The 144,179-nt window shown below is 41.8% G+C and overlaps 4 protein-coding genes and 2 pseudogenes across 5 annotated transcripts; 5 read left to right on the top strand and 1 right to left on the bottom strand.

The window, feature by feature from the left end:
* The first annotated feature begins 1,511 nt into the window (after positions 1-1,511).
* On the top strand, positions 1,512-1,919 carry LOC138843630 (ubiquitin-conjugating enzyme E2 A pseudogene; annotated as a pseudogene).
* A 25,087-nt stretch (positions 1,920-27,006) lies between these two features.
* LOC138843658 (salivary acidic proline-rich phosphoprotein 1/2-like) lies at positions 27,007-30,670 on the top strand. Its single transcript, XM_070048357.1, has 4 exons — positions 27,007-27,070; positions 28,332-28,367; positions 29,284-29,475; positions 30,453-30,670. The coding sequence occupies exons 1-4, from the start codon at positions 27,007-27,009 to the stop codon at positions 30,668-30,670; spliced, it is 510 nt and encodes a 169-aa protein (XP_069904458.1).
* A 19,414-nt stretch (positions 30,671-50,084) lies between these two features.
* On the bottom strand, positions 50,085-111,210 carry LOC127491979 (eukaryotic translation initiation factor 1A, X-chromosomal-like; annotated as a pseudogene).
* LOC138843715 (basic salivary proline-rich protein 3-like) lies at positions 69,325-73,966 on the top strand. 2 transcript variants are annotated; one of them, XM_070048457.1, is made up of 4 exons: positions 69,325-69,498; positions 70,395-70,430; positions 71,356-73,111; positions 73,868-73,966. In XM_070048457.1, exons 1-3 carry the CDS (start codon positions 69,435-69,437, stop codon positions 73,092-73,094), a joined length of 1,839 nt encoding a protein of 612 aa, XP_069904558.1. In that variant the 5' UTR covers positions 69,325-69,434; the 3' UTR covers positions 73,095-73,111; positions 73,868-73,966. The 2 variants fall into 2 exon arrangements, with proteins under 2 accessions (XP_069904558.1, XP_069904559.1); XM_070048458.1 differs by lacking the exon at positions 69,325-69,498 and having other exon boundaries at positions 70,393-70,430.
* Positions 88,287-93,687, top strand: LOC138843659 (basic salivary proline-rich protein 3-like). Its single transcript, XM_070048358.1, has 4 exons — positions 88,287-88,350; positions 89,232-89,267; positions 90,206-92,146; positions 93,558-93,687. Exons 1-3 carry the CDS (start codon positions 88,287-88,289, stop codon positions 92,125-92,127), a joined length of 2,022 nt encoding a protein of 673 aa, XP_069904459.1. The 3' UTR covers positions 92,128-92,146; positions 93,558-93,687.
* A 6,772-nt stretch (positions 111,211-117,982) lies between the features above and the next one.
* LOC108176288 (proline-rich protein 4) lies at positions 117,983-120,421 on the top strand. Its single transcript, XM_070048359.1, has 3 exons — positions 117,983-118,046; positions 119,057-119,248; positions 120,225-120,421. The coding sequence occupies exons 1-3, from the start codon at positions 117,983-117,985 to the stop codon at positions 120,419-120,421; spliced, it is 453 nt and encodes a 150-aa protein (XP_069904460.1).
* The last annotated feature ends 23,758 nt before the right edge of the window (positions 120,422-144,179 follow it).

Below are 144,179 nucleotides of genomic sequence, written 5' to 3' on the forward strand. Positions count from 1 at the left end.
GGAAGCATACCAGGGGATTCCAATTCAATCCCATCGAGGTGGCATGTACCAATGCCATCTCACTGTTCCAGGTGATCAGTTTCAGTTCACAGTTGGTCATGGTGAAGGGACTGGGAGTCAAAGGGAACACATAGACAAGTCTAGTACCTGCTAACGCTAACCGATGGAGTAAATAAAGGGGAGAGTGATCCAACATGGGAAGTGAGATACTCAGCAGACTCATAGAATGGCAGATGTCCTAAATAGCACTCTGGCCTCAGAATCAGCCCTAAAGGCATTCGGATCTGGCTGAAAAGCTCATGAGAGTATTTCAGGCATGGAAAGCCAAGACACTCTGGCAAAAGATCTCTGCGAGTGAGATCCCAGTGGAAAGAACAGGGCATCAAAGAAGGAGGTACCTTTCTCTGAAGGGAGGAGAGAACCTCCACTTTGACTATGACCTTGTCTAAACAAGATAAGAGTCAGAGAACTCAGAGGGCTTCCATAGCCTTGGAAACTCATGACTGGAGCATAGGGAGATTACTGATGCCATAGACAGGAGTGTCAATTGGTAAAGTCAACAACAGGAGTCACTGTGCACTTACTCCTCATGTAGGATCTCTATCCTTAATGTGCTGTACATTGAGATTTAATGCTATAACGAGTACTCAAACAATATATTTCACTTTGTGTTTCTATGGGGGTGCAAACTGTTGAAATCCTTACTTAATGCATACTAAACTGATCCTCTGTAAAAAAAAAAAAAAGAAAAGAAAAAAAAAAAAAAAGAAATTATCAATTCCCAACTTGACTCTCACTGGGATTAAACATGACAATAGGTCTGCTCTGATTTCATCATCATTTAAAAAAATCATCTATTATTTTTCACTTTATGTTTCTGTGTGGGAGCAAACTGTTGAAATCCATACTTAATGTATACTAAGCTGATCTTCTGTATATTAAGATAATCGAAAATGAATCATGATGTGAATGGAAGGGGAGAGGGAGTGGGAAAGGGGAGGGTTGTGGGTGGGAGGGACGGTATGGGGGGGAAGCCATTGTAATCCATAAGTCGTACTTTGGAAAATTATATGCATTAAATAAAAGTTTAAAAGAAAAAAGAAAAAAAAAAGAAATAAATGCATTTCTGGCCACAAAAAAAAAAAAAAAAAAAAAACCAAAAACATTGAGTGACTTAAATTTACCCAAAATTTACCCAAGTCATATGAACCTGAAAAGGCTTTGGATCAATTTTAAACATCCCAGAGAGACTATTTAATTTACATAAGTAATCTTCAATCCCACCAAATATGACTCTTATAAATTAATTTTATCAATACCACCCATAGTTGAATGATATCTCACCTAAATAGCATACATTTGAATATCTATAGAAAGAAGTAAATCTTAGAGTTTTCATTTAGTAGGTTAGAAATCTGTGTATATCAGGGAAGGGGGCCCACAGCCGGCAGCCAGCGCCAGTGGCTGATGCTGGGGGCTCCTGTCTGTCTCTCTGAAGGTTGCAGGAGGATCCTCCAGCTGCAGTCATCAGGGCTCCGTCTGAGAACAACATAATGGTTTGGAATGAGGTCATTTTGGGGCCTGAGGGGACCCCATTTGAGGATGGAACATTCAAACTTACAATAGAATTCACTGAAGAATATCCAAACAAGCCACCCACAGTTAGATTTGTCTCTAAGATGTTTGTTTCATCCAAATGTCTATGCAGATGGTAGTATATGTCTGGACATACTTCAGAACCACTGGAGTCCGACCTACGATGTATCTTCCATTTTAACATCCATACAGTCTCTACTGGATGAACCAAATCCCAATAGTCCAGCAAACAGCCAGGCTGCTCAGCTGTACCAGGAGAACAAGCGGGAATATGAAAAGCGTGTTTCTGCCATAATACAACAGAGCTGGTGGGATTGTTGACCCCAGAGGGAGCAAAAGAAAGTAACCACAAGAAAAAAAAAAATATATTGATGTATTTGTCACATTATTATTCCTCTTTGTCATTAATTTACTTTATTAAAGCAAAAAGCTGCTGTGCTGTTTCCATCTTCCCTTGCTGAACTGTTCCTAGCCCTTCTCCCCTCTCCTTGAACACCAGGCAACACCCTCTGTGACATCAAATGTACTGTACTTGGGTTACTTGCAACAATTACTAATGCTTAATTCCTTTTCTGTTGTATCTCATTTCCAGTCTTTGGCAATTATTTGTTACTGTACTTTGCAGTCAGGTTTTTAGATGAATTGTTAACAAGTGGTTTCTTAGGCATAGCTTTATGATGAAGATACTACTCTAAACAAAGTGATGGCTGAGGTGTTTCATCCTGGCTGGTCCTTCACTTGTATTGGGTTTAAAAGTGTTTAGACTGTGGCCTAGAGAGCAAGGAAATAAGCCATCCAAACATTAGTTTTGAAAGGGGAATGGAGGCCAAAACTTCCGATACAATCTTATGAATTATAAGATGATATTTCCTGGTAGGAAGAATGTTGAAGGATGCAGCCAAAGTAGTACAGCCATTGTAGTACCTGACACATCCTCTCCTTGCAAGACAGTGGTTAGCTACATCCATGCTAAGTTTCAGAACACCGGTTTTCTAGGGTTTTGCTTTTAAAGAGGTGTGGGAGCAGAGGAATGGGAACTCATCAATTTTGGAGCTAGGGAAAAGTTGGAGATCCTTTAGTCTTTCTAAAGGAGTGCAGTTGCCCTAGATAAACTTACAATCCTCCATCATTTTGTTGTTTAGTTTGACTTAATTCAAAGAAGGGAGCATATCTGTGGCAAAGTATTTTCCACTCAAATTCTGAGTTACTGCTGCATGCTTTACTTTCTTCCTCCTTTTCAACGTGATGACAACCTTAAATCCAATGTCAGCAATCTTTGTTTCAATATTTACACTTTTAGATATAGTACCTTTAAGTAGCAGTGTGCGACAAGGCTTGTAAATCTTTTGTCTGATGTTCCATTGTTATCTTTTATGCATTTATTGCTTTTCTAAACTAATTCTGCACAAATAACCCATGTAAAATGTACATTGTTCAAAACTTGTACATAAAAATAACCTTAAGAAATCTGTGTATATCAATTAAAAATACATTCCATTTTTCTGAAATGTTCATACTTCCCCTTTTATTTACTAATACAATCTACAGGTGCCAATTTTTGTTAGGTGGCATCTTCCTCACCAGGGCCACAAAATTCTAACTTCCTTTTGCTAAATTTATCCCTTTGTTTAGAAAAGGAAAGTTTCCAGGACTGACTGGCTTTGCAACATTGCAGGTTAAGTCACCATCTGCAATGCCAGCATCCCATATGGCAACAGCTCATGTACCAGGTGCTCCACTTCCGACCCAGCTCCCTGCTAATGTGCCTGGAGAAAGCAGCAAGAAGATGGCCCAGGTACTTCAGCTCATGCAACCAATTTAGGAAACCCAGAGAAAGCTCCTGGTTCCTCATTTCAGACTGGCCTAGCCCTGGCCATTGCAGCCATTTGGGAAGTATACCAGCAGATGGAAGAGATGGAAGTCAGTCTCAGTCTCTCTCTCTCTCTCTCTCTCTCTCCCCCCCCTCCCCCCTCTCTTTGTAACTCTGCCTTTAAAAATAAATAAATAGGGGCCAGTGTTGGGGGACAGTGTTGTGCAACAACACAGCATATGTGGGTGCTGCTTAGAGACCTAATTGCACCACTTCCCTTCCAGCTCCATTTTCCATCCAGCTCCCAATGTGCTAATGTTTCCTGGGAAAGCAGCAGAAGATAGTCCACAGCTTCAGCCTGGCCCAGTCCTCCTCCCCCCACCCTCCTCTCCCTTTCACATTAATAAAAAATAAATCTTTAATATAAATAAATAAATCTTAAAATGCAAGGAAAGAAGGAACAAAGAAAGGGAGGGAGGGAAGGAAGGATGAAGGGGGGCGGAGAGAAGTAAGAGTTTCTGCAATCAAAGAATTCCAGACTCCTTGGATTTTTATGAACTCATTGTTAACCTTTCTTCCTGGAACTTTTCTGACAAGTCCCTTTACTGGACTTAGTTCATTTTCTGTTATAACACTTGATTCAAAAAACAGCCTGACTTCTGGACCTAGGAAGAACTGAAAGTGCTCACACAAACTTGGGGACCCCAGCACAAGTTGGGGGAATCATGTCTGACACAGACTTATCAGGGATGATCCCCAAAGAAGAGCATGAAGTAGTGAGCAGAGAGAGCTTTGCATGGGAACTGCCCACACCCATTTGCTGGGTGTTCCTGGTGTTCATAAGATTCTCCTACAGATCCTGTTCTTTCTGAGGTTTTTGCTGTTGTTGTTGTTGTTCAAGAATAAACTAAGAGAGATTAAAATTTTAAAGAAATTATGTGGGCATCCAATGATTCATGATTGGCATACCACTAGGCCACAAGCAGTCTATCCAATATGCTAAGGAATAAAACCAAGTCTTGTCAAAGCTTATAAGTCAAGAATACTGACCCTATCATTCCATTTAAACAGCTCACTTGACCCTGGGGTCACCAAAGACTTCAGTCACTGGACATTGCCCAGTCTTCTCTTACCTTGCTTCTCAGCAGTGATGAAAGTGTTTCCAATCTGCCCCAAGTGCGATATTCTATTCCTCTTGTTCCACGATACTGTACATTATTTGTTTTCATTGTAATTATATTCTCGCTACACTCATTATTTCCTTCATTTGTTAAATTATTAAAAGTTTGATTGATTTATTTATTAGAAAGGCAGCCATGGTTGGGTCAGGAGTCAGTAACTTCATCTGGATTTGCCAAGTAGGTAGCAAGGCTGAAAAACCTTGAGCCATCACCCACCCCCTCCTAGGCCAAGCACTAGCAGGAAGCTGGACCAGAAGTAGAGCTGGAACTTGAACCCCAGCACTCCAATATGGCATGTAGGGATCCTAAGTGGCACCCTAACCACTGTACCACAATACCCATCCCATCTGTTAAATAAGAAATTTATTAAGTGCCTTGTCTATGCCAGGAATCTTACTGCAAATTAAAAATTCAGGGGTGGCCGGCACCACGGCTCACTAGGCTAATCCTCCGCCTAGCGGCGCCGGCACACCAGGTTCTAGTCCCAGTTGGGGCGCTGGATTCTGTCCCGGTTGCCCCTCTTCCAGGCCAGCTCTCTGCTGTAGCAAGGGAGTGCAGTGGAGGATGGCCCAGGTGCTTGGGCCCTGCACCCCATGGGAGACCAGGTGAAGCACCTGGCTCCTGGCTCCGGCCATCGGATCAGCGCGGTGCGCCGACCACGGCGGCCATTGGAGGGTGAACCAACGGCAAAAGGAAGACCTTTCTCTCTGTCTCTCTCTCTCTCACTGTCCACTCTGCCTGTCAAAAAATAAAAAAAAAAATATAATAAAAAATAAAAAAAAATTCAGGGGTGAATACAAAACCACAGTCCCACCTTCAGGGAGCCAATGGCTCCACCATTGTGAATGGAGTTCTTGAGTTTATAAAAGGCTTTGGTAAGATGCCTGGCCCTTCCATCTCTTCCTCAATGTGAGTGAGTTCAGCATTTCCCCTGCTCAGCCCTACAATTCCCTAAATGATGATGCCAGAGAAGTTGAGAAACATTCTCTCACCAGACTCTGAGTCAGCCAGTAGCTTGACCTCTGATTCTTTAGGCCCTAGAAAAGTGAGAAAAAAATTTCTTACACTAAAAAAATTACTGGAGTGGCCAGCATTTTGGTATAGCAGGTTAAGCGCCATTTACAAATGTGAGAATTCCATACTGCAATGCCAGTTCAAGTCCCACCACAGCTTCTCTGCTTCCAATCTAGCTCCCTACTAATGAGTCTATAAAGGCAACACATGATGGCCCAAATACCTGGGCCACTGACATGCGCAGACCTTGATGGAATTCCATGTTCTTGACTTCAGTCTGACTCAAGCCTAACTGCTGAAGATGTTTGAGGGAGTGAATCAGCAGATATATTTCTCTCTCTCTCTCTCTCTCTCTCTCTATCTATCTCTCTCTCTGTCTCTATCTCTATCTCTGTCACTGTTACTCTGCATTTCAAATAACTAAATTTTTCAAAAATTACTAGAGCTAAAGTGTGTGATTTTTTCAGCCTTAACTGATAAAAAAAAATGATACCATGAAACATGATGTCCTTGAAATAAAAAGCTAGAAGTGTAGAAGCAGCTTGGAACTTGGACAAGGATGGAGGTTGGAAGAGTTTGGAAGTGAAGGCTAGAAAAAGTCAAACTGTCATTCAAGAGCACAAGCAGGGATTCTCATGAGGACTCAGAAAAAGAACAAATCTGCAGTTGTAGCTTCAGTGGACTTGAAGATCACTTCAGGGCCTGGAGAAGTGTGTCCGTAAGCAGAGGAACAGGAAAGCCCATTCTGATGCAGTCTCAGGGGGAAAGAATGAGGGACATGTTATTGGAAGCTTGAGTAAAGGCCTTCTTTGTTACAAAGCTGCTTCTTAGCTAAATTTGGTTGAATTGTGCTCCTGTGCTAAGTTTTCACGGAGAGTAGAAGTTAAGAGTGATTGACTAGGCTGACTAGTGGTTGAAACATCTCAGCAAAGCAGTGGAAAAGCAGCATGGCTTATCTTGACTTCTTATAGTAAAATGGAAGGAGAGACAAATCACAGAATTTATAATGAAAAGAGAAGCAGAAATTAAAGATGTGGGAAATTCTCAACCCTGTCAGGTATAAGGAATGAAAAAGCTGTTTAGGAGAAAGTATCTACCATAGGGCCATGGAATGTTTGATTAGGAGATCAGTCTCTATAGAAGGAAGCCAGATGCTATCCATCACAATGGCAGGATAACCACTAATGTAGACAGCCTATGGACAAGTCAAGGCCAATCTTGGCTTGTGGAATTCCTGGGATGAGAAAGCCATGCACTCCCGTGTTGAAGGAGGATGTGGATCAAGAACATTCTGTTAAAATTATCTGTGTTACAGGAGGCCCAATAAGCTGCTTGCATATGTTGTTATCTTTTGTGCTTCTTTGAGCTGAGCTGGTTATGTATAAATATCGCTGAGGCACAGGAATAAATGAGTCTTGATCAGCCCTTTGTCTCAGCTCCATTCTCTGCACCCTTGTCCCTCTTTTCATTCCCACTCCCTCCTTCAGGTTCTGTTCGATTGGTGCAGCAGGCCCGCACACACTAACACAGTTTGGAGATATTCAAAGCTGCTTCTCACACCCCAGAACCAGAGAGTTACTTTTCCCTGTTCTCTCCCTCAAAACAGTTTCCCTGCTACACTGGATAACTTTCCTGCCTCTATCACATCCCTTAGCAGTTCTCTTCACAACAGCCAGAATGATCTTTAAAAAGTAAAAATTAAATAACACATCTTCTCACATAACATCCCATAGGGTGTCCCCACTGCATTTGTGGAAGATGCAAATTGCATGCCACAGCTCCCTCAAGAGCCACTTGTGTCCTCCTTTCTTGAAGAGTGCTCAGGTCTATGCTGTCCAGCTGGGAAGCTGTTCAAGTGCTCTAGGAGAGACAGTCATACTCTGAATCTCATCCTTGCAGTAGAGATTATGCTAGTGGTCATATCCGGGATACACTTCAAGTTGAAGTCAATTGGATTTGCCAAGGAGCAGTGGTTTCGGGGAGGGAGCAGTGAAAAGTGACTTCAATCTCTGAACAAGTGGGTGGAAGAATTGTCATTAACTGAGAAAAGATGAAAAGTTTTGATGGGTTAAACCACAACTTCCTCAAACTCTTACGTTCAACCCTAGACATGCAGCAACTCAAAATATGACTTCCTTAGGAAACAGGGCCTGTAACGAGGAGACTGATTTAAAATGAGGCTCTTAAGGAGAACATGAAGCAAACTACATGGTTCATTATAGGTAAAGGTCATTTGAACACACAGACACTGGGGATAAACGTGTGCAGCAGAATCCTCACAGGAGGACACAGCAAGAAGGCAACCATCTGGAAAGCGAGGAGAAAGACTTCATCAGAAACTGCACCTCCTGATGACTTCATCTTAAAACTTCTGCTAGCCTCCAGAGGTTCTGAAATAAATTCCTATTGTTCAAGTTGCCCAGTCTAACGTGATTTATTATGACAATCAGATCAAGAATACAAAGGAATCCAGCCATTCCACTCCAGGGAATTTGTCCAAAGGAAAAGAAATCAGTGTATGAAAGAGTAATCTGTACCCCCATGTTTACTGCAACTCAATTCACAACAGCTAAGATATGGAATCAATCCAGATGTCCATCAACTGATGACTGGATAAAGAAATTATGGTATATATACCACATATATGAAATACTACACAATGGTAAAAAAAATAAATGAAATCCTGTCGTTTGCAACAAATGAATGCAAGTTATACTTCCATTATACTTAGTGAAATAAGGTAGTACAAAAAAGACAAATACCATATGTACTCACTGATCTGCGGTAACTAATAGAGTGCCTAAAAAGTAATCTATAAGAGTGAAATTGACACTCTGAGATGTGATGATTGTTTATACCCTTTGTCTCTACTATTAAGGAGCAGTTTTGTTTTCTTCATACTATTTGTTGAACTCTTTACTTAGTGTAGGGTTAATCTTACGAGTATAAAGTTAACTAATCTTGGTTAAAAAAATAAGAATGGGGATAGGAGAGGGAGGAGGATGAAGGATAGAGTGAGGGCAGAAAGGAGGGTTGGGTGGGAAGAATCACTAGGTTACTAAATTTATATATACGAAATGCATGTAGCTTGTATACCTTGAATTTTTTTTTAAACATAGTTAATCAGAAAAAAAAAGAACACAAGGGAAAACAGAATTTAGGATAGGGAATTCAAGGAATTTATCTAGGACATGTCATGTTAAAAACACACAATCATAAGGAAGTAGATATTTTGAGGACTTAAGTCACCGAAAGATGCTTAGGCCACCGGCTACAGTACTGCTCATTGCCTTAACCCCACCCATCCTACATGATATTCTAACCTTTTGGTTCTTCCGTACTCTCTGTTTTGGTTGTGTCTGGTGAAGTTCTTAGCTAGTATTCATTCTTTAATGACACATTAATCTCTGTGTTTTACTTCTAGCATTGGAGCAGGTTAGGAAAAGGAGCTGAGCTGAGTGATATTTGGAAGAAGCACCTGTTCTGTTCCAGGGACCAACAAGCTAAGGTCAAGGTTGCCATCTACCATCCATGACTGCTACTTGTGCAGCCAACCCATCAAGTGTGAGCAGGTCTGCCTGGCTCTCCCCTCTGCTCCCCCACTCTGAACTTCCTTTCCTCTTGAAAGTTGACCATCAGCCACCTCATCAAATAAACTCATATCCAGTCTCCCTGCTTAATGTGTTTGCAGACACCAGTGACAGTCATCACAATACAGAGAGGAAACTGCCAGGCTAATGAAATTTCCCTCTGCCTTTTGTAAAGCCAAGAAGTCCAGATTAAACTGTTCCATTTCCTACAGAGTTAGAGAAGAATTTCCAACTGCTAATTGATCTGCTTTAACAAAAACCAGCAGGAAGAGAAAGCCAGGCATCAGAAATGTGATGATAGGTGGCAGGCCTATTAATGGCTATTCTGTACAGTGATCTGCCCTCAAGGAAACCCAACAGGCCCATCCACAACAGTGGCCTTCAGTATGGCAAGCCTGGGCTTCAGCAGAAATCAGCTTGTGAAGAGCCCTGGCAGCTCTGCCAGCCAAGAGTTGGATCACTGGAAATGGACCTGCCCTGGGGTCGAAGGACACCCAGGTCAGAGCCACAGATCTTATTGGCTCTAAGCTGAAAAGCCCTTCACTCAGTCCAGCTTCCAAGGTGACCACCACTGCAGAGAGGAGACGGCTAAGTAGGGTCTGCAACACTGCAGGCAGGACTGTAAATTTCCTGTTAGAGATGCCACCTGCCTTCACCTGGCCAGCTCTCCTCCCAGGACAGCTGGGTAATGGAAGTCAACAGAGTGCCTTCTCCAAGGAGGTTTCACACCTCCCTTGAAATGTACCCCATGTGAAGAGACAGTTAGGTCTGGGCCTCTTAACTTACAAGGCCTAAAGCCCACCAGGTTATTATCAAGCCCCTTCTATCAGGTTCTATTTGCCTCTCAATCAGAAAACTTAGTGGACTCTATTCCCAACCTGTGTGTATTCATGGTCCTCTCCTCCACCTAATTTGTATGATTATTCAGAATTTCTCTACAGGCAAACCCGACTACCTGCAAAAGTTGAGTGGCCTTTCTCCCGGTCTTGGATGGGATCAGATTTAAACCACGTCCATCAAACCATCCTCACAAGAGTCCAGAGACCCCCCTCATTTCCTCTCCTCTATGAAATCCTCTCATTACCTGGTTAATGCCACTCTTAGGATCATTGGTTGCTATTCTCACCCTGACTTGTATACTACAGTGTCTGTTTAAGTGTTTACAGCAGGTGATAATGGCATGAACCACAGCCTTCAGCAACCAGGCAGTCAATCAGATGCTTCTCCATCCATACATGCCTGTCCCTGCGGAGCCCCAAGATACCACCAACGGGCCCCTGTAGACGACGTCCCCAGTCAGCAGGAAGTAGCCAGAGAGACTCATCGTCGCCCCCTTTCCTATCATCAAAAGGTCAGGATGATAGCTTTTGGATCCGCATGGAAGGAAAGCCTACACTTCAGGGAATGGGGAGGCCTACTTCCAGGGAAGAAAGTCCTTGTCAAGGTCCTTGCGGGTGCCTAAAGGTCAACCAATGAGGATCAGACCCGCCTCAACCTTTAACTCCCATGCCCTGAATCTATAAAAGGAGCTCTCCCAATCTCTGACGTGCGACTTCCCCAGCCCCCGCTATGTTGCTCTGTTGGGACCAGGGAACCTCGCACGGGAGTGGAACCCCAATAAAAGCCTGTGAATTAATTGATTCGTCAGCCTGGGAAGATCAGTAGCACGCCAGACACGTTATACTAATATATTGCTCCTTCAAATACAACCATAATTATGTCAGGAGACACACCATGAACATTGTTACCTTACAAGGGCAAAGTCGTCTGCCTCAAACTCCATTTTATTAGAAAGCCTTCCTATACTATTATCTGCTCCCCTTCTGAATGAGCCGTAAAGACATACATGTACATAGCACCGAACCCATACATCCTCACTGGGTCAAGGGGACATTCATACTGGTTAAAGGTGGTCCAATCAACCACTTTCATCAAGGGATTTCCAGACACATGGCCCTCCCTGCCATACCTCCCACCTGCCTGTCACTGCTCTACACAGACCCAGAACAATAAGAAAAGACCTACACTGGGTCCAAAATGATAAATGGCAGCAGCTGATGATGACACAGTACAAGCACAAAAAGCATGAGAAAGCAACCATGACATACCACAGAACAATCAGTAGCTCAAAGGCCAGGCAGTACCCAAAAAGACTTTTAGGAAATACAAAAGCTTGCTGTCAATTTTTAAAAATGAAAATGAAAGAGAATGATGACACAATAGACTTCTATTTACAATATCAAATGAGAGAAATATCTAAAATGCATGGGGGAAAAGTCAAGAATATAGAAAAATAAACATAGGAAGCATGAATTCTTAAAATAAAACATCAAAAAGTAAGTTTCACAGGGAAAATTGGGAGGAAGAGTCTCAGCAAAAGGTAGAGAAATTGCTCTACATGGAAAAAAATGTGAGAAACAAGCTCAGAAATTGAATGGAGGGGGCTGGCATTCTGGCATAGCAGATAAGTTCTGCAATGCTGGCATCCCACATGGGTGCTTGTTCATGTCCTGGCTGCTCCACTTCCAACCTGATTCCCTACTAATGTGCCTGGGAAAAGCAGCAGATGATGGTCCAACTATGTGGCTCCCTGCTACCCACGTAGGAGACTTCTGGCTCTTAGACTGAGCCTGGCTCAGCCATGGGTGTTGCTGCCATCTGGAGAGTGAACCAGAGGATGCACGACTTCTATCTACTGATCACTCCCTCTCTGTACCTCTGACTTAAAAATAAATAAATAAATATTTTTTTAAAAAAAGAAGGAGAAACTGACTGCAAAATACAAAATAACGTAAATGAGGTTTTGGAGGATATGTCAGAAAACATTAACAATGTATATAATTGTGATCACTAAATTATTAGTGGAAGTGTTTTAAAATATTTCCTACAAAAATAAGGCCAAAGCTGAATCTCTGAAATATGCTATATAGGGAAGAGATTGGAAAAAATCTTATAGAAAAAAATAGCAAGGTTGATTCTAGGAAATGTGTATAAATCTTGGACTACTGTAGATATCTCAGGCAGAGAAGACATTTATTATAAGACAATGCTGGCCAGCGCCGTGGCTCACTAGGCTAATCCTCCGCCTTGTGACACTGGCACACCAGGTTCTAGTCCCGGTTGGGGTGCCGGATCTGTCTTGGTTGCCCCTCTTCCAGGCCAGCTCTCTGCTGTGGCCAGGGAGTACAGTGGAGGATGGCCCAAGTATTTGGGCCCTGCACCCCATGGGAGACCAGGATAAGTACCTGGCTCCTGCCATCGGATCAGCGTGGTACGCCGGCCGCAGCGCGCCGGCTGCAGTGGCCATTGGAGGGTAAACCAACCACAAAAAGGAAGACCTTTCTCTCTGTCTCTCTCTCTCACTGTCCAGTCTGCCTGTCAAAAAAAATTTTTAAAAATTAAAAAAAAAAGGACAATGCTTTAGGTTACCTGTGTACCTCAACACCAGAATTTCCCTGATTAGAGGCAGAGGCAGAGAATTTGGGACATTGTTGTGGGTCTGAGTAGGCTGAGGGTTGACAGTATGGGTGAGAGATCATAGGGAAGAAGTGGGCTTTTGTATGTTGAGGTCCTGGTTGATCCTCATCCAAGAAACAGCCCTGTCACTACCCTCTCCCTCTCCAAAAGCCTTACAGAAAGGGGCTGCAGAGGAATATTAAGGAATGTCCAGGAGGCCCTGCTCCACATAGAACACTTGCCAGCCTTGGTGGATCCTGACTTAACCTTTCTTTTGTCCTATGCTTCTCCTCCTAGAAGTTGACTATAAAGACTATTCCATCCTCACATCAGGTAAAAACTCAAGAATACCCCATTGAACTTTCTCTTCCCTTTTTTTCACCAGTAATAGATCTGTGATAACTTTTGATCATAACATTTTATACGACATAATGAATGTTCAAAGGGATAAAAATACAGCCAAACTTCCTCAAATTGACTCAGGGGACCGTAAACAATTGGGTCATATAATAGAATACAAGTGATTTCAGAATTCAGGGGCAACAGCTGTTTGCCTGTTCACCCAGACCAGAAATGACTGCTGACATGTGACAGACTAATGGGAACTGTCCAAATTCTCATTCTTCCATTTTTCTCAAAGTCCCTCAAATAGCTACCTTTTCTCCAATATTCCCCTCTATAGTTAAGTGGATTTCAAAAAAACCACAAAGAAACAAGTGTATCAGTCCCATTACCCTGTGACTGGGCAGACAAGGTATCCCATAGCTGATGAAAGCTTAACACATTATTAAGTAAATTGAGTGGTCCATCATGCTGCCTGCCTCTGTACTCTGTCAGTATTCCTCTACATGTGTCTGGGACAAAAAAAAAAAAAAAACTAACATTACTTTCAACACAGGGCTCAAGAGCTCAAATATGGACAAACTTTGCAACTTTTTAGAGTAGCTCACAATAAAAAATAAAAACCTAAGAGACATTTGTACCATCCTGTACTTGGAGATACTTAGTACAATTCTAAGATATCCAAGAGCTCCTCTTAGGTCAAATTAAAACAAAACACTTTTCACAAGAACAAAGAATGAAGCTCTCTACAATATCAGTATATTTTTAATAGGAGTAGTACTTAAGAAAGAAACGTGGACAGTAGGAGACAGGTTGACAGAGTAACATGTGATCAGGTTAGGAGCTAACAATAGACACTCTCAGTCACTAAACTCATGAAGAGTATGGAAACCTAGGCCAGACCTCTGCAACAAGTCAAACTGATGATGATAGCCAAGAAACTCGTCATCAGAACAAACCACCGGGCCCAGGAGGCCAACATAACCAGACCCGCCCACCTTTCCCTGGAAACCAAGGTGGACCACCACAGGGAGGCCAGCAGAATTCTACTCGCCCACCTCACCCTGGAAACCAAGGTGGCCCACCACAGGGAGGCCAGCAGAATTCTACTCGCCCACCTCGCCCTGGAAACCAGCAGCGACCACCTCAACACGGAGGCCAACAGAACAACACTAGCCAAGGAAACCAACAGGGAGGCCCACAGGGAGGACCCCAGCAGGGAGGACAAAAACAGGGAGGACCCCAACAGGGAGGCCCACAGGGAGGACCCCAGCAGGGAGGCCCACAGGGAGGACCCCAGCAGGGAGGACAACAACAGCAAGGACCCCAAAAGGGAGGCCCACGGGGAGGACCTCAACAGGGAGGCCCACAGGGTGGACCCCAACAGAGAGGGTCACAGGGAGGACCAAAAAGGGAGGCCCACGGGGAGGACCCCAGCAGGGAGGCCCGCAGCAGGGTCCACAACCACGTTTTCAAGGAAACAGACCACAAGGCCCTCCCCAAGGACAACCACCACAATAATCCACAGTCAATCACAGGTAAGAGTCCAGTTTTTCTCTATCAAGCCCTACTGCCTAAGCTTCTCTAACTATGGTGTGCCATGAATGAACCTGAAAGATGTTGAAATTATATAGTCCTCAACCCCACTTTAATGATTTCTACTCAGTTATTTTGAGATACAGTGGCAAGATGCCATCATTTTAGTTAAGTTCTCCAACATAATTATAGGATTGCTCAGAAGCAAGGAGAAGCAAATCCATAAATTAAAGATATCCATGCATGACATGAATGAAAACTTTTCCCATGAAATTGAGACTTTAAAGAGAACTAAAAATGAAAAAATGAGCAATAACTAATTCAATAGATCAAGTAAAGAAATGCAGTGGAAAGCGTTAACCACAGACTTGGTGAGGCTCAAGAAAGAATATCTGAGCTACAAGACAAATCTTTGGAAATTTTTCAGTCAGACCAACAAAAATAAGAAAGTAGAAAAATTAAAAACAGTGTTGGAGATTTATGGGATACTATCAAATGACCCAACATACAGGTCTTAGGAATTCCTGAAAGAATGGAAAGAGAGAATGGATTAGAAGGCCTATTTAGTGAAATAATTACAGAAAACTTCCCAATTTGGAGAAAGAAAGGGACATCCAAGTACAGAAAGTACACAGAACTACTAACAGACATGACCAGAAAAGATGTTCTTATTTCAGAGAAACCAGTAATGGAGCTTGATCTTCTTGCCCACTCAAGTCCTTTCAATAAACTTTCTTCTTTTTTTTCTTTCTTTCAGAAAGTGAATAAGAACATAATGTCCCTCAAGTATCCAAGACACTAGAACAACAATGTCATAACCCTATTTTCCATATGCCAATAAAATAATCAGCATGCACTTTCTGATTGTCCTCATCTCTGATTTTCGCTGTATGTGAAACTGTCATTTATGGGATGTGAACACAACAGAAGAGCATTTAGTACCCCTTCTCATCAATGTCTCCAGCAAAATTTCCTCCTCCTGAATGGAATCAAACCAACTCCCAAGTGAAAGAGTTCCACTGTTACTCCTCTTCCCTGGAATCCACTGCACAAATGAAAATTGTTTCATCATTTTCAGGTTCCAGTAATTGGAGGGGAACAGTATAATGGAAGTGAGGAAGATGCACAGGATGAGGCTATCTTTAACATTCCCAAAATAACAGCTCATGGGATCCAGGCAACGAATGTGTTTCTAGGCCTCATCAGCCTAGAACCCACCCTGCCCCATTTCTTCTTTTTGATTGCTCCCTCTATCCTAACCTTTCTTATGGACCCACTATTTTTTTTAACAAAAACTGGATGGATTTTATTAAGGAGACAACATATTGCATTTTAGGGGACATGGATTTCGGCATCCTTCATGTTTCTTTTTAACTCTCATTCTTACTGACTCTGGACACATCATAAGCTACTTAAAGCTCTCAGAGTTTCAGTTACCTTCAGATAAAAGAAGACTTACAGGAAAAGTTATCTTCCAAGTAGGCATGTGGCAAAGCAGGTTAAGCCACAACTTGCAATGCAGGCACCCCATATAGGGTGCACTTGCACGCTAGCCTGCTACACCTCTGAGCCAGCTGAGAAGAAAGCAGAAGATGGCACAAGTACTTGAGTCCCTGCCACTCATGTAGGACACCAGGATGGAATTCCTGGTTCCTCTGTTTGGCCTGACCCTCTGGGATAATGGAGAAGTAAACCAGTGGATAGAAAATCTCTCTTTTCTCTCACTCTTTTTCCCTCCCTCTCTCTCTCTCTCTAACATTACTTTTCAAATAAGTAATAAATCTTTTAAAAAATAACACTACATTAATGGGTGAAATTGAAAGAAAACAATAAAATATAAATTGCCTTCCTATAATTTTATCAAAATATTTATTTTCTTGAAAGGCAGAATTATAGCATCAAAGAGAGAAAGAGACAAATAGTCCATCCAATTAGGTTAACACCCCCCAAATGGACACAACAGCTATAGTTGGACAAAGCTAAACCTAGGAGCTTGGAACACAGTCAGGGTCTCACACGTGGGTGGCAAGAGTTCATATATTTGTGCCATCCTATACTGCTTTCACAAACCCATTACAGGGACTTGGACACAAAGTGGAGCAGCTGGGATACAAAGCTGCACCAGCTAACCCACTGCAAGACAATGCTGCCCCTCACCACTTCCTATTATTTAGGGAAGAAGGATAGACAACAAATCAAAAGGAACTCAAGGATCCCCGATTAAAAATTTCTATGGCTTTGTCAAAATCTCTAAATACAATAATCTCTGACGATGTTCACCCCAGAAGGTTAAAAAGCACTATTTTTTCTATGTTTTTGATCTTTTACCTCTACCATTCTAATCAGTTTTTAAAGTCTCATAACTGTTCCTCTTAAAGTAACCATCTACTAAATTTGTTGGGTATCCTGTAGCAACTGAAAGAAACTTTGTTCATGACAACTGGCTTTCTTAAAGTAAAATCTTCATCTAGTTCAAGGAGATCAGGAATGTGTTAACAGAGTTTTCTACAAACTATCTCCTGTTCAAGCGGGCAGTAAAAGACTGGAGGGGGAAGAAGTCTTTGCTATCACTTCTGTGCTGTTTGAATTTCCTTTGTGGCACTAAAGAGGGAGATTCTAAAAGAACGACTTTGTTTTATTATCACTTAACCTGGATTTGACATATCACCATTTCTACCTTACTCTGTTGGTCACATAGACTAATCCTGATGTAAGGTGGGACACATACAAGACTGTGAATTATAAGATGCAGAAATCTTTAACAGTGGTTGTCTCACAGGACAACAGTTGTGATAAAAATATGAGGGATATACAACATTACTAAGCTGAGAAATCAAAAAGACAAAAATGGAAAAAAAAATAAGGATGCATGTGGTTGAAGAAGAAATTAGTGAGCTGGAACACCCATTTACCAAGAAGGTGAGAGAAAAGAACAGTCAGAAATATCTTAAAAATATTAAGAGACATATGGACAGGAGAAGGTCATCACCATCTAATTAGCAGGCATTCCTGTGGGAAACAAATAGGAACCCAGAGAGAAGGGAAGAGCTGAAGAATTGATACACAGGAATTTCAAATGAGGAACAAAAAAAGATAATAACATTAAAATTACAAAATAAAAACAAGACTTCAATGTGAAAGCATATGCAGATTTCAACTCAAATCAGCTAAAGAACAATCACACCAAGACAAATTATGGAGAAATTTTTAAAATACCAAGGGAAAACATCCAGGGAAGAAAAAAACATGTCTGCCAAGAAGCAGAATCTGTTTGACTTCAACTTCTCAATATCAGCATTACTTTCATTGATAACAAAGCAATATCTTAAAAAGCATCTGAGAAACTGGAATTTAGTATTAACAGAAGAAATACCATTTTTAAAATAGTCTTTATTAATATAAAGAATACAGAGTTCACATATTTCATAGGTACAATTCTAAGATAACCAATCTTCCCTCACTCCTTCTTTTCCTCCCTCAATCCCCATCCTCCCTTCCTTTCTTTTTTTCCTTTGACTTTTGCAAAAACATAATTACAGTCCACTCTATAATCACAGGTTTAATGCACCACTAACCAGAATATTCAACAAGGGAAAAAACAAGAAAGACCACAGCTTGACAGGAGTATCAGGGAGAGATCTATATTATCACTAGGTGAGTTCACAACTTTATGAAATTTATAGAATACTTCTTTTAAGGTAAGGAATACCAGCGAAACTGTTTTCAACAAGAAGTAAATGGAAGTAACATGTTTTTCAAAGATCAATCTTAGTAAAACACTGCCCTTGATGGTGTTTTAATGTTTTATCACAATATCAAGAAATCACTGCTGTTTTACACCAAAAAAAGCACACCACAAAAAATATGGGAGGGACTCCCAACTTATTTACACTTGATGGTTTATGTGTTCTTTTGAATCAATCCATTTCATCCAGATCACCCAATTTATTAAGGACAACTGTTCATAGTACTTTTTTTTATTATTGACAGGCAGAGTTAGACAGTAAGAGAGAGAGACAGAGAGAAAGGTCTTCCTTCTGTTGGTTCATCCCCAAATGGCTGCTATGGCCGGTGCACTGCTCCAATCCAAAGCCAGGAGACAGGTGCTTCCTCCTGGCCTCCCATGCAGGTGCAGGGCCCAAGCACTTGGGCCATCCTCCATTGCCTTCCCGGGCCACAGCAGAGAGCTGGACTGGAAGAGGAGCAACTGGGACAGAATTCCGCTCCCTGACTGGGACTAGAACCCCGGGTGCCAGCGCCACAGGCAGAGGATTAGCCTAGTGAACCACAGCGCCGGCCCATAGTACTCTCTTACAAAAACTTCTATTTCTGCAGAATTGGCAGCAAGTCCACAATTTTTAATGGTAATTACAGAAATTTGGGTCTTTTTTCCTATTTCTTTTTAATATATTTTTAAAGATTTATTTATTTATTTGAGAGGTAGAGTTACAGACAGAGATAAGGTCTTCCATCCATTGGTTCACTCTCCAAATGGCTGCAGTGACTGGAATTGGGCCAATCTGAAGCCAGGAGCCAGAAGTGAGGTGGTTTTCTCGATTTCCACGTGAGTGCAGGGGACCAAGCACTTGGCCCGTGCTCTACGGTTTGACCAGGCCACTAGCAGAGGGCTAGATCAGAAGTGAAGCAGCCCATATAGGATGCTGGCTCCACAGACAGAGGCTTAATCTACTACACCACGGCAATAGTCCCTTCTTTTCTTACTTCAGCAAGCTAAAAGTCTGTTGTGCTTATATTTTTTTAATTTATTTTATTTACACTTAAAAGGCAGAGTTATAGAGAAGCAGAGGCAGAGACAGAGAGAGAGGTTTTCCATCTGCTGGTTCATTCCCCACATAGCCACAACAGACAGAGCCAAGCTGATCCAAAGTCAGAAGCCAGGAGCTTCTTCCCGGTCTCTCACATGGGTGAAGGGGCCCCAGGACTTGGACCATTTTGTACTGCTAAAAAATATCAGAGAGCTGGATCGGAAGAGGAGATGCCAGGAATCAAACCGGCGCTCCTGTGGGATGCCAGCACTGCAGGCGGCGACTTTACACAATACACCACAGCTTTAGCCCCAATTGTGTTTATATTTCAATGGATCAATCTTTGCTTTCACTAACTTTGTTTTTCTAGTCTATTTTCTTGGCTCTAATCATCATTCCCATCCTCTGCTGGCTTTCAGCTTAGTTTATTCTTCTATTTTTAGCTCCTTCAGTTGTGAGGCTTGGTTGCTACTCTTTCTAGGGTTAATAAGGATTTGTTTGCTGAGATTTTTTAATTTATTTATGTATACACTTATTTAATTATTTATTTGAAAGGCAGAGTTGTGGAAGCGAGGGAGAAAGAGACAGAGAGAGAAATCTTTCATCCACTGTTCACCCAAATGACTGTAACAGCCAGGACTGGCCCAGGCTGAAGCCAGGAGCCTGGAACTCCAACCAGGTCTCTCACATCGGTGGTTAGAGCTCAAGTTCTCAAGCAATCCTCCACTAAATTCCCAGCACATTAGCAGGGAGTTCTATCGGAAGCAGAGCAGCCTGGACTTGAATCAGGCACTCATATGGGATGCCAGTGTCACGGGCAGCAGCTTAACACACTGTGCCACCAAGGATATTATCACACTTGATTCTACACCATTCTATCATCTAGCTGTGCTGTAATTTCCCTCAACTGTTATCCTATTAATGGACACTTGGGCTTTCAGGTGTTCACTACTATAGCATATAATGTAGTAAATAAACATCTTTGCAAATAGATCCTTGAACATTTTGAATAGCAGCCAAAAGAGAATTGAGGAATAACTGGTTTTCTCCTTTTGTCAGCCATTTGGTTTGCATGGTCTGCTATGTGCATGGAAAGAATACACAAAGAGAAATTAGAAAGGAAAAGAGGAAGTAACAATCTGAAGGGAAAAGACAGGCTCTCTGCACCCTCAGTAATCACAGCAGGGAATTAGAACTTCCCTGCCATGTCAGAGTGGCCCTACACACTTTGTTTTGTTGGTTTCAGAAAAGGAGTAAGAAGATTACGTTGGAATGGCCTTTTGGCACAGCATAAGACGCCACCTGAAATGCCCACATGACGTATCAGAGAGCCTGGGTTCAAATCCATAACTGTTTCTAATCCATCTTCCTGCTGATGGGCACCCTGAAAGACAGCAGGTAATAATTCAAGGGTTCTCTCCTTGCCACTCATGTGGGAGACCCAGAATGAGTTAAGGGTTCTGTGCTTTCACATGGCCGATCCCTTGCAATTGTGGCCATGTAGAGAAAAAAGCAGCAGAGGGATTTCTTTCTCTCTCTTCAAATAAAAAAAAAAAAAAAAAAGGAAAATTAAAAGGAAAAGAAGATAGCAATCTTACATTGGAACAATGCAGTCATAACAATGTATTCAACATACAAATAATCTAGGCAGCATGCAATTTCTGATTGTCACCTGTTTTCCTGGGCGCCTTGTGGGTCTGAATTTTGAGAGCTGTGAACACAATCTCCTTGACACTTTCAGCACCAGTTCCTCATTTATTTGCCAGACGGCTTCCATGTAGAAGAATTCTATTGTTTGTTCCCTCCTCTGGATTCTGTAACAAATGCAAATTTTTCCATTATTTTAAGAACTCTCCCTGATATTCTCATAATTTTAGAGGAGCAAGAAAAAGAGAACAAATGCAAGGAAGTTGCAGAGGCCAAGGAATGCTCAAAATTTTGAAAAGAACTGAATTTAAGAAGTGCGGTTTTTTTGGCTTGCAGTTAAAGATTCCTGTGTCCCAGATCAGAATGCTGGGTACAATTCCCTGTTCTGGGTCTGCTTCCAACCAGTGTTAACTCTGGGAAGTCGCAGTGATAGCTCAAATAATAGGGCTGTCGCCACAAAAGTGGATGACCTGGCTCCAATCCAGGCTAGCTCTTACCTTCAGAGGCTTTTAGGGAGTGATTCAATGCATGCAGGAACGCTTACTCTCACTTTCTCTCTCTCTTTCTACTTCTCAATATTTTTTGATTTCTCAAATATTTTATTCTCTTTCTAAGCATTGCTTATTGGGTCATAGTAATCACTATAACCAAAAAAAGTTAGAAACAAATGTTTGAGGACCACTTTCATTCTTTACTTGAATTAAAATCAAACAAATAAAACTAAACAATTTCCCCATCAAAAACAAGCTGGTAAAACAATTCCTCCAACCTTCATTGCAACAATTTTACCTGAACTATTCAAATCATTATGATTTGAGACTTTTCCAGGATGCAGCAGGATTAGACTGCATGGTTACAATCTGGGCAAAAAAAATAAATACATCAACAGCAAATACATGAATTAGCGTCATACTCCTAACTTTAAAAATCCTTCAGACAAGCCATACTTAATAAAGGAGTTAAGTAGAGAACTTACAGTTTTCTCAACTGTTCTCAAACTTTGAGTTCTCAAACTCAATGTTACACTATCCTAAACAGGAACTGTATCACATATGCAGAGGTCAAATACTCTTGATAAAATAAATTGGAAGGATCTATATAGACCATAAATTTAGCAAAATAATTTAATGTACAGGAACATAAATATCCTAGGTTTAGGTTACCAATGAAGACAATTGCTAAATAAATTCTTCAAAGTTGATTATCTATGAATATTAAAAACCAGCCCTTGGACTCAGAAGAATTCCACCTAGATAACTGTTCAGACATTCTCAGAGAAAAGGAAACAGGAGCTACAACCATGCGCTCTATACTTTTCAAATTTCCATTCTTTCACTTAATGTTCTAGAGGACCTCACATTTTGAATCCAGAGTCCACAAACAACAAATCAGAGCAAAAGTAGGGATCAGAGATTTGCCTGTTTTTCTTGAAGCCATGTGTGTGTTTATGGCCTTGTGCATTACATTTCATTACTGAAAAGTTCTCTGGAAATCAAGAGACGAACAATTCCACCATAAACACAACATAGGTCTGTTTTGAAGGTTGTACGAGTTTTCAGTGTGGCTGGTAAGGTCTAATTAGCCCAACCCTAACTTCCTTTTATTCAAGTTGATATCTAATAATAAAGAAGGATGATTAAACCTAAATTCTCAATACAAGGGGGAAAAAAAACTGTCCAAATAAAATTTATCCTTAACACAAAGAAGGGTACAATATATTCTGCAGCATAATATTTTACTGTATTTCTCTTTCATTCAGAAACTGGAGACTATCTCTTTTATTATTTCCTTTTTTTTTTCTCTTGCTTAGGGATAGGTTGAAAAAGGTCTAATTTGTACAAGTTGCCATTAAATTAAAATCTCATTTATACATACTTTAACTGCTTATCAAGCACTCAAATTTCTAGCAACTTATGAAAATAACAGTTTTAACAGAATTTTCTGTTTTCTAAAAGTATTCTACATGCATACACACAATCAATTTTTTCTTTTTGGGAAATTTCCTACCCATAGTGAAGTTTCTAAAATAGAGTCAACAAAGCCGGCGCCGCAGTTCACTAGGCTAATCCTCTGCCTTGAGGCGCCGGCACACCAGGTTCTAGTCCCGGTCGGGGCACCGGATTCTGTCCCGGTTGCCCCTCTTCCAGGCCAACTCTCTGCAGTGGCCAGGGAATGCAGTGGAGGATGGCCCAAGTCCTTGGGCCCTGCACCCCTTGGAAACCAGGAGAAGCACCGGGCTACTGCCTTCGGATCAGCGTGGTGCCCTGGCTGCAGCGCGCCAGCCGTGGCGGCCATTGGAAGGTGAACCAACGGCAATCACCTTGAAAAATAACTTCTCCATCACAGATATATTTTTGAGGGTGACTTCTCTGCTTCCTCCCTGCTTTAGCCAGCTTGAAAAATGAAATGAAATGTCCCAGAGATAAAAAAAGTTTAGAGAAACCAGTGTTTGAGAAGGACATTAACATCACATAAGGAATCCACATGCCATTCATCATTCTTTTTCAGCAGTTACTGGAATTTTAATTGATTTTTATTTGACACATAGAAATTGTACATTTGTGTGGCATACAGTGTGACATTAATTCATATATATAATGACCAATGACTGGACCAGGGTAGTTGACATATCTATCACATCAGACTCTTTTTAAAGATTTTAGTTTTTTTTTTTTTTTTTTTTTTTTTTTGAGAGAAAGTGTTACAGACAGACAGAGGGAGAGACGGAGAGAAAGGTCTTCCATCTGCTGGTTCACTCCCAAATGACTGGTTATTTGTCTAGGGCAGATATAGAGTTTTCTGGGAAACAGGAGGATTTTGAAATGGAAAGGAGAATCTCAGTTTGTTACAAAAAAACATAAGAAGCATATGAAAATCTAAGCAGGTGGTTTAGGACTTCCTTTCACCTGAATATGCCTGATGTGCTGGCGAAAGTCTTGTTCACGGCTCTCACCCAACTCTGCCTGACAGTCTTCCCTTCAGCTGTTCACAGCACTGTTTTCATTGGGTCTCATGTGTTCTTTCATTTCATGCAAATCGTCATGCATTTTGAAATTGTACAAGGATAGGGAAAGGACCTCAGCTGAGTGATATTTGGAGGAATCAGCCGTTCTGTTTCCAGAACACACAAAGCTAAGGTCAAGGTTGTCTTTGACCAGGTCTGCTATTAACACTGGTTCCCACCTGGCTCTTCACTCTGCTTAGTCAGGTCAACTCATCTCCAGTTTCCTTCTCAAATAGAGTCAGCAAAAAAATAAATAAAATAAAAAGTGCCAGTCATTGAAACAAAGCAGCAGAACTGGCAGGCCAATAAAATTGCCCTCTTCTGCCCATCAAGTCCTTTGGCCCAAAATTGTGTTGATTTCCACACACCAATTAAGGGGAAAATGGCCAAAGTCACAGAACATCAGTAACCATGCCTGAGAAAATGCCATTTTTCTATCTCATCACATTCTAGGATTAAAGGTGTCCACAGTCAGCCACATTGTATCAGAAGACCATCCTGTAATATTATCTACACTAGCTCAGATAATTAGGCAGACCCCACTGTCCCATATACAGCATAAGATCCCAGCAGCCCTACTGGTCTAAGAACTTATCCTAGGATTTCCAGCCTCATGACTATGCTGCCATACTTAGAAAAACACAATCCTCACACATCCACTTATTTGCACAAACAACTTAACAAGCACACAGAACTTTACAAAGTCAAAAATGCTCAGTGGCAGCTGGTGATACTGACTCCTATAGACCAGTGATAACCAGCATGAACGGGCAACAACTACACATCACAGAAAATTAGCAGCTGAGAACAGCAACCAATGCAAATACAAGGAAAAAGTTGTTGAGAAACATAACACCCCATTGCCAATGGTTTTAAAAAACAAAAATGGTAGGGGCCAGCGCTGTGCTGCAGTGGGTTAATGCCCTGGCCTGAAGCCCTGGCATCCTCTATGGGCTCCAGTTCTAGTCTTGGCTGCTCCTCTTCCAATCCAGCTCTCTACTGTGGCCTGGAATAACAGTAGAAGTTGGCCCAAGTCCTTGGGCCCCTGCACCCGTGTGGGAGACCTGGAAGAAGCTACCGCTCCTGGCTTTGGATTGGCACAGCTCCGTCCTTGCGACCATCTGGCGAGTGAACCAGCGGATGGAAGATCTCTCTCTCTCTGTTTCTACCTCTCACTGTAACTCTGTCTTTCAAATAAATAAAATTTAAAACACTTTTTAAAAAATGGCAAAAGGATTATGAAGAGGCAGATAGTTTCTACTTTAGAGGATTAAATGAGGGAATTACACCAAAAGAATCTGAAAACTCAAAAGCTGGAACCAGGAAAAATAAAAATGGAGAGAATTGCTCTGAACAGAATATAATAATCAATAAGTTTCAGGAACATGAAGAGTAATGACCATTTGGACCGGCACCAGGGGACAGTAGGTTAATCCTCCACCTGGGGTGCCGGCATCCCATACAGGTGCCGGTTCTAGTCCCTGCTGCCCCTCTTCCAATCCAGCCCTCTACTATGGCCTGGGAAAGCAGCAGGAGATGGCCCAAGAGCTTGGGACCCTGAATCCTCATGGAAGATCGGGAAGAAGCACCTGGCTCCTAGCTTCAGATTGGTGCAGCACCAGCTGTTGTGGCCATCTGGGCAATGAACCAATGGAAGGAAGGCCTCTCTCTCTCTCTCTCTCTCTCTCTCTCTCTCTCTCCATCTATAACTCTACCTCTAAAATAAATAAATAAAATCTGTAAAAAAAAAAAAAGAGTAATGACCATTAGTGTATGACAGAGAAAACAGTACGGATTCAGGAGTCCTTAGGAAAAAGAGGACAGGAAAATAGGGGAGTCTAATAAAATTAAGCATCTGGAGGACATGATAACTATCAGTGAAAGAGAAACCTATTCTCAAGAAGACATAAGACCCAACCCATGACTACACAGGATTCTACAAAAAGGAGCAGCATCAAATATGTACAAGGAACATGAAATACCACAGTTCAAGTGAGGAATCCTGCTTTCATTTCAGGCTACTGAAGACATCCCAGTGTTTCAGTGCCCCTTTTGCTTTAATAAACCTTATATATGTTAAGAACAACAAAATGTTCTAGGCCTCCTGAGTTCTGCAATACCCACGTTCCATACACAGGGACAGAACCACAGAATCATCAAAACCTGTCACTGGGGCCAGTGCTGTGGCACAGTAGGTTGATCCACACCTTTGGCACCAGCATCTCATAAGGATACTGGTTATAGTCCTGGCTGCTCCTCTCCAATCCAGCTCTCTGCTATGCCTGCGAAGACACCAGAAGATGCCCCAAGTGCTTAGGACCCTGCAACCACATGGGACACCCAGAAGTGCTCCTGGCTCCTGGCTCCTGACTTCTGATCAGCACAGCTCCGGCCATTGTGGCCTTTTCGGGAGTGAAGCAGCAGATGGAAGACCTTTCTATCTCTCCCTCTCACTATCTTTACCTCTACCTCTCAAAAATAAATAAATAACATCTTAAAAACAAATTATCACCATGTGTGACCAACAGCCTTGTCCTCAGACATTGCAGAATAAAATAAAAATGACCTTAAAATTAGCTAAATATGACACACATTTCCTCAGTGACAGAATTATGACAATAGCCAAAAGTATTGATCACTTTCCTTCTGCCTGTAGAATTCCTGCCAACATGTACCAAGAGACACATACACAAAACAAAGGAAAGACAGTGTCACGGTCTCACAGAACATACTGAACATCAAATGATGACCAAAGTTCAGTTGTAATCTGGATGCTGAGTGTTTGGACCCTGTGTCTGAAAAACTTTGCCCAGGTCACATGTTGTACCTTTTAAACATTAAACACTGACATCCTCCACCCAACCCCATCCTGCTGGGCTCTGATCCAAAAGAGAAGTAAAGGATATGGATGACGGGATGTGAGCAGAGTTAGCCTATTACGTCGGGAGGGGAGGTGCACCCAGTGTGGAGCTCAAAGATGCCCTTGTTCTGCTCCTCTGTATAAAGGGAGCTGCCCCAAGTCTCCCAGCACACACTTGGGAGCCGCTCCAGAGACTCCTCCAAGATGCTGCTGACCCTGCTCGCAGTGGCCCTGCTGGCCCTGAGCTCAATTCAGAGCATAAGTGCAGGTATGGAAAAACAGAGGGGAAGGGGGTGCTGTGACTCTGCTTGGTGCTTAGGGGAACAGTGCAGATGGAAAGGAAGAGAAAGGGGTGTGTGATGAAAAGAAGAATAGGTTTTCACACTTGTCACTTTGATATAAGTGCTCTTGCATCCTCATTGCATGATAAGGACTTATACTTTACGTAGAGTAAAATCGGAACACACTAAAGAATTCAACCCCAAAACTGAAAAAGTAAGTTTTTCATCTGTTAAAAGATCTCCCTGACTGTGCTGTGAAGGATAAGCAAGAGGATAGCAAGACTGGTACAGCACAGGCACTTACACTCATGAAGATATTCTACCAATCAACAGACAGTAAATGACAGTACACTTGCAGTAGAGTGGATCTGTTCTATTAATGAACTACACACACAACAGAGCTATTTCAATAAGAAAGAATCGGATTATACATGTGGCTCTCTACACATACTAAACACAAGTATCAGTGCTCAGTCTTCTGATATTTTTCAAACCAACTGAATATTTCATCACACTATGAATACCATCTCAATGACAGTAGTCAAATGTTATCCCTGATTATCCCTGGTGACAAACATTGTTAAAGAAAGTACTGAGTGGCCAGCGCCGCAGCTCACCAGGCTAATGCTCCGCCAGCGGCGCCAGCACCCCGGGTTCTAGTCCCGGTTGGGGCGCCAGATTCTGTCCCAGTTGCTCCTCTTCCAGTCCAGCTCTCTGCTGTGGCCCGGGAAGGCAGTGGAGGATGGCCCAAGTGCTTGGGCCTGGCACCTGCATGGGAGACCAGGAGGAAGCACCTGGCTCCTGGCTTTGGATTAGCACAGCATGCCAGCTGTAGTGGCCATTTGCGTGGTGAACCAATGGAAAGAAGACCTTTCTCTCTCATCTCTCTCTCTGACACTGTCTAACTCTGCCTGTCCAAAAAAAAAAAAAAAAAAAAGGAAAGAAAGAAAGTACTGAGTGAGGACATTAGTAGAATATCCCAGAATATATTGCCTAAAATAGCAGTGAGGATGAGAGATAACAGGGAAGACAAAACAGAGCTTTTGCATCAGGAGGTCCTAGTTAATCCTCACCCAAGAAACAGCCCTGCCACTACCTGCGCCTTTGCAACAGCAAAACAGAGAGTGGGTAGAGATGAATCCTAAGGGATATTCAAGCTTTGGTAAGAGGGACCGGCTCATATAGCACAATGGCCAGCCACCAGAGATCTAGACTTAACCAGACTTTCTTGTGTGTTTCTCCAACTAGATGACAGTTATGAAGATTATCTCAGCATAAATTCAGGTAACGCACACGATCAATTCCTATTGAATATTCAAATAACATTTTTCACCAGTAATATTTATTTGCCACTGACTTCATAACATCAATTTTTATATGACTTAATGGATTTACAAGGCCTAAATTTATATGCAAGCCATCCACAAACTTGATTCGGCACAATGACCAAAACAACAAGTACAATACCAGTGACTTCAGACTCAGTTACAGCAGCTCTAAACCAGTTCAGCCAGGCCCAGCATACCTCCTGACAGCTAACAGACTACTGAGTCCTGTACAATCGCTCTTCCTCCATTTCTCTGAGTCCCAGTTAGTTTCCCTTCCTCCAGTGTTTCCCTCGAAGGCACCTGGCTTCCAGGAGAAACACAAAGAAAGCAGTGACTCAGTCCCATTTCCCCTGGTTGTGCAGTCCGTGGGGTCCCCCAGCTGAAGCAACTTTAAAAAGCAATTCAGTGAATCCTGTCTGGCACATCACGCTGTCTTTCTCTTCTCTCTTCCTATTTCTCCACATGTGTCTGAGACCTGAGAAACAAACCCTATTTTCAACACAGGACTCAAGAACTCAAACTAGGAGGAAAATCTCTCAAGTTGTACAAATAGCTCATAGTAAAAACTGCAATATAAATGATGTTTGCTACCAGCTATACATGGAGTTACTCTCGATGATTCTAAGGTATCCCAGTGCTCCCCGGTGGCCCTAATGTTAAACAACATACTTTTGTGAGAAGCAAAGAAATGAGCCTTCCATGACCTCAGTGTGTTCCTAAGAGGAGTGGTTCACAAGGAAGCAGTGTGGATGAGGGAATGTGGCAGGGGGATACAAGTTTGCAGAGTAAGTGACATGTGAACAGCTCAGGGGGTGACAATGAACGGCAATCTTCAGTCACTAAACTCTTCTATTCCTGTATGACCCATGCAGAGTATGAGAACCTAGACGAGAGCCTAGCTGCAACACAGAACGATGATGACAGCCAAGAAGATCGTCCACAGCACAGACCACCACGTCCAGGAGGCCACCACAACCAAACTCGCCCACCTCCTCATGGAAACCACCAGCGACCACCACCTCCACAGAAGGGCACTAAACCCCCTCCTCCAGAAAAGGACGAAGGTCAGACTTAGGACAGATCTTCAGGAGGGGAATAGCCCAGGACCTCTGGGGAGCAATAAGAACAACCTGAACTAGGAGGCCAACAGCATGTACCCCAAAAAGGAGGCCAGTCAGGTTCACCCTAAAAAGGAGGCAGAAAGGAAGAGGATCCAACAAGGGGGGCCCACAAGGAGCAAACCAACTGGGAGGACACAAAAAGCTGCACAAGGAGATGGTGGGCCCCACAGGCCACCAAGTAGAATACCAGTGACTTCAGACTCAGGTACAGCAGCTCTAAACCAGTTCAGCCAGGCCTAGCATACCTGCTGACAGCTAACAGACTACTGAGTCCTGTACAATCTCTCTTCCTCCATTTCTCTGAGTCCCAGTTAGTTTCCCTTCCTCCAGTGTTTCCCTCGAAGGCACCTGGCTTCCAGGAGAAACACAAAGAAAGCAGTGACTCAGTCCCATTTCCCCTGGTTGTGCAGTCCGTGGGGTCCCCCAGCTGAAGCAACTTTAAAAAGCAATTCAGTGAATCCTGTCTGGCACATCACGCTGTCTTTCTCTTCTCTCTTCCTATTTCTCCACATGTGTCTGAGACCTGAGAAACAAACCCTATTTTCAACACAGGACTCAAGAACTCAAACTAGGAGGAAAATCTCTCAAGTTGTACAAATAGCTCATAGTAAAAACTGCAATATAAATGATGTTTGCTACCAGCTATACATGGAGTTACTCTCGATGATTCTAAGGTATCCCAGTGCTCCCCGGTGGCCCTAATGTTAAACAACATACTTTTGTGAGAAGCAAAGAAATGAGCCTTCCATGACCTCAGTGTGTTCCTAAGAGGAGTGGTTCACAAGGAAGCAGTGTGGATGAGGGAATGTGGCAGGGGGATACAAGTTTGCAGAGTAAGTGACATGTGAACAGCTCAGGGGGTGACAATGAACGGCAATCTTCAGTCACTAAACTCTTCTATTCCTGTATGACCCATGCAGAGTATGAGAACCTAGACGAGAGCCTAGCTGCAACACAGAACGATGATGACAGCCAAGAAGATCGTCCACAGCACAGACCACCACGTCCAGGAGGCCACCACAACCAAACTCGCCCACCTCCTCATGGAAACCACCAGCGACCACCACCTCCACAGAAGGGCACACGACCACCACCGAAGGGCACTAAACCCCCTCCTCCAGAAAAGGAAGAAGGTTAGCCATAATGACCTTCAGGAAAGGCTGTCCAGATACCTCTAGAGAGCAAAAAAAACAACTGAGCATGGGGGCCAACTCCAATAAAGAATCAAAAGGGGTCACCCTAAAAAGAAGCAAAAAGGGAGTATCCAAAAATATCCACAGGGAGCAACCCACCGTGGTAGGGGTGGGCACAGGGAGCAGCCCAACAGTGAGCACCCCAACAAGGAGGCCAAAGAGGAACACAATCAGCTTTTCAAGGAACTAGAGCAAAGCCTTCCCCTAGATAAGCACCCCAATCATTCTATAAGAAATGACACGTAAGAGTCAAGTTCATTCTCCATCAAACCCTAATGTTTTTTCCTTCTCTAACTAAAGTATGCCATGAATCTACCTGAAGTGTATTGAAATGATTTAATCCTGGGCTCTACTTTTAAGATTTCTACTCAGATATTCTAAAATAGCATGGCAAGATGCTGTTATTTAATAAGATCTCCAGGGATTCTGAATTTGAGAATGGTTGCCACAAAATTTTCTTTTATAACAATGAATATTTTTGTGAGATTATGTTGCTAATGTGGACATACAGTAGAATTCTTCCTTTGGTCTTCTGCCTCCTGGGCTCAGACTCAATGACTTCCCTTCAAAGGTCTACTAGAGCACACTATGTTCTTGCCTGTTCCATATGAGAACTATCAGGTCCATTATTGCAGATAAATAACATCTTCTCTGAATGCCGTTAAAAGTTATCTAGATTTTTATTCTACTACTAAGTTAATCTCTATTCTAGGTTTAAAAATTCAGCATAAAGGCATGATCTTAAGTCATTTATCTTAAAAGCATATATCATTCTACTTACACATATCACAAGCCAAAGAACACAAAAAATAACATTTTTAAATATCTTTATGGATATATATATATTTCCATATAAACAAAAAGTGATCTTTCTTCACAAGCAGTATTATACCAAATATACCAAGTTGTGCTTTTCTCATGTCAAATAATGTATTTATTACACAATTTAAATATCTGTTCACAGATGTATGTAGATGTATATAGATATGGGCAGTTTTCTGATGTGATTGTTCTGTTGGGCCTTTTTTTTCACATAGCATATTTTCCCATTGTATGCTATACCAGAATTTCCTTAAAGAACATCATGTCAGTGTACTGCACTGGTTTTCTCCCTTTCAGATGATATAATATGTTGCACTGACCATGTTTGTAAAATTTCCTAAACTTTTCAACACCAATCAAATGATAACAGTAAAAAAAATCTCTTTCTTCATCTTGTAAAGGATAATTTAGAACACCTGAGCTGTTAGGTGCACAGAAAGAGTAAATGCAGACTACTGTCAACAGAATGGACCTAAGTTTGAAAGGGAGAGAAGGCAGGCCCTCACCTACCTCGTTTCAGTAAAGCTAATTAGGGATCCTCATCTTCTTCCCCTCTCAAGTCCCCTCAACAAACTTTCTTCTTTGTTTCTTTGTTTCAGAAAGTGAATAAGAAGATAATGTCCTTTAAGATCCATGACTTTGGAACCATGATGTGACAACCCTATGTTCCAAGTACCAATAAAATAATCAGCATGCAATTTCTCATGGCCCTCGTCTCTGATTTTGGTTATCTGTGAATCTCTCACTTACAGGACATGAACACAATGGGACAGCATTCAGGACCCCTTCCCACGGATGTTTCCAGCAAAGTTAGTTTCTCCTTTATGGAATCAAATCAACTCTCAAATGAAATAATTCTCTTGTTTCTCCCCTTCCCTGGATTCTACACCACCACAAACGAAAATTCTCATCATTTTCACATTTCAATAATTTTATGGAAACGGGGAGAATATAATGGAATGGAGGAAGATGCTGAACTAAAGAAATCCCTATCGTTCCCAAAATAATAGATCATGGGTCCTGCAGCAGTTAATTTGGATCAGGGCCTCATCTTCCTAGGACACACCCTGCCCCATTGCTTCCTAAATATTACTCTATTCTCTCTGTATACATCCCCACCATTCTTAAACAAATTGTGGGTGCAGTGGGTAGGTTTTATGAAGGAGGCAGAATTAAAGATCTAAAACTATGACCTGACATCATCAAATTATTAGGGAACATTGGAGAAACCATGTAAGATATAGGCACAGTCAAAGACTTCTTGGAAAAGACCCCAGAGGCACAGGCAGTCAAAGCCAAAATTAACTATTGGGATTACATCAAATTGAGAAGTTTCTGTACAACAAAGGAAACAGTCAGGAAAGTGAAGAGGCAACAGACAGAATGGGAAAAATATTGGCAAATTATTCAACTGAGCAAGGATTAATAACCAGAATCTAAAAGAGATCAAGACTCTGCAACAACAAAACAAACAACCCACTTAAGAGATGGGCCAAGGACCTCAATAGACATTTTTCAAAAGAGGAAATCCAAATGGCCAACAGGCACATGAAAAAATGCTCAGCATCACTAGCCATCAGGGAAATGCAAATCAAAACCACAATGAGGTTTCACCTCACCCCAGTTAGAATGGCTCACATACAGAAATCTACCAACAACAGATGCTGGCGAGGATGTGGGGAAAAAGGGACACTAACTCACTGTTGGTGGGAATGCAAACTGGTCAAGCCACTATGGAAGACAGTTTGGAGATTCTCAGAAACCTGAATATAGCCCTACTACATGACCCAGCCATCCCATTCCTCAGAATTACAAAAAGGAAATTACATTGGCAAATAAAAGAGCTATCTGCACCTCAATGCTTATTGCAGCTCAATTCACAATAGCTAAGACATGGAATCAACCTAAATGCTCATAAACAGAAGGCTGGATAAAGAAATTATGGGATATGTGCTGTATGGAATACTATAGAGCCATAAAGAACAATGAAATCCAGTCACTTGCAACAAAATGGATGAATCTGGAAAACATCATGCTGAGTGAAATAAGCCAGTCCCAAAGGCACAAATATATGTCTTCCCTGATCTGTGACAACTAACTGAGCACCTAAAAGGAAACCTGTAGAGGTAAAACAGACACTATGAGAAACAATGACTTGATCAGTCTTTGTCCTGACTGTTAAGAAACAGCTTACTATTTATCTTTTTAGTATTTTCTTGTTCTACTTAATACCATTGGTTGAACTGTTTAATTAACACACAATTATTCTTTTTTTTTTTTTTTTTGACAGGCAGAGTGGACAGTGAGAGAGAGAGACAGAGAGAAAGGTCTTCCTTTGCTGTTGGTTCACCCTCCAATGGCCGTCGCGGCCAGCGCGCTGTGGCCGGCACACCACGCTGATCGGATAGCAGGAGCCAGGTACTTATCCTGGTCTCCCATGCGGGTGCAGGGCCAAGTACTTGGGCCATCCTCCACTGCACTCCCTGGCCACAGCAAAGAGCTGGTCTGGAAGAGGGGCAACCGGGACAGAATCCAGCACCCCAACCGGGACTAGAACCCGGGGTGCCAGCGCCGCAAGGCGGAGGATTAGCCTAGTGAGCCGCGGCGCTAACTAACACACAATTGTTCTTAGGAGTCTAAATTCAACTGAAAATTTATCCCTGTTAAAAATAAGAGAGAAAGGCCAGCACCGCGGCTCAACAGGCTGATGCTCCATATCAATTAATAGATCTTTTCCATGATTTCTTGCTGATGTTCATTTTTTTAAGTTTGACTTATTTATTAGAAAGACAGAGGTACAAGGGGATAGAGGCAGGTGAGAAAGAGAAAGAGAGAGAAATCTGATGTGCTCCCCAAATGGCTGCAACAGTTGGGGGTGAGACTGCAGCCAGGAGCCTGAAACTCCATCTGGGCCCTCCCACATGGGTTTTAGGGGCCCAAGCACTTTAGCCATCTTCCACTGCTTTCCAGGTCCATTAGCACGGAGCTGGATCAGAAGTGCAGCAGCTAGGACTCATACCAGTGCTCAGATGGGATGCCAGCATCTCAGACTAAGGCTTAAATACCCACTGTACCACAACACCGACCCCGCTGTTGCTCATTGGTTCTTTTTGTTTGTTTGTGTTTACAGTTGTATACTATTGCATGATAGGACTGTGTTATGTTTTCTTTAACAAACACCCTGTCAATGGACACTTAGGCTGGCTTAAGATTTTCATTATTACGGGATATGTTGCAGTAAGCATCACTGTAAATATATCCTTGAACATTTTCAATATCAACTGAAAGATAAGCAATCTAAGATGAGTCTACTTTTTTTCATTTGTAAAACACAATTTGCAAGATGTGATCTGCTAGGTGCATGTTAGAGTGAACAAGGAGGTATGAAGACAGAAAAGGGGGACGGTGAAGTAGAATGCGCAGGGATGGTGGTTTCTGTATTTACTTCATTAAAACCAACAGGGATCCACAATTTTCTGCCAAGTTGAATCTTCCCTATGAACATCTTGTTTGTTTGTCTCTTTCAGAAAGTGAATAAGAGGATAATAAGGAGACTTCCTTCAGAACATTGGAACACTGTTGGCATAATTCTGTCTTCCAAGTACCAATAAAATAATTAGCATGCAGTTTGTGGTTTTCTATGTCTCTGCTTTGAGTGGTTGTGAACTTTAAGCTTGAAGGCTGTGAACAAACTGTAAGCGCACCTAGGACCCCATTCACATTGATTAGACCAGCACATTTTCCTCCTCATTATCACCAGAGGCAACTTCTAGGCAAAAGAGTTCCCTTATTCCCCATCTTCCATGTAATCCACAATACAAATACAATTCTTAAAGGTATGTGTTTATTTATTTATGTGAGAGACAAGCAGACACACACACAGAGGGAGAGCTCCCAACTTCTGGTTCACTCCCTGAGTGCCACTTGGCCAGCTCAGGGGAGGGTCAGAAACAGGTCTCCCCCACAAGGGGCAGGGACTCAACTAATTAACTTAAGCGATTACTTGCTACCACCCAGAGTGTGCCTTAGAAGGAGGCTAGAAATGGGAGTGGAGATGATACTCAAACCCAAGCACCCCAAATGGGACATAGGCATCACAGATAGTGATTTAACTGCGAGACCAAAAAACTGCCCCAAGAAATGAGTTAAAATTAGTTTCAGATTTCTTCTTGATATTCTTGTGATTATCAAAGAAAGAAGAAAATAGTTTTAAAATGTGAGGAAGAGACTAGGCAATCCCTAATATATCCTAAATAATTAATCCTTATTTCTAAGGAAATTAATGTTTTACGTCTCTTCTGGCTAGAGCTCATTCATGCTTCTCCCTATTTTATCAGTGCTCAACTTCACCTCTCCCTATTTCCTCCACAGTTTTTTATGAAAACCTGAGTAAATTTCATAATACAGGCAGCATCACGTGTGTAAGGAATTTAGAGCCCTTCAGAGATAAAATAAGGTCTACCTTTTTTTTTTCTTACTAGATCTGCGCTCTCAGTAAGACAACATAATCACCAAAATTATGAAGATAATATTGTAACAATACACACTAGATTTTTACGTAGTCTAGACAATTTCTTAGACACATCTAAATAACATGTGCCTGAGGAATTCAAAGAAGTTTACAGCTGGGGGGTTGATGTAGCAGTCAGGATTCCACTTGAGCTGTCAGCATCCCATAGTGGAATGACTAGGCTTGAGTCCACCTCTGCTCCCAGCCCTGTTAATGTGCATTCTAGGAGGCAGAAGGTGATGGCTCAAGTTCTTGGGTCTCTACCACTCACAGAAAGATCTGGATTGAAATGTGGCTTCATGGCCTAGCTCCAGCTGTCACAATCATTTGGGAAGTGAACCAATAGATAGAAGATCTCTCTTTATGTAGCTTTGCATCTCTGCCTTTCAAATATGTACAAACAAATCAATTGGAAATTTTGTTTAAAGAAGTTTAAGCATCATTTCTTCTTCTTCACACAAGCTAACATACCAAGTAAGTCTAATTTGTGCAGCATCTTTCTTTTCATGAGGAGGGAAGTGTCTTGGAGATATTCTAAGAGCCTACTGAAAGCTATCACAAACATTTTAAGGTCAAGAATACTCCATTTAGAATTTCATTTTGAGGATACGGCATTGTGGCACTGAGGAGGAAGCCAATGCCTGCAATGCCACTGCAATGCCAGCATCCTGTCTGCTCTGCTTCCTATCCAGTTCCTTGCTAATGTGCCTAGAAAAGTAGCAAAGGATGGCACAAATACTTGGGTCCTGATACCCACATGGGAGAGCCAGATGGAGTTCTAGGTCCCTAGCTTTGGCTTGTTCCTGACCCTGCATTGCAGCCATTTGTGGAGTTAAGCAGCTAATGGAAGATATCTCTAACTCTACCTTTAAATAAATAAATAAACCTTATCAAAAACAGAATTTTTCTTTGAGAGACTAACACATAAAGCGGGGGGGGGGGGGAGTAAACACTTGACCTTGGGGTTAAGACGCTAGTTAAGGGGCCTACATCTCTTATCAAAGTGCCTGGGGATTCAATACTCAGCCCCAGTTCCCAATTCCAGCTGCCTATCAATACATACCCTGTAAATCAGGGTGACAGCTCAAATAGTTAGGTCTCTGCCATCCATGCAGGGGACCTACATAGAATTCCCTGCTCTTGGCTTCACCATAGCACATCTTTGGTTTTTGAGTGCATTTGGGAAGAGAAACAGCAAATGTAGCAGGTGGGAGCTTTCTTGTTCTTGCTATCTAATAAAAAATTAATTAATTTTTTAAAAGTTTAAACCAAAAGGTTAAAAAGGTTATAAATAATTGAACGGGATCACTATGTAAAACCATAACAAAGGGACAAAATTTCTTAAAGGCAAATAGAGAGAAACAGTGGTCAGAGAAATCCAAAATGGCAGAACAGAAAGAAGCCATACTGACTTCAGCCACAGAACGATAACAGAAAAACAAAGGAAGGACCACATATTCCAGATACTGATTGAGAGAAATGTCTGGCCCCTTTGAGAATGAACCAAGGGATGGACGACCTTTTTCTCTGTTTCTCTCTCTCTTTGTCTATAACTCTGGCTCTTTAAAAAAAAAAAAACAGTTGGAGAGGTATCAAATACCTAATTTAACAATGCATCTCCAAGACCTTACAAAAAAAGAACCACACCCAAAATTAGTAAGTGGAAATAATAAAACTTAGAGAATACAATTAGGTTTTTGAAAACCAGTGGCCCAACTAAGCAAGAAAAAAGGGAGAACAGTCAAATTAATAAAATCCAAGCTGAAAAAGATGCTGTTAAAGCAGACCATCAAAGAAATACAAAGGATCATTAGAAATTATTATGAACATATACATGCCAAAACTTGAAAGATTTAGATGAAATGCAGATGTCTGGACACATATAACTGGCCAAAGTTGAGGCACGAAGACATAGAAAACCTCAATAGACCAATAGCAAGGGCTGGGACTAGATCAGTAATAAAGAGCCTCCCAAGAAAGAAAAGTCTAGGAATGATGGCTTCACTGCTGAATCTACCAAACTTAAAGAATACTAGTTCTTCTCAAACTACTTAAAAGAACCAATAGAGAGGGAACCCTTCCAAATTCATTTGATGATGCCAGCATTACCTATTCTAAAACCACAAAAAAATACAATAAAAAAAGAGAAGTAGGGTCCAGTGCTGTGGCGTAGCAGGTAAAACTGCCGCCTGCAGGGCCAGCATTTCATAAGTCTATCAGTTCAAGTCCCAGCTGCACCACTTCTGACCCAGCTCTTTGCTACAGCCTGGGAAGGCAGGGGAAGATGGCCCAAGTCCTTGGGCCCCTGAACATGTGTGGGAGATCCAGAAGAAGCTCCTGGCTCCTGGCTTCAGATCAAACAAGCTGTCCAGCTGTTGCAGCCATTTGGAATAAACTTCACCAAGGACATCAAAGATCTCTACAATGAAAATTATAAAACATTAAGAGAAGAAATAGAAGACCTTGAAGACATGAGAAAATCTTCCATGTTCACAGAATGAAAGAATTATGTCATCAAAATGTTCATACTATCGCTTCCCAGCCTTTTGGCTAAGATCAAATGCAAAATGTCCATACTAGGGGCCAGCACTAGTGGGTAAAGTTGCCGCCTACAGTGCTGGCAACCCACATAGCCGCTGCCTCAAATTGCAGCTGCTCCACTTCAAATCCAGCTCTCTGCTATAGTCTGGGAAAGCAGTAGAATACAGCCAAAGTCCTTGGGCCCCTGCACTCAAAAGGAAGATCTGTAAGAAGCTTGTAGCCCCTGGCTTCGGATCAGTTCAGCTCCGGATGTTGTGGCCATTTGGGAAGTGAATGAGCAGATGAAAGACTTTCTCTCTCTCTGTCTCTCTCTCTCTCACTCTCTGTCTCTCTCTCTCTCAGTCTCTCTCTCTCTCTCTCTCTCTCATCTGCCTCTCTGTAACTCTTTCAAGTAAATAAAAAAACAAACAAACAAAAAAAAAAACCAGTCCATACTACCCTAAGCAACTTGCAAACTCAATGCAATCCCAATCAAAATTGCAAAGATATTCTTCACAAACTAGGAAAAAGAATTGTCAAATTAATATGGGAACACAAAAGAATCTGAAGAGCCAAAGCTTTCTTATATAGAAACAAAACAGCTAGAAGATTACAATATCCAATTTCAAGAAATAGTGAAGGACTACTATAATCAAAACAACTTAATACTGTCATAAATGTAAGACATGTAGGCCAATGGAACACAACAGAACCTACTTAAATTAACTCATACATCTAGAATCAACTACTATATGAAAAATTACCTAAGGGGTAGGCACTGTGGCATAGTGGGTTAAGCCTCCACCTGTGGTGCCGACACCCCATATAGATTGAGTCCCAGCTGCTCCACTTCTGATCCAAATCCCTGTTAATATACCTGGGAGATCAGTAGAAAATGGCCCAAGTGCTAGGGCTCCTGCACAAACATGGGAGACCTAGAAGAAGCTCCTGACTCCTGGTTTTGGATAGGATCAGATAGGGCTGTTGCAGTCATTCTGGAGTGAACCAATGGAAGGAAGACCTCCCTCTCTGTCTTTCCCTCTCTCTGTCTGTAACTCTGCCTCTCGAATAAATAAAATAAATCTTTTTTTGTACAGGCAGAGCTAGACAGTGAGAGAGAGAGACAGAGAGAAAGGTCTTCCTTTTTCCGTTGGTTCACCCCCAAAGTGGCCACTACGGTCGGCGCGTTGCGGCCGACGCGCTGCACTGATCCGAAGCCAGGAGCCAAGTGCCTCCTCCCGGTCTCCCAGGTGGGTGCAGGGCCCAAGGACCTGGGCCATCCTCCACTGCACTCCCAGGCCACAGCAAAGAGCTGGATTGTAAGAGGAGCAACCGGGACAGAATCTGGCACCCCAACCGGGACTAGAACCTGGGGTGCCAGCACCGCAGGCAGAGGATTAGCCTAGTGAGCCATGATACCTGCCAAAATAAATCTTTAAAAAATGAAAAATGAGCTAAAAATCATTTCCTGGATAAACGAAAGTCTCTTCAACAAACGATTTGGGAAGTTGGATTTCTTCTTGCATAAGTTTACAACAAGACCTCTATTGTACACCCTACAATAAAATAATTTCAAAACAGGTCAAGGATCTGAACATAAAACCTGAAACCATCTAACAGCCAGGAGAAAATATAGAACACTGTAAGACATTGGCCTAGGCATGCTTGAGGTGGACCCTAAAACAATAATTAGCAAAAATAGACAAATGGGATTGCATAAAGCCAACAAGTTTCTGAAAAGCAAAAGCAGTGTTAAAAGGGAAGTTCATACCAATCAGTGCCTACATGAAGAAACTGGAAAGGTACCAAATAAATGAGCTGTCAATGCATCTCAAGGACTGAGAATATCAACAACAAACCAAACTCAAAACTAGGAGGAGGAAAGAAATAGAGGAGAAATTTTAAAAAGTGAAACCAAAAAATTCAGTGAAATAAAAAGGTGGTTTTTTTGAAAACATAAACAAAATCAATATACCATTGGCAAAACTATCAAAAAAAAGGAGGGAGAAGACCCAAATCAATAAAATCAGATATGGAAAAGGAAATATAACAGACACCACAGAAATAAAAAGAATCATCAGAAATTACTACATTACGACAAAGAAATGTATAACAACAAACCAGGAAACCTAGAAGAATGGATAAATTCCTGAACACAGACAACCTACCTAAGTTCAGACAGTAATAAAAACCCTCCCAAAAAAAACAAAAAAAGCCAGGACCAGATGGTTTCACTGCTGAATTTGGCCAGACATTTCAAGAACTAACTCCAATTCTTCTTAAGCTATTCAAAACAATTGAAAGGGAAGGAATCCTCACAACTTCATTCTATCGAGCCAGCATCACCTTAATTCCTAAAACTGAAAAAGATGCAACAAAGAGAACCATAGACTAATTTCCCTGATGAACATCAACACAAAAATCCTCAACAAATACTAGCTAATGAAATCCAACAACACTTGATTATAATGATAGGACTAAGAACCAAAGGGATCAAATAAACAAGAATAGTGTCTGCAAATACTAGCTGATAGAATCAAAAAGGGAGAGAATGATCCAACATGGGAAGTGAGATACACAGCAGACCCATAGAATGGCAGATGTCCTAAACAGCACTCTGGCCTCAGAATCAGCCCTTAAGGCATGCGGATCCGGCTGAAAAGCCCATCAGAGGATTTTAGGCATGGAAAGCCAAGACACTCTGGAAAAAAAAAAAAAAAACCTAACTGAAAGATCTCCGTGAGTGAGATCCCAGTGGAAAGAATGGGTCATCAAAGAAGGAGGTACCTTTCTCTGAAGGGAGGAGAGAACTTCCACTTTGACCATGGCCTTGTCTAAAAATGATCAGAGTCAGTGAACTCAGGGGGCTTCCATAGCCTTGGCAGCTCATGACAAGAGCCTAGGGTGATGACTGATGCCATAAACAAGAGTGTCAATTTGTTAAGTCAACAACAGGAGTCACTGTGCACTTACTCCTCATGTAGGATCTCTGTCCTTAGTGTGCTGTACATTGAGATTTAATGCTATAACTAGTACTCAAACAGTATTTTTCACTTTATGTTTCTGTGTGGGAGCAAACTTTTGAAATCTTTACTTAATGTATGCTAAACTGATCTTCTGTATATAAAGAGAAACGAAAATGAATCTTGATGTGAATGGAAGGGGAGAGGGATTGGGAAAGGGGAGGGTTGTGGGTGGGAGGGACATTATGGGGGGGAAGCCATTGTAATCCATAAGCGGTACTTTGGAAATTTATATTCATTAAATAAAAGTTTTAAAAAAAATAAAAATAAAAATAAAGAAATCCAACAACACAACAGAAAGATCATTTACCAGGACCAAGGGGGATTTATCCCTGGTAATCAGAGATGGTTCAACATTCGCAAATCAATCAATGTGATACATCACATTAACAAACTGAAGAACAAAAATCATATGATTATCTCAACAGAGGCAGAGAAAGCATTTGATAAAATATAGCACCCTTTCATGATGAAAACTCTAAGCAAATTGTGTATAGAAGGAACATTCTACAACATAATCAAGGCAACTTATGACAAACACATTGTCAGTATCATAGTGAATGGGGGAAAATCAGAAGCACTTGTCTTACCTGTTGAGGAACAAGTTTTTTTTCCCTCATACTATTTGTTGAACGCGTTACATAACACAGAATTATTCATATGTATATAAAGTTTATTGAAAATATATCTTTGAACAAAATAAGAGTGGGAATAAGAGAGGGAATAGGAAAAGGGGTCTGAGTGTGGTGGGAGGACGGCCATGGTGGAAAAATCATCATGTTCCTAAAGTTGTAATTATGAAATGTATGAAGCTTGTAACTGTACAACTGTATAGTTCTGCATACATTCCTAGGGACTTACTTCTAAGGGTACAGTTTAAAAACTTGCCATGGGATGTCAAATTCCCAGAAGTGGGGGGTAAAAAAGCATTTCAAGTGTTAAAGTGATCATAGGGATAGGATTAAGTGTCAAAGTAATCATATAGATAGGATTAAGTGTTAAAGCAATCATACAGATAGGATTAAGGGTTTGGTAATAATAATAGATAGAATCATGGGCAGCAGTCCACACAGCAGACTCATAGAAAGACAATCACTTAAAGTAGCACTCTGACCTCAGAATCAGCCGTTAAGGCATTCTGGTCCAGCTGAAAAGCCCAAAAGAGCATTTCAGGCATGGAAATCCAAGACACTGTTACAAAAAGTGTCCTACATGAAGGACCTCTGTGGTGAGACCCCAGTGGAAAGAAGTAGTCTTAAAAGAAGGATGTACTTTTCTCTGAAAGGAGGAGAGAATTTCTACTTTGTATATGGCCTAGTCTAAACAGTGAAGGAGTTCGTGGATTCAAAAGGCTTCCATAGCCTAGGCGCCTCATGTCAAAAGCCTTGGGTGATCACTGATGTCATACAAAAGAGTGTTAAATGTTAAATTAGCAACAGGAGTCACTATGCACTAACTTCCCATGCAGGACCTCTGTCCTCAATGAGTTGTATTGTGAGAATTAATAGTAAAACTTCTCCTGAAAGATGTATTTCATTTTAGTGTATTCAGTGGAGGATATTCTTATAGCTCATAAGTTTTAGATAAGCCTAAGTGCCCAACCCCATTGCTTGTCTCCTCAGGTGCTTCCTCAATTAATGATGAAATTTGTTCTCAAAGAAAAAAGTATATTATCACAAAAATAAAAAAATAAGAAAAAAAATAGGAGGAAGGGTGGGCAAGAGAAGGTGAGGGAGGATGGGGTGAGAAGCATCATTACGTTCTTAAAACTGTATGTATGAGATACGCTAAATTTGTCCCATTTATATAAATTAAAAATTTTAATAAAAAATTTAAAGAGAAAATGTAGACATTCACTGTGGAGTATTACTAAACCGTGAAAAAGAATGGAATCCTCTCTGTCCTTAATGTGTTGTACATGGTACTGGTACAGAAACAGATGGATAGACCAATGGAACAGAATTGAAACACCAGAAATCAATCCAAACATCTACAGCCAACTTATATTTGATCAAGGATCTAAAACTAATTCCTGGAGCAAGGACAGTCTATTCAATAAATGGTGCTGGGAAAACTGGATTTCCACGTGCAGAAGCATGAAGCAAGACCCCTACCTTACACCTTACACAAAAATCCACTCAACGTGGATTAAAGACCTAAATCTACGTCCTGACACCATTAAGTTATTAGAGAACATTGGAGAAACCCTTCAAGATATTGGCACAGGCAAAGAATTTCTGGAAAAGACCCGGGAGGCACAGGCAGTCAAAGCCAAAATCAACTATTGGGATTGCATCAAATTGAGAAGTTTCTGTACTGCAAAAGAAACAGTCAGGAGAGTGAAGAGACAACCAACAGAATGGGAAAAAATATTTGCAAACTATGCAACAGATAAAGGGTTAATAACCAGAATCTACAAAGAGATCAAGAAACTCCACAAAAACAAAACCAACAACCCACTTAAGAGATGGGCTAAGGACTTCAATAGACATTTTTCAAAAGAGGAAATCCAAATGGCCAACAGGCACATGAAAAAATGTTCAAGGTCACTAGCAATCAGGGAAATGCAAATCAAAAGCACAATGAGGTTTCACCTCACCCCGGTTAGAATGGCTCACATACAGAAATCTACCAACAACAGATGCTGGCGAGGATGTGGGGAAAAAGGGACACTAACCCACTGTTGGTGGGAATGCAAACAGGTCAAGCCACTATGGAAATCAGTCTGGAGATTCCTCAGAAACCTGAATATAACCCTACCGTTCGACCCAGCCATCCCACTCCTTGGAATTTACCCAAAGGAGTTTAAATTGATAAAGAAAAAAGCGGTCTGCACCCTAATGTTTATTGCAGCACAATTCACAATAGCCAAGACCTGGAACCAACCTAAATGCCCATCAATGGTAGACTGGATAAAGAAATTATGGGATATGTATTCTTTAGAATACTATACCGCAGTAAGAAACAACGAAATCCAGTCATTTGCAACAAAATGGAGGAATCTGGAACACATCATGCTGAGTGAAGTAAGCCAGTCGCAAAGGGACAAATACCATATGTTCTCCCTGATCGGTGACAACTGACTGAACACCAAAAAGGAAACCTCCTGAAGTGAAATGGACACTATGAGAAATGGTGACTTGATCAGCATAGCCCTGACTGCTAATGGACAACTTAATACATTATCCCTCATAGTATTTTTTTTTGTCTGTTCTACTTAATATGACTGGTTTAATTCTGTAATTATCACACAGTTATTCTTAAGTGTTGAAAATTAACTGAAATGTGATCCCTGTTAAACATAAAAGTGGGAATAAGAGAGGGAAGAGATGTATAATTTGGGGCATGCTCGGGCTGACTTGCCCCAATTGGTAGAGTTGGAAACATACCAGGGGATTCCAATTCAATCCCATCAAGGTGGCATGTGCCAATGCCATCTCACTATTCCAAGTGATCAATTTCAGTTCACAATTGATCATAATGAAAGGACTAAGAGTCAAAGGGAGCACATAAACAAGTCTCGTATCTGCTAACACTAACCGATAGAATAAATAAAGGGGAGAGTGATCCAACATGGGAAGTGAGATACTCAGCAGACTCATAGAATGGCGGATGTCCTAAATAGCACTCTGGCCTCAGAATCAGCCCTAAAGGCACTCGGATCTGGCTGAAAAGCCCATGAGAGTATTTCAGGCATGGAAAGCCAAGACACTCTGGCAAAAAGATCTCTGTGAGTGAGATCCCAGTGGAAAGAACAGGTCTTCAAAGAGGGAGGTGCCTTTCTCTGAAGGGAGGAGAGAACCTCCACTTTGACTATGACCTTGTCTAAACAAGATAAGAGTCGGAGAACTCAAGGGGCTTCCATAGCCTTGGAAACTCATGACTGGTGCATAGGGAGATTACTGATGCCATAGACAGGAGTGTCAATTTGTAAAGTCAACAACAGGAGTCACTGTGCACTTACTCCTCATGTAGGATCTCTGTCCTTAATGTGCTGTACACTGAGGCTTAATGCTATAACGAGTACTCAAACAGTATATTTCACTTTGTGTTTCTATGGGGGTGCAAACGATTGAAATCTTTACTTAATGTACACTAAACTGATCTTCTGTTAAAAAAAAAAAAAGAAAGAAACTATCAATTCCCAACTTGACTCTCACTGGGATTAAACATGACAATAGGTCTGATCTGATTTCATCATCATTTAAAAAAAATCATCTATTATTTTTCACTTTATGTTTCTGTGTGGGAACAAACTGTTGAAATCCTTACTTAAGGTATACTAAGCTGATCTTCTGTATACTAAGATAATCGAAAATGAATCTTGATGTGAATGGAAGGGGAGAGGGAGTGGGAAAGGGGAGGGTGGTGGGTGGGAGGGACGGTATGGGGGGGAAAGCCATTGTAACCCATGAGACATACTTTGGAAATTTATATTCATTAAATAAAAGATAAAAAAAAAAAGAGAAAATGTAGACATTCACTGTGGAGTATTACTAAACCGTGAAAAAGAATTGAATCCTCTCTGTCCTTAATGTGTTGTACATTGTGATTTAATGCTATAACTAGTACTCAAACAGTATTTTTCACTTTGTGTTTCTTGTGGGTGCAAACTGTTGAAATCTTTACTTAATATATGCTAAGCTGATCTTCTGTATATAAAGAGAATTGAAAATGAATCTTGATGTGAATGGAAGGGGGGAGGGAGAGGGAAAGGGGAGGGTTGCGGGTGGGAGGGAAGTTATGGGGGGGGCATTGTAATCCATAAGCTGTGCTTTGGAAATTTATATTCATTAAATAAAAGTTTTAAAAAAATGAAATCCTAATAAATGCAAAATTGAGTAACTGGAAATCATTAATCTAAGTGAAATAAGCCAGACTCAAAAAGACAAATATCACATGTTGACTCTTATTTGTGATAGTTAACATACAGAGAATGTAAAAACGGTGCAGGTCATATCATTTGGTAGATAGGTATATATTGCTTCACTGACTCATATCATGTGTATGATAATACACCTTTCTTTCCCCCAAGTTATAAACATTATCATAAATCCTTCCATTTGTGATATTAATATATTTTTAGAAAAATATTATATATGCATATATATATAATGAAGACATGAAATGAATGTGGCAAAATGTTTAAACTTATTAAACTATAAAAACAAAATCTTACAAAAGAAGTAGAAATTAAAACTTTTGTAAAAAGAAATCGATTGCTATGTTATGCTTAGTACTTTGGTTGCAAAGATAAATGCCTATGTCTAAACTCATGAAGACGGACTCATTAAACGCATACATTTTTGTATATCAGTTACACATCAGCAACAGTTTAAAAGGAGTAAATGGAATAACAGTACATAGTTGCCTAGACAAGATGTTCTTGCCTCCATTCCCGTGGCCAAGTCAGGGCAAAATCTTTCCCCAGGTGACCCAAATAAGAATTAACATGGCCTGGAAAGTGGCTGAAGCTGAGAAAGCCTGGTAACCCTTTGGAAAGAAGGACATAATGGTGGATGCCAGGGTGAACTAACAACCAGAGATGGACATTAAAATCAGCATGTAACCTGCATCAAAGTTTGGTCATTTTCTTCAACTGAATCCTGTGCATTTCCTGTGATTTGATCCAAGGAAGTATGAATTCTTCTAATAAATAAGAACATTCTATCCTATCTCTCCCTCTGTGTCTGCGTCTCTCTCTGTATCCTTCTGCCCTACCTTCTTCTCTAATATTTCTTAACAGTGCTAGGATTTATAAAGTGTATGTCTCTGGAAAAATTGCTCAATCATATTAGGCTTTCATTCCTTCAATCTGAAAAGTAAACTCTATATAAGAAATCATCAAAAGACTAATGTAAAAACTAAATGAGATAATAAATATGAAGCATTTATCATCATGCTAGACATAAGAAAAGAGACTGATCAGGATATCATTGGATACATAACCATACATTTTGAAAAGTAAATATATAATAACTATAGCATTGATCACTGAACAAAATTTGATTATCCAGTGTTCTTTGGGGAGAACTAACTAGCCAATTGTTTTTTAAGTTGCAACTAAGTTCCACCACATTAAAGTCATAAAAATAATTATCAAATTGATTATAGAGGTAATGTGATTCTTTTTATTTTTTAAAATGCATCTGTGTTTATTATGTTCAGATGGGCAGGCAGAGTAGGGAGTTCTAAAACAGTGAGATGGGAAAGGAAAGTAGGGGTTTTAACATTAGGAAGATAGGATATGTATTGTGAAACAACACATAAAACACATAGATTTCAGGGTACTTCAACAAAAACATGGTAAAATTAAATTTTAAATGTGTTTATTTCAGCACAAAACTGTTTTGCCAATCATACTTTTCTCATAATATGAATTTTCATGAAATTTTTGATGTCTTCTTACATACATGAATTTCAAAAATTTTACCAAAAAAAATCTTTTCAACTTTCCATGAACTTATTGAAGTACCTACATATACAGTCATGTATCACAAAATGACAGAGATGGATCATAAGAATTGTGTCAATAGGCAATTTTATTATTAAACACAATAGAATGCATTTTTTGACAGATATAGACAGTGAGAGACAGAGAAAAAGGTCTTCCTTTCCATTGGTTTACCCCCAGAATGGCTCCTACAGCCGGCGCACTGCTCCTATCCAAAGCCAGGAGCCAGGTGCTTCCTCCTGGTCTCCCATGAAGGTGCAGGGTCCAAGCACTGTAAGAGGAGCAACCGGGACAGAATCCGGCGTCCCAACCGGGACTAGAACCCAGGGTGCCAGCGCTGCAGGAGGAGGATTAGCCAAGTGAACCATGGCGCCAGCCTTTCTTTTTTTTTTTTAATAGAATGCATTTAAATGTATAGGCAATATGGTACAGCTAATCACACTGAGACTACATATATATGCATCCAAGTACTATATATAATACTGAAGTAACTGTAACACAACAGTGAGCATGTGTGTATTAAACCTATCTGAACATACAATGACACAGTAAAAATGTATATAAATGACTTTAAAATATTACACATGTATAGGGAAATTACCATGATTGGCACTCACATGACTGAAGGATGCTCTGGGTAAGTCAGTGAGTGAGTGTAGAGTGATGAAAACCTTGAAGACTGCCAGATACTTTATGAATGCACATTCACTCTCAGCACAAGCTATTCATGCTGCCAATGTTCATCTATCCTGCTGAAGACAGAGTTACATTGTTGCTCCAGACAACCTAGTGCTAGGCTCTGTGTTCTATATAGCACTCAGAGAACTGATCACACTTCAAGAAAGAGAGGGAAATAGAATTGCAATGGGCAATCAATCCCTAGGGAGTTTTTTAACAAGGAAAGCAGCATATTTATCTTTTACTTATTTGTTTATTTATTTGACAGATAGAGTTAGACAGTGAGAGAGAGAGACAGAGAGAAAGGTATTCCTTCCATTGGTTCACCCGCAAAACGGCCGCTACGGCCACTACAGCCTGCACTGCGCCGATCCAAAGCCAGGAGCCAGGTGATTCTTCCTGGTCTCCCATGCAGGTGCAGGGCCCAAGCACTTGGGCCATCCTCCACTGCCCTCCCAGGTCACAGCAGAGAGCTGGACTGGAAGAGGAGCAATCGGGAATAGAACATGCCACCCATATGGAATGATGGCACCGCACGCAGAAGATTAACCAAATGAGCCTTGGCGCCGGCCCCTGATTTATCTTTTTAAAAGATTGCCTTTTGAAGAGGTGTAAGCAGAACTCACAAGAGATGTGTCAGAGGCAGGAATGTTACCAAGACCAGGCTCAGGCTGCTCAATCCTGCAGCACAGAGTCATAGCCAGAGCCAGAGCCTTGCATTAGAGATGATGCAAGTGGTCACATATGGGATATATTTGGAGGTATAGACATCTGGATTTGGTAATGAGCAATCCACAGGGGTAGGAGTAGGAAGTCAAAAGTGACCACTATATATGTGTAACAACCTGGTGAAATAACTGTCATTAGCTGAGTAAAGAGAGGGAAGTGTTATGACCTGAATTGTTCCTACCCCAAAAGATTCACAGCTGAAACCTTCAGACCTAGTAGCTTGAAAAATTACTCTTTGTAGAAGACATCTTTAAAGACACTAGTAGGTTAAAAATGATGTAGTAACAGCAGGTCCTAAACCAGTCTGACTGCTGTCCTAACAAGAAAAACTGTGGACCTGCAAGGATATCTCTGAGTCACGTACCCAGAGGAAACCCATGTATGTGCAGACACAATACAAAGGCCACTGCCTAGAAGCCACGGTGGATTACCTCAGATTAAATTGACTCTGGTAACTACCTAATGACATAGGTCAGGGAAAGTATCTTTAAGATTTCCAGGCATGTGGGCTTCTAGCCTGCAGAACTATATGAAAATAAACTTCTCCTGTGCTAGCCACCCACCATTGTTTTATAATAGCAACCAAAGAAATATAGTGGTGAGGGCCGGTGCCGTGGCTCACTTGGCTAATCCTCTGCCTGCAACACCAGCACCCCGGGTTCTAGTCTCGGTTAGGGCGCCAGGTTCTGTCCTGGTTGCTCCTCTTCTAGTCCAGCTCTCTGCTGTGGCCCAGGAGGGCAGTGGAGGATGGCCCAACTGCTTGGGCCCCACACCTGCATGGGAGACAAGGAGGAAGCACCTGGCTCCTGGCTTCAGATCGGCACAACCCGCCGGCCGGAGCACTCTAGCTGTAGTGGCCACTTGGGGAGTGAACCAACAGAAAAGGAAGACCTTTCTCTCTGTCTCTCTCTCTCTCACTGTCTAACTCTGCCTGTCAAAAATAAAAAAGAAATATAGTGGTGAGAAGAGCAGGTATTCATATATAGAAATCAATAATTCTATTTGGGCTGTTTCAGATTTAATGCACATAGTAAAAGGCAAGTGAATTGCTCTGGATTTCGAGTCAGCTAAAGGTTCCTAAGCTTTTGACAACAGGCATGGTCATTGCTTTAACCCCACCCTTCTTATTTGAGAGTCTTTCCTTTCAGGTCTTCCATAACCACTGTTTTGTTCGTGTTTGGTGGCTTCAAAGCTGAATTTATTCTTCCATGATACACTAATCCCTTTCATTAATTGCCAACACTGGAAAAGGTTAGAGAAAGGGCATGAGCTCAGTTATATTTGGAGGAATCACCTATTTTCCTCCAGTGTCCATCAACCTCGGTCAAGCATGCCTTACACCATGACAACCCTGTCTGCAGGCTACAACACAATGTGAGCAAGTCTGTCTAGCTCTCCTCTGCTCCTTCTCTCTGACCTCCCTATTCTACCTGAAAGTCTATTGCAAGCCACTTCTCAGGTCATACCATCTCCAGTTTGCTTTCTCAAATTATGTCTGAGAAACCAGATACAGTCATCCTAATAATTTCATGAGACCTTCTAGACCAATGTGGCTACAGTCTGCCTCCTCCCCTAGAGGCCATATGCCCTTCCAGCACTGTTCTGCTTCCCACAGTTTCCAACTACTCATCTAGTTCCTTCTAAAATATCTTGGGGCATTTTCTGCTATAATAACAAAATTCCTGAGACTGAGTACTTTGAAAGCAATAGAGATATAATTGACCTATATCCCTAAAAGCTGTACAGATGAAATCTGTGTTCATTAAATAAAAACCTTCAACAAAGATATATAATTGACTACAGGTAGAAAACCACACCTTACTAACAATCCTCCCTATAATATCAATACATACCTTCAGAACAAGCAGTACAGACATGCTTATCTATGTGTATAGCAGAAGATCCAGTCACCCAGAAGATCAGCACATGGTCCTCCCTGCCATACCTGCTCCAACTATCCGCTACACATCACTAACTCTGTGCAAAACCAAACAATGACAGAAAACTTGCACAACGCCCAAAATAAAAAGTAGCAGAGGGTGATGCTGACGGATGCACATCATCCATGGACAAGATGAACAGGCAACTACAGGGCAGAACAGCATAATCAGCAGCGGAGAAGTTACTGGTCAAGGCAGTTACCTAAAAAGACTTTTGGAAACAGCATACCTTGTTTTCAGATGATTAAAACATGCACACACACACACACACACACACACACGAAAAAAGACCATAGGCTTTGATTTACAGGATTAAATAAAAAAAATCCTCTTAAAATGCATTCCCAAAAAGAGGGGAAAAGACCACAATGAGAATATATTCATCAGATAAAATAGCAACAAAATAAGCAACAGATAAATGATGAACATAATAATATTGCAGAAAAAATCTCTGTACTGTACAACAATTGAGAAAGTAGACAGTATAGAAATCCACTACATACTAGGAAGCCAGTGTTTTGAAGAGGATACCAAACTCCCTATTGAAGTACATACACTAGCCATTAAATAATCAGTTGTGGATGGGTAAATATAAAATATTTTCTACAATAAATAAGGCCCAAACTGAATCTTGCTGAACAAATTAAACAAGAAGAGGATCTCAGAAGAAGGCTTAGATACATGAAATTCCTTGGTTCACTCCAGGAAGGGTGCCTTCATTTCAGGTACTTAAGAATCACAGGATGATGTTGCGGGCACTTTTGCTTCAAAAACGCCAAATATATTAATTAGGACAGATTACTTTAGGTCATGGTGTTCCATAACACCAGATTTCCCTAACCAGGACAAGATCCAGGGACTCTTAGACAATGCATCCTGGACATCAGTTGGCTGTAGATCAACATCCATCACTATCAAGTGTGCACAAGTGTGTTATCATCACCCATTTCAAAGTTAAACAGAAATGACCCTTAGATTAACAAAAATTAATCTAAAGACAATACACATAGGTACACATACCATGAGTGATGGTGGTTGACCACTATAACTGCAAAAATATATTGACCATCTTCATTTCAGGCTATAGGATCACTGCAAATGTGTACCCTTATGCAGAAAGCTATGCAAAGGAAGGGCTGATCTATTAATGGACTTACAAAACAGACTGAAAATCAAATGATGACCAAAACTCATAGCTGTGCTGCCAGTCTGGACAATGTTACTTCAAAAGCTTTGCCCAAGTCACACACTGAACCTTTTAGAAATGAGACACTAACCTCCTCCACCCAACCCCATCCTCCTGGCCTCTGGTCCCAAAGAGAAGTAAGGGATGCAGTGGACATGATGTGAGCAAAATCAGCCTAGTGTATATGGAAGGGGAAGTACACCCAGCATGGAGCTCAAAGGTGCCCTTGTTCTGCTCCTCTTTCTAGAGGGAGCTGCCCTGAGTCTTCCAGCACACACTCAGAAGCAACTCCAGAGTCTTGCAAGATGCTGCTGATCCTGTTCTCAGTGGCCCTGCTGGTCCTGAACCCAGTTGAGAGGATGAATGAAAGTGTGCAAAAATGGGCAGGAACTGGGAGCTATGACTTTCATTAGGGATTGGAGATAATTGCAGATTGGGAGGAGGAGGAAGGGTGATACAAAGAAAGATGGGACTGTGCAGTTCTCATGACAGGATAAGGGTGGTTGTGTCCTCATTGCAAGCCATGTACTTATTCTTTACTTCAAGTATAATTGGAACACATTAAAGAATTTCAACCACAGAAGACAAAGTTTTGTGATTCTGGAAAGATCTTCCTGACTGTGCTGTGAAGAATGCACCAGAAGATGGCAAGACTAATAAAAAGAAGTGTATTTGTGAAGATATTACATAACCAAATAGGGCATGACTGCTGTCATGCTGCACCGGGAATGCAGTTCTGATAAAGGAGGCAAACACACATCAGGCATATTTCAGACTTAAAGACTCATGTCTTCAATTTTTCTCTCTCTCATAGAGATAAAGAAATACCAGGGATCCAATTTCTCATATTTCACCTGCTAATGTTGACGATTTCAATGTGCTCTGAGCAATATGTTCAAGATTGCTCCCAAAACTTACCTCTGATTTCTCCTATTGAGAAAGCATATTAGCAGAAGCAAAGCACTTAAGTAAAGACAAACAGTTCAAAAAAAAGAAGACAAACAGCAGAAGAATAGCAAAATAGGACTTTGAAATACCCAGAGCACTTAATTTTACCAGGAAATTTGAGGGATCCTAAAGAGGACAAAAACAGGTTTGTGTACATTGAGTTCATGGTTGCCGCACCCCTGGCACTCCCACTTCCCTTTCTGATGGAGTTCACAGAGTGGCCAATGAGGTACCTTAAAGAAATCCAAGCTCAAAAAATGGCCAACATGAAAAATCTTTGTGAAATCCCAGTGGAAAAGGGGCCATCAAAGAAGGAGGTACCTTTCTCTGAAGGGAGGAGAGAACTTGCACTTTGACTATGGCCTTGTCTAAATACTGACTGAGTGTGAACTCCAGAGGCTTCCATATCCTTGGCAGCTCTTCACAAGAGCCTCAGGTGATCACTACCACCATAAATAAGAGTGTCAATTGTTAAATCAACAACAGGAGTCACTGTGCACATGCTCCCCATGTAGGACCTCTGTCCTTAATGAGTTGTACTATGGGAATTAATGGCAAAACTAGTCTTCAAACAGTACTTAATTCTTTGTGTGTCTGTGTGGATGCACACTATTGAAATCTACTTAGTATAGAGTTGATCTTCTGTATATAATGATAATTAATAATGAATCTTAATGAAGAATGGGATCAGAGAGGGAGTAGGAGGTGAGATGGGAGTTGGGGTGGGAGGGCAGGTATGGGGGGAAGAACCACTATAATCCAAAAGCTGTACCTATGAAATTTATATTTATTAAATAAAAGCTTTCTTAAAAAAAGAGTTTCAGGCTATGACTAGAGGTACTCTTTTCCCCAAAGAATAATTGTAAGCTCTGGCAGATTCTGTCTGGATTCTTACTCCTCCACCGTACGAAGAGCCCCTCAACTGCTTAATTTTTTCCCCAGAATTCCTCTCTGGACTTATGTGATTTGGGGAGATACTCAAAGACATTTCAGTTTGGGCCTCTTTTCTCTATGATTCTATGCACAGCTCTGTCCCTGAGAATGATAAACATTTCTATAACTATTCAGTGGATCCTTGTGGCCTATCATTTTGTCAGCCTCATCTCTGTATTTCTCTACTTGCATATTGAGACTGGAGAGGCAGCTCTACTTTTAACTTAGGTTTCAGAATCTCAGATGTAGCAAGATTTAGTTGTGCCTCAAAATATAACTGGCAACACAACTCAAATTTGCTTTCTTTCTTTCCTTGGACACATCCTCTGTGAATTCAAAGGTATCTAAGAGCTCTCCTTTAGTCTAATGCAAGGGTACATACTTGTGCTGATTGTATATGATACCTAATATAAAGGCTACCAAAGGTTATCTAGTCTGGCAAATATTTGCTTTTACATTAATATCTGAGGATAGCTAAAAAATCTATATGGACAAAAAAGTATGAATCCAAATGTTAAAAGCATATCTCAGAATACCTCCCAATGACCTTCACAGAAGCCAAAACCATTCACTGTTTTGAACATGCTCTTGCAAATATTTATATGCACATAAACACATATAATCCTTAATACAAACAGAATAATATTTTATCAACATATCAGTATTCTCATTTCAAACAACATATTTCTTAGGAAACTTACACATCAACTCAAAGAGATATATCAATTTTGTAGGGATTTTGTTGTTGGCTGTTTTTGTAGTTATTTTTTCTTTGGTTTGAACTTTGTTTTACTTTGTAAAAAGGTATGTTATACCATTCTATGATTGTACCATGACTTCTTTAACCAATACCCAAGCAATGGACATTTCGGCTGGTTTCAGTTTTTGCTGTTACTGGTGCACACTACAGTGAGCATCTTTGTAAATGTATCTTTGTACATTTTCAGTAGCAACCAAAGACAAACAACCTAAGAATACTATTTTGTTCTCCATGCTTTCATGTTGTAAGCACAGTTTAGGTCACGTGCTCTTCTAGGTGTATATAAACAGCAAATAGAGAGAAATTATGAAGGAAATAGGAGAAGAAGTGGGAGAGGGAGAGAAGGTGGGCTCTCACCGATATCACTTCAATAGTACTGCAAGGGATTAGAAGTTTCCTACTCTGGCAAGTCTTCCCTATAAACTTCTCTATTTGTTTCTGAATGAGCATAAGTAAATAATGTCCTTCAGGAAACATAACATTGAAACAGTAACACTGTCTTCAACATCTAATACAATAGCATACAACTTCTGATTGGCATTTGGTTTTGTTAGTGAATCTGAAATGTGAGGGTAATAAATACAAGGCAAGAACATCCACATAACCTTTGCATTGATTATTCCAGCACATTTTGTTCCTCATTCATCCACAAGGCAACATCTAGGTGAAAAGAGTCCCATTTTTCCCCACCTTGCCTGAATTCTACAACTCAAACACAATTCTAAGTTATATATTTATTTACTTTACCATTTTTGTTCATACGAGGACTGGATTTTCAGAAAACTAACCTAATCATTAAAATTAAGGCTGGGCCGCCACCGCAACTGCCACTGCCGCTGCCCCAGAACCACCCTGGGACCGACAGGTGAGACACACATGATTGAGTGAGGAAGGAAATCAAAATCAAAACAAAATGAATAGCGCCTGCGGGAAGAGGGCTCAATCCAGTGTCACGAGCTGATGGATTGAACATGCCAGGATCCCTTGGTGTCTCCATCCCCCCACAATCAGAGCTGCAGTGGGCAGAGAGCAGCCATCTTGTTTGTTTACATTCGGGCATAAAGGAGGGCGGCTCTGCTTTTGCCCTCTGAAGGAGGAAACTTTACTAGCTGGGACCAAGTTGGTTTGGAGCTTCTCCCCTCACCTCGCGCAGGGGCCGCAGTGAGTGGGCGGCAGCTGATCAACGAGGCGCAGGCACTTTGGTGCAAACAAAGGTACAGGGAAACCGGCCCCAAGAGGCGAAGCTTGGCACCTCAAAGACCTGACACCAGCCTACTCAAGTTACCAAAAAAGAAAGAAAGAAAGAATCAAACTCTAGAAGGTAGAGCTGACTGCTTACACTGGCTATTGGTACAGACACACAGCAGCCCATAACAGAGGGAAATCAACCTGAAAATTAAGCCAAACAGAAATGCCCAAGAACAAAAGAAAAATCCAGAATAAGAATATAGAAAAACCTATGAACTTACCAATGGAGCAGGCTAAACCACCCATAATAGAGGCTGAAGAAGAAGAATTTGAAATCATGCCAGAAAAAGAATTCAGAAAATTAATAATCAGATCACTTAGAAATAATGAGAAAAAGGCCAGCGCTGCGGTCAACAGGCTATTCCTCTGCCTAGTGGCGCCAGCACACCGGGTTCTAGTCCCAGTCGGGCCCCGGATTCTGTCCCGGTTGCCCCTCTTCCAGGCCAGCTCTCTGCTGTGGCCAGGGAGTACAGTGGAGGATGGCCCAAGTGCTTGTGCCCTGCACCACAGGGGAGACCAGGAGAAGCACCTGACTCCTGCCTTTGGATCAGCGCGTTGTTCCGGCTGCAGTGCACAAGCCACGGCGGCAATTGCATGGTGAACCAATGGCAAAGGAGGACCTTTCTCTCTGTCTCTCTCTCTCTCACTGTCCACTCTGTCAAAAAAAAAAAAAAAAAAAAAAGAAAGAAAGAGAAACATAATCAAGATCTGAACGAAAAGCATGCACAAGTATTAGAGATCATAAAGAGAAGCCAGAATGAAATACTAGAAATGAAAAACTCAACTGACCATATAAAAAACACCCTGGAATCCCTCAGAAATCACACAGATGAAATAGAAGAGCGAATATCAGAACTCGAAGATAAAATTCCAAAAATAATACAGTCAGTTCAAGCACAGGAAGAAGAAATTAGAAAATCAAAAAATATGGTTGGAGACCTACAAGATTCAATCAAGTGTAGAAATGGAGGAGTGTGGAAAATATAATGCTGAGTGAAATATCCAGTCTAAAAGGGACAAATATCATATGTTCTCCCTAATCAATCACAACTAACCGAGCAGCTAAAAGGAAACCCGGTGAAGTGAATGGACACTATGAGAAACAGTGACTTGATCGGCCCTTCTCTTGACTATTGAGGAACAACTTACTATTTTATTCCTTTTAGTATTTTTTGTTGCTGTTGTTTATTTGTTCTACTTAATACCATCGGTTGGACTCTGTAATTAATACACAATTATTCTTAGGCATTTAAAATTAACAGAAAAGTGCTCTCTGTTAAATATAAGAGTGGGAATAAGAGAGGAAGGAGACATACAGGTCGGCACATGCTCTCTTGAACTTAGATCCAAGGTAGAGCTAGAAATGTGCCAGGGGATTCCAATTCAATCTTATCAAGGAGGCATGTACCAATTCCATCTCACTTGTTAAAGTGATAAGTTTAAGTACATAATTGATCAAAAAGATAGGTTAAGTGTCGAAGAGATTTCACAAATAAGACAAATGTCTGCAAATAATGAACGATAGATTTAAAAGGGAGAGAATGATCCTGCAGAGGAAGCAGGATACAGAGCAGACTCATAGAATGGCTAATGGGGCCGGCGCCGTGGCTCACTAGGCTAATCCTCCACCTAGCGGCGCCGGCACACCGGGTTCTAGTCCCGGTCGGGGCGCCGGATTCTGTCCCGGTTGCCCCTCTTCCAGGCCAGCTCTCTGCTGTGGCCAAGGAGTGCAGTGGAGGATGGCCCAGGTGCTTGGGCCCTGCACCCCATGGGAGACCAGGAAAAGCACCTGGCTCCTGGCTCCTGCCATCGGATCAGTGCGGTGCGCCAGCCGCAGCGCGCCAGCCGCGGCGGCCATTGGAGGGTGAACCAACGGCAAAGGAAGACCTTTCTCTCTCACTGTCCACTCTGCCTGTCAAAAAAAAAAAAAAAAAAAGAATGGCTAATGCCCTAAACAGCACTCCACCCTCAGAATCAACGCTTGGGGCATTCGGATCTGGCTAAAAGGCCCATGAAGGTCTCACAGGCACGGAAAGCCAAGACACTGTGGCAAAAATGACCTGAATGAAAGATCTGGGTGAACAAGATCCCAGCAGAAAGAACGAGCCATCAAAGAAGGAGGCCCCTTTCTCTGAAGGGAGGAAGGAACCTCCACTGTGATATGGCCTTCACTAAACAAGTTCAGAGTTGGTGAACTCAAGAGGCTTCCATAGCCTTGACATCTCATGGCAAGAGCCTCGGGTGATTACTGACATCATAAATAAGAATGTCAACTGTAAAATCAACAACAGAAGTCACTGTGCACCTGCTCCCCACATAGGATCTCTGTCCTTAATGTATTTTACTATGAGAATTAACAGTAAAACTACTAGTTTTTGAACACTACTCTATATCTTGTGCGGTTGTGTGGATGCAGTCTGTTGAAATCTTTGCTTAGTATATACTAAGTTGATCTACTGTATATAAAGATGATAGAAAAGGAATCTTGATGAAGAGTGGGATGGGAGAGGGAGCAGGGGATGGCATGGCTGTGGGTGGGAGGGAGGTTATGAGGGGAAAAGCCACAACAATATAAAGTTGCACTTTGCAAATTTACATTTAGGAAATAAAAATAAATAAATAAAATTTAGGCTGATGGTATTTTAACAATACCTTTTAAATATCCAAGAACTGCACAATTTTGTGGACACATGTAAATAACATGTAACTATAGAACTCAAGAAAGCATAGGGGTGGGTGTTGATACATTGGTCAAGACTTCACCTGAGATGTCTGCATCCCATACTAGAGTGCCTGGGTTGAGTTCTGGCTCTGCTTCTTATTTCAGCTCCTGTTACTGTGCACTCTAGGAGGCAGCAGGTGATGGCTGAAATACTTGGTTCCCTGCTACCCATGTTGGAGACAAAGACTGAGTACCTGACATCAGGGCCTAGCCCTCATTCTCACAGGCATCTGGAAAATGAACCAGCAGATGGGAGATCTCTCGATGTATATACCTGTCTCTGCATGTTTATTTCTGCCTTTCAAATAAATTAAAACAAATAAATTTTAAAAATTTAAAAAGAGAATTACACAGCAGGCCTTCTCTGGGAAAAAAAAAATGTCTTACATAAAGGACCCCTGTGGGTGACCTCAGTGGAAAGAAATGGCCACCAAAGAATGATGCACTTTCCTCTGAAGGGAGAAGAGAACTTTGCTTATGGCCTTGTCGAGCCAGTAGCTCCAAAAGGCTTCCATAGCTGAAGTAAGCTCTTGTCAAAAGCCTTGGGTGATCATTAATGTCATACTGAAGAGTGTTATTTGTTGGGGCCGGCGCTGTGGCACAGCTGGTTAACGCCCTGGCCTGAATCGCCAGCATCCCATATGGGCACCGGTTCTAGTCCCGGTTGCTCCTCCTCCAGTCCAGCTCTCTACTATGGCCTGGGGTAGCAGTGGAGGATGGCCCAAGTGCTTGGGCCTCTGCACCCACTTGGGAGACCTGGAGGAAGCTCTCGGCTCCTGGTTTCAGAATGGCGCAATTCCGCCATTGTGGCCATTTGAGGAGTGAACCAACTGAGGGAAGACCTTTATCTCTGTCTTTCTCTCTCACGTCTGTAACTCTACCTGTCAAATAAATAAATAAAATCTTTAAAAAAATAGTGTACTACTTAGGAATAGTTAACCTTTTCAATTAACTCTCAGTCTTTTAAAATAAGTGAAAAAAGTCCTATTTGTATCTCCCTATCAATTTACCATCTTTCTTTTCAATAAAAGGGAAGGATACATTAGGCTTAACACTGTGGCAAGCAACAAAATCTAGCTAGAATTTACTAGCATTGCTTTGATTTCATGGTTACTTTCTAGTGATGGCCAACGTCATCAGTTTTCTATGTGTGGTAATGGCATTCACAATTTTTTTAAAAATGCATTTAAGCTTTAAAAAAAGAAAATTCTTCTATAATTTTCTTGAATCTATTTAGATTTTGTTATATATTTTTCCTCTTTCTCATTGTAAAATGACCAATCCTTCTGTTTGAACGAAAATTAATTTTTTCTTAATGAAACATACACATCATGACTTTACTTAACAAAAACATACCTTAAGTTTTTCATTTACAGAACTGGTTCCATGGCTACTTCTACTTTTCAGAACTAGATATTAATTAGAATAATTAATTCTTAGGAAATTTAACTGTTAGAAGCATGGGATGTTTTGTACAATCTCTTTAATTTGACACAGGACATGTTGTTGCTATAGAAAAGTCTTGCATTCTTCTGTAATTAAGAAGCCAAAAGTGCAGATGTCCTAAACAGCACTCTGGCCTCAGAATCAGCTCTTAAGTCATTCAGATCTGGCTAAAAAGCCCATGAGAGTATTTCAGGCATAGAAAGCCAAGATACTTGGAAAAAAAAATGGCCTAATGAAAGATCTCTGTGAGTGAGATCCCAGCAGAAAGAACGGGCCATCAAAGAAGGAGGTACCTTTCTCTGAAGGGAGGAGAGAACTTGCACTTTGACTATGGCCCTGTCTAAGTAAGATCGGAGTTGGCAAACTCAAGAGGCTTCCATAGCCTTGGCAACTCATGACAAGAGCCTCGGATGATTACTGATGCCATAAACAAGAGTGTCAATTGTTAAATCAACAACATGAGTCACTGTGCACTTACTCACCATGTAGGATCTCTGCCCTGTACATTGTGATTTAATGCTATAACTAGTACTCAAGCAGAACTTTATACTTTGTGTTTCTGTGTGGGTGCAAAGTGTTGAAATCTTCACTTAGTATACACTAAATTGATCTTCTGTATATAAAGATAATTAAAAATGAATCTTGGAGTGGATGGGATGGGAGATGGGATGGTTGCAGGTGGGAGGGAGGTTATGGGGGGAAAAAGCCACTATAATCCAAAAGTTGTACTTTGGAAATTTATATTTATAAAACAAAAGTTAAAAAAAGAAGTCAAAAGTGGACAAATGTGAGTTTGGTAGCCATTTTGTATTAATTTATATGTTGCTATTATTATATATTATATTACCTAGATATTGGTTAAATATGGGTTACTTAACAAATTAGCAAAACTCAAAAGGTACAGATCTAAGAGAGACTGCAAATATTTTAGCAGATGATATATACAAGATAATGATGATTGGAAAGTTCATTTTAAACTTTCTTCCTTCTTCAACATTATTCAACTATTTATACTTCATTTTGCTTGAATTACTCATGAACACTTAATGATATTAGAGTGAACAGCCCTCTGAAGTTATTTCCTTGTTAAATATTTCTCCAGCAAGTACATGTTAGGCAGTCATCATCATAGTGAGACTTTTGAAAATGCTAAAGACAGGGGAGACAAAAAGAGTTTGAATTTAAAAAATAGGGGAAATTAGGTGTGATTCATTAATTGTGCAAAATATAATACTATGAGATGGTCATAATAGGGGATATGAGGTGAGGAGTACATGGGAACTCTGTATTACTATCTCACATATTTTGCTTTGTAAATTTAAAACTATTCTGAAGTAAAGTTATTCAAAATAAAACCCTTGTTATGTTTGAGAATCAAATTCTGTTTGAAGAGATCTCCCTCACTACCACCTCTGTGAGAACAAGAACATAATATTTTATAATTCAGGAAAGACATCTTTCATGTGGAATTTCTGTCTCTTTTTTTCCATTCGCACATTTATTCTTATGTGGAACTCATCACTCTAAATGTTAGAATTCATTAGGGCTGTGAAATGCCAGGAAGAATAAAAATAGTCTGCTAATATCATACTTAAAATCAAAAACTCAGTAGTTAAATCTTCTTTCATTAAACCAAAAACATTGAGTGACTTAAATTTACCAAAAATTTACCCAAGTCATATGAACCTGAAAAGGCTTTGGATCAATTTTTAAACATCCCAGAGAGACTATTTAATTTACATAAGTAATCTTCAATCCCACCAAATATGACACTTATAAATTAATTTTATCAATACCACCCATATTTACCCACCTAAATAGCATACATTTCAATATCTATAGAAAGAAGTAAATCTTAGAGTTTTCATTTAGTATGTTAGAAATCTGTGTATATCAATTAATAATACATTCCATTTTTCTGAAATGTTCATACTTCCCCTTTTATTTTCTAATATACCCTACAGGTGCCAATTTTGGTTAGGTGGCATCTTCCTCACCAAGGCCACAAAATTCTAACTTCCTTTTGCTAAATTTATCCCTTTCTTTAGAAAAGGAAAGTTTCCAGGACTGACTGGTGTTGCAACATTGCAGGTTAAGTCACCATCTGCAATGCCAGCATCCCATATGGCAATAGCTCATGTACCAGGTGCTCCACTTCCAACCCAGCTCCCTGCTAATGTGCCCGGAGAAAGCAGCAAGAAGATGGCCCAGGTACTTAGGCTCATGCAACCAATTTAGGAAACCAAGAGAAAGCTCCTGGTTCCTCATTTTTCAGCCTGGCCTAGCCCTGGCCATTGCAGCCATTTGGGAAGTAAACCAGCAGATGGAAGAGATGGAAGTCTCTCTCTCTCTCTCTCCCCCTTGCCCTTTGTAAATCTGCCTTTAAAAATAAATAAATAGGGGCCAGTGTTGGGAGACGGTGTTGTGTGACAACACAGCCAATGTGGGTGCTGCTTAGAGACCTGATTGTACCACTTCCCTTCCAGCTCCACTTTCCATCCAGCTCCCTGCTAAAGTGCCTGGGAAAACAGCAGAAGATAGTCCACAGCTTCAGCCTGGCCCAGTCCTCCTCCTCATACTCTCCTCTCCCTTTCACATTAATAAAAAATAAATCTTTAAAATAAATAAATAAATCTTAAAATGCAAGGAAAGAAGGAAGAAAGAAAGGGAGGGAGGGAAGGAAGGATGAAGGGGGGTGGAGAGAAGTAAGAGTTTCTGCAATCAAAGAATTCCAGACTCCTTGGATTCTTATGAACTCATTGTTAACCTTTCTTCCTGGAACTTTTCTGACAAGTCCCTTTACTGGACTTAGTTCATTTTCTGTTATAACACTTGATTCAAAAACAGCCTGACTTCTGGACCTACGAAGAATTGAAAGTGCTCACACAAACTTGGGGACTCCAGCACAAGTTGGGGGAATCATGACTGAGACAGACTTATCAGGGATGATCCCCAAAGAAGAGCATGAAGTACTGAACAGAGAGAGCTTTGCATGGGAATCACCCACGCCCATTTGCTGGGTGTTCCTGGTGTTCAGAAGATTCTCCTACAGATCCTGTTCTTCCCACTGTTTTTTCCACAAGCAGTCTATCCAATATGCTAAGGAATAAAACCAAGTCTTGTCAAAGCTTATAAGTCAAGAAAACTGACCCTATCATTCCATTTAAACAGCTCACTTGACCCTGGGGTCACCAAAGACTTCAATCACTGGACATTGCCCAGTCTTCTCTTACCTTGCTTCTTAGCAGTGATGACAGTGTTTCCAATCTGCCCCAAGTGCAATATTCTATTCCTCTTGTTACACGATACTGTACATTATTTGTTTTCATTGTAATTATATTCTCGCTACACTCATTATTTCTTTCATTTGTTAAATTATTAAAGTTTGATTTATTAATTTTTTGAAGGCAGCCATGGTTGGGTCAAGAGTCATAACTTCATCTGGATTTGCCAAGTAGGTAGCAAGGCTGAAAAACCTTGAGCCATCACCCACCCCCTCCTAGGCCAAGCACTAGCAGGAAGCTGGACCAGAAGTAGAGCTGGAACTTGAACCCCAGCACTCCAATATGGCACGTAGGGATCCTAAGTGGCACCCTAACCACTGTACCACAATATCCATCCCATCTGTTAAATAAGAAATTTATTAAGTGCCTTGTCTATGCCAGGAATCTTACTGCAAATTAAAAATTCAGGGGTGAATACAAAACCACAGTCCCACCTTCAGGGAGCCAATGGCTCCACCATTGTGAATGGAGTTCTTGAGTTTATAAAAGGCTTTGGTAAGATGCCTGGCCCTTCCATCTCTTCCTCAATGTGAGTGAGTTCAGCATTTCCCCTGCTCAGCCCTACAATTCCCTAAATGATGATGCCAGAGAAGTTGAGAAACATTCTCTCACCAGACTCTGAGTCAGCCAGTAGCTTGATCTCTGATTCTTTAGGCCCTAGAAAAGTGAGAAAAAAATTTCTAACACTAAAAAATTACTGGAGTGGCCAGCATTTTGGTATAGCAGGTTAAGCTGCCATTTGCAACTGTGAGAATTCCATACTGCAATGCCAGTTCGAGTCCCACCACAGCTTCTCTGCTTTCAATCTAGCTCCCTACTAATGAGCCTATAAAGGCTACACATGATGGCCCAAATACCTGGGCCACTGACATCAACAGACATTGATGGAATTCCAGGTTCCTGGCTTCAGTCTGACTCAAGCCTAACTGCTGAAGATGTTTGAGGGAGTGAATCAGCAGATATATTTCTCTCTCTCTCTCTCTCTATCTCTCTCTCTATCTCTATCTCTGTCACTGTTACTCTGCATTTCAAGTAACTAAATTTTTCAAAAATTACTAGAGCTAAAGTGTTTGATTTTTTCAGCCTTAACTGATAAAAAAAATTGATACCATGAAACGTGATGTTCTTGAAATAAAAAGCTAGAAGTGTAGAAGCAGCTTGGAACTTGGACAAGGATGGAGGTTGGAAGAGTTTGGAAGTGAAGGCTAGAAAAAGTCAAACTGTCATTCAAGAGCACAAGCAGGGATTCTCATGAGGACTCAGAAAAAGAACAAATCTGCAGTTGTAGCTTCAGTGGACTTGAAGATCACTTCAGGGCCTGGAGAAGTGTGTCCGTAAGCAGAGGAACAGGAAAGGCCATTCTGATGCAGTCTCAGGGGGAAAGAATGAGGGACATGTTATTGGAAGCTTGATTAAAGGCCTTCTTTGTTACAAAGTTGCTTCTTAGCTAAATTTGGTTGAATTGTGCTCCTGTGCTAAGTTTTCACGGAGAGTAGAAGTTAAGAGTGATTGACTAGGCTGTCTAGTGGTTGAAATATCTCAGCAAAGCACTGGAAAAGCAGCATGGCTCAAAGAGAAACAGTCATACTCTGAATCTCATCCTTGCAGTAGAGATTATGCTAGTGGTCATATCCAGGATACACTTCAAGTTGAAGTCAATTGGATTTGCCAACGAGCAGTGGTTTGGGGGAGGGAGCAGTGAAAAGTGACTTCAATCTCTGAACAAGTGGGTGGAAGAATTGTCATTAACTGAGAAAAGATGAAAAGTTTTGATGGGTTAAACCACAACTTCCTCAAACTCTTACGTTCAACCCTAGACATGCAGCAACTCAAAATATGACTTCCTTAGGAAACAGGGCCTGTAACGAGGAGACTGATTTAAAATGAGGCTCTTAAGGAGAACATGAAGCAAACTACATGGTTCATTATAGGTAAAGGTCATTTGAACACACAGACACTGGGGATAAACGTGTGCAGCAGAATCCTCACAGGAGGACACAGCAAGAAGGCAACCATCTGGAAAGCGAGGAGAAAGACTTCATCAGAAACTGCACCTCCTGATGACTTCATCTTAAAACTTCTGCTAGCCTCCAGAGGTTCTGAAATAAATTCCTATTGTTCAAGTTGCCCAGTCTAACATGATTTATTATGACAATCAGATCAAGAATACAAAGGAATCCAGCCATTCCACTACAGGGAATGTATCCAAAGGAAAAGAAATCAGCGTATGAAAGAGTGATCTGTACCCCCATGTTTACTGCAACTCAATTCACAACAGCTAAGATATGGAATCAATCCAGATGTCCATCTCTGATGACTGGATAAAGAAATTATGGTATATATACCACATATATGAAATACTACACAATGGTAAAAAAATAAATGAAATCCTGTCGTTTGCAACAAAATGGAGCAAGTTATACTTCCATTATACTTAGTGAAATAAGGTAGTACAAAAAAGACAAATACCATATGTTCTCACTGATCTGCGAGAACTAATAGAGTACCTAAAAAGTAATCTATAGGTGTGAAATTGACACTCTGAGATGTGATGATTGTTTAGAGCCCTTGTCTCTACTGTTAAGGAGCAGTTTTGTTTTCTTCATACTATTTGTTGAACTCTTTACTTAGTGTAGGGTTAATCTTACGAATATAGAGTTAACTGAAAATAGATCTTGGTTAAAAAAAATAAGAATGGGAATAGAAGATGGAGGAGGATGAAGGATAGAGTGAGGGCAGGAAGGAGGGTTGGGTGGGAAGAATCACTAGGTTACTAAATTTATATATATGAAATTCATGTAGCTTGTATACCTTAATTTTTTAAAAAAATTAATTAATCAGAAAAAAAAAATAGAACACAAGGGAAAACAGAATTTAGGATTTAGGCCACCGGCTACAGTACTGCTCATTGCCTTAACCCCACCCATCCTACATGATATTCTAACCTTTTGGTTCTTCCGTACTCTCTGTTTTGGTTGTGTCTGGTGAAGTTCTTAGCTAGTATTCATTCTTTAATGACACATTAATCTCTGTGTTTTACTTCTAGCATTGGAGCAGGTTAGGAAAAGGAGCTGAGCTGAGTGATATTTGGAAGAAACACCTGTTCTGTTCCAGGGACCAACAAGCTAAGGACAAGGTTGGCATCTACCATGGCTGCTACTTGTGCAGCCAACCCATCAAGTGTGAGCAGGTCTGCCTGGCTCTCCACTCTGCTCCATGCTCTGACCTTCCTTTCGTCTTGAAGGTTGACCATCAACCACCTCATCAAATAAACTCATCCCCAGTTTCCCTGCTTAATGTGTTTGCAGACAACAGTGACAGTCATCACGATAGAGAGAGGAAGCTAACAGGCTAATGAAATTTCCCTCTGCCTTTTGTATAGCCAAGAAGTCCAGATTAAACTGTTCCATTTCCTACAGAGTTAGAGAAGAATTTCCAACTGCTAATAGATTGTTCCTTCAAATACAACCATAATTATGTCAGGGGACATACCATGTACATTGTTCCCTTACAAGGGCAAAGTCGTCTGCCTCAAACTCCATTTTATTAGAAAGCCTTCCTATACTATTATCTGCTCCCCTTCTGAATGAGCCATAAAGACATATATGTACATAGCACCGAACCCATACATCCTCACTGGGTCAACGGGACATTCATACTGGTTAAAGGTGGTCCAATCAACCACTTTCATCAAAGGATTTCCAGACACATGGCCCTCCCTGCCATACCTCCTACCTACCTGTCACAGCTCTGCACAAACCCAGAACAATAAGAAAAGACCTACACTGGGTCCAAAATGATAAATGGCAGCAGCTGACAATGACACACATAGCTCTTCCACAAAAAGCATGAGAAAGCAACCATGACATACCACAGAACAATCAGTAGCTGAAAGGCCAGGCAGTACCCAAAAAGGCTTTTAAGAAATACAAAAGCTTGCTGTCAATTTTTAAAAATGAAAATGAAAGAGAATGATGACACAATAGACTTCTATTTACAATATCAAATTAGAGAAATATCTAAAACGCATGGGGGAAAAGTCAAGAATATAGAAAAATAAACATAGGACGCATGTATTCTTAAAATAAAACATCAAAAAGTAAGTTTCACAGGGAAAATTGGGAGGAAGAGTCTCACCAAATGGTAGAGAAATTGGTCTACATGGAAAAAAATGTGAGAAACAAGCTCAGAAATTGAATGGAGGGGGCTGGCATTCTGGCATAGCAGATAAGTTCTGCAATGCTGGCATCCCACATGGGTGCTTGTTCATGTCCTGGCTGCTCCACTTCCAACCTGATTCCCTACTAATGTGCCTGGGAAAAGCAGCAGATGATGGTGCAACTATGTGGCTCCCTGCTACCCACGTAGGAGACTTCTGGCTCTTAGACTGAGCCTGGCTCAGCCATAGGTGTTGCTGCCATCTGGAGAGTGAACCAGAGGATGCACAACTTCTATCTCCTGATCACTCCCTCTCTGTACCTCTGACTTAAAAATAAATAAATAAATATTTTTTTAAACAAAGAAGAAGAAATTGACTGCAAAATACAAAGAAATATATAATTGAGGTTTTGGAGGATATGTCAGAAAACATTAATAAAGTATATAATTGTGATCACTAAATTATTAGTGGAAGTGTTTTAAAATATTTCCTACAAAAAATAAGGTCAAAACTGAATCTCATGAAATATGCTATATAGGGAAGAGATTGGAAAAAGTCTTACAGACAAAAATAGCAAGGTTGATTCTAGGAAATGTGTATTCATTTTGGACTACTGTAGATAGCTCAGGCAGAGAAGACATTTATTATAAGACAATGCTTTAGGTTACCTGTATACCACAACACCAGAATTTCCCTGATTAGAGCCAGAGGCAGAGAATTTGGGACATTTTGGTGGGTCTGAGTAGGCTGAGGGTTGACAACCATCACCAAGTATACCCAAAAGAGTTGTTCTCACCAACTTCCATATCAAACAAAAATTATTGCATATCATCAAATAAGTAGGCTATAGTCATACAAAAGAACATAAACCATGGATGATGCAGTTGCAGGTGTAATAATGGTCACAGATTTAGCATTTTCACTTTTAGATGACAATCACAGCTAACACACAAATACTCACATATATACACACACATGAACACTGTAAATGAGAGTTATAACCTCACAAAACAGACTGAACATCAAATTATGAACAAAATTCAATTTTGATATGTGTGCCAAGCTTTGGACACCATTATTTCAAAAACTTTCCTTAATTCACACACTGAAACTTTCAGAAAAACACACTAACACCCTCCACCCAATACTATCCTGCTGGGCTCTGGTCCCAAAGAGAAGTAAGGGATGCGGTTGACATGATGTCAACACAGCCAGACTAATGCTACAACAGGGGAGGTGCACCCAATGTGGACCTCAAAGGTGCCCTTGTTCTGCTCCTATTTATAAAGGGAGCTGCCCAGAGTCTCCCAGCACAGACTTGGGAGCAGCTCCAGAGCCTCCTCCACGATGCTGCTGATCCTGCTGTCTGTGGTCCTGCTGGCCCTGAGCTCAACTCAGAGTGAAAATGGAGGTATGCAGAAAAAGAGGGGGGGAGTGGGGCTCTGTAACTACTTGGGGCATAGGAGACCACTATAGAGAAAAAGAGGGTTTAAGAGAAAGGGGTAGGGGATGAAAAGAAGAATGCACTGTGCAGTTCTTATGACAACTTAGGACATGTTGCATTCTTATTGAATGCCAAAACCTTGAAAGTTAGAGTACCACGGAACATACTACAGACTTTCAACCACAGATCAACAAAGTAAGCTTTGCATTTGTTCAAAGACTCCCTGACAGTGCTGTGAAGGATTCACAAGAATACAGCAAGATTCATAAGACTGATACAGAGGCTAACAGGCTCAGAGATACTATAGCAATCAACAGTGTATGGCAGTGCACTTGCTGTAGAGTGAACGCTGTCAGATGAACTAAGAACATACAGAGCTACTTCAAAAACAGAGAACAGGATGATACATGTGGATCTCTCCACTCAATAAATGGAATTATCAGGGCTCAGGATTCTGAATTTTTTTGCACCAACTGAATATTTCATGCTGCTCTGAGAAGCGTCTCTTTGACACTTGTGAAATGCAACCCCTGATTTCCTCTACCAACAAAGAATGTTAAAGAAGGAAAGTCCTTAATGAAGAAAGAGGATAGAAGAACAGCCCACAGCATTTCCCCTAAACTAGCAGTATGGGTGAGAGATCATAGGGAAGAAGAAGTGGGCTTTTGTATGTTGAGGTCCTGGTTGATCCTCATCCAAGAAACAGTCCTGTCACTACCTTCTCCCTCTCCAAAAGCATTCTAGAAAGGGGCTGCAGAGGAATATTAAGGAATGTCCAGGAGGCCCCTGCTCCACGTAGAACACTTGCCAGCCTTGGTGGATCCTGACTTGACCTTTCTTTTGTCCTATGCTTCTCCTCCTAGAAGTCGACTATGAAGACTATTCCATCCTCACATCAGGTAAAAACTCAAGAATCCCCCATTGAACTCTCTCCTCCCTTTTTTTCACCAGTAATAGATCTGTGATAACTTTTGATCATCACATTTTATACGGCATAATGAATGTTCAAAGGGGTAAAAATATAGCCAAACTTCCTCAAATTGACTCGGGGGACCGTAAACAATTGTGTCATATAATAGAATACAAGTGATTTCAGAATTCAGTGGCAACAGCTGTTTGCCTGTTCACCCAGACCAGAAATGACTGTTGACATGTGACAGACTAATGGGAGCCGTCCAAATTCTCATTCTTCCATTTTTCTCAAAGTCCCTCAAATAGCGGCCTTTTCTTCAATGTTTCCCTCTATAGTTAAGTGGATTCCAAAAAAACCACAAAGAAACAAATGTATCAGTCCTGTTACCCTGTGACTGGGCAGACAGAGGTATCCCATAGCTGATGAAAGCTTAACACATTATTAAGTAAACTGAGTGGTCCATCATGCTGTCTGCCTCGGCACTCTGTCAGTATTCCTCTACATGTGTCTGGGACAAAAAAAAAAAAAAAACTAACATTACTTTCAACACAGGGCTCAAGAGCTCAAATATGGACAAACTTTGCAACTTTTTAGAGTAGCTCACAATAAAAAATAAAAACCTAAGAGACATTTGTACCATCCTGTACTTGGAGATACTTAGTGCAATTCTAAGGTATCCAAGAGCTCCTCTTAGGTCAAATTAGAACAAAAATACTTTTCACAAGAACAAAGAATGAAGCTCTCTACAATATCAGTATATTTTTAATAGGAGTAGTACTTAAGAAAGAAATGTGGATGGGGGAATGTTGCAGCAGGAGACAGGTTGACAGAGTAACATGTGATCAGGTTAGGAGCTAACAATAGACACTCTCAGTCACTAAACTCATCTATTCTTGTGATGCCTCATGAAGAGTATGGAAACCTAGGCCAGACCTCTGCAACAAGTCAAACTGATGATGATAGCCAAGAAACTCGTCATCAGAACAAACCACCGGGCCCAGGAGGCCAACATAACCAGACCCGCCCACCTTTCCCTGGAAACCAAGGTGGACCACCACAGGGAGGCCAACAAAATTCTACTCGCCCACCTCGCCCTGGAAACCAAGGTGGACCACCACAGGGGGGCCAGCAGAATTCTACTCGCCCACCTCGCCCTGGAAACCAGCAGCGACCACCTCAACAAGGAGGCCAACAGAACAACACTAGCCAAGGAAACCAACAGGGAGGCCCCCAGCAGGGAGGACCACAGGGAGGACCACAACAGGGAGGATCCCAACAGGGAGGCCCACAGGGAGGACCCCAACAGGGAGGCCCCCAGCAGGGAGGACCACAGGGAGGACCACAACAGGGAGGTCCCCAGCAAGGAGGACCCCAACAGGGAGGCCCACAGGGAGGACCCCAACAGGGAGGCCCACAGAGAGGAACCCAGCAGGGAGGACCACAGGGTGGACCCCAGCAGGGAGGACCACAACAGGGAGGACCCCAGAGGGGAGGCCCACAAGGAGGACCTCAGCAAGGAGGCCCACAAGGTGGACCCCAGCAGGGAGGACCACAACAGGGAGGCCCACAGGGAGGACCCCAACAGGGAGGCCCACAGGGAGGACCCCAGCAGGGAGGACCCCAGAGGGGAGGCCCACAAGGAGGACCTCAGCAAGGAGGCCCACAGGGAGGACCCCAGCAGGGAGGCCCACAACAGGGAGGCCCACAGGGAGGACCCCAGCAGGGAGGCCCACAGCGAGGACCCCAACAGGGAGGCCCACAGGGTAGACCCCAGCAGGGAGGCCCACAACAGGGAGGGCCACAGGGAGGACCCCAGCAGGGAGGCCCACAGGGAGGACCCCAGCAGGAAGGACCACAACAGGGAGGACCACAGGGAGGCCCACAGCGAGGACCCCAGCAGGGAGGACCACAGGGTGGACCCCAGCAGGGAAGACCACAACAGGGAGGACCCCAGAGGGGAGGCCCACAAGGAGGACCCCAGCAAGGAGGCCCACAAGGTGGACCCCAGCAGGGAGGACCACAACAGGGAGGCCCACAAGGTGGACCCCAGCAGGGAGGCCCACAGGGAGGACCCCAGCAGGGAGGCCCACGGGGAGGACCCCAGCAGGGAGGACCACGGGGAGGACCCCAGCAGGGAGGCCAAAAGGGTAGACCCCAGAAAGGAGGCCCACAAGGTGGACCCCAGCAGGGAGGACCACAACAGGGAGGCCCACAGGGAGGACCACAACAGGGAGGCCCACGGGGAGGACCCCAGCAGGGAGGACCACGGGGAGGACCCCAGCAGGGAGGCCCAAAGGGTAGACCCCAGAAAGGAGGCCCACAAGGTGGACCCCAGCAGGGAGGACCACAACAGGGAGGCCCACAGGGAGGACCCCAACAGGGAGGCCCACAGCGAGGACCCCAGCAGGGAGGACCACAGCGTGGACCCCAGCAGGGAGGCCCACAACAGGGAGGCCCACAGGGAGGACCACGGGGAGGACCCCAGCAGGGAGGCCCACGGGGAGGACCCCAGCAGGGAGGCCCACAGGGAGGACCCCAGCAGGGAGGCCCACGGGGAGGACCCCAGCAGGGAGGCCCGCAGCAGGGTCCACAATCACGTTTTCAAGGAAATAGACCACAAGGCCCTCCCCAAGGACAACCACCACAATAATCCACAGTCAATCACAGGTAAGAGTCCAGTTTATTCTCTATCAAGTCCTATTGCCTAAGCTTCTCTAACTATGGTGCGCCATGAATGAACTTGAAAGATGTTGAAATTATATAGTCCTCAACCCCACTTTTAAAGATTTCTACTCAGTTATTTTGAGATACAGTGGCAAGATGCCATCATTTTAGTTAAGTTCTCCAACATAATTATAGGATTACTCAGAAGCAAGGAGAAGCAAATCCATAAATTAAAGATATCCATGCATGACATGAATGAAAACTTTTCCCATGAAATTGAGACTTTAAAGAGAACTAAAAATGAAAAAATGAGCAATAACTAATTCAATAGCTCAAGTAAAGAAATGCAGTGGAAAGCGTTAACCACAGACTTGGTGAGGCTCAAGAAAGAATATCTGAGCTACAAGACAAATCTTTGGAAATTTTTCAGTCAGACCAACAAAAATAAGAAAGTAGAAAAATTAAAAACAGTGTTGGAGATTTATGGGATACTATCAAATGACCCAACATACAGGTCTTAGGAATTCCTGAAAGAATGGAAAGATAGAATGGATTAGAAGGCCTATTTAGTGAAATAATTACAGAAAACTTCCCAATTTGGAGAAAGAAAGGGACATCCAAGTACAGAAAGTACACAGAACTACTAATAGACATGACCAGAAAAGATGTTCTTATTTCAGAGAAACCAGTAATGGAGCTTGATCTTCTTGCCCACTCAAGTCCTTTCAATAAACTTTCTTCTTTTTTTCTTTCTTTCAGAAAGTGAATAAGAACATAATGTCCCTCAAGTATCCAAGACACTAGAACAACAATGTCATAACCCTATTTTCCATATGCCAATAAAATAATCAGCATGCACTTTCTGATTGTCCTCATCTCTGATTTTCGCTGTATGTGAAACTGTCATTTATGGGATGTGAACACAACAGAAGAGCATTTAGTACCCCTTCTCATCAATGTCTCCAGCAAAATTTCCTCCTCCTGAATGGAATCAAACCAACTCCCAAGTGAAAGAGTTCCACTGTCCTCTTCCCTGGAATCCACTGCACAAATGAAAATTGTTTCATCATTTTCAGGTTCCAGTAATTGGAGGGGAACAGTATAATGGAAGTGAGGAAGATGCACAGGATGAGGCTATCTTTAACATTCCCAAAATAACAGCTCATGGGATCCAGGCAACGAATGTGTTTCTAGGCCTCATCAGTCTAGAACCCACCCTGCCCCATTTCTTCTTTTTGATTGCTCTCTCTATCCTAACCTTTCTTATGGACCCACTATTTTTTTAACAAAAACTGGATGGATTTTATTAAGGAGACAACATATTGCATTTTAGGGGACATGGATTTCGGCATCCTTCATGTTTCTTTTTAACTCTCATTCTTACTGACTCTGGACACATCATAAGCTACTTAAAGCTCTCAGAGTTTCAGTTACCTTCAGATAAAAGAAGACTTACAGGAAAAGTTATCTTCCAAGTAGGCATGTGGCAAAGCAGGTTAAGCCACAACTTGCAATGCAGGCACCCCATATAGGGTGCACTTGCACGCTAGCCTGCTACACCTCTGAGCCAGCTGAGAAGAAGGCAGAAGATGGCACAAGTACTTGAGTCCCTGCCACTCATGTAGGACACCAGGATAGAATTCCTGGTTCCTGTCTTTGCCTGGCCCACTGGGACAATGGAGAAGGAAACCAGTGGATAGAAAATCTCTCTTTTCTCTCACTCTTTTTCCCTCCCTCTCTCTCTCTCTCTAACTTTACTTTTCAAATAAGTAACAAATCTTTTAAAAAATAATACTACATTAATGGGTGCAGTTGAAAGAAAACATTAAAATACAAATTGCCTTCCTATAATTTCATTAAAATATTTATTTTCTTGAAAGACAGAATTATAGCATCAAAGAGAGAAAGAGACAAATAGTCCATCCAATTAGGTTAACACCCCCCAAATGGACACAACAGCTATAGTTGAACAAGGCTAAAGCTAAGAGCTTGGAACACAGTCAGGGTCTCACACGTGGGTGGCAAGAGTTCATATATTTGTGCCATCCTCTACTGCTTTCACAAACACATTACAGGGACTTGGACACAAAGTGGAGCAGCTGGGATACAAACCTGCACCAGCTAACCCACTGCAAGACAATGCTGCCCCCCTCCACTTCCAATTATTTAGGGAAGAAGAATAGACAACAATTTGGAAGGCATTCAAGGATCCCCGATTAAAAATTTTCTTATGGCTTTGTCAAAATCTCTAAATACAATAATCTCTGACAATGTTCACTCCAGAAGGTTAAAAAGCACTATTTTTTCTATGTTTTTGATCTTTTACCTCTACCATTCTAATCAGTTTTTAAAGTCTCATAACTGTTCCTCTTAAAGTAACCATCTACTAAATTTGTTGGGTATCCTGTAGCACCTGATAGAAACTTTGTTCATGACAACTGGCTTTCTTAAAGTAAAATCTTCATCTAGTTCAAGGAGATCAGGAATGTGTTAACAGAGTTTTCTACAAACTATCTCCTGTTCAAGCGGGCAGTAAAAGACTGGAGGGGGAAGAAGTCTTTGCTATCACTTCTGTGCTGTTTGAATTTCCTTTGTGGCACTAAAGAGGGAGATTCTAAAAGAACGACTTTGTTTTATTATCACTTAACCTGGATTTGACATATCACCATTTCTACCTTACTCTGTGGGTCACATAGACTAGTCCTGATGTAATGTGGTGGGACACATATAAGATTGTGAATTATAAGATGCAGAAATCTTTAACAGTGGTTGTCTCACAGGACAACAGTTGTGATAAAAATATGAGGGATATACAACATTACTAAGCTGAGAAATCAAAAAGACGAAAATGGAAAAAAATAAGGATGCATATGGTTGAAGAAGAAATTAGTGAGCTGAAACACCCATTTACCAAGAAGGTGAGAGAAAAGAACAGTCAGAAATATCTTAAAAATATTAAGAGACATATGGACAGGAGAAGGTCATCACCATCTAATTAGCAGGCGTTCCTGTGGGAAACAAATAGGAACCCAGAGAGAAGGAAAGAGCTGAAGAAATGATAACAGGAATTTCACATGTGGAACAAAAAAAGATAATAACATTAAAATTAAAAAATAAAAACAAGATTTCAATGTGAACATATGCAGATTTCAACTCTAATCAGCTAAAGAACAATCACACAAGACAAATTATGGAGAAATTTTTAAAATACCAAAGGAAAACATCCAGGGAGGAAAAAAACATGTCTGCCAAGAAGCAGAATCTGTTTGATTTGAACTTCTCAATATCAGCATTACTTTCATTGATAACAAAGCAATATCTTAAAAAGCATCTGAGAAATGGAGGAGGAAAGATGGCGGAGTAGGAAGGGAGCACACTGATAGTCCAGGGAGAGACAGTTTAATAAAAGTGGAGATACTGCAGGTTCAAGGAAGAGTAGGGGAGGAAACAGCAGAAGAAACTCTTCCGGAACACGTGATTCACAGCGGACCTGCGTGGACAGCGTGGGAGCCCACAGTTCGGGACACCAGCGGCAGACTCAACACACCAGCGCTGGAACGTGAGGTGAGCCGAACCTCAATAGCCCGAGACACCGGCAGGCAAGTGGAGAGAGGAGACTAGAGGGAACGACCCCTGGGGGGGGGGGGGGGGAAGGTCACCAAGCTAGCTGGAAGAGAGAGAGAGAAAAAAAAAAGGTGACTGGTACGGACACGGGTTTCTCTCTCTCCGCTCACCTCTCAAGGGCGAGCAAGACAAAGAGCAGGCGCCATCTTGGACATACGTCATAAGCAGAGCGACCTCAGGTCTGCACCAGCCCTGAGCCTAGCAGAAAAACCTGACTCTGGGCAGGGAGAATTAACAGGAGATTAGGACCTAGTAAATTTGTGGTGCTACTGAACTGAGACTGTGAAAAAAGAGACGGTGGGGGAGAGAACTCATGGAATTCATGTGAGCACTCTCCAGAGACGCTACAATTCCATAACTTTGGCAACCCAGTGGGAGACTGAAGGAGAATTTGAGCCCACTCTGAGGGCCGAACAGATTCCCTGTGTGGTCCTTGGGAAAGAGCTTCTGATCTCTGGCTCCTGTGGGTATATCATTTGCCTGCTAACTACCTCCAACTTCGTTCAGCTGTGCGGAATTACTTCCCTTTTGAATCAAAAAAAGAAAGAGAGAAAGAGAGAGAGATTTACCACGCCTAACCTGGGAGTGTCACCTTTGGCACACCAAACAGAGCTCTCAGGCCACACCCATCTCAAGCCCTAAGGCTCCATCAAAAACAGATAGTCCACTTAATCTAGAGTCATAGTATAACAAGAAAAAGCACCACAGTGAAGAAACCAAATATCTCCAATATGCCAAATAACAAACGCAAAAACCGAGGTAATAAAAACAAGGAAGTCACCATGACGCCCTCAAATGAAAAAGACACCCCAATTCAAGACTATGAAGATGATGACATAGAAGAAATGCAAGAAGCAGATCTCAAAAAATTGATAAGAACATTAAGAAGTTCTCAAAAACAAATTCTTGAACTACAGAAATCCTTAATGGACAAGATAGAAAATCTCTCTCGTGAAAATGAAATATTAAGGAGGAATCAAAATGAAACGAAACAACTAGTACAACAGGAAACTGTGATAGTGACTGAAGTGAAGAATTCAATAGATCAAATGAAAAACACAATAGAGTGCCTTACGAACAGAATGGGTGAAGCAGAAGAGAGACTATCGGACTTAGAAGACAGAGAACAGGAAAGGATACAATCAGACCAAAGAAAAGAAGAGGAAATTAGAAATCTAAAACATATTGTTGGGAATCTTCAGGATACTATTAAAAAACCCAACATTCGGGTTCTAGAAGCTCCTGAAGGCATGGAGAGGGAGAAAGGATTAGAAGGCCTTTTTAGTGAGATATTAGCAGAAAATTTCCCAGGTTTGGAGAAGGACAGAGAAATCCTAGTACAGGAAGCTCACAGAACCCCTAATAAACACGACCAAAAGAGATCCTCACCACGACACGTTGTAATTAAACTCTCCACAGTGAAACATAAAGAAAAGATCCTAAAATGTGCAAGAGAGAAACGTCAGATTACTCTCAGAGGATCTCCAGTCAGACTCACAGCTGACTTCTCATCAGAAACTCTACAAGCTAGGAGGGAATGGCGAGATATAGCCCAGGTACTAAGAGAGAAAAACTGCCAGCCCAGAATATTATATCCTGCAAAGCTATCATTTGTGAATGAAGGTGAAATAAAGACTTTTCATAGCAAACAGAAATTGAAAGAATTTGTCTCCACTCGTCCAGCCCTGCAACAGATGCTTAAAGATGTGCTACACACAGAAACACAGAAACACGGTCATCAATATGAAAGAAGGTAAAGGAAGGAAACCTCACAGCAAAAGATCACAGGGAATTCAAAGCATATATTAGAACTTATCTTTGGCAAATGGCAGGGCAAAGTTACCACTTTTCATTAGTCACATTGAACGTGAATGGCCTGAACTGTCCAGTTAAAAGACACCGATTGGCTGATTGGGTTAAGGAACAAAACCCATCTATTTGCTGCTTACAAGAAACACATCTTTCCAACAAAGATCCATACAGACTGAAAGTGAAAGGCTGGAAAAAGATATACCATGCCAACAGAAATGAAAAAAGAGCGGGCGTAGCCATCTTAATATCGGACAACATAAACTTTACCACAAAAACTGTTAAGAGAGACAAAGAGGGACACTATATAATGATTAAGGGATCAATACAACAAGAAGATATAACAATTATCAATGTATATGCACCTAACTACAGGGCACCAGTTTATCTAAAAGATTTGTTAAGGGACTTAAAGGGAGACTTAGACCCCAATACAATAGTACTGCAGGACTTCAATACTCCACTCTCAGAAATAGACAGATCAACAGGACAGAAGATCAACAAGGATACAGTAGATTTAAATGACACTATGGCCCAAATGGATCTAACAGATATATACAGAACTTTCAATCCTACAGCTAAAGATTTTACATTCTTCTCAGCAGTACATGGTACCTTCTCTAGGATTGACCACATACTAGGCCATAAAGCAAGTCTCAGCAAATTCAAAAGAATTAGAATCATACCATGCAGCTTCTCAGACCATAAAGGAATGAAGTTGGAAATTAGCAACTCAGGAATCCCTAGAGCATACGCAAACACATGGAGATTGAACAACATGCTCCTGAATGAACAATGGGTCATAGAAGAAATTAAAAGAGAAATCAAAAATTTTCTGGAAGTAAATGAGGATAACAGCACAACATACCAAAACTTATGGGACGCAGCAAAAGCAGTGTTAAGAGGAAAGTTTATATCAATAGGTGCCTACATCAAGAAATTGGAAAGGCACCAAATAGATGAGCTTTCAACACATCTAAAGGATCTAGAAAAACTGCAGCATACCAGACCCAAATCTAGTAGGAGAAGAGAAATAATTAAAATCAGAGAAGAAATCAACAGGATTGAATCAAGAAAAACATTACAAAAAATCAGCCAAACGAGGAGCTGGTTTTTTGAAAAAATAAACAAAATGACACCCCATTGGCCCAACTAACTAAAAAAAAGAAGAGAAAAGACCCAAATCAGTAAAATCAGAGATGAAAAAGGAAATGTAACAACAGACACCACAGAAGTAAAAAGAATCATCAGAAATTACTACAAGGACTTGTATGCCAGCAAACAGGGAAACCTATCAGAAATGGATAGATTCCTGGACACATGCAACCTACCTAAATTGAACCAGGAAGACATCGAAAACCTAAACAGATCCATAACTGAGACAGAAATTGAAACAGTAATAAAGGCCCTCCCAACAAAGAAAAGCCCAGGACCAGATGGATTCACTGCTGAATTCTACCAGACATTTAAAGAAGAACTGACTCCAATTCTTCTCAAACTATTCAGAACAATCGAAGAAGAGGGAATCCTCCCAAATTCTTTCTATGAAGCCAGCATCACCTTAATTCCTAAGCCGAAAAAGATGCAGCACTGAAAGAGAATTACAGACCAATATCCCTGATGAACATAGATGCGAAAATCCTCAATAAAATTCTCACCAATAGAATGCAACAACACATCAGAAAGATCATCCACCCAGACCAAGTGGGATTTATCCCTGGTATGCAGGGATGGTTTAATGTGCGCAAGACAATCAATGTGATACACCACATTAACAGACTGCAGAAGAAAAACCATATGATTATCTCAATAGACGCCGAGAAAGCATTTGATAAAATACAACACCCGTTCATGATGAAAACTCTAAGCAAACTGGGTTTGGAAGGAACATTCCTCAATACAATCAAAGCAATCTATGAAAAACCCACAGCCAACATCCTATTGAATGGGGAAAAGTTGGAAGCATTTCCACTGAGATCTGGTACCAGACAGGGATGTCCACTCTCACCACTGCTATTCAATATAGTTCTGGAGGTTCTAGCCAGAGCTATTGGGCAAGAAAAAGAAATTAAAGGGATACAAATTGGGAACGAAGAACTCAAACTATCCCTCTTTGCAGATGACATGATTCTTTATTTAGGGGACCCAAAGAACTCTACTAAGAGACTATTGGAACAAATAGAAGATTCTGGCAAAGTAGCAGGGTATAAAATCAATGCACAAAAATCAACAGCCTTTGTATACACAGACAATGCCATGGCTGAGGAAGAACTTCTAAGATCAATCCCATTCACAATAGCTACAAAAACAATCAAATACCTTGGAATAAACTTAACCAAGGACGTTAAAGATCTCCATGATGAAAATTACAAAACCTTAAAGAAAGAAATAGAAGAGGATACCAAGAAATGGAAAAATCTTCCATCCTCATGGATTGGAAGAATCAATATCATCAAAATGTCCATTCTCCCAAAAGCAATTTATAGATTCAATGCAATATCAATCAAGATACTGAAGACCTTCTTCTCAGATCTGGAAAAAATGGTGCTGAAATTTATATGGAGGCACAAGAGACCTCGAATAGCTAAAGCAATCTTGTACAACAAAAACAAAGCCGGAGGCATCACAATACCAGATTTCAGGACATACTACAGGGCAGTTGTAATCAAAACAGCATGGTACTGGTACAGAAACAGATGGATAGACCAATGGAACAGAATTGAAACACCAGAAATCAATCCAAACATCTACAGCCAACTTATATTTGATCAAGGTTCTAAAACCAATTCCTGGAACAAGGACAGTCTATTCAATAAATGGTGCTGGGAAAATTGGATTTCCACGTGCAGAATCATGAAGCAAGACCCCTACCTTACACCTTACACAAAAATCCACTCAACATGGATTAAAGATCTAAATCTACGACCTGACACCATCAAGTTACTAGAGAACATTGGAGAAACCCTTCAAGATATTAGCACAGCCAAAGAATTTCTGGAAAAGACCCGGGAGGCACAGGCAGTCAAAGCCAAAATCAACTATTGGGATTGCATCAAATTGAGAAGTTTCTGTACTGCAAAAGAAACAGTCAGGAGAGTGAAAAGACAACCGACAGAATGGGAAAAAATATTTGCAAACTATGCAACAGATAAAGGGTTAATAACCAGAATCTACAAAGAGATCAAGAAACTCCACAAAAACAAAACCAACAACCCACTTAAGAGATGGGCCAAGGACCTCAGTACACATTTTTCAAAAGAGGAAATCCAAATGGCCAACAGGCACATGAAAAAATGTTCAAGGTCATTAGCAATCAGGGAAATGCAAATCAAAACCACAATGAGGTTTCACCTCACCCCAGTTAGAATGGCTCACATACAGAAATCTACCAACAACAGATGCTGGCGAGGATGTGGGGAAAAAGGGACACTAACCCACTGTTGGTGGGAATGCAAACTGGTCAAGCCACTATGGAAGTCAGTCTGGAGATTCCTCAGAAACCTGAAGATAACCCTACCATTCGACCCAGCCATCTCACTCCTTAGAATTTATCAAAGGAATTTAAATTGGCAAACAAAAAAGCAGTCTGCAGCCTAATGTTTATTGCAGCTCAATTCACAATAGCTAAGACCTGGAACCAACCTAAATGCCCATCAACGGTAGACTGGATAAAGAAATTATGGGATATGTACTCTTTAGAATACTATACAGCAGTAAGAAACAACGAAATCCAGTCATTTGCAACAAAATGGAGGAATCTGGAACACATCATGCTGAGTGAAATAAGCCAGTCCCAAAGGGACAAATACCATATGTTCTCCCTGATCGGTGACAACTGACTGAACACCAAAAAGGAAACCTGTTGAAGTGAAATGGACACTATGGGAAACGGTGACTTGATCAGCATAGCCCTGACTGTTAATGAACAACTTAATACATTATCCCTCTTAGTAGTTTTTTTTTATCTGTTCTACTTAATATGACTGGTTTAATTCTGTAATTAATACACAGTTATTCTTAAGTGTTGAAAATTAACTGAAATGTGATCCCTGTTAAACATAACAGTGGGAATAAGAGAGGGAAGAGATGTATAATTTGGGACATGCTCAAGCTGACTTGCCCCAAATGGTAGAGTTAAAAACATACCAGGGGATTCCAATTCAATCCCATCAAGGTGGCATGTACCAATGCCATCTCACTATTCCAAGTGATCAATTTCAGTTCACAATTGATCATAATGAAAGGACTAAGAGTCAAAGGGAGCACATAAACAAGTCTAGTACCTGCTAACACTAACCGATACAATAAATAAAGGGGAGAGTGATCCAACATGGGAAGTGAGATACTCAGCAGACTCATAGAATGGCAGATGTCCTAAATAGCACTCTGGCCTCAGAATCAGCCCTAAAGGCACTCGGATCTGGCTGAAAAGCCCATGAGAGTATTTCAGGCATGGAAAGCCAAGACACTCTGGCAAAAGATCTCTGTGAGTGAGATCCCAGTGGAAAGAACAGGTCATCAAAGATGGAGGTACCTTTCTCTGAAGGGAGGAGAGAACCTCCACTTTGACTATGACCTTGTCTAAACAAGATAACAGTCGGAGAACTCAGAGGGCTTCCATAGCCTTGGAAACTCATGACTGGAGCATAGGGAGATTACTGATGCCATAGACAGGAGTGTCAATTGGTAAAGTCAACAACAGGAGTCACTGTGCACTTACTCCTCATGTAGGATCTCTGTCCTTAATGTGCTGTGCATTGAGATTTAATGCTATAACGAGTACTCAAACAATATAATTCACTTTGTGTTTCTATGGGGGTGCAAACTGTTGAAATCTTTACTAAATGCATACTAAACTGATCCTCTGTAAAAAAAAAAAAAAATTATCAATTCCCAACTTGACTCTCACTGGGATTAAACATGACAATAGGTCTGCTCTGATTTCATCATCATTTAAAAAAAATCATCTATTACTTTTCACTTTATGTTTCTGTGTGGGAGCAAACTGTTGAAATCCTTACTTAATGTATACTAAGCTGATCTTCTGTATATTAACATAATCGAAAATGAATCTTGATGTGAATGGAAGGGGAGAGGGAGTGGGAAAGGGGAGGGTTGTGGGTGGGAGGGACTGTATGGGGGGGAAGCCATTGTAATCCATAAGTCGTACTTTGGAAATTTATATTCATTAAATAAAAGTTTTAAAAAAAGTAGAAATTAAATCACACATTTTCTCGCTTAACATCCCATAGGGTGTCTGTCCACACTGCATTGGTGGCAGACGCAAATTGCATGCCACAGCTCCCTCAAGTGCCACTTGTGTCCTCCTTTCTTGAAGAGTGCTCAGGTCTATGAACCAGCTGGGAAGCTGTTCAAGTGATCTAGGAGAGACAGTCATACTCTGAATCTCATCCTTGCAGTAGAGATTATGCTAGTGGTCATATCCAGGATACACTTCAAGTTGAAGTCAATTGGATTTGCCAACGAGCAGTGGTTTGGGGGAGGGAGCAGTGAAAAGTGACTTCAATCTCTGAACAAGTGGGTGGAAGAATTGTCATTAACTGAGAAAAGATGAAAAGTTTTGATGGGTTAAACCACAACTTCCTCAAACTCTTACGTTCAACCCTAGACATGCAGCAACTCAAAATATGACTTCCTTAGGAAACAGGGCCTGTAACGAGGAGACTGATTTAAAATGAGGCTCTTAAGGAGAACATGAAGCAAACTACATGGTTCATTATAGGTAAAGGTCATTTGAACACACAGACACTGGGGATAAACGTGTGCAGCAGAATCCTCACAGGAGGACACAGCAAGAAGGCAACCATCTGGAAAGCGAGGAGAAAGACTTCATCAGAAACTGCACCTCCTGATGACTTCATCTTAAAACTTCTGCTAGCCTCCAGAGGTTCTGAAATAAATTCCTATTGTTCAAGTTGCCCAGTCTAACGTGATTTATTATGACAATCAGATCAAGAATACAAAGGAATCCAGCCATTCCACCCCAGGGAATTTGTCCAAAGGAAAAGAAATCAGTGTATGAAAGAGTAATCTGTACCCCCATGTTTACTGCAACTCAATTCACAACAGCTAAGATATGGAATCAATCCAGATGTCCATCAACTGATGACTGGATAAAGAAATTATGGTATATATACCACATATATGAAATACTACACAATGGTAAAAAAATAAATGAAATCCTGTCGTTTGCAACAAAATGGAGCAAGTTATACTTCCATTATACTTAGTGAAATAAGGTAGTACAAAAAAGACAAATACCATATGTTCTCACTGATCTGCGAGAACTAATAGAGTACCTAAAAAGTAATCTATAGGTGTGAAATTGACACTCTGAGATGTGATGATTGTTTATAGCCCTTGTCTCTACTGTTAAGGAGCAGTTTTGTTTTCTTCATACTATTTGTTGAACTCTTTACTTAGTGTAGGGTTAATCTTACGAGTATAAAGTTAACTGAAAATAGATCTTGGTTAAAAAAAATAAGAATGGGAATAGGAGAGGGAGGAGGATGAAGGATAGAGTGAGGGCAGGAAGGAGGGTTGGGTGAGAAGAATCACTAGGTTACTAAATTTATATATATGAAATTCATGTAGCTTGTATACCTTGAATTTTTTAAACTTAATCAGAAAAAAAAGAACACAAGGGAAAACAGAATTTAGGATAGGGAATTCAAGGAATTTATCTAGGACATGTCATGTTAAAAACACACAATCATAAGGAAGTAGATATTTTGAGGACTTAAGTCACCGAAAGATGCTTAGGCCACCGGCTACAGTACTGCTCATTGCCTTAACCCCACCCATCCTACATGATATTCTAACCTTTTGGTTCTTCCGTACTCTCTGTTTTGGTTGTGTCTGGTGAAGTTCTTAGCTAGTATTCATTCTTTAATGACACATTAATCTCTGTGTTTTACTTCTAGCATTGGAGCAGGTTAGGAAAAGGAGCTGAGCTGAGTGATATTTGGAAGAAACACCTGTTCTGTTCCAGGGACCAACAAGCTAAGGTCAAGGAAGCCATCTACCATGGCTGCTACTTGTGCAGCCAACCCATCAAGTGTGAGCAGGTCTGCCTGGCTCTCCACTCTGCTCCATGCTCTGACCTTCCTTTCCTCTTGAAGGTTGACCATCAACCACCTCATCAAATAAACTCATCCCCAGTTTCCCTGCTTAATGTGTTTGCAGACAACAGTGACAGTCATCACGATACAGAGAGGAAGCTAACAGGCTAATAAAATTTCCCTCTGCCTTTTGTATAGCCAAGAAGTCCAGATTAAACTGTTCCATTTCCTACAGAGTTAGAGAAGAATTTCCAACTGCTAATAGATTGCTCCTTCAAATACAACCATAATTATGTCAGGGAACATACCTGTACGTTGTTCCCTTACAAGGGCAAAGTCGTCTGCCTCAAACTCCATTTTATTAGAAAGCCTTCCTATACTATTATCTGCTCCCCTTCTGAATGAGCCATAAAGACATATATGTACATAGCACCGAACCCATACATCCTCACTGGGTCAACGGGACATTCATACTGGTTAAAGGTGGTCCAATCAACCACATTCATCAAAGGATTTCCAGACATATGGCCCTCCCTGCCATACCTCCTACCTACCTGTCATGGATCTGCACAAACCCAGAACAATAAGAAAAGACCTACACTGGGTCCAAAATGATAAATGGCAGCAGCTGACAATGACACACATAGCTCTTCCACAAAAAGCATGAGAAAGCAACCATGACATACCACAGAACAATCAGTAGCTCAAAGGCCAGGCAGTACCCAAAAAGACTTTTAAGAAATACAAAAGCTTGCTGTCAATTTTTGAAAATGAAAATGAAAGAGAATGATGACACAATAGACTTCTATTTACAATATCAAATTAGAGAAATATCTAAAACACAAGGGGGAAAAGTCAAGAATATAGAAAAATAAACATAGGAAGCATGTATTCTTTTTTTTTTTTTTTGACAGGCAGAGTGGACAGTGAGAGAGAGAGACAGAGAGAAAGGTCTTCCTTTGCCGTTGGTTCACCCTCCAATGGCCACCGCAGCCAGCGCGCTGCGGCCGGCGCACCGCGCTGATCCAATGGCAGGAGCCAGGAGCCAGGTGCTTTTACTGGTCTCCCATGGGGTGCAGGGCCCAAGCACCTGGGCCATCCTCCTCTGCACTCCCTGGCCACAGCAGAGAGCTGGCCTGGAAGAGGGGCAACCGGGACAGAATCCGGCGCCCCAACCGGGACTAGAACCCGGTGTGCCGGCGCCACTAGGCGGAGGATTAGCCTAGTGAGTGGAAGCATGTATTCTTAAAACATCAAAAAGTTTCACAGGGAAAATTGGGAGGAAGAGTTTCAGCAAAAGGTAGAGAAATTGCTCTACATGGAAAAAATGTGAGAAACAAGCTCAGAAACTGAATGGAGGGGGCTGGCATTCTGGCATAGCAGATAAGTTCTGCAATGCTGGCATCCCACATGGGTGCTTGTTCATGTCCTGGCTGCTCCACTTCCAACCTGATTCCCTACTAATGTGCCTGGGAAAAGCAGCAAAGGATGGTCCAACTATGTGGCTCCCTGCTACCCACGTAGGAGACTTCTGGCTCTTAGACTGAGCCTGGCTCAGCCATGGGTGTTGCTGCCATCTGGAGAGTGAACCAGAGGATGCACAACTTCTATCTCCTGATCACTCCCTCTCTGTACCTCTGACTTAAAAATAAATAAATAAATATTTTTTTAAACAAAGAAGAAGAAATTGACTGCAAAATACAAAGAAATATATAATTGAGGTTTTGGAGGATATGTCAGAAAACATTAATAAAGTATATAATTGTGATCACTAAATTATTAGTGGAAGTGTTTTAAAATATTTCCTACAAAAAAATAAGGTCAAAACTGAATCTCATGAAATATGCTATATAGGGAAGAGATTGGAAAAAGTCTTACAGACAAAAATAGCAAGGTTGATTCTAGGAAATGTGTATTCATTTTGGACTACTGTAGATAGCTCAGGCAGAGAAGACATTTATTATAAGACAATGCTTTAGGTTACCTGTATACCACAACACCAGAATTTCCCTGATTAGAGCCAGAGGCAGAGAATTTGGGACATTTTGGTGGGTCTGAGTAGGCTGAGGGTTGACAACCATCACCAAGTATACCCAAAAGAGTTGTTCTCACCAACTTCCATATCAAACAAAAATTATTGCATATCATCAAATAAGTAGGCTATAGTCATACAAAAGTACATAAACCATGGATGATGCAGTTGCAGGTGTAATAATGGTCACAGATTTAGCATTTTCACTTTTAGATGACAATCACAGCTAACACACAAATACTCACATATATACACACACATGAACACTGTAAATGAGAGTTATAACCTCACAAAACAGACTGAACATCAAATTATGAACAAAATTCAATTTTGATATGTGTGCCAAGTTTTGGACACCATTATTTCAAAAACTTTCCTTAATTCACACACTGAAACTTTCAGAAAAACACACTAACACCCTCCACCCAATACTATCCTGCTGGGCCCTGGTCCCAAAGAGAAGTAAGGGATGCGGTTGACATGATGTCAACACAGCCAGACTAATGCTACAACAGGGGAGGTGCACCCAATGTGGACCTCAAAGGTGCCCTTGTTCTGCTTCTATTTATAAAGGGAGCTGCCCAGAGTCTCCCAGCACAGACTTGGGAGCAGCTCCAGAGCCTCCTCCACGATGCTGCTGATCCTGCTGTCTGTGGTCCTGCTGGCCCTGAGCTCAGCTCAGAGTGAAAATGGAGGTATGCATAAAAAACGGGGGAGAGTAGGGCTCTGTGACTACTTGGGGCATAGGAGACCCTATAGAGAAAAAGAGGGTTTAAGAGAAAGGGGTAGGGGATGAAAAGAAGAATGCACTGTGCAGTTCTTATGACAACTTAGGACATGTTGCATTCTCATTGAATGCCAAAACCTTGAAAGTTAGAGTATGATGGAACATACTACAGACTTTCAACCACAGATCAACAAAGTAAGCTTTGCATTTGTTCAAAGTCTCCCTGACAGTGCTGTGAAGGATTCACAAGAATACAGCAAGATTCATAAGACTGATACAGAGACTAACAGGCTCAGAGATACTATAGCAATCAACAACTTGCTGTAGAGAGAACGCTATCCGATGAACTAAGAACATACAGAGCTACTTCAAAAACAGAGAACAGGATGATACATGTGGATCTCTCCACTCAATAAATGGAATTATCAGGGCTCAGGATTCTGAATTTTTTTGCACCAACTGAATATTTCATGCTGCTCTGAGAAGCGTCTCTTTGACACTTGTGAAATGCAACCCCTGATTTCCTCTACCAACAAAGAATGTTAAAGAAGGAAAGTCCTTAATGAAGAAAGAGGATAGAAGAACAGCCCACAGCATTTCCCCTAAACTAGCAGTATGGGTGAGAGATCATAGGGAAGAAGAAGTGGGCTTTTGTATGTTGAGGTCCTGGTTGATCCTCATCCAAGAAACAGCCCTGTCACTACCTTCTCCCTCTCCAAAAGCATTCTAGAAAGGGGCTGCAGAGGAATATTAAGGAATGTCCAGGAGGCCCCTGCTCCACATAGAACACTTGCCAGCCTTGGTGGATCCTGACTTGACCTTTCTTTTGTCCTATGCTTCTCCTCCTAGAAGTCGACTATGAAGACTATTCCATCCTCACATCAGGTAAAAACTCAAGAATCCCCCATTGAACTTTCTCTTCCCTTTTTTTCACCAGTAATAGATCTGTGATAACTTTTGATCATCACATTTTATACGGCATAATGAATGTTCAAAGGGGTAAAAATATAGCCAAACTTCCTCAAATTGACTCGGGGGACCGTAAACAATTGTGTCATATAATAGAATACAAGTGATTTCAGAATTCAGTGGCAACAGCTGTTTGCCTGTTCACCCAGACCAGAAATGACTGCTGACATGTGACAGACTAATGGGAGCCGTCCAAATTCTCATTCTTCCATTTTTCTCAAAGTCCCTCAAATAGCGGCCTTTTCTTCAATGTTTCCCTCGATAGTTAAGTGGATTCCAAAAAAAAAAAAAAAAAAAAACACAAAGAAACAAATGTATCAGTCCTGTTACCCTGTGACTGGGCAGACAGAGGTATCCCATAGCTGATGAAAGCTTAACACATTATTCAGTAAACTGAGTGGTCCATCATGCTGTCTGCCTTGGCACTCTGTTAGTATTCCTCTACATGTGTCTGGGACAAAAAAAAAAAACTAACATTACTTTCAACACAGGGCTCAAGAGCTCAAATATGGACAAACTTTGCAACTTTTTAGAGTAGCTCACAATAAAAAATAAAAACCTAAGAGACATTTGTACCGTCCTGTACTTGGAGATACTTAGTGCAATTCTAAGGTATCCAAGAGCTCCTCTTAGGTCAAATTAGAACAAAAACACTTTTCACAAGAACAAAGAATGAAGCTCTCTACAATATCAGTACATTTTTAATAGGAGTAGTACTTAAGAAAGAAATGTGGATGGGGGAATGTCGCAGCAGGAGACAGGTTGACAGAGTAAGTAACATGTGATCAGGTTAGGAGCTAACAATAGAGACTCTCAGTCACTAAACTCATCTATTCTTGTGATGCCTCATGAAGAGTATGGAAACCTAGGCCAGACCTCTGCAACAAGTCAAAGTGATGATGATAGCCAAGAAACTCATCATCAGAACAAACCACCGGGCCCAGGAGGCCAACATAACCAGACCCGCCCACCTTTCCCTGGAAACCAAGGTGGCCCACCACAGGGGGGCCAGCAGAATTCTACTCGCCCACCTCGCCCTGGAAACCAGCAGCGACCACCTCAACACGGAGGCCAACAGAACAACACTAGCCAAGGAAACCAACAGGGAGGATCCCAACAGGGAGGCCCACAGGGAGGACCCCAACAGGGAGGCCCCCAGCAGGGAGGACCACAGGGAGGACCACAACAGGGAGGTCCCCAGCAGGGAGGACCACAACAGGGAGGACCACAGGGAGGACCCCAACAGGGAGGCCCACAGCGAGGACCCCAGCAGGGAGGACCACAAGGTGGACCCCAGCAGGGAGGACCACAACAGGGAGGACCCCAGAGGGGAGGCCCACAAGGAGGACCTCAGCAAGGAGGCCCACAAGGTGGACCCCAGCAGGGAGGACCACAACAGGGAGGCCCACAGGGAGGACCCCAGCAGGGAGGCCCACAGGGAGGACCCCAGCAGGGAGGCCCACAGGGTAGACCCCAGAAAGGAGGCCCACAAGGTGGACCCCAGCAGGGAGGACCACAACAGGGAGGCCCACAGGGAGGACCCCAGCAGGGAGGCCCACAGGGAGGACCCCAGCAGGGAGGACCTCAAAATGGAGGCCCACAGGGAGGACCCCAACAGGGAGGCCCACAGCGAAGACCCCAGCAGGGAGGACCACAACAGGGAGGACCCAAGCAAGGAGGCCAAAAAGGTGGACCCCAGCAGGGAGGACCACAGGGAGGACCCCAGCAGGGAGGCCCACAGGGTAGACCCCAGCAGGGAGGCCAACAGGGAAGACCCCAACAAGGAGGACCACAACAGGGAGGACCACAGGGAGGACCAAAACAGGGAAGCCCACAGCGAGGACCCCAGCAGGGAGGACAACAGGGTGGACCCCAGCATGGAGGACCACAACAGGGAGGGCCCCAGAGGGGAGGCCCACAAAGAGGACCCCAGCAAGGAGGCCCACAAGGTGGACCCCAGCAGGGAGGACCACAACAGGGAGGCCCACAGGGAGGACCCCAGCAGGGAGGCCCACGGGGAGGACCCCAGCAGGGAGGCCCAAAGGGTAGACCCCAGCAAGGAGGCCCACAAGGTGGACCCCAGCAGGGAGGACCACAACAGGGAGGCCCACAGGGAGGACCCCTGCAAGGAGGCCCACAAGGTGGACCCCAGCAGGGAGGCCCATGGGGAGGACCCCAGCAGGGAGGCCCAAAGGGTAGACCCCAGAAAGGAGGCCCACAAGGTGGACCCCAGCAGGGAGGACCACAACAGGGAGGCCCACAGGGAGGACCCCAGCAGGGAGGCCCACAGCGAGGACCCCAGCAAGGAGGACCACAACAGGGAGGACCCCAGAGGGGAGGCCCACAAGGAGGACCCCAGCAAGGAGGCCCACAAGGTGGACCCCAGCAGGGAGGACCACATCAGGGAGGACCCCAGCAGGGAGGCCCACGGGGAGGACCCCAGCAGGGAGGCCCACAGGGTAGACCCCAAAAGGGAGGACCACAACAGGGAGGCCCACAGGGAGGACCCCAGCAGGGAGGTCCTCAACAGGGAGGCCCACAGGGTGGACCCCAACAGAGAGGACCACAGGGAGGACCCCAGCAGGGAGGACCACAGGGTGGACCCCAGCAGGGAGGACCACAACAGGGAGGACCCCAGCAGGGAGGCCCATGGGGAGGACCCCAGCAGGGAGGACCACAGGGAGGACCCCAGCAGGGAGGCCCGCAGCAGGGTCCACAATCACGTTTTCAAGGAAACAGACCACAAGGCCCTCCCCAAGGACAACCACCACAATAATCCACAGTCAATCACAGGTAAGAGTCCAGTTTATTCTCTATCAAGACCTACTGCCTAAGCTTCTCTAACTATGGTGCGCCATGAATGAACTTGAAAGATGTTGAAATTATATAGTCAAAATCTCTAAATACAATAATCTCTGACGATGTTCACCCCAGAAGGTTAAAAAGCACTATTTTTTCTATGTTTTTGATCTTTTAACTCTACCATTCTAATCAGTTTTTAAAGTCTCATAACTGTTCCTCTTAAAGTAACCATCTACTAAATTTGTTGGGTATCCTGTAGCAACTGAAAGAAACTTTGTTCATGACAACTGGCTTTCTTAAAGTAAAATCTTCATCTAGTTCAAGGAGATCAGGAATGTGTTAACAGAGTTTTCTACAAACTATCTCCTGTTCAAGCGGGCAGTAAAAGACTGGAGGGGGAAGAAGTCTTTGCTATCACTTCTGTGCTGTTTGAATTTCCTTTGTGGCACTAAAGAGGGAGATTCTAAAAGAACGACTTTGTTTTATTATCACTTAACCTGGATTTGACATATCACCATTTCTACCTTACTCTGTTGGTCACATAGACTAGTCTGATGTAATGTGGTGGGACACATATAAGATTGTGAATTATAAGATGCAGAAATCTTTAACAGTGGTTGTCTCACAGGACAACAGTTGTGATAAAAATATGAGGGATATACAACATTACTAAGCTGAGAAATCAAAAAGACGAAAATGGAAAAAAATAAGGATGCATATGGTTGAAGAAGAAATTAGTGAGCTGGAACACCCATTTACCAAGAAGGTGAGAGAAAAGAACAGTCAGAAATATCTTAAAAATATTAAGAGACATATGGACAGGAGAAGGTCATCACCATCTAATTAGCAGGCATTCCTGTGGGAAACAAATAGGAACCCAGAGAGAAGGAAAGAGCTGAAGAACTGATACACGGGAATTTCAAATGTGGAACAAAAAAAGATAATAACATTAAAATTAAAAAATAAAAACAAGATTTCAATGTGAAAGCATATGCAGATTTCAACTCAAATCAGCTAAAGAACAATCACACCAAGACAAATTTTGGAGAAATTTTTAAAATACCAAAGGAAAACATCCAGGGAGGAAAAAAACACGTCTGCCAAGAAGCAGAATCTGTTTGACTTGAACTTCTCAATATCAGCATTACTTTCATTGATAACAAAGCAATATCTTAAAAAGCATCTGAGAAACCGGAATTTAGTATTAACAGAAGAAATATCATTTTAAAATAATCTTTATTAATATAAAGAGTACAGAGTTCACATATTTCATAGGTACAATTCTAAGATAACCAATCTTCCCTCACTCCTTCTTTTCCTCCCTCAATCCCCATCCTCCCTTCCTTTCTTTTTTTCCTTTGACTTTTGCAAAAACATAATTGCAGTCCACTCTATAATCACGGGTTAATGCACCACTAACCAGAATATTCAACAAGGGAAAAAACAAGAAAGACCACAGCTTGACAGGAGTATCAGGGAGAGATCTACATTATCACTTAGGTGAGTTCACAACTTTATGAAATTTATAGAACACTTCTTTTAAGGTAAGGAATACCAGCGAAACTGTTTTCAACAAGAAGTAAATGGAAGTAACATGTTTTTCAAAGATCAATCTTAGAGGCCGGCGCCGCGGCTCACTAGGCTAATCCTCCGCCTAGCGGCGCCGGCACACCGGGTTCTAGTCCCGGTCGGGGCGCCGGATTCTGTCCTGGTTGCCCCTCTTCCAGGCCAGCCCTCTGCTGTGGCCAGGGAGTGCAGTGGAGGATGGCCCAGGTGCTTGGGCCCTGCACCCCATGGGAGACCAGGAAAAGCACCTGGCTCCTGGCTCCTGCCATCGGATCAGCGCGGTGCGCCGGCCGCAGCGCGCCGGCCGCGGTGGCCATTGGAGGGTGAACCAACGGCAAAGGAAGACCTTTCTCTCTGTCTCTCTCTCTCACTGTCCACTCTGCCTGTCAAAAAAAAAAAAAAAAAAAAAAAAAAAAAAAAAAAAAAAAAAAAAAGATCAATCTTAGTAAAACACCGCCCTTCATGGTGTTGTAATGTTTCATTACAATATCAAGAAATCACTGCTGTTTTACACCAAAAAAAGCACACAACAAAAAATATGGGAGGGACTCCCAACTTACTTACACTTGATGGTTTATGTGTTCTTTTGAATCAATCCATTTCATCCAGATCATCCAATTTATTAAGGACAACTGTTCATAATACTTTTTTTTTTTTTTGACAGGCTGAGTTAGACAGTGAGAGAGAGACAGAGAGAATAGTCTTCCTTCTGTTGGTTCACCCCCCAAATGGCTGCTACGGCTGGCACGCTGCTCCGATCCGAAGCCAGGAACCAAGTGCTTCCTCCTGGTCTCCCATGCAGGTGCAGGGCCCAAGCACTTGGGCCATCCTCCACTGCCTTCCCGGGCCACAGCAGAGAGCTGGACTGGAAGAGGAGATACTGGGACAGAATCCAGCTCCCTGACTGGGACTAGAACCCTGGGTGCCAGCGCCGCGGGCAGAGGATTAGCCTAGTGAGCCGCAGCGCCGGCCCATAGTACTCTCTTACAAAAACTTCTATTTCTGCAGAATTGGCAGCAAGTCCACAATTTTTAATGGTAATTACAGAAATTTGGGTCTTTTTTCCTATTTCTTTTTAATATATTTTTAAAGATTTATTTATTTATTTGAGAGGTAGAGTTACAGACAGAGATAAGGTCTTCCATCCATTGGTTCACTCTCCAAATGGCTGCAGTGACTGGAATTGGGCCAATCTGAAGCCAGGAGCCAGAAGTGAGGTGGTTTTCTCGATTTCCACGTGAGTGCAGGGGACCAAGCACTTGGCCCGTGCTCTACGGTTTGACCAGGCCACTAGCAGAGGGCTAGATCAGAAGGGGAGCAGCCCATATAGGATGCTGGCTCCACAGACAGAGGCTTAATCTACTACACCACGGCACTGGTCCCTTCTTTTCTTACTTCAGCAAGCTAAAAGTCTGTTGTGCTTATATTTTTTTTTAATTTATTTTATCTTCACTTAAAAGGCAGAGTTATAGAGAAGCAGAGGCAGAGAGAGAGAGAGAGGTTTTCCATCTGCTGGTTCATTCCCCACATAGCCACAATAGACAGAGCCGAGCTGATCCAAAGTCAGAAGCCAGGAGCTTCTTCCCGGTCTCTCACATGGGTGAAGGGGCCCCAGGACTTGGACCATTTTGTACTGCTAAAAAATATCAGAGAGCTGGATCGGAAGAGGAGATGCCAGGAATCAAACCGGTGCCCCTCTGGGATGCCAGCACTGCAGGCGGCGACTTTACATAATACACCACAGCATTAGCCCCAATTGTGTTTATATTTCAATGGATCGATCTTTCCTTTTACTAACTTTGTTTTTCTAGTCTATTTTCTTGGCTCTAATCATCATTCTCATCCTCTGCTGGCTTTCAGCTTAGTTTGTTCTTCTATCTTTAGCTCCTTCAGTTGTGAGGCTTCGTTGCTACTCTGAGATCTTCCCACTTTTAGTTGAGATATTTACAACTACTTTTCCCCAATAGTATGGCTTTCACTGTATCCCATAATTTATTTATGTTGTGCTTTTCTTTATATTTCTCTAATTATTTCTAATTTTGTTTCTTTTTTTAACTTTTATTTAGTAAATATAAATTTCCAAAGTCCACTTTATGGATTACAATGGCTCCCCCCCCCCAATAATTTCCCTCCCACTCGCACCCCTCCCATCTCCCGCTCCCTCTCCCATTCCATTCACATCAAGATTCATTTTCAATTATCCTTATATACAGAAGATCAATTGAGTATATATTAAGTAAAGATTTCATCAGTTTGCACCCACACAGAAACACAAAGTGTAAAATACTGTTTGAGTACTAGTTATAGCATTATTTCACATTGGAAAACATATTAAGCACAGATCCCACATGAGAAGTAAGTACACAGTGACTCCTGTTGTTGACTTAACAATTTGACACTCTTGTTTATGGCATCAGTAATCTCCCTAGACTCTAGTCATGAGTTGCCAAGGCTATGGAAGCCTTTTGAGTTCACCGACTTTGATCTTATTCCCGACAGGGTCATAGTCAAAGTGGAAGTTCTCTCCTCCCTTCAGAGAAAGGTAAATCCTTTCTTTCCACTGGGATCTCACTCGCAGAGATCTTTCATTTAGGACTTCTTCTTCTTCTTTTTTTTCCAGAGTGTCTTGGCTTTCCAGGCCTAAAACACTCTCATGGGCTCTTCAGCCAGATCTGAATGCCTTAAGGGCTGATTCTGAGGCCAGAGTGCTATTTAGGACATCTGACATTCTATGAGTCTGCTGTGTATCCCTCTTCCCATGTTGGATCGTTCTCTCCCTTTTTTATTCTATCAGTTAGTATTGGTGGACACTAGTCTTATTTGTGTGATCCCTTTGACTCTTAGACCTATCAGTGTGCTCAGTTGTGAACTGAAATTGATCACTTGGACTAGTGAGATGGCATTGGTACATGCCATTTTGATGGGATTGTATTGGAATCCCCTGGCAGGTTTCTAACTTCACCATTTGGAGCAAGTCCGATTGAGCATGTCCCAAACTGTTTCTAATTTCTTAGTTCAGGCATTGGTTCTTTCAAAGTATTGTTTAATTTCTACAAATTTAGGAATTCTCTGGTTTTATTTCTGTAAGTGATTTCTAACTTGGCCCTGGTGGGTTTGAAGAAGATAAAGTAGTCCCTCCTTATCCACTAAAGATATTTTCCAAGGCCAACACTGGATGTCTGAAACTATGGATACTACCAAACCCAGTGTATGCTATGTTCTTTCCTATAGATAGATAAATTAACTACTGTGCAGTTAATTTATAAATCAGAAGCAAGAAGCAATTAATAATAATAAACAGTAAAATGGAACAATTATAACAATATATACTACCCATGGCTTGGATACAGGATGTGGATGACCTGGCAAAATCATGTGATAGTGTTGCATGGTCTCCAGTATGGTGCTGCTGAGTGGATGGAAACTCTATGAAGCCTAACTTGTAGTTACCTAATGCAAATTAATGAAGGAAAGAGAGAAATGCAAAGATAATATCTGAGTAAATAGTAGGTGAAACTTTCCCAACTTTCACAAAATCTGTGACTATATACCTACGAGGAGCTCAAAGAATTCCAAGAAAGATGAACTCACACACCCATGCCAAGACACATGACATTTAAAACTGGTAAATGACAAGCACTGAGAATCTTCAAAACAGCATAAGAGAAACAGTTCATCAACTATAAGGGATCCTCAATAAAGGACCAGCATATTTCTCATCAGAAACTTCAGAGGCCAGAAGGCAATGATTTACTACAATAAAGTGCTGAAAGAAAAAAGAAAACGTTGGGACTGGCATTGTGATGTAGCAGATTAAGCAACTGCCAACAGCATTGGCATCCCACATGGGCACTGGTTCCATTCATGGCTGCTCCATTTCTGATCCAGCTCCCTGCTAATGGCCTGGGAAAGCGACAGAGAGCTCGAGCCTCTGAACCTATATGGGAAACCTGAAGGAAGCTCCTGGATCCTGGCTTTGGTCTGGCCCAACTCCAGCCATTACAGTCATTTAGTGTTCTATGACAGGTACGATTCAAAGTCATTCCCAACACAGATTGTAAAGCCTACACTTCTCAAACTATGCCATGTCAAGGACAGCTAATACATTTTGAAAATAAAGCTTTCAACTTCATTTCAAATGCTTTAATTCTAATATTCTGGAATAGTACAGTAAGAACCACATTTTTTTAATGAACTACTCAAGGTAATTCCAGCTCTGAGAAATATTCTCACCAAAATTTCTTTTTCCAAAGATTGCCTATTGCAAGGTTGACAAGAATCACGAGTAGCACTCTGTTCTCTCTTAGGTCCTCTGCATCCTATGCTCAGACTCAAGGACTTCCCACCTCAAGATTCTAACTGAACATCTGCATAGTTCTTGTTCAACCATGTCTCTTGTGTCCTGTATCATGCTTCATATTTTATAGGCTGAAATGTTATCTAGCTAATCAAGTACTAACAAATAAACTGATATCAAGTTTAAAAATGAATGTAACCAAATACTAAATATGCAAATAATTAAGAGTACAGCCCATCATTTTTCTCCAATTCCCTCCCAAAAGGGTGACCATGCCCTTTCCTCTTATGAACGTGCTCTTAGAAACATATGTGCCAATATAAACATATATAACCCTTTTCCCACAAATGACATTGTACTTCACAAGCAGATCTGTGTGCCACTCACTTCTAAGAATATATTTCTCAGAAAATTTTATTTTTCCCACAGGCAGAGTGGATAGTGAGAGAGAAAGAGACAGAGAGAAAGATCTTCCTTTTGCCGTTGGTTCACCCTCCAGTGGCCGCCACAGCTGGCGCACTGCGGCCGGCACACTACGCTGATCCGAAGGCAGGAGCCAGGTGCTTCTCCTGGTCTCCCCTGTGGTGCAGGGCCCAAGCACTTGGGTCATCCTCCACTGCACTCCCTGGCCACAGCAGAGAGCTGGCCTGGAAGAGGGGCAACCGCGACAGAATCCAGCGCCCCAACCGGGACTAGAACCCGGTGTGCCGGCGCCGCTAGGTGGAAGATTAGCCTATTGAGCCACAGCGCCGGCCAGAAATTTTTCTTATCAGATCACAGAGATTTATAAATCTCATAAGTATCTTTCTAGGGGTAAAAAGGTTTTCTTTGTTGAGATTTTTTAATATGTTTATATATACTTATTTAATTATTTATTTGAAAGGCAGAGTTGTGGAAGCGAGGGAGAAAGAGACAGAGAGAGAAATCTTTCATCCACTGTTCACCCAAATGACTGTAACAGCCAGGACTGGGCCAGGCTGAAGCCAGGAGCCTGGAACTACAACCAGGTCTCTCACGTGGGTGGTTAGAGCTCAAGTTCTCAAGCAATCCTCCACTAAATTACCAGACACATTAGCAGGGAGCTGTATCGGAAGCAGAGTAGCCCGGACTTGAATCAGGCACTCATATGGGAGGCCAGTGTCACGGGCAGCAGCTTAACACACTGTGTCACAATGCCAGACACCAAGGATCTTTTTATACGTGATTCTACACCATTCTATCATCTAGCTGTGCTGTAATTTCCCTCAACTGTTATCCTATTAATGGACACTTGGGCTTTCAGGTGTTCACTACTATAGGATATAATGTAGTAAATAAACATCTTTGCAAATAGATCCTTGAACATTTTGAATAGCAGCCAAAAGAGAATTGAGGAATAACTGGTTTTCTCCTTTTGTCAGCCATTTGGTTTGCATGGTCTGCTATGTGCATGGAAAGAATACACAAAGAGAAATTAGAAAGGAAAAGAGGAAGTAACAATCTGAAGGGAAAAGACAGGCTCTCTGCACCCTCAGTAATCACAGCAGGGAATTAGAACTTCCCTGCCATGTCAGAGTGGCCCTACACACTTTGTTTTGTTGGTTTCAGAAAAGGAGTAAGAAGATTATGTTGGAATGGCCTTTTGGCACAGCATAAGACGCCACCTGAAATGCCCACATGACATATCAGAGAGCCTGGGTTCAAATCCACAACTGTGTCTAATCCACCTTCCTGCTGATGGGCACCCTGAAAGACAGCAGGTAATAATTCAAGGGTTCTCTCCTTGCCACTCATGTGGGAGACCCAGAATGAGTTAAGGGTTCTGTGCTTTCACATGGCCGATCCCTTGCAATTGTGGCCATGTAGAGAAAAAAGCAGCAGAGGGATTTCTTTCTCTCTCTTCAAATAAAAAAAAAAAAAGGAAAATTAAAAGGAAAAGAAGATAGCAATCTTACATTGGAACAATGCAGTCATAACAATGTATTCAACATACATATAATCTAGGCAGCATGCAATTTCTGATTGTCACCTGTTTTCCTGGGTGGCTTGTGGGTCTGAATTTTGAGAGCTGTGAACACAATCTCCTTGACACTTTCAGCACCAGTTCCTCATTTATTTGCCAGACGGCTTCCATGTAGAAGAATTCTATTGTTTGTCCCCTCCTCTGGATTCTGTAACAAATGCAAATTTTTCAATTATTTTAAGAACTCTCCCTGATATTCTCATAATTTTAGAGGAGCAAGAAAAAGAGAACAAATGCAGGGAAGTTGCAGAGGCCAAGGAATGGGCAAAATTTTGAAAAGAATTGAATTTAAGAAGTGGGCTTTTTGTCTTGCAGTTAAAGATTCCTGTGTCCCAGATCAGAATGTGGGTACAATTCCCTGTTCTGGGTCTGACTCTAGCTTCCAACCAGTGTTAACTCTGGGAAGTCGCAGTGATAGCTCAAATAATAGGGCTGTCGCCACAAAAGTGGATGACCTGGCTCCAATCCAGCCTAGCACTTACCTTCAGAGGCTTTTAGGGAGTGACTCAATGCATGCAGGAGCACTTACTCTCACTTTCTCTCTCTTTCTACTTCTCAATATTTTTTGATTTCTCAAATATTTTATTCTCTTTCTAAGCATTGCTTATTGGGTCATAGTAATCAGTATAACCAAAAAAAGTTAAAAACAAATGTTTGAGGACTACTTTCATTCTTTACTTGAATTAAAATCCAACAAACAAAACTATACAATTTCCCCATCAAAAACAAGCTGGTAAAACAATTCCTCCAACCTTCATTGCAACAATTTTACCTGAACTATTCAAATCATTATGATTTGAGACTTTCCAGGATGTAGCAGGATTAGACTGCGTGGTAATTATCTAGGCAAAAAAAATAAATACATCAACAGCAAATACATGAATTAGGGGCATAGGCCTAATTTTAAAAATTCTTCAGACAAGCCATACTTAATAAAGGAGTTAAGTAGAGAACTTACAGTTTTCTCAACTGTTCTCAAACTTTGAGTTCTCAAACTCAAAGTTACACTATCCTAAACAGGAACTGTATCACATATGCAGAGGTCAAATACTCTTGATAAAATAAATTGGAAGGATCTATATAGACCATAAATTTAGCAAAATAATTTAATGTACAGGAACATAAATATCCTAGGTTTAGGTTACCAATGAAGACAATTGCTAAATAAATTCTTCAAAGTTGATTATCTATAAATATAAAAAACCAGCCCCTGGTCTCAGGTGAATTCCACCTAGATAACTGTTCAGACATTCCCAGAGAAAAGGAAACAGGAGCTACAACCATGCGCTCTATACTTTTCAAATTTCCATTCTTTCACTTAATGTTCTAGAGGACCTCACATTTTGAATCCAGAGTCCACAAACAACAAATCAGAGCAAAAGTAGGGATCAGAGATTTGCCTGTTTTTCTTGAAGCCATGTGTGTGTTTATGGCCTTGTGCATTACATTTCATTACTGAAAAGTTCTTTGGAAATCAATAGAGGAAAAATTCCACCATAAACACAACATAGGTCTTTTTTGAAGGTTGTACGAGTTTTCAGTGTGGCTGGTAAGGTCTAATTAGCCCAACCCTAACTTCCTTTTATTCAAGTTGATATCTAATAATAAAGAAGGATGATTAAACCTAAATTCTCAATACAAGGGGGAAAAAAATCTGTCCAAATAAAATGTATCCTTAACACAAAGAAGGGTACAATATATTCTGCAGCATAATATTTTACTGTATTTCTCTTTCATTCAGAAACTGGAGACTATCTCCTTTATTATTTCCTTTTCTTTCCCTAGCTTAGGATAGGTTGAAAAAGGTCTAATTTGTACAAGTTGTCATGAAATTAAAATCTCATTTATACATACTTTTAACCGCTTATCAAGCACTCAAATTTCTAGCAACTTATGAAAATAAAAGTTTTCACAGAATTTTTTGTTTTGTAAAAGTATTCTACATGCATACATACAATCAATTTTTTCTTTTCGGGAAATTTCCTACCCATAGTGAGGTTTTAATAAAGAGTCAACAATTACATCGATATTTTCTTTTTTTTTTTTTAATTTTTTTTAATCTTTTATTTAATGAATATAAATTTCCAAAGTACGACTCATGGGTTACAATGGCTTCCCCCCCCCATACCGTCCCTCCCACCCACAACCCTCCCCTTTCCCACTCCCTCTCCCCTTCCATTCACATCAAGATTCATTTTCGATTATCTTAATATACAGAAGATCAGCTTAGTATACCTTAAGTAAGGATTTCAACAGTTTGCTCCCACACAGAAACATAAAGTGAAAAATAATAGATGATTTTTTTTTAAATGATGATGAAATCAGATCAGACCTATTGTCATGTTTAATCCCAGTGAGAGTCAAGTTGGGAATTGATAATTTCTTTTTTTTTTTTTTTTACAGAAGATCAGTTTAGTGTACATTAAGTAAAGATTTCAATCGTTTGCACCCCCATAGAAACACAAAGTGAAATATACTGTTTGAGTACTCGTTATAGCATTAAGCCTCAATGTACAGCACATTAAGGACAGAGATCCTACATGAGGAGTAAGTGGACAGTGACTCCTGTTGTTGACTTTACCAATTGACACTCCTGTTTATGGCATCAGTAATCTCCCTATGCACCAGTCATGAGTTTCCAAGGCTATGGAAGCCCCTTGAGTTCTCCGACTCTTATCTTGTTTAGACACGGTCATAGTCAAAGTGGAGGTTCTCTCCTCCCTTCAGAGAAAGGCACCTCCCTCTTTGAAGACCTGTTCTTTCCACTGGGATCTCACTCACAGAGATCTTTTTGCCAGAGTGCCTTGGCTTTCCATGCCTGAAATACTCTCATGGGCTTTTCAGCCAGATCCGAGTGCCTTTAGGGCTGATTCTGAGGCCAGAGTGCTATTTAGGACATCCGCCATTCTATGAGTCTGCTGAGTATCTCACTTCCCATGTTGGATCACTCTCCCCTTTATTTATTCTATCGGTTAGTGTTAGCAGGTACTAGACTTGTTTATGTGCTCCCTTTGACTCTTAGTCCTTTCATTATGATCAATTGTGAACTAAAATTGATCACTTGGAATAGTGAGATGGCATTGGCACATGCCACCTTGATGGGATTGAACTGGAATCCCCTGGTATGGAGAAACATTAATGTATAATTATACACATAGAAGATAATACAGCCACTAAAATAATTTTTCATTTCTGCAGATGTTTTGGGGATTATCTCTGGTGTTGATAACTTTCTTCTTCCATGTTCCTTTTGTGCTCAGCACAAGTTTCAGCTGATCATGATTCTTTGTCCAGCAGAATAATCCAAAGCAAAAGTCTCCGTGGTCTGAGCCTTGGTCCTGACCACATGGGTTGCTGTCATCATCCATTAGCTTTTCTCACTAGGAGGCACTCCAGAGGAGCTCCATCTTAAGAAACCAGAGTAAACTTCCGCAGTAAACTCTTCTTCTTGGTAGTTCATTGGCAAGAGAAGCCTAAAAAGTGAGTAGCAGTTTCAACTTCCAGTTCAGTCGTGTCATTAGTGGTAAACTATTTCTCCACTAAATACTAAGTCCTCCAATCTAGCACAGAGTCTAGAGTCATTTTTGGAAAGCAAAAATTTTGTACATTGGTCTTGGAGTATGATCATGAGAAATACCACCCCACTTCATACCTCAGTTTTGACTCTGCAAGAAAATATTAGTCATTAGTTCAGAAAATGGACTTTATTCTGAAGACACCACCCTAATGTCAAAAGGTTTCATTTTTTTTTCTTTTTTTTTTTCTTTTTTTTTATTTTTTTTATTTTTATTTTTTTTAACTTTTATTTAATGCATATAATTTTCCAAAGTACGACTTATGGATTACAATGGCTTCCCCCCCATACCGTCCCTCCCACCCACAACCCTCCCCTTTCCCACTCCCTCTCCCCTTCCATTCACATCAAGATTCATTTTCGATTATCTTAATATACAGAAGATCAGCTTAGTATACATTAAGTATGGATTTCAACAGTTTGCTCCCACACAGAAACATAAAGTGAAAAATAATAGATGATTTTTTTTAAATGATGATGAAATCAGAGCATACCTATTGTCATGTTTAATCCCAGTGAGAGTCAAGTTGGGAATTGATAATTTCTTTTTTTTTCTTTTTTTTTTTTTCTTTTTTTTTTTTACAGAGGATCAGTTTAGTATGCATTAAGTAAGGATTTCAACAGTTTGCACCCCCATAGAAACACAAAGTGAAATATATTGTTTGAGTACTCGTTATAGCATTAAATCTCAATGTACAGCACATTAAGGACAGAGATCCTACATGAGGAGTAAGTGCACAGTGACTCCTGTTGTTGACTTTACCAATTGACACTCCTGTCTATGGCATCAGTAATCTCCCTATGCTCCAGTCATGAGTTTCCAAGGCTATGGAAGCCCTCTGAGTTCTCTGACTCTTATCTTGTTTAGACAAGGTCATAGTCAAAGTGGAGGTTCTCTCCTCCCTTCAGAGAAAGGTACCTCCTTCTTTGATGCCCTGTTCTTTCCACTGGGATCTCACTCGCAGAGATCTTTTGCCAGAGTGTCTTGGCTTTCCATGCCTGAAATACTCTCATGAGCTTTTCAGCCAGATCCGAGTGCCTTTAGGGCTGATTCTGAGGCCAGAGTGCTATTTAGGACATCTGCCATTCTATGAGTCTGCTGAGTATCTCACTTCCCATGTTGGATCACTCTCCCTTTTATTTACTCCATCAGTTAGCGTTACCAGGTACTAGACTTGTCTATGTGCTCCCTTTGACTCCCAGTCCCTTCACCATGACCAACTGTGAACTGAAATTGATCACCTAGAACAGTGAGATGGCATTGGTACATGCCACCTCGATGGGATTGAATTGGAATCCCCTGGTATGCTTCCAACTCCACCACTTGGGGCAAGTCAGCCTGAGCATGTCCCAAATTATACATCTCTTCCCTCTCCCATTCCCACCACCATGTTCAACAGGGATCACATTTCAGTTAATTTTCAACACTTAAGAATAACTGTGCATCAATTACAGATCTAAACCAGTCATATTAAGTAGAACAGATAAAAAAACTACTAAGAGGGATAATGTATTAAGTTGTTCATTAACAGTCAGGGCTATGCTGATCAAGCCACCATTTCCCATAGTGTCCACCTCACTCCAACAGGTTTCCCCCTTGGTGTTCAGTCAGTCGTCACCGATCAGGGAGAACATATGGTATTTGTCCCTTTGGGACTGGCTTATTTCACTCAGCATGATGTGTTCCAGATTCCTCCATTTTGTTACAAATGACTGGATTTCGTTGTTTCTTACTGCGGTATAGTATTCTAAAGAGTACATATCCCATAATTTCTTTATCCAGTCTATCGTTGATGGGCATTTAGGTTGGTTCCAGGTCTTAGCTATTGTGAATTGAGCTGCAATAAACATTAGGGTGCAGACCTCTTTTTTATTTGCCAATTTAAATTCCTTTGGGTAAATTCCAAGGAGTGGGATGGCTGGGTCGAACGGTAGGGTTATCTTCAGGTTTCTGAGGAATCTCCAGACTGACTTCCATAGTGGCTTGACCAGTTTGCATTCCCACCAACAGTGGGTTAGTGTCCCTTTTTCCCCACATCCTCGCCAGCAGCTGTTGTTGGTAGATTTCTGCATGTGAGCCATTCTAACTGGGGTGAGGTGAAACCTCATTGTGGTTTTGATTTGCATTTCCCTGATTGCTAATGACCTTGAACATTTTTTCATGTGCCTGTTGGCCATTTGGATTTCCTCTTTTGAAAAATGTCTATTGAGGTCCTTGGCCCATCTCTTAAGTGGGTTGTTGGTTTTGTTTTTGTGGAGTTTCTTGATCTCTTTGTAGATTCTGGTTATTAACCCTTTATCTGTTGCATAGTTTGCAAATATTTTTTCCCATTCTGTCGGTTGTCTTTTCACTCTCCTGACTGTTTCTTTTGCAGTACAGAAACTTCTCAATTTGATGCAATCCCAATAGTTGATTTTGGCTTTGACTGCCTGTGCCTCCCGAGTCTTTCCCAGAAATTCTTTGCCTGTGCCAATATCTTGAAGGGTTTCTCCAATGTTCTCTAGTAACTTGATGGTGTCAGGTCGTAGATTTAGGTCTTTAATCCATGTTGAGTGGATTTTTGTGTAAAGTGTAAGGTAGGGGTCTTGCTTCATGATTCTGCACGTGGAAATCCAATTTTCCCAGCACCATTTATTGAATAGACTGTCCTTGCTCCAGGAATTAGTTTTAGATCCTTGATCAAATATAAGTTGGCTGTAGATGTTTGGGTTGATTTCTGGTGTTTCAATTCTGTTCCATTGGTCTATCCATCTGTTTCTGTACCAGTACCATGCTGTTTTGATTACAACTGCCCTGTAGTATGTCCTGAAATCTGGTATTGTGATGCCTCCGGCTTTGTTTTTGTTGTACAAGATTGCTTTAGCTATTCGAGGTCTCTTGTGCCTCCATATAAATTTCAGCACCATTTTTTCCAGATCTGAGAAGAAGGTCTTCGGTATCTTGATTGGTATTGCATTGAATCTGTAAATTGCTTTTGGGAGAATGGACATTTTGATGATATTGATTCTTCCAATCCATGAGCATGGAAGATTTTTCCATTTCTTGGTATCCTCTTCTATTTCTTTCTTTAAGGTTTTGTAATTTTCATCGTAGAGATCTTTAACGTCTTTGGTTAAGTTTATTCCAAGGTATTTGATTGTTTTTGTAGCTATTGTGAATGGGATTGATCTTAGAAGTTCTTCCTCAGCCATGGCATTGTCTGTGTATACAAAGGCTGTTGATTTTTGTGCATTGATTTTATACCCTGCTACTTTGCCAAACTCTTCTATGAGTTCCAATAGTCTCTTAGTAGAGTTCTTTGGGTCCCCTAAATAAAGAATCATGTCATCTGCAAAGAGGGATAGTTTGAGTTCTTCCTTCCCAATTTGTATCCCTTTAATTTCTTTTTCTTGCCTAATAGCTCTGGCTAGAACCTCCAGAACTATATTGAATAGCAGTGGTGAGAGTGGGCATCCCTGTCTGGTTCCAGATCTCAGTGGAAATGCTTCCAACTTTTCCCCATTCAATAGGATGTTGGCTGTGGGTTTTTCATAGATTGCTTTGATTGTATTGAGGAATGTTCCTTCCAAACCCAGTTTGCTCAGAGTTTTCATCATGAACGGGTGTTGTATTTTATCAAATGCTTTCTCGGCATCTATTGAGATAATCATATGGTTTTTCTTCTGCAGTCTGTTAATGTGGTGTATTGTCGCTCCCCCTCTTCGTGGAGGAACGACACAGGACCCTGCGCTGCTCTTTCAGTCTGCTCGGCCCTCCCCGGGTTTGCTGCTGGTTCCTCCCGGGTTGGCTACTATCCCTTCCACCTCCGTGGAAGGGCAGTTCCCCCTGGCCGCATTCCCCACTTCCGCAGGGGAGCGGCACACCGCCGGCCGGCTCTTCTCGGGGGCTGCACGGGTTCCCTTAGATGTTCCCCATAGATGTTCCCGGTGCATGCCGTCTCTCTCCTCCTTTATAGTCCTCCTCCGCCAATCCTAACTCGGCTGCCCACACACCGAGTACGCCACTCTCCTCCAATCAGGAGCAAGTCCTACAGTTTATCAGTTGAACTGGAGGCAGCTGTGCGGAAGCTGTTTACTTCTCTCCCAGCGCCATATTGTGGGAGAGCAGATGCATAGAATAAGTCTTAATTCCAGTAACAGTCTAGTCCGGTTTGCTCCCCACAGATCCCCCTTTCTTTTTATTTTTGGTGTTGATACGCGCCTGTCTTCGGTGTCCCGCGGCACACACTCTGCTCTACTTGCTAGAGTTGCCACAGGCTCTTACAAGTCCTATCAATCAGGAAAACCGAATCCGGGTCCTCTCTTCGCCATGTTGTGAGGAGGTTTTTAGGCGCTGATGCGTGCCTGTGTTCGGTGCCCTGCAGCGCATGCTCTGCTCTGCCTGCAGGGGACTTACAAGACCTATCAGGCAAACCGAATCCAAGCCTCCTCATTGCCTTATTGTGGGGGAGACTTATTAGTGTTGGTTCGTGCCTATCTTCGGTGACCTGCAGCTCATACTCTGGTCGAGCTGCTTGCTGGCGCTTACCGCCTTAATCAGGCAGACCGAATCCAAGCCTTCTAATTGCGGTATTGTGGGGAAGCCTTACTGATGTTAATTCGTGCCTGTCTTCGGTGACCTGCGGTGCATAAGCTGCTAGCCGCCCAGGTGCTCATCGCCTCACTAATCGGGCAGACCGAATCCAAGCCTTCTAATTGCCATGTTGAGGGGAGGCCTTTCTATTTCTCTATCTCCGGGCATTCCTATTTCTCCCATTTTACTTCTATCTTCCAGCATTCCTATTTCTCTCACTTTGCTTCTAAATTTCTATTTCTCTTATCCCCGCGGCTTCCCGGCACCTCGCCCCGCCGGCGGGTTCCCAGCTCTGCGCCGCTTCAGCCCGCGCGCCTCTCTCATCTGCGCAGCTTCCCGGCTTTGTGCGGCTCGGCTTCGCGCGCTCCGCGGTCTCCACGCTTAACCCTTTCGCGTCTGAACCACGGCCTACGCCAGTCCCGTTCCCTATCTATTCACGCCCCGTGCTCTCTCTGCACGCGGCGGCTTCCGCGAGTAACACAGCGTAGCTTACGTGTCCGCCATTAGCATTCAATCTAAGTTCCCCGGGCTAGCCTGGCGAATTCAACCCAGCGTACGTCTCCGCCCCACGGTTTGGCTTCCCGTCCTTTGCTCCCCGGGCTAATCAGACGGATCCCAACCTGGCTCACGTTTCAGCTTCTGGTTTCAACTTTTCGCCCCCTATTCCCGGGCTAACTTGAGAACCCCAAAGTGGCTTTCGTGTCCGCCTTGGCCTGCCCCCCCGCGGCTTCAATTTCCCTAACATTTTTCTCTACCCGGTATGTTTCCCCAAACTTTCCTCCAACAATACTCCTCCCTCATTTCTCCTGGCCTCTCCCCACAGTCCGCGTCGGAGTCTGTTTGTTCTAGCTTTCACTTTCGCTTTCGCCCTTAGAGATTTCTCCCAGCTTCCCCCCGTAGTCCGTATCTGAGTCTATGCCTAGGCTTTCAATAGCTTCTTCCGGCACCCTTTTCGTCCGGCTTTTCCCTAGGCTGTTTGCTAGTCTCTCTCTCTGGTATTTTCCTGCTTCTTCCCGTTTCTTCCCTCCTAAGTTTCATATCCGTCCTAGGTTTCCTATCCGAGTCACGGCACCATTATGTCGCTCCCCCTCTTCGTGGAGGAACGACACTAAATCCTGCCTAGGCTTCATATCCGAGTCACGGCACCATTATGTCGCTCCCCCTCTTCGTGGAGGAACGACACAGGACCCTGCGCTGCTCTTTCAGTCTGCTCGGCCCTCCCCGGGTTTGCTGCTGGTTCCTCCCGGGTTGGCTACTATCCCTTCCACCTCCATGGAAGGGCAGTTCCCCCTGGCCGCATTCCCCACTTCCGCAGGGGAGCGGCACACCGCCGGCCGGCTCTTCTCGGGGGCTGCACGGGTTCCCTTAGATGTTCCCCATAGATGTTCCCGGTGCATGCCGTCTCTCTCCTCCTTTATAGTCCTCCTCTGCCAATCCTAACTCGGCTGCCCACACGCCGAGTACGCCACTCTCCTCCAATCAGGAGCAAGTCCTACAGTTTATCAGTTGAACTGGAGGCAGCTGTGCGGAAGCTGTTTACTTCTCTCCCAGCGCCATATTGTGGGAGAGCAGATGCATAGAATAAGTCTTAATTCCAGTAACAGTCTAGTCCGGTTTGCTCCCCACAGTGTATCACATTGATTGTCTTGCGCACATTAAACCATCCCTGCATACCAGGGATAAATCCCACTTGGTCTGGGTGGATGATCTTTCTGATGTGTTGTTGCATTCTATTGGCGAGAATTTTATTGAGGATTTTTGCATCTATGTTCATCAGGGATATTGGTCTGTAATTCTCTTTCAGTGCTGCATCTTTCTCTGGCTTAGGAATTAAGGTGATGCTGGCTTCATAGAAAGAATTTGGGAGGACTCCCTCTTCTTCGATTGTTCTGAATAGTTTGAGAAGAATTGGAGTTAGTTCTTCTTTAAACGTCTGGTAGAATTCAGCAGTGAATCCATCTGGTCCTGGGCTTTTCTTTGTTGGGAGGGCCTTTATTACTGTTTCAATTTCTGTCTCAGTTATGGGTCTGTTTAGGTTTTTACATCGATATTTTCAATAATAACTGTCTGCCACCTAGTGTTCATTTTCTGAACTACTAATTTACAAATGCAAATTTATTAAAATAGTTTCTAAAAACATTTTAGAAATACTTTTTATAGATATATTTATGGTAAATTAAGATCATGAAAAGAATGTGTATGATACCAGGTCTCCCAAGTGGGAAGCGGGTCCCAAACACTCGAACCATCTTCCACTTCTTTTCCCAGGCACATTAGCAGCAAGCTGAACCCGAAGTGGAGCGGCCAGGACTCGAATCCACGTCCACGTGGGATGCCTGTGTCCGAGGCAGAGGACTTTCCAGGTAGGCCACGAGGCCGCCCCTGTGCAAACGAAACTTGGATCTTCTTTAAGGGTCGTGGCCAAAATCCAAACTGCAGGACAATCTTCAGAAAAACTGTAATGTCAGATGTTCAGTTCCACTTAGAGAGCATCAGCGTCTTCATCATCAAGTCCAATGTCATCCAGCTGGATTTCACCACGTCCTCCAGGACCAAACGGATCCGTTTCATTGACTTCCGCTTGCTGGGGAAGCTCACCACAGGCCTTCAGACTTCCAGCTTCACGTGCGCTGTATTTGTACATGACGGCAGCGTTGTTAGCCTGATAGTCTCGGGACCACCCAATATAACGTCCGAGGTATTTATCCAAACCTTTATTCTCAGTTCCCCTCTGATGTGACACAACCTCTCCACATCATCCAACAGGAAGCTTCCAGGCGTCCATTTCCCAACATTTTGATTACTTGAGCATATTCTCGTCCGGCCTCTGAATACCAGCTCTCTCGGTTCACATTCATTCTCGCTGTCACCTCTGCGCCAGGTTTCACCTGCGTTATCTTTCTTCTGTGGCACGGGCCGTCCTAAGTCCTCTCCTGGCTTCTGTGGCGGCCCCGGCGGTTTCTCTGAGGGGCTTGAGGGGCAGCAGGAGCAGCGCGCAGGATGACGCAAACGCCGGCGACTTCGGACTTGAGCTGGGGGCTCCCGTCAAGTTCTCCCGAGAGCCGCGGGCGCCCACGCTAGAACCTGACACTGGAAGGTAAGAAAATGAAAATTTCTGTGTGTACCTAACTGGAACAGGCCATACACTTACTTCTTTCCCTCATTTACCCTGGCTCGCTTTCCTCGGTGTCCTCACAAATCTTGAAAACCTGAGTGGGTTTCTTGAAGGAGGCAGCAGAATGTACTTCAGGCCCTATGGAATTTACAGACTTTCAGGCACTAGTTTAAGGGGAACATTTTCATCTGAACCGGTGGATAGACTCTCTCAGTTTTTTTTTTTTTCTTTTTTGACAGAGAGAGAGAGAGAGAGAGAGAGAGACATAGAGAAAGGTCTTCATTCCGTTGTTTCACCCCCAAAATGGCTGCCATGGCCAGCGCTGCGCCTATTGGACGCCAGGAGCCAGGTGCCTCCTCCTGGTCTCCCATGCGGATGCAGGGCCCAAGCACTTGGGCCATCCTCCACCGCACTCCGGGGTCACAGCAGAGAGCTGGACTGGAAGAGGAGCAACCGGAACAGAATCCCCTGCCCATATGGGATACCGGAGCTGCAGGCAGAGGATTTACCAAGTGAGCCATGGCGCCAGCCCCTCTCTTTTTCTTTAAAAAAAAAAAAAAAGATTTATTTGTGGAGCCACCGCTGTGGCATAGCGGGTAAGGCCGCTACCTGCAGTGCTGGCATCCCACTTGGGTGCTGGTTTAAGTCTCAGATGCTCTACTTCCGATTTAGCTCTCTGCTATGGCCTGGGAAAACAGTAGAAGAGAGCCCAAGTCCTTGGGTTCCTGCACCCACTAGGAGACCAGGAAGAAGCTCCTGGCTCCTGGCTTCGGATGGGAGCAGCTCCGGCCATCGTGGCCAGTTGGGGAGTGAACCAGCGGATGGAAGACTTCTGCCTCTCTCTCTGGCTCTAAGTCTCTCTGTTACTCTTTCAAATAAATAAAATAATAAATCTTTAAAAAAAAAAGCATCTCAAGTGACACTAATACTACAATGGGAAAAAAATTCCAAAGGCAAATAAGGATTATTACATGATTGGGAATGTGTGTGTGACGTAGTTCTTAACACACGACTGTGGACACCTGCACCCCGTATCAATGTGACAGTTCAGTCCCAGCTCCACTTCTGATTCCAGATTCCTGCTAATGCGTGCAATGGGAGGCAGAAGGTGATAACTCAAATACTTGGATCATTGCCATCTATCTAGGAGACCCAGATTGGGTATTTGGCTACTGGATTAGGCCAGACCCAGTTCAGGCTGTTATGAGTTTGGGGGAGTGAACTAAAGCATAGAAGATCTCTTTGTTTCCCTGTCTGTGTAAGAGTGTGTGTGTGTGTGTGTGTGTGTGTTCTATCACTGCTGTTCAAATACATTTTTTATATAAAGATAACAGAGTTCAAAGAAACTTGGCTCATTTAGTATTCAGAAGGCATATTTCTGAAGTCAAAAAGGACCATTCAAAGACAAGTTGAGGCATTGTATTGGTAAACATAATCTGTTTTCTGGTCCAATTATTTAAAAGATAAGGAAAAACCATGTTTTCAGACTAATATTCCAGGAGAACTATACAAAATTATTTTAAACATTTATTTATTGAAAGGCAGAGAGACAGGGAGGGAGGCTTTGGGGGAGGGGTGGCAAATAGACAGAAAAATAGAGAACTCTATCACCATTGTGATGCAGCAGGTTAAGCCACCACCTGCCATGCCAGGATCCCATATGGGAGTGAACTGAGTCCTGGCTGCTACTCTTCAGATACAGCTCCCTGCTAATGTGCCTGGGAAAGCAGCAGAAGATGGCCTAAGTACATGGTCCCCTGCTACCTACATAGGAGACCTACACAGAAGAAACTCCTGGGTCCTTGTTTCATCCTGGCCCACGAAGGCCATTACTGCCATTTGAAGAGTTAACTGTGAATCAAAGACCTCTCTGTCACTCCCTCTCTCTCTGCCACCCTTCCATTCAAATAAATGTTTTTTTTTTTTAAGATTTATTTATTTATTTGAAAGTCAGTTACACAGAGAGAGAAGGAGAGGCAGAGAGAAGTCTTCCATCCGCTGGTTCACTCCCCAACTGGCCACAGCGGCCAGAGCTGCGCCGATCCAAAGCCAGGAGCTTCTTCTGAGTCTTCCCATGTGGGTGCAGAGGTCCAAGGACCTGGGCCATAGCAAAGAGCTGGATCGGAAGTGGAACAGCTGGGTCTTGAACAGGCGCCCATATGGGATGCCGGCACTGCAGTTGTAGGCCTTACCTGCTAAGCTACAGCACCAGCTCCATAAATTAATCTTTATCTTTAAAAAAAAGAGAGAGAGAGAGAGAGAGAGAGAGAGAGATTCTATCCATTGGTTCACTCCACAAATGGTCCAAACAACCAGGGATGGGCCAGATTAAACACAGAAACCTAGAAATCCATGTGAGTCTCCAATGAGGGTCGCAGAACCCAGGTGCTTGAGCTATTTTCTGCCTTCCCAGACACCTTGGCTGGATCTCCATTTAAAAAGGAACAGGTGGGATTGAATATGGAACTCCAATATGGAATAGGATCATGACAAGTATCGGCTTAACTGGCTATAACACCAAGCTGGCCCCACAGTGATGTCATCTTAAAGAGATATGTTTCTGTTTATCAATCACCTTGAAAAATAACTTCTCCATCACAGATATATTTTTGAGGGTGACTTCTCTGCTTCCTCCCTGCTTTAGCCAGCTTGAAAAATGAAATGAAATGTCCCAGAGATAAAAAAAAAAGTTTAGAGAAACCAGTGTTTGAGAAGGACATTAGCATGCACAAAAGGAATCCAGATGCCATTTATCATTCTTTTTCAGTAGTTATTGGAATTTTCATTGATTTTTATTTGACACATAGAAATTGTACATTTGTGTGGCATACAGTGTGACATTAATTCATATATATGATGACCAATGACTGGACCAGGGTAGTTGACATATCTATCATATCAGACTCTTTTTAAGATTTTAGTGTTTTTTTGTTTGTTTGTTTGTTTGTTTGTTTTGTGAGAGGTAGTGTTACAGACAGAGAGAGGGAGAGACAGAGAGAAAGGTCTTCCATCTGCTGGTTCACTCCCCAAATGACTGGTTATTTGTCTAGGGCAGATATAGAATTTTCTGGGAAACAGGAGGATTTTGAAATGGAAAGCAGAATCTCAGTTTATTACAAAAAAAACATAAGAAGCATATGAAAATCTAAGCAGGTGGTTTAGGACTTCCTTTCACCTGAATATGCCTGATGTGCTGGCGAAAGTCTTGTTCATGGCTCTCACCCAACTCTGCCTGACAGTCTTCCCTTCAGCTGTTCACAGCACTGTTTTCATTGGGTCTTATGTGTTCTTTCATTTCATGCAAATCGTCATGCATTTTGAAATTGTACAAGGATAAGGAAAGGACCTCAGCTGAGTGATATTTGGAGGAATCAGCCATTCTGTTTTCAGAACACACAAAGCTAAGGTCAAGGTTGTCTTTGACCAGGTCTGCTATTAACACTAATTCCCACCTGGCTCTTCACTCTGCTTAGTCAGGTCAACTCATCTCCAGTTTCCTTCTCAAATAGAGTCAGCAAAAAAATAAATAAAATAAAAAGTGCCAGTCATTGAAACAAAGCAGCAGAACTGGCAGGCCAATAAAATTGCCCTCTTCTGCCCATCAAGTCCTTTGGCCCAAAATTGTGTTGATTTCCACACACCAATTAAGGGGAAAATGGCCAATGTCACAGAACATCAACAACCATGTCTGAGAAAACGCCATTTTTCTATCTCATCACATTCTAGGATTAAAGGTGTCCACAGTCAGCCACATTGCATCAGAAGACCATCCTGTAATATTATCTACACTAGCTCAGATAATTAGGCAGACCCCACTGTCCCATATACAGCATAAGATCCCAGCAGCCCTACTGCTCTAAGAACTGATCTCTAGGATTTCCAGCCTCATGACTATGCTGCCATACTTAGAAAAACACAGTCCTCACACATCCACTTATTTGCACAAACAACTTAACAAGCACACAGAACTTTACAAAGTCAAAAATGCTCAGTGGCAGCTGGTGATACTGACTCCTATAGACCAGTGATAACCAGCGTGAACAGGCAACAACTACACATCACAGAAAATTAGCAGCTGAGAGCAGCAACCAGTGCAAATACAAGGAAAAAGTTGTTGAGAAACCTAACACCCCATTGCCAATGGTTTTAAAAAACAAAAATGGTAGGGGCCAGCGCTGTGCTGCAGTGGGTTAATGCCCTGGCCTGAAGCGCTGGCATCCTCTATGGGCTCCAGTTCTACTCTTGGCTGCTCCTCTTCCAATCCAGCTCTCTACTATGGCCTGGAATAACAGTAGAAAGTGGCCCAAGTCCTTGGGCCCCTGCACCCGCGTGGGAGACCTGGAAGAAGCTTCTGGCTCCTGGCTTCGGATTGCCACAGCTCCGTCCATTGCGACCATCTGGCGAGTGAACCAGCGGATGGAAGATCTCTCTCTCTCTGTCTCTACCTCTCACTGTAACTCTGTCTTTCAAATAAATAAAATTTAAAACACTTTTTAAAAAATGGCAAAAGGATTATGAAGAGGCAGATAGTTTCTACTTTAGAGGATTAAATGAGGGAATTACACCAAAAGAATGTGAAAACTCAAAAGCTGGAACCAGGAAAAATAAAAATGGAGAGAATTGCTCTGAACAGAATATAATAATCAATAAGTTTCAGGAACATTAAGAGTAATGATAGCCGGCGCCACGGCTCAATAGGCTAATCCTCTGGCTAGTGGTGCCGGCACACCGGGTTCCAGTCCCGTTCGGGGCGCCGGATTCTGTCCCGGTTGCCCCTATTCCAGGCCAGCTCTCTGCTGTGGCCAGGGAGTGCAGTGGAGGATGGCCCAAGTACTTGGGCCCTGCACCACATGAAAGACCAGGAGAAGCACCTGGCTCCTGCCTTCGGAACAGCGCGGTGCACCGGCCGCAGCGCGCCGGCCAGGCAGCCATTGGAGGGTGAACCTACGGCAAAGGAAAACCTTTCTCTCTGTCTCTCTCTCTCTCACTGTCCACTCTGCCTGTCAAAAACAAAAACAAAGAGTAATGACCATTGGGGCTGGCGCCAGGGCACAGTAGGTTAATCCTCCACCTGGGGTACCGGCATCCCATACAGGTGCCAGTTTTAGTCCCTGCTGCCCCTCTTCCAATCCAGCCCTCTACTATGGCCTGGGAAAGCAGCAGAAGATGGCCCAAGAGCTTGGGACCCTGAATCCTCATGGGAGATTGGGAAGAAGCACCTGGCTCCTAGCTTCAGAATGGCACAGCACCAGCTGTTGTGGACATCTGGGCAGTGAACCAATGGAAGGAAGGCCTTTCTATCTTTCTCTCTCTCTCTCTCTCTCTCTCTCTCTCTCCATCTGTAACTCTACCTCTCAAATAAATAAATAAAATCTGTAAAAAAAAAAAAAAGGGTAATGACCATTAGTGTATGACAGAGAAAACAGTACGGATTCAGGAAACCTTAGGAAAAAGAGGACAGGAAAATAGGGGAGTCTAATAAAATTAAGCATCTGGAGGACATGAAAACTATCAGTGAGAGAGAAACCTATTCTCAAGAAGACATAAGACCCAACCCATGACTAAACAGGATTCTACAAAAAGGAGCAGCATCAAATATGTAAAAGGAACATTAAATACCACAGTTCAAGTGAGGAATCCTGCTTTCATTTCAGGCTACTGAAGACATCCCAGTGTTTCACTGCCCCTTTTGCTTTAATAAACCTTATATATGTTAAGAACAACAAAATGTTCTAGGCCTCCTGAGTTCTGCAATACCCATGTTCCATACACAGGGACAGAACCAGAGAATCATCAAAACCTGTCACCGGGGCCAGTGCTGTGGCACAGTAGGTTGATCCTCCACCTTTAGCCCCAGCATCCCATAAGGATACTGGTTATAGTCCTGCCTGGTCCTCTCCAATCCAGCTCTCTGCTATGCCTGCGAAGACACCAGAAGATGGCCCAAGTGCTTAGGACCCTGCAACCACATGGGAGACACAGAAGTGGCTCCTGGCTCCTGGCTCCTGGCTTTGGAACAGCACAGCTCTGGCCATTGCAGCCATTTCGGGAGTGAACCAACAGATGGAAGACCTTTCTATCTCTCCCTCTCACTGTCTGTACATCTACCTCTCAAAAATAAATAAATAACATCTTAAAAACAAATTATCACCATGTGTGCCCAATAGCCTTGTCCTCAACATTGCAGAATAAAATAAAAATGACCTTAAAATTAGCTAAATATGACACACATTTCCTCAGTGACAGAATTATGACAATAGCCAAAAGTATTGATCACTTTCCTTCTGCCTGTAGAATTCCTGCCAACATGTACCAAGAGACACATACACAAAACAAAGGAAAGACAGTGTCACGGTCTCACAGAACATACTGAACATCAAATGATGACCAAAGTTCAGTTGTAATCTGGATGCTGAGTGTTTGGATCCTGTGTCTGAAAAACTTTGCCCAGGTCACATGTTGTACCTTTTAAACTTTAAACACTGACATCCTCCACCCAACCCCATCCTGCTGGGCTCTGATCCAAAAGAGAAGTAAGGGATATGGATGACGGGATGTGAGCAGAGTTAGCCTGTTACGTCGGGAGGGGAGGTGCACCCAGTGTGGAGCTCAAAGATGCCCTTGTTCTGCTCCTCTGTATAAAGGGAGCTGCCCCAAGTCTCCCAGCACACACTTGGGAGCCACTCCAGAGACTCCTCCAAAATGCTGCTGACCCTGCTCGCAGTGGCCCTGCTGGCCCTGAGCTCAATTCAGAGCATAAGTGCAGGTATGGAAAAACAGAGGGGAAGGGGTGCTGTGACTCTGCTTGGTGCTTAGGGGAACAGTGCAGATGGAAAGGAAGAGAAAGGGGTGTGTGATGAAAAGAAGAATAGGTTTTCACACTTGTCACTTTGATATAAGTGCTCTTGCATCCTCATTGCATGATAAGGACTTATACTTTACGTAGAGTAAAATCGGAACACACTAAAGAATTCAACCCCAAAACTGAAAAAGTAAGTTTTTCATCTGTTAAAAGATCTCCCTGACTGTGCTATGAAGGATAAGCAAGAGGATAGCAAGACTGATACAGCACAGGCACTTACACTCATGAAGACATTCTAGCAATCAACAGACAGTAAATGACAGTACACTTGCAGTAGAGTGGATCTGTCCTATTAATGAACTACGCACACAACAGAGCTATTTCAATAAGAAAGAACCAGATTCTACATGTGGCTCTCTACACATACTAAACACAAGGATCAGTACTCAGTCTTCTGATATTTTTTCAACCAACTGAATATTTCATCACACTCTGAATGCCATCTCAATGACAGTAGTCAAATGCTATCCCTGAGTATTCCTCTCTCACTATTTCTCAACATGTGTCTGAGACCTGAGAAACAAACCCTACTTTCAATACAGGGCTCAAGAACTCAAACTAGGAGGAAAATCTCTCAAGTTATTCAAAAGCTCATAACAAAAACTGCAATATAAATGATGTTTGCTCCCCTGTGTACATGGAGTTACTCTGGGTGAATCTCAGGTATCCCAGTGCTCTTCTGTCTTCTGTGTCATATGTTAAAGAGCATACTTTTTCCAAAAGCAACGAAATGAGACTTCCCTGGCATCAGTGTATTAGTAAGAGGAGTGGTGCACAAGGAAGAAGTGTGGATGAGGGAATGTGGCAGGAGGGTGCAAGTTGGCAGAGTAACTGACGTGTGAACAGCTCAGGGGGTGACAATAAAAGGCAATCTTCAGTCACTAAACTCTTCTATTCCTGTATGACCCATGCAGAGTATGAGAACCTAGACGGGAGCCTAGCTGCAACACAGAACGATGATGACAGCCAAGAAGATCGTCCACCCCACAGACCACCACGTCCAGGAGGCCACCACAACCACCATCGCCCACCTCCTCATGGAAACCACCAGCGACCACCACCTCCACAGAATGGCACTAGACCTCCTCCTCCAGAAAATGAACAAGGTTGGGCAAAAGACAGATGTTCAGGAGGGTACTAGCCCAGGAATCTCTGGAATGCAGCAAGAACAACTGTAAAGGGAGGCCAACAGCATGCACCCCAAAAAGGAGGCCAACAATGTTCACTCTTAAAGCAAAAAAAAGGAGGATCCAAAGAGGGAGGCCCACAGGGAGCAGCCCAATATGGGGGCCACAAAAAGCTTCACAAGGAGATGGTGGGCCCCACAGGCCACCAGGTAGAATACCAGTGACTTCAGACTCAGTTACAGCAGCTCTAAACCAGTTCAGCCAGGCCTAGCATACCTCCTGACAGCTAACAGACTACTGAGTCCTGTACAATCTCTCTTCCTCCATTTCTCTGAGTCCCAGTTAGTTTCCCTTCCTCCAGTGTTTCCCTCGAAGGCACCTGGCTTCCAGGAGAAACACAAAGAAAGCAGTGACTCAGTCCCATTTCCCCTGGTTGTGCAGTCCGTGGGGTCCCCCAGCTGAAGCAACTTTAAAAAGCAATTCAGTGAATCCTGTCTGGCACATCACACTGTCTTTCTCTTCTCTCTTCCTATTTCTCAACATGTGTCTGAGACCTGAGAAACAAACCCTACTTTCAATACAGGGCTCAAGAACTCAAACTAGGAGGAAAATCTCTCAAGTTATTCAAAAGCTCATAACAAAAACTGCAATATAAATGATGTTTGCTCCCCTGTGTACATGGAGTTACTCTGGGTGAATCTCAGGTATCCCAGTGCTCTTCTGTCTTCTGTGTCATATGTTAAAGAGCATACTTTTTCCAAAAGCAACGAAATGAGACTTCCCTGGCATCAGTGTATTAGTAAGAGGAGTGGTGCACAAGGAAGAAGTGTGGATGAGGGAATGTGGCAGGAGGGTACAAGTTGACAGAGTAAGTGACGTGTGAACAGCTCAGGGGGTGACAATGAAAGGCAATAATCAGTCACTAAACTCTTCTATTCCTGTATGACCCATGCAGAGTATGAGAACCTATACGAGAGCCTAGTTGCAACACAGAATGATGATGACAGCCAAGAAGATCGTCCACAGCACAGACCACCACGTCCAGGAGGCCACCACAACCACCATCGCCCACCTCCTCATGGAAACCACCAGCGACCACCACCTCCACAGAATGGCACTAGACCTCCTCCTCCAGAAGATGAACAAAGTTAGGCGAAAGAGATATTCAGGAGGGGAATTGCCCAGGAATCTCTGGATAGCAAAAAGAACTATACAGGGGAGCCAGCTCCAATAAAGAATCAAAAGTGTTTACCCTAAAAAGAGGCAAAAAGGATTATCCAAAAATAGAGGCCCACAGGTAGCAACCCAGGGGGTGAGGTTGGCACAGGGAGCACCCCAAGAGGGGGCCAAAGAGGAACACAATCATCTTTTCAAGGAAATAGATCATAAGGCCTTCCCCTAGATAAGCACCCCTATAATATATAAGTCAGTGGCACCCAAGAGTCATGTTCATTCTCCATCAAGCCCTAATGTTTATTCCTTCTCTAAAGTGTGCCATAATCTACTTGAAGTATATTGAAATGATTTAATCTGGGCTCTACTCATAAGATTTCTACTCAGATATTCTAAAGAACGGGCCATCAAAGAAGGAGATACCTTTCTCTAAAGGGAGGAGAGAACTTCCACTTTGAATATGACCTTGTCTAAATAAGATCAAAGTCAGCGAACTCAAGAGGCTTCCATAGCCTTGGAAACTCATGATTAGAGCCTAGGGAGATTTCTGACACCATAAACAAGAGTGTCAAATTGTTAAGTCAACAACAGGAGTCACTGTGTGCTTACTCCTTATGTGGGATCTCTGTCCTTAATGTGTTGTCCAATGTGAATTAATGCTATAACTAGTACTCAAACAATATTTTACACTTTATGTTCTATGTGGGTGCAAACTGATGAAATATTTACTTAATATATACTAAATCGATCTTCTGTATATAAAGATAATTGAAAATGAAAAAAAAAAGATTTCTACTCAGATATTCTAAAATAGAGTGGTAAGATACTGTTATTTAATAAGATCTCCAAGGTAATTCTGAATTTGAGAATGGTTGCTGCAAAATTTCTTTTATCACAGTGAATATTTTTGTGAGATTATGTTCCTACTGTGGAAATGCAGTAGAATTCTTCCTTTGGTCTTCTGCCTCCTGGGCTCAGACTCAATGACTTCCCTTCAAAGGGCTACAAGAGCACACTATGTTCTTGTTTGTTCCGTATGAGAAACAAAGGTCCATTATTACAGATAAATAACATCTTCTCATTGAATGCTGTTAAAAGTTATCTATATTTTTATACTACTATTATTATTAGATTAATGTCTATTCTAGGTTTAAAAAATTCAGCATAAAAACATAATCTTAAATCATATATCTTAAAAGCATATATCATTCTACCTCCACATATCACAAGCCAAAGAACACAAAAAATAACATTTTTAAATGTCCTTATGAATATATTTATTTCCACATAAACAAAAAGTGATCTTTCTTCACAAGTAGTATTATACCAAATATACAAATTTGTGTCTTTCTCATGTCAAATAATATATTTATTACACAATGTAAATATCAGTTCATAGATGTAGCTAGATCTGGTCAGTTTTCTGATGTGATTGTTCTTGTTTGGGCTTTTTTTAACATAGCATATTTTCCCATTGTATGCTATACCAGAATTTCCTTAAGGAATATCATGTCAATGTTATTTGTTTTTTTCTCTTTCAGATGATATAATATGTGGCACTGACCATATTTGTAAAATTTCCTAAACTTTTCAATACCAATCAAATGATAACAGTAAAAAAAATCTCTTTCTTCATCTTGTAAAGGATAATTTAGAACACCTGAGCTGTTAGGTGCACAGAAAGAGTAAATGCAGACTACTGTCAACAGAATGGACCTAAGTTTGAAAGGGAGAGAAGGCAGACCCTCACCTACCTCGTTTCAGTAAAGCTAGTTAGGGATCCTCATCTTCTTCCCCTCTCAAGTCCCCTCAACAAACTTCCTTCTTTGTTTCTGTTTCAGAAAGTGAATAAGAAGATAATGTCCTTTAAGATCCATGACTCTGGAACCATGATGTGACAACCCTATGTTTCAAGTACCAATAAAATAATCAGCATGCAATTTCTCATGGCCCTCGTCTCTGATTTTGGTTATCTGTGAATCTCTCACTTACAGGACATGAACACAATGGGACAGCATTCAGGACCCCTTCCCACTGATGTTTCCAGCAAAGTTAGTTTCTCCTTTATGGAATCAAATCAACTCTCAAATGAAATAATTCTCTTGTTTCTCCCCTTCCCTGGATTCTACACAACCACAAATGAAAATTCTCATCATTTTCACCTTTCAGTAGTTTTAGGGAAACAGGGAGAATATAATGGAATGGAGGAAGATGCTGAACTAAAGAAATCCCTATCATTCCCAAAATAATAGATCCTGGGTCCTGCAGCAATTAATTTGGATCTGGGCCTCATCTTCCTAGGACACACCCTGCCCCATTTCTTCATTAATATTACTCTATTCTCTCTATATATATCCCCACCATTCTTAAACAAATAGTGGGTACAGTGTGCAAATTTTATAAAGGAGACAGCATGATGCATTCTAAGGGAAAAGGATTTTGGAGTTTGTCATGTTTCTGATTAATTCTTATTCTGTTAACTCTGAACACATCACAAAATATTTACAACTCTCAGAGTCTCAGTTGACTTTCTGATTAAATGAGACTGCTTGAAAAAAATATACTTGAGACTGCTTGAAAAAAAAATACTATCCTTAGTGGCAGGGGTTATGGCACAATAGGTTAAGGCCGCTGTTGGGAAAACAGAGTCCCATATCATCCTGTGAGTTCCATTGCAGGCTGATCAACTTCTGACCCAGGTTCCTGTTAATGTGTATGGGAAGAAAGCAGTATGTAACCCAGTAGTCTAAGTAGTTGCACACCTACCACACATGTAAGAGTAAAGGATGGAGTTCCTGGCTCCTGTCATTGGCCTCACCCCAACCTGACTGTTTCAGCCATATGAGAAGAGAAACAGCAGATGAATGATCTCTGTCCTCTGTCATCTCTCCCCCCATTCTGTCTGTGTGTGTGTGTGTGTGTGTGTCCTCTTTCTCTAACTCAATGTTTCCAATAAATTAATCTCTCAAAAAAATAAAGAACATCTTAAAGGTTGAACTTAAGCAGTAATTATATAAAACAAATTGCCTTGTTTTAAAGATTTATTTATTTACTTATTTATTTGAAAGGCAGAGTTACAAAGAGACAGAGGCAGAGAGAGAGAGATCTTCCATCTGTTGGTTCACTCTTCAGATGGCTGCAACGACTGGAGCTGTGCTGATCTGAAGCCAAGAACCAGGAGCTTCTTCTGGGTCTCCCACATAGGTGCAGGGGCCCAAGGATTTGGACCACCTTCTACTGCTTTCCCAGGCCATAGCAGAGAGCTGGATCGAAAGTGGAGCAGACTTGAACCGGCTCCCATATGGGATGCCAGCACTGCAGGGAGTGGCTTTACCTGCTAAGTCACACTGCCGGCCCAACAAATTGCCTTTACTTCCTATTATGTAGGGAAGAAGAAGAGACAACAAATAGAAAGAAATTCAGTGAATCCCAATTAAAAAATGTCTTACTACTTTGTCAAGTGATCTAAATACAATATTCTCTGATGTTCATTCCAGGTGATAAAAAAGCATTATTTTTTCTATGCTTTTGCTTTTTTACCTCTTACAAGTATGAACATATTTTTTTATTTAATGAATGCATTTTTACATAGACACAACTTTAGGAATACAGTGGTTCCTTCCTTCATGCCCCCTACCCTGCTCCCTTCCCACCTCCCATTCCCTCTCCCATCTCCTTCTTCATTATGTATCATTTTTAGTATGACTTTATTCATAGAGGACCATCTCTATGCTAATCATAGAGTTCAAGAATTTGCCCCCACGCCCACACACAATATATAGAGTACAGTTTGGGGAGAGATTTGCAGTTGATTCTCATATTGCAATTCAGTAGGGACAGAGGTCCTACCTGGGGAGCAAGTGCACATTGACTAGTTGTTCCTTTAACAATTAACACTCTTTTTTATGCCTTCAATGATCACCCAAATATCTCAGTTTAAATGCCTGCAATGCAAATCACAACTATACATATGCCAATTACTATGAGTTAAGTCACCCAGATTGCTAAGTAACACCCTCCCATTTCTTGGTATCCTGGTTTTGAAATTTCTACAAGCTTCAGGATTTTTCTTGCAAAGCAAAGACAGTCGGCTCTCCATATCCACAGTTTCCACAGATTCAGCCAGTCAGGAATAACAAACATTTGAAAAAAAATTGTATCTCTTCTAAACTTATTGTCATTATTCCCTAAACAACACAATGTAACAACGATTTACACAGCATTTACATTGAGTTAGGCATTAAAAGTAGTCTAGACAGCTCTTGCATTTGCCTATTTAATTTCCTTTGGGTAAATTCCAAGGAGTGGGATGGCTGGGTTGTATGGCAGGGCTATATTCAGGTTGCACCTTAATGTTTGTTGCAGTTCAATTCACAATAGCTAAGGCATGGAGTCAACCTAAATGCCTATCAACAGACGACTGGATAAAGAAATTATGGGGTGTGTACTCTATGGAATACTATACAGCAGTAAAAAAAAAAAAAGAAGGCCGGTCATTGCAGCAAAATGCTATGTGAAATAGGCCAGTCCCAAAGGGACAAAAATCATATGTTCTCCCTGATTGGTGACAACTAACTGAGCACCTAAAAGGAAACCTGTTGAAGTGAAATGTACACTATGAGAAACAATGACTTCATTGGCCCTTGTCCTGACTGTTGAGGAACAACTCACTACTTTATTCCTTTTGGTATTTTTTGTTCTACTTAATACCATTGGTTGAACTCTTTAATTAACACACAATTATTCTTAGTCATTTAAATTTAACTGAAAAGTGATCCCCATTAAATGTAAGAGTGGGAATAAGAGAGGGAGAAGATGTACAGTTTGGCACATGCTCAATCAGACTTACTCCTAATGGTAGAGTTAGAAACATACCAGGGGATTCCAATTCAATCCCATCAAGGTAGCATGTACCAATGCCATCTCACTAGCCAAAGTGATCAGTTTAAGTTCATAATTGATCATAATGGTAGGATTAAGTGTCAAAAGGATCACATAAACAAGACTAGTGTCTGCTAATACTAACTGATAAAATTAAAGAGAACGACCCAACGTGGGAAGCAGGATACACAGCAGACTCATAGAGTGGCAGATGTCCTAAACAGCACACTGGCCTCAGAATCAGCCCTTAAGGCATTTGGATCTGACTAAAAAGCCCATGAGAGTATTTCAGGCATGGAAAGACAAGACACTGTGGCAAAAAAAAAAAAAATGACCTAAATGAAAAGATATCTGTGAGTGAGATCCCAGCAGAAAGAACAGGCCATCAAAAATGGAGGTACCTTTCTCTGAAAGGAGGAGAGAACTTCCACTTTGACTATGGCCTTGTCTAAATAAGATTGGAGTTGGCAAACTCATAGCCTTGGTAGCTCATAACAAGAGCCTCTGGTTATTACTGACATCATAAATAAGAGTGTCAATTGTTAAATCAACAACAGGAGTCACTATGCACTTACTCCCCATGTAGGATCTCTGTCCTTAATGTGTTGTACTATGTGAATTATCGATATAACTAGTACTCAAACAGTACTTTATATTTTGTGTTTCTGTGTGGGTTCAAACTGTTGAAATTTTTACTTAGTATATACTAAATTGATCTTCTGGATATAAAGATAATTGAAAATGAATCTTGATGTGAATAGGATGGGAGAGAGAATGGGAGATGGGACGGTTGCAGGTGGAAGGAAGGTTATGGGGGGGGGGGGAGCCACTATAATCCAAAAGTTGTACTTTGGAAATTTTTATTCATTAAATGAAAGTAGAAGAGGATACCAAGAAATGGAAAAATCTTCCATGCTCATGGATTGGAAGAATCAATATCATCAAAATGTCCATTCTCCCAAAAGCAATTTATACATTCAATGCAATATCAATCAAGATACTGAAGACCTTCTTCTCAGATGTGGAAAAAATGATGCTGAAATTTATATGGAGACACAGGAGACCTCGAATAGCTAAAGCAATCTTGTACAACAAAAACAAAGCCGGAGGCATCACAACACCAGATTTCAGGACATACTACAGGGCAGTTGTAATCAAAACAGCATGGTACTGGTACAGAAACAGATGGATAGACCAATGGAACAGAACTGAAACACCAGAAATCAATCCAAACATCTACAGCCAACTCATATTTGATCAAGGATCCAAAACCAATCCCTGGAGTAAGAACAGTCTATTCAATAAATGGTGCTGGGAAAATTGGATTTCCACGTGCAGAATCATGAAGCAAGGCCCCTACCTTTCACCTTACACAAAAATTCACTCAACATGGGTTAAAGACTTAAATCTACACCCTGACACCATCAAATTATTAGAGAGCATTGGAAAAACCCTGCAAGATATAGGTACCGGCAATGACTTCTTGGAAAACACCCCAGAAGCACAGGCAGTCAAAGCCAAAATTAACATTTGGGATTGCATTAAATTGAGAAGTTTCTGTACTTCAGAAGATACAGTCAGGAGAGTGAAGAGACAACCAACAGAGTGGGAAAATATATTTGCAAACTATGCAACAGATAAAGGGTTGATCACCAGAATCTACAAAGAAATTAAGAAACTCCACAACATCAAAACAAACAACCCACTTAAGAGATGGGCCAAGGGCCTCAATAGACATTTTACAGAAGAGGAAATCCAAATGGCCAACAGACACATGAAAAAATGTTCAAGATCACTAGCAATCAGGGAAATGCAAATCAAAACCACAATGAGGTTTCACCTCACCCCAGTTAGAATGGCTCACATTCAGAAATCTACCAACAATAGATGCTGGCGAGGATGTGGGGAAAAAGGGGCACTAACCCACTGCTGGTGGGAATGCAAATTGGTTAAGCCACTATGGAAGTCAGTTTGGAGATTCCTCAGAAACCTGAATATAACCCTACCATTCAACCCAGCCATCCCACTCCTTGGAATTTACCCAAAGGAAATTAAATTGGCAAACAAAAAAGAGGTCTGCACCCTAATGTTTATTGCAGCTCAATTCACAATAGCTAAGACCTGGAACCAACCCAAATGCCCATAAACAGTAGACTGGATAAAGAAATTATGGGACATGTACTCTATAGAATACTATACAGCAGTCAAAAACAACGAAACCCAGTCATTTGCAACAAGATGGAGGAATTCGGAAAACATCATGCTGAGTGAATTAAGCCAGTCCCAAAGGGACAAATATCATGTTCTCCCTGATTGGCGACAACTAATGGAGCACCAAAGGGGAAACTTGTTGAAGTGAAATGGACACTGTGAGAAACAGTGACTTGATCAGCTCTTGTCCTGACGGTTGATGTACAATGTAATACTTTATCCATTTTAGTATTTTTTTTGTTCTAGTACCATTGGTTGAACTCTGTAATTAACACACAATTATTCTTAGGTGTTTAAATTTTAACTGAAGGGTGATCCCTGTTAGGAATTTTTTTTTTTTTTTTTGACAGGCAGAGTGGACAGTGAGAGAGAGAGACAGAGAGAAAGGTCTTCCTTTGCCGTTGGTTCACCCTCCAATGGCCGCTGCAGCTGGCGCACCACGCTGATCCAATGGCAGGAGCCAGGAGCCAGGTGCTTTTCCTGGTCTCCCATGGGGTGCAGGGCCCAAGCACCTGGGCCATCCTCCACTGCACTCCCTGGCCACAGCAGAGGGCTGGCCTGGAAGAGGGGCAACCGGAACAGTATCCGGCGCCCCAACCAGGACTAGAACCCGGTGTGCCGGCGCCGCTAGGCAGAGGATTAGCCTAGTGAGCCGCGGCGCCGGCCCCCTGTTAGTAATTTGGAAAACATTATGCTGAGTGAAATAAGCCAATCCCAAAGGGACAAATACCACTTGTTCTCCTTGATAGGTGACAACTAACTGAGCACCAAAAAGGAAGCCTGTTAAAGTGAAATGAACACTATGAGAAACAGTGACTTGATCAGCCCTCACCCTGACTGTTGATGAGCAACTTGATATGTTATCCCTCTTAGTATTTTTGTTGTTTGTTCTACTTAATACTTTTGGTTGAATACTGTAATCAATACACAATTCTTCTTAAGTGCTGAAACTTAACTGAAAAGTGATCACTGTTAAATATAAGAGTGGGAATAAGAGAGGGAAGAGATGTGCAATTCGGGACATGCTCAGGCTGACTTACCTCAAACGGTAGAGTTAGAAACATACCAGGGGATTCCAATTCAATCCCATCAAGGTGGCATGTACCAATGTCATCTCACTAGTCCACGTGATCAATTTCTGTTCACAATTGATCATAATGATAGGACTAAGAACCAAAGGGATCACATAAACAAGAATAGTGTCTGCAAATACTAGCTGATAGAATCAAAAAGGGAGAGAATGATCCAACATGGGAAGTGAGATACACAGCAGACCCATAGAATGGCAGATGTCCTAAACAGCACTCTGGCCTCAGAATCAGCCCTTAAGGCATGCGGATCCGGCTGAAAAGCCCATGAGACTATTTCAGGCATGGAAAGCCAAGACACTCTGGGGAAAAAAAAAAAACTAAATGAAAGATCTCCACGAGTGAGATCCCAGTGGAAAGAATGGGTCATCAAAGAAGGAGGTACCTTTCTCTGAAGGGAGGAGAGAACTTCCACTTTGACCATGGCCTTGTCTAAATATGATCAGAGTCAGTGAACTCAGGGGGCTTCCATAGCCTTGGCAGCTCATGACAAGAGCCTAGGGTGATTACTGATGCCATAAACAAGAGTGTCAATTTGTTAAGTCAACAACAGGAGTCACTGTGCACTTACTCCTCATGTAGGATCTCTGTCCTTAGTGTGCTGTACATTGAGATTTAATGCTATAACTAGTACTCAAACAGTATTTTTCACTTTATGTTTCTGTGTGGGAGCAAACTGTTGAAATCTTTACTTAATGTATGCTAAACTGATCTTCTGTATATAAAGAGAAACGAAAATGAATCTTGATGTGAAAGGAAGGGAAGAGGGAGTGGGAAAGGGGAGGGTTGTGGGTGGGAGGGACGTTATGGGGGGGGGAAGCCATTGTAATCCATAAGCGGTACTTTGGAAATTTATATTCATTAAATAAGAGTTAAAAAAATTTTTAAAAATGGTCACCTGAGGCTCTTGTCTTGAGCTGCCAGGGCTATGGAGGCCTTTTGTGACCATAGACTCTGTCGTTATTTGGACACAGCCATAAGGAAAGAGGATGTTCTCCTCTCCCTTCAGAGAAGAATGTCTCCTTTGATGACCCTTCCTTTCCTCTGAGGTCTCACAGAGATCCTCTGTATAGGGTTGTTTTTTTTTCCGCAGAGTCTTGTTTTTCCATGCCTGACATGCTCTTGCAGGCCTCTCAGCCCGACCAGGAAGCTTTATGGGTTGATTCTGAGGTCAGATAGTTATTTACTGCAAAAGTCATCCTAGGAGTCTATTGTGTGGACTGCTTCCCATGTTGGTCCCTCCTTCCTTTTTTAATTCTATTATTTTTACTGAGTATTTGATGTTATTTATGTTGTGCTTTTTAAACTTAGACCAGTCTGTCTGTTGCCTTTAACACTTAAGTTGATCATTGTAACATTGAAGATGGTGTTTATACCACTAATTCTTATGGGTTTGGAGCCCCATGATTAGTTCTTAGGCTGCACCCTTAGAAGTGAGTCTATATGCTTGTATGCATAACTGTATTTTTTTTACAGTTTTAGACTACCTCTTCCATCTCTTATTTCCTCCCTTTTTTTAGCTGGTATCTTTTTCCAATTGCTTTAAAATAAATATAATTAACTCTATGTTCCATAGAGAGTTCAGCCTACAGTGTGAGGTAGATGAGAGAGAGAGAAAGAAAACAGAGGAAAAAGAAAAAAACGACAAAAAACCAAAGGGATATACACAATAAAAAGTAACAATAGTTAACTGTCTCTCAACAATCAGGTCAAGGGTTCTTGAGACATTAGATCTGAAGGTGACTATTTCACTTCTATAGTTTTCATTTTAGCTGCACTGTTAATTCTCCTGAATCAGGGAGAACATATGGTGTTTGTCTCTTTGGGACTGGGTTATTTCACTGAGTATGAGGTTTTCCAGCTTGTTCCATTTTGTTGCAAATGACCAGATTTCATCCTTTTTTACTGCCGTGTAGTATTCCATAGTGTACATGTCCCACAATTTCTTTATCCAGTCTTCAATTGATGGACATTTAGATTGCTTCCATGTCTTAGCTATTGTGAATTAAGCTGCGACAAACATGGAGGTGCAGATAGTTTTTGTTTACTGATGATTTCATTTCCTTTGGGTAAACTCCCAGTAGTGAAATGGCTGGGTCATATGGTAGGTCTTTATTCAGGTTTTTGAGTAATCTCCATACTGTTTTCCACAGTGGCTTTACCAGTTTGCATTCCCACCAAAGGGCTAGGGTGCCCTTTTCTCCCCATCCTTTCCAGAATTTTTGTTTGTTGATTTCTGTATGAGGGCCACTCTAACGGGGATGAGGTGAACCTCATTGTGGTTTTGATTTGCATTTCCCTGATGGCTAGAGATCCTGAGCATTTCTTCATGTGTCTGCTGGCAATTTGAATTTCTTCTTTTGAAAAATGCCTGTTAAGGACCTTGGCCCATCTTTTTATTGGGTTGTTTGTTTTGATCCTGTGGAGTTTCTTCATCATTTAATAGATTATAGTTGTTAATCCTTTATCAGTTGTGTAGTTTGCAAATAGTTTCTCCCATTCTGTCCGTTGCCTCTTCACTTTCCTGTTTCTTTTGCTGTAAAGAAACTTCTCAATTTGAGGTCATACCAATTGTTCATTTTGGCTTTGATTATCCATGCCTCTGGGGTCTTTTCCAGGAATTCTTTGCCTTTCCAATGTCTTGAAGGGTTTCCCCCATGCTCTTGATTAATTTGATGGTGTCACGGCATAGATTTAGATCTTTAATCCATGGTGAGTGAATTTTTATATATGGTGTAAGATAGGGGTCTTATTTCATACTTCGACATGTGGACATCCAGTTTCCCCAGCACCATTTGTTGAAGAGGCTGTCCCTGTTCCAGAGGTTAGTCTTAGCTCCTTTGTCGAATATGAGTTTATTATAGATGTTTGGATTGCTTTCCGGTGTTTCTATTCTGTTCCATTGGTCTATCCATCTGTTTTTGTACCAGTACCAGGCTGTTTTGATTATAACTGCCTTGTAGTATGTCTTAAAGTCTGGAATTGTGATGCCTCTGGCTTTGCTATTATTATATAGGATTGCTTTAGCTATTCACGGTCTCCTGGTCCTCCATATGAATTGCAGTATCATTTTTTCTAGGTCTGTGAAGAATGTCTTTGGTATTTTGATTGGTATGGCATTGAACCTGTATATTGCTTTTGGAAGAATGGACATTTTGATGATATTAATTCTTCCAATCCATGAACATGGCAGATTTTTCCATTTTTTGTGTGTCGTCTTCTATTTCTTTAATGTTTTGTAATTTTCATCATTGAGATCTTTGACATCCTTGGTTAAATTTATTCCAATGTACTTGATTGCTTTTGTGGCTATTGTGAATGGGATTGATCTTAAAAGTTCTTCCTCAGCCACGGCATTGTCTTTGTATACAAAGGCTGTTGATCTCTATGCATTGACTTTGTATCCTGCTACTTTACCAAACTCTTCTATGAGTTCCAATAGTCTCTTTGAAGAATTTTTTGGATCCCCTATATATAGAATCATGTCATCTGCAAATAGAGATATTTTGACTTCCTCCTTTCCCATTTGTATCCCTTTAATTTCTTTTTCTTGCCTGATGGCTCTAGCTAAAACTTCTAGGACTGTATTGGATAGCAATGGCGAGAGTGGGCAACCCTGTCTTGTGCCAGTTTTCAATGGAAATGCTTCCAACTTTTCCTCATTCAGTATAATGCTGGCCATGGGTTTGTCATAAATTGCCTTAATTATGTTGGGGAATGTTCCTTCTAAACCCAATTTGCTTAGAGTTTTCATCATGAAAGGGTGTTGTATTTTGTCAAATGCTTTCTCTGCATCTATTGAGATAATCATATGATTTTTGTTTCTTAATTTGTTAATGTGATGTATCACATTGATTGATTTTCAAATGTTGAACCATCCTGCATGCCAGGAATAAATCCCACTTGGTACAGGTGAATGATCTTTCTGATGTGTAGTTGGATTCCGTTGGCCAGGATTTGGTTGAGTATTTTTGCATCAATGTTCATCAGGGAGATAGGTCTATAGTTTTCTTTGTCTGTTGCGTCTTTTCGGGGCTTAGGAATTAAGGTGATATTGGCTTCATATAAAGAATTTGGGAGGATTCCCTCCCTTTCAATTGTTTTGAATAATTTGAGAAGAACTGGGATTAGCTGTTCTTTAAATGTCTGATAGAATTCAGCGGTGAAGGTGTCCGGTCCTGGGCTCCTCTTTTTCGGTAGTGCATTTATTACTGATTCAATTTCCTACATGGTTATGGGTCTGTTTAGGTTTTCTATGTCTTCATGGCTCAGTTTCAGAAGGTTGTATGTGTCCAGGAATCTATCCATTTCTTCCAGGTTTCCCAGTGTGTTGGCATACAGCTCTTTGTAGTGGTTTCTGATGATTCTTTTTATTTCTGTCATGTCTGTTTTACATTTCAATTACCATCTTTAACTTTACAGATTTGAGTCCTCTCTCTCCTTTTTTTGGTTAGTTCAGCCAATGGTGTGTCTATTTTGTTTTTTTTTTTTTTTTTTTTTTTTTTTTTTTTTTTTTTTTTGACAGGCAGAGTGGACAGTGAGAGAGAGAGACAGAGAGAAAGGTCTTCCTTTTGCCGCTGGTTCACCCTCCAATGGCCGCCGCTGCAGCCGGCGCACCGCGCTGATCCTGGCAGGAGCCAGGAGCCAGGTGCTTTTCCTGGTCTCCCATGGGGTGCAGGGCCCAAGCACCTGGGCCATCCTCCACTGCACTCCCTGGCCATAGCAGAGAGCTGGCCTGGAAGAGGGGCAACCGGGACAGAATCCGGCGCCCCAACCGGGACTAGAACCCGGTGTGCCGGCGCCGCAAGGTGGAGGATTAGCCTATTGAGCCACGGCGCCGGCTTCTATTTTGTTTATTTTTTCAAAGAACCAGCTCTTGGTTTTGCTGATCTTTTGTATTGTTTTTTGGTTTCAATTCTGTTTATTTCTTCTCTAATCTTTAGTATTTCTTTTCTTCTGCTGGGTTTGGATTTGGTCTGCTGCTATTTTTCTAAATCCTTGAGGTGCATAGAGAGGTCATTTATTTGATACTTTTCCGGTTTCTTGATGTAGGCACCAATTGCTATAAACTTTCCTCTTAGCACTGCTTTTGCTGTATCCCACAAGTTTTGATAAGTTGTACTGTCATTTTCATTTGTTTCTAGAAATTTTTTTATTTCTCTTTTGATTTCTTCTATGACCCACTGTTCATTCAGAATCATGTTATTCAGTCACCATGTGTTTGCTTATGATGCAGAGATTCTTGAGTTGTTGATTTCAAGTTTCATTGCATTATGGTCTGAGAAGATGCATGGTATAATTTCAATTTTTTTTAATTTGCTGAGGCTCCCTTTATGGCCTAGCATATGGTCAATCCTAGAGTAAGTTCCATGTAGTAGGGAGAAATATGTGTACTCTGTGTCTGTAGAGTGGAATGCTCTGTAGTTATCTACTAGGTCTATTTAGTCTATAGCGTCAATTAACTCTGTTGTTTCTTCATTGGTTTTCTGTCTGGTTGATCTGTCCATTGGTGAAAGTAGGGTGTTGAAGTCCCCTTAAACAGATTTTTTAAAGAAAAAATCTTAATAGTGTTTCACTAAATTGACTGCCTAATAATATGTTATGTATCCTAATAATCTGTATGTATCCTTGAAGCTTTGATCATGGAAACTGTTTTCTTAAAACAAGATCTTCTGAGACATAGCAGTTAAAGCTGCCACCTGCAGTGCTGGCATCCCATATGGGTACCAGTTCAAGTCCTGACTGCTCCTCTTCTGATCCAGCTATCTGCTATGGCCAGGGAAAGCTGTAGAAGATGGCTCAAGTGATTTGGTCCCTGCACCCGCAGGGGAGACTTGGAAGAAGCCCCTGGCTCCTGGCTTCAGACTGGTCCAGTTCCAGCTGTTGCAGCCATTTATGGAGTGAACTGGTCGATAGAAGTTCTTTCTCTCTGTCTCTCCCTCTCTCTCTAACTCTATTTCTCAAAGAAATAAATCTTTAAAAAAATAAAAGTCTTCCCCAACTTTTACCAGGTCAGGAATTTGTTAACTAATAGAGGGAAGTGTTGTCTACAGGAGTAAACTTTGTCTACAGTTCAAGGGAGCAGAGGAGGACTAGAGGAGGAGATTTTTATTTCTCCTTCATTCTAGGTGATTTCCCTCTGTTACAGTAAAGAAGGAGACTCCAATAGAATTACTTGGAAAGGATGCCCCCTAGATACAGTTGCCTGATGAGAAAGAGAGAGGAAGAGAGAGAGAGAGAATTAGATAAGCCATAGTTTGTTATCATTTAATCTCAGAAGTGACATATCACCAGTTGCACCATATTCTGTTGGTCACACAGTCCAATCCTGACATAATGTGCTGAGGATCATAGAAGAGTGTGAATACCAGGAAGTAGAGATCACTGATGCAGGTCATCTCACAAGGATAGCTATTATGATTAAAAATACAAATAAATTACAAAGTTACAAGACTGAGAAATCAGACAAAAATAAAGAAGTAGAGGTCTGTGTTGTGGCATAGCCAATAAAGCCACCACCTGTGATGCCAACATCCCAAATGGGTGCTGGTTCACATCCTGGCTGCTCTGCTACCAATCCAGCTCCCTGCTAATGGAAGAGCAGAGAAAGACAGTCCAAGCATCTGGGACACTGCAACCCACTGGGAGACCCAGAAGCTCATGTCTTCGGCCTGGCCCAACCCTGGCCATTGCAGCAGTTTGGGAAATGAATCAGTAGATAGAAGTGCTCTCGCTCTCGCTTTCTCTCCCTCCCATCCTCCCTCTCCATCTCTCTCTGTAACTCTGACTTTCAAATAATTTTTTAAATTAAATTGAAAATTAAAAATTTTTTAAAGTCAAAACTAGGATGAAGGTGGTTGAAGAACTTGGTGAGCTGAAATAACCATTCACCAAGAAGGCAAGGAACACAGAAATACCATTGAAATACCAAAGGATATACAGACGGGAGAAAGGCTCCAGTAGCTACTTAACAGGAGCTCTAGTAGGAAACTAATAGAAACCACAAGACAAGGAAAGTTGAAGAATGGATAGATAGAAATTTCACAGAAGGAACAAGATAATTTACAGAAACAAGACTTTAATTTGAAAAAAATGTACAGATTTGCATCATAATCAGATAAAGGATAACCACACTGAGACAGTTATGAAAAAATTTTACTAATCCTCCGCCTAGTGGCGCCGGCACACCGGGTTCTAGTCCCGGTCGGGGCGCCAGATTCTGTCCCGGTTGCCCCTCTTCCAGGCCAGCCCTCTGCTGTGGCCAGGGAGTGCAGTGGAGGATGGCCCAGGTGCTTGGGCCCTGCACCCCATGGGAGACCAGGAAAAGCACCTGGCTCCTGGCTCCTGCCATCAGATCAGCACGGTGCGCCGGCCGCAGCGCGCCGCCAGCCGCGGCGGCCATTGGAGGGTGAACCAACGGCAAAAGGAAGACCTTTCTCTCTGTCTCTCTCTCTCACTGTCCACTCTGCCTGTCAAAAAAATAAAAAAAATAAAAAAAAATAAAAAATTTTAAAAGTACCAAGGTAAAACATCCAGGAAAAAAGCACATCTTCTGCCAACAAACAGAATCAGATTGAGCCTGAAATGATCAATATAACATTATTCATGAAAGACAAAAGAGTAGCATCTTTTTTTTTTTTTTTTTTTTTTTTGGACAGGCAGAGTGGACAGTGAGTGAGAGAGAGAGACAGAGAGAAAGGTCTTCCTTTGCCGTTGGTTCACTCTCCAATGGCCGCCGCAGCTGGCGCGCTGCGGCCGGCGCACCACGCTGATCAGATGGCAGGAGCCAGGTACTTATCCTGGTCTCCCATGGGGTGCAGGGTCCAGCACTTGGGCCATCCTCCACTGCACTCCCTGGCCACAGCAGAGAGCTGGCCTGGAAGAGGGGCAACCGGGACAGAATCCGGCATCCCGACCGGGACTAGAACCCGGTGTGCCGGCGCCACAAGGTGGAGGATTAGCCTATTGAGCAGCGGCGCCAGCCAAGAGTAGCATCTTAAAAGCATTTAGTAAAAAGAAACTTATTATGAACAGGAAAAATGTCATTCTTTGTATTGAGACATATATCACCAACACTTGAGTTCAGAACTTTATGTAATATATAGAAAACTGCTACTCTGGCCTCAGAATAAGCCCTTAAGGCATTCGGATCTGGCTAAAAAGCCCATGAGAGTATCTCAGGCATGGAAAGGCAAGACACTGCGGCAGAAAATTACCTAAATGAAAGATTTCTGTGAGTGAGATCTTGGTGGAAAGAAGGGGCTATCAAAGAAGGAGGTACCTTTCTCTGAAGGGAAGAGAGAACTTCCACTTTGCTTATGGCCTTGTCTAAATAAGATCGGAGTTTGTGAACTCAAGAGGCTTCCATAGCCTTGGCAGCTCGTAACAAGAACCTCGGGTGATTACTGACGTCATAAATAAGAGTGTCAATTGTTAAATCAACAACAGAAGTCACTGTGCACTTGCTCCCCATATAGGACCATGTAGTGTTTTACTGTGAGAATTAACAGTAAAACCAATCTTCAAACAGTACCTTATACTTTGTGTTTCTGTGTGGATGCAAACTGTTGAAATCTTTACTCAGTATAGAGTTGATCTTCTGTATATAAAGCTAATTAAAAATGAATCTTAATGAATAAAGGGATAGGAGAGGGAGTAGGAGATGGGGTGGTTTGCGGGTGGGAGGGTGGTTATGGGGGGAAGGACTGCTATAATCCAAAAGTTGTACTTTTGAAATTTATATTTATTAAAGTTCTTTGTTAAAGTAAGTGTGTGTGTATATATATATATAGCTGCATTAATGTATGGAGAAGCAGAAACAGAATTCAACCAGAAGTAAATGGAATTAAAATGTGTTTCAGAAATCTGGTCGGCACCGAGGCTCATTTTGCTAATCCTCCGCCTGTGGCGCCAGCGCCCCAGGCTCTAGTCCCGGTCGGAGTGCCAGTTCTGCTGCCCCAGTTGCTCCTCTTCCAGTTCAGCTCTCTGCTGTGGCCTGGGAAGGCAGTGGAGGATGGCCCAAGTGCTTGGGCCCTGCACCCACATGGGAGACCAGGAGGAAGCACCTGGCTTCTGGCTTCAGATCGGCGCAGTGCGCTGGCCGTGGCACGCTGGCCGTAGCAGCCATTTGTGGGGTGAACCAACGGAAAAGGAAGACCTTTCTCTCTGTCTCTCTCTCTCAATGTCTAACTCTGCCTGTCAAAAAAAAATAATAAAAATAAAAATAAATCAATCTTAGTTAAACCATCAGCCTGGATGGTGTTTTAATGCTTCATCACACTATTAATAAATAATAACCATATCACACAAAATAAGAGCAGAACAAACAATGGGGGAAGGACTCTCAACTTATTTAGTCTTGGTAGTTTGCATTTCTTAGAATCCATTCATTTTCTAGGCCATCCAGTTTTTGATGGACAATTGTTTTTAGCACTGTCTTATAATCTTTTCTATTTCTGTAAAATTGTCAGTAATGCCTGATTTTAATTTCTAATTTTAGAAATTTCAATCTTCTTTTGTTATTTAATTGAGCTAAAAGTCTGTTTATTGTGTTGATGTTTTCAATGGAGCAATCTTAATTTTCACTTGTTTTATTTGTTTTCTAGTCTCTATTTCCTTGTCTCTAATCACTGTTCTTCCCAAACTTCTGCAGGCTTTAGTCTTAGTTTCCTCTATTTTTAGTTCCTTCAGTTGTGAAACTGTGTTGTTGCTTTGAGATCTTTCTTGCTTTTAATGTAAGCATTTATAACTAAAACTTTACCCCCAGCATGGCCCTCAACCATAATTAACATATATTGTGTGGTTTCTCTTTTTTTCTACGTCTTCCTAAGTATTTCTAATTTCTTTTCTGATTTCTTGTTTGCATCACTGGTTATTTCAAAGTGTTGCATAATGTCTTCATACTTGTGAATACAATGATTGCATTTCTCTAATGTGGTTGAAAAAGATTCAGTAGTTCCTCCATATCCACCAAGGATATTTTCCAAGACCAACATTAAATGCCTCATACTAAAGAGACTACCAAACCCGGCTTATACTATATTCTTCCCTACAGAGAGATAAGGACACATGCAAATTTAATTTATAAACAAGGAACAGGAACAAATTACATCATCCTCTAGAACTATGAGAAATAAATTTCTAAAAGTTATCAATCACCAAGAGAAACTTACAAGATTTTCCTGTAGAAGCCAGAGCCAACTAAAGCAAAGGTTTATTTACAACAGTCGAGGGTACAATGTATGTGAAAACACCCATCATATGCACAGCAATAATAATTCAACACAGGCAAATTTATAATTTATTCTATTATTCCTAAAGACTGGCTTTGGTGAATCATTCCCAAGACAGCATTCTCATGCTGACATAGCTGATCTGACAAGCTGCCACTCTGCACAGCATTGGAAATATTCAAAAGGAAGCAAAAAGGCCACCTGAGAGCTATGTGGCTGCCTGAACACATCACTGCCTCACGGACACCAATGACATCTTAATCTCCTTCCACATTTAGATGCCAGTGAGCTCACCTTGAACAAAGAAACTCACAAATTACCCAGTTTGAAAAACAGAGAAAATAGACTGGAAAAAAAATCTACCTATCCTCAGGGTTCTTGGCATCACAACAAAAAGCCTATAATTGGTGACATCTGAGTCGCAGAATGAGAGGAAATCAAGGCACAGTTGACAAAGAACTCATATATGAAGGGTAAAAGCTTCCCAAATTTGGCAAGAATCATAAACCTGCAGACTGCAAAAAGAATAAAATCCTGGCTGTCTTAGACAGTTGAGGCTGGTTGGCTTCTACACAGCAAAGACTGACTTCTCACATCTCTGTAGGCATCAAGTCTGTTACCAGGACAACAGCATGGTCAGGTTCCGATGGGGACACTCTTCTGGGTTACAGACAGACATCTTATTGAACACTCACCTGGTGTACAGCAGAGAGACGGAGATCTGATGTGTTCTCCTCTTTTTTTGGGTACTAATCCCAATGTGATATACCCACCAGCACGATGTATTCTAATTCACCTCCAAATACTATCACATTGTTGGTGGAGATTTCAACATATGAAGGGGAGGGTACAAAAATATTCAATCCAGAATACCAACCAAGACAAGTACAATGAAATTAGCACAAAAATACTTCATAGTCAAATACCAAGCAATAAAAAGAAAAAGAGGTGAGTGTTGTAGAGCCACATCTTAAGTCTCTGCTTGGGACACTTGCATCTCAAATCAGAGTGCTTGGGATTGAGTCCCAGATCCCTTGCTTCCAATCAAGCATTCCTGCTAATGCATCCTGGAAGGCGTTAGATGATGACCCAAGTACTTGGGTCCACGCCATCCACATGGGAGACCTGGATGGAGTTTCTGGCTGCTGACTGACCTAGCCAAGTTTTAGGTATTGTGGGCATTTGGGGAGTGAACCAGCAGATGGAAGATCTCTCTCACTTTTCACTCTCTCTCTCTCTCTCTCTCACCCATGCCTTTCAAATAAATAAATAAATGCTTTTTAAAATCAATAAATAAAAGGAAAAGGAAAGAAATCTTGAAAGTCACCTAGAGAAAGTTTATATACAAAGAGAAATAACACAAATTAAAACAGACACTATTCTGAGACTCACATGAAAGTAATAGGAAGGGATATCACATTTTTTAAATGTTAAAATAAAAGAACTCTCAATCCTGATTTCTGCATCTGATGAATTTATCTTTCAGAAATGAGATAGAAGGACTAAAGAAAATGAAGAGAACTGTCACAGCCACAAGAAATATTTTTTAAAATGAATGACAAACTTTTAAAAAAAGCATGAAACACCAAGTAAAAAGAAAGAAAAATGGAAAAGGAAATACATTGGTAAGTGTCATATGTCTTACTTTTCCTCTTGAGTTTCTAAGTACATTTGACAGTCAAAGTAAAAAATTACAGTACTAACTGCTACCATTCTAAATATGTGTCAACGAATACAGTCATTTCAGGTATCCGTGGAAAATTGGTTTCAGGATCGATCCGGGTGCCAAAATCTACAGTTCCTCAAGTCCCTTATCTTAAAAAGGTACTATTATCACATAATATATTCACATCCTCCTTTATACATTTAATCATCCCTAGATTGCCTCTAATACCTAATATAATGTAAATGTTACATAAATAGTTTATGTACTAAATTATTAAGAATGATGAGAAAGCAAGTCAGTACATGTTAGCACGAGAATTTTTTCTCAAGTATGTTTAATTCATGCTTGGTTGAATTCACCACATGGTAACCCGTGAATATGTAGGCTAAATGTATTTAAGTCAATTATCCCAAACAATAGTGGGCAAAGAGACATTCAGAGAAGTAAAGTTACTACACTGCACCCAGGGTACTAAAGTGCTGACCCTTAGTCTGTGATTAGTTATATTCATATATATGTAAAATGAAATCAACAGCACCCACTAAAATAGTTAATGCAAAGACACACTCTCAAAAATACCATAGAACAGCCAAAATAGAAATCTATGACAAATGTTCAACACCTAGGAAGTCAAGACACAAAAACAGAGTTTTAAAAAAAACATAAGCAGAAATCATAATGAAAATGACATGGTTAAGTCGCAACATATAAAAAATTACATAACATAAATGGCTTAAAGTAGACCAAATAATTAAAACTTGGGAAGATGCTACATTGCATAAAAAATTAAAGTATATTCCTTTATATAAACCTGCTCAAAATTTATAGTGGTATGTTCTCATACTTTATGTTAAATATTATTTAATTAATTTTATATATTAATTGATATACAATTGATGATAATGTACATTTGTACATATTTTTAAGATTTATTGACTTATTTTATTTGGAAGGAAGAATGACAGAGAGGCAGAGACAGAAAGAAAAATCTTCCATCTGTGGGTTCATTCCCCAAATGGCCACAACAGCCAGGCTAGTCCAGGCTAAAGCCAGAAGCCTGAAACCCCATCTAGGTCTGCATGGGGGTGGCAAGAGCCCAAGACCATGAACCTTTTTCTGTTGCTTTCCCAGGCATACCAGAGAGACTTGGATCAGAAGTGGAACATTCAGGATTCAAACCAGTGCACCAATATGGGATGCCAGAATTGTGAGTGGCAGCTTAACCCACTGAACCACAACTCCACCCCTCTACATATTTTAAATAACCAACATAAAGCTCTCAGCTCAGTCTTTTCCTGCATAGGTAAGCCTTCTCTGGTGGCTGCTATTGCAAGGACATTAATTGAGTGGGACTCTTCACCCTTCCCTTTCTTCTATATCAAGTTTTCACAGTGCTGTCTCAAGTGCTTCACTCCTCCTGATACCCACACTAATCCTAGGGGACCACACTCAAGCACGTGGCCTCAACTGCCACTTATACCAGAGCCAGGGATTTGCATGGCAGTGGTGCAACAACTTCCCTTGTTCTGTAACATCTCACTATTCTCAGGGTAGTTATTATTAATTAATCAGTTGTAATTTGAAATAAATAAACCTGCTATTTCCCTCAGCTGGGGCTGCATCCTAGGAATCATGGGTTTTTATCGCTATATGATCTTCTATGCTGTAGTGGTAACCTTGCTCTGAAGCACAAATGTTAGAAAGCGATAGGTAGCAGGATGATGGACACATGGAACCTTTTCTTCACTTTTTTAAAATATTTGGAGCAAATTTGGCCTTGCAGTGAACAAACCCACATCCCATACAAAAGTACCTAAGTTCAGTCCCCAGCTCTGCTACTGACTCCAGCTTCCTCCTAATGCAGACTCTCGGAGACAGCAGTGCACCACATGGGAGACCCAGAAAGTGCTCCTGGCTCCTGGCTTGGCCTAGCCCAGCCCTAGCTGTTGAGGAGTGAACTAGCAGAAGGAAGCTCACTCACTCTCTCTCTCTCTCTCTCTCTCCCCCTCTCTCGCTTTCTCTCTATCTATCTCTGACTCTGTTATTGCTGGGTTCTGTGAACAAGGTGTTAGCAGGGTGGATATTTGGCTTAGTGGTCAAATCCTTGTTTGAGAGGCCTGCGTCTTTAAAATAAATAAATAAATAAATAAATCTTTTTTAAAATTATGAAGTAAAAATAATAAAAAATAGAACCTCTCTCTCATTCTAACTCTCTGGCTCTCTCTCTTTTCAGTATGTGTGTCTTTATTTCTCTATTGTTCTTCTAAAAATCCAAACAAATAATTCTTTTTAAAAATTAGGTAATTTGTTTATTTTCATTTTATTTGAAAGACAGAGAGACAGACAGAGACCTCCCATCTGCTAGTTCATTCCCCAAATGTTCACAACAGCCAGGGTTGAGCCAGGCCAAAACCTGGAGCTTGGAATGCTATTCAGGTCTCTCACATGGGTGGCAGGGACACAAGTACTTGGGTCATCATCTGCTACCTCCCAGAATGTTCACTAACAGGAAGCTGGATCAGAATTAAAGGAGCTGGGATTTGAACCATGCACTCCGGATATGGGATGCAGGCCTCTCAAAAAAGGATTTGACCACTAAGCCAAATATCCACCCTGCTAACACCTTGTTCATAGAACCCAGCATAACTGACTGAGAGGTCTTCCCTCAAAGTTGTTTCACAACACTGTTTTCATTGTATCTGGTGAGTTCATAGCTGGCATTTACTCTTTCATTACATGCAAATCTCTTTCCCGAATTTCTGAAATTGGAGAAGGTTAAGGAAAGGTTGAGTGATATTGCAAAGAATCACTTGTTCTCTTCGAGTACCCACCAAGCTAAGGTCAAGGTTGTCTTCCACCAGAACTATTTTTTCCACAGGTGCCCACACAGTGTGAGCAGGTCTACCTGTCTCTCTGCTCTGTTGCTTCTCTCTGACTACCATCAGCTATTTAGAGGTCACTTCATCTCCAGTTTCCTTCCCAGATAGCATCAGAAAAACAAGCAACAATCATTGAAATAAAGCAGCAGAACTGTCAGGCCAATGACACTGCTTTCCACCTTTCATAAAAATATGCCGTCCAGAATTGTACTGTTCTCCACTTCTAAGTGAAAGAAGAGTGGCCAGCTTCAGAATGCATCCCAAACCATGCCACGGAAAACACCATCTCACTGGTCACCTTCTTTGTTTTGTTTAGTTTTTTTTATTTTATTTTATTTAAGAAACACAAACTTCATGCATTTCATATACACAAATTTAGGAACATACTTTTTTTTTTTTTTTTTTTTTTTTTTGACAGGCAGAGTGGACAGTGAGAGAGAGAGACAGAGAGAGAAAGGTCTTCCTTTTGCCGTTGGTTCACCCTCCAATGGCCGCCGCTGCAGCCGGCGCACCGCGCTGATCCGATGGCAGGAGCCAGGATCCAGGTGCTTTTCCTGGTCTCCCATGGGGTGCAGGGCCCAAGCACCTGGGCCATCCTCCACTGCACTCCCTGGCCATAGCAGAGAGCTGGCCTGGAAGAGGGGCAACCGGGACAGAATCCGGCGCCCCGACCGGGACTAGAACCCGGTGTGCCGGCGCCGCAAGGTGGAGGATTAGCCTATTGAGCCACGGCGCCGGCCAGGAACATACTTTTTCATCCCACCCTACCCTACTTCTCAC

Source organism: Oryctolagus cuniculus, chromosome 9 (assembly GCF_964237555.1).
Source record: "Oryctolagus cuniculus chromosome 9, mOryCun1.1, whole genome shotgun sequence".
Lineage (NCBI taxonomy): Eukaryota > Metazoa > Chordata > Mammalia > Lagomorpha > Leporidae > Oryctolagus > Oryctolagus cuniculus.

What these genes read in the sequence shown, in the direction of transcription:
- LOC138843659 (XM_070048358.1), top strand. Translation starts at nt 88,287, where the DNA reads ATGCTGCTGATCCTGCTGTCTGTGGTCCTGCTGGCCCTGAGCTCAGCT. An exon ending in AGCTCAGAGTGAAAATGGAG is followed by an intron (nt 88,351 to 89,231) that starts GTATGCATAAAA and finishes TTCTCCTCCTAG; the next exon opens with AAGTCGACTATGAAGACTAT. An exon ending in CTATTCCATCCTCACATCAG is followed by an intron (nt 89,268 to 90,205) that starts GTAAAAACTCAA and finishes TGCCTCATGAAG; the next exon opens with AGTATGGAAACCTAGGCCAG.
- LOC138843715 (XM_070048457.1), top strand. Translation starts at nt 69,435, where the DNA reads ATGCTGCTGATCCTGCTGTCTGTGGTCCTGCTGGCCCTGAGCTCAACT. An exon ending in AACTCAGAGTGAAAATGGAG is followed by an intron (nt 69,499 to 70,394) that starts GTATGCAGAAAA and finishes TTCTCCTCCTAG; the next exon opens with AAGTCGACTATGAAGACTAT. An exon ending in CTATTCCATCCTCACATCAG is followed by an intron (nt 70,431 to 71,355) that starts GTAAAAACTCAA and finishes TGCCTCATGAAG; the next exon opens with AGTATGGAAACCTAGGCCAG.
- LOC108176288 (XM_070048359.1), top strand. Translation starts at nt 117,983, where the DNA reads ATGCTGCTGACCCTGCTCGCAGTGGCCCTGCTGGCCCTGAGCTCAATT. An exon ending in AATTCAGAGCATAAGTGCAG is followed by an intron (nt 118,047 to 119,056) that starts GTATGGAAAAAC and finishes TGACCCATGCAG; the next exon opens with AGTATGAGAACCTAGACGGG. An exon ending in TCCTCCAGAAAATGAACAAG is followed by an intron (nt 119,249 to 120,224) that starts GTTGGGCAAAAG and finishes TGACCCATGCAG; the next exon opens with AGTATGAGAACCTATACGAG.
- LOC138843658 (XM_070048357.1), top strand. Translation starts at nt 27,007, where the DNA reads ATGCTGCTGACCCTGCTCGCAGTGGCCCTGCTGGCCCTGAGCTCAATT. An exon ending in AATTCAGAGCATAAGTGCAG is followed by an intron (nt 27,071 to 28,331) that starts GTATGGAAAAAC and finishes TTCTCCAACTAG; the next exon opens with ATGACAGTTATGAAGATTAT. An exon ending in TCCTCCAGAAAAGGACGAAG is followed by an intron (nt 29,476 to 30,452) that starts GTCAGACTTAGG and finishes TGACCCATGCAG; the next exon opens with AGTATGAGAACCTAGACGAG.